This window comes from Nansenia antarctica (assembly GCF_963989245.1).
Source record: "Nansenia antarctica genome assembly, chromosome: 6".
Classification (NCBI taxonomy): Eukaryota; Metazoa; Chordata; class Actinopteri; order Argentiniformes; family Microstomatidae; genus Nansenia; species Nansenia antarctica.
The window spans coordinates 14,558,971-14,702,233 of NC_137676.1; the positions used below are offsets into that span (position 1 = coordinate 14,558,971).

Sequence of the window (143,263 nt, forward strand, 5' to 3'; positions counted from 1 at the left end):
TATAATTTAGTTTGTAGTAGACTACATTGTAATAAATATTTATATTTATATTTTCCAAACGTATACAAACTTCTGAACTGCGGACGTGGATTGCTATTCAACACTTGCGTTACTGGCATGGTTTTGGAAAAGTCGCAGTAATAAATCGTGTTATTTGCTGTGACTATAGCGTATTATATGGAGATTCGTAGTATATAGGCTACTATTATATGCCATTTAGCCGACGACGCTTTTATCCAAAGAGACTTACATTGCAGTGAGTGCATACATAGGCTACACTCACGGAACACTTTATTAGAAACACCTGTACACGTCCTTCTCATTCATTCAGGTGGTGTAATGGTGTGGGGGAATGTTTTCTTGGCACACTTTGGGTCCGTTTACCAATCAATCATCGCTTCGATGCCACAGCCTATTTGCGTATTGTTGCTGACCATGATCCCTTCATGGCCACAATGTACCCATCTACTAATGGCTACTTCCAGCATGATAATGCACCACCATGTCATAAAAGCAAAAGTCGTCTCAAATTGGTTTCATGCATCTTTTGGAATCAATGCCCCAAAGAATTGAGCCTGTTTTCAGAGCAAAGGGAGGCCCTACCCAATATTAGTATAGTGTTCCTAATAAAGTGTTCAGTGTCAGTGAGTGTACATTGTCAGTATATATGGTCCCAGCGGGAAACTAACCCACAACCTAAGTGTTCTTAGTATCATCCTCTGCCAACTGAGCCACAGCAGACCACATATACAGTAGAAGATTAACATAGTCGTTAATAATGATGCCTTAGAAAATTCCATCAACTGATTGGTTGGTGGGCAGTGCATTCATGCATTAGTAGGCTACTAGAGTGATGTACTGGACACTTGGCTTCACATTGACCATATCCTCTCTTGTCCATCCCCCACCATGTTATGCTCACGGGCTAATGAAGGTCAAATCAGAAAATCCTGCCCTAATCCACAATGACATGTAAAGGTCTTAGTTTTACCAAATTAAGAAATACTGCAACTACCATTCTTGTGGGTTTGAGGGGTTTGATGTGTATGTGTCTGACAAAAATGCATCATGCACAATCACATTTAAATTAAGAGAAATAAAAGAAACATTGGAGAAAAGAAATAAATTGGTGTGTGTGTGTGTGTGTGTGTGTGTGTGTGTGTGTGTGTGCGTGTGTGTGTGTGTGTGTGTGTGTGTGTGTGTGTGCGTGCGTGCGTGCGTGCGTGCGTGCGTGCGTGTGTGTGTGTGTGAGATGAGCTGGTAAGTGAAGGCTATGAATGGAAGCATACTAAAATATACACCCATGACCTTCAAAATGTCCAGTTCTACTGGTTGTTCTACTTCTACAGAAAATGATGACATACTGTATACCCTCCTCAAACCCCCACTACATAAAAATATACACCCTCCTCTATTCACCCTCCTCTAGACCCTCCTCCTCTGTCAACATCAATATGACACATATTCACTGTGAAATTAAAATGAAATGAATGTCAAACATGATGATCCGGAGACCAGTACCCTAGAATGCTTCCATTCATAGCCTTCAGAATTAGTAGTTCTTTGTTGAGTTGTCCTTAAACCCTCACTACATAATACACCAGAGGTTTACCTGTGTGTGTGTGTGTGTGTGTGTGTGTGTGTGTGCCTGTTGTGATTTCCATCAGGTAAGCCATGGCCGCGGATCTGGATGTGGTGAACTTGTTCATCATCGCTGGCGGAACGTTGGCCATTCCCATTTTGGTTTTCGTGGCCTTCTTTCTCCTGTGGCCCTCAGGCCTCATCAAAGTATATTTCTGGTAAGGCTTGTGGGGGTGTCATAAAACCTTCACTTGTGTGTATTTGTCATCTGCAATAATGTGCTCTGTAAAGTGCCTTACATGTGAGAGTTGTGGAAATCAGAGAGAGAGAGAGAGGGTGTTGTAAGTCGCTTTGGATAAAAGCCTCAGCTAAATCGTGACGTTAGAATTATAAGGTTCTATCTCCATTTTTGTCAAAATTGAGTTTTTTACATAATCTGATCCATTAAGTGTTTATTAATGCCTGTGTGGTGTTATTTTTAAAATGTTGACATTTTTGAGTTAGTAATTCATAAAATACAAAGGTTCCATCTCACAAAACATAATGGAATGTAAAAACTTTGACGCTCAATATCTCTGAACTACCCTAAACGGAGATAGAACCTAATTCTAAGCTCACGAAATGGCCACACACAGCAGTGACACACCAAATTCAGACAGACTGATTCTAGCCTATTTAACACCACAACCACATCCTGTGCTACACCAGACTCGGGTTTGTTCAGGGGAAGGATGTGTGTGGCTTTCTGCATAAGAGTACAGATCAGGTAACACTACCTAAAAGTACAGATCTATACAAAGAATGAGATTGACTTAGTTCTCAGTTTCCATTAAAACAATCCAGAAATGGACCCATGTCTTGGAACATCTGTCAGAGGATTTATTCCTATAAAAGCGAATCTTCACCATCTGTAATGAAGATTTTAGGGCGTCCGTGTAATATGAGGGGACTCCATGTAACCAGTATGACTTCTGTGTAACTTCAGTAGGGACTCAATGTAACTTCATAGGGCCTCTATGTAACCTCATAGGTCACACGGTATCTCCTCATAAGCCTTAGATAAGGGAAGCCCACATCAAACTAGATAGGTTTAGCAGACAGGTGTTGAGTGTTATTTGTGTAAGGGACAATACATAATAGCTCTCTGGCAGGATTGGGAGTTTGGATAGAGCTAGAGGTCTGTTTTTTAAAAGAGTATATCAGAGATACAGCTAAAATGGCATACTCATAAAAAGTCAATGAGACACAAATATTCATCCAGAGACCAGAGGTCTCTTGAGTTAGATTCTAGAAGTATTGCTGAGTACTGGTACTAAAAATCTAGTTAAGCCTTGGAAAAATATTTGTGTACAGTCTTTTATATGAATGAATGAATGAATGGTCTTTATTGTCATTGATATAGTACAGGTACCAAACAACGACATTTGGGAGGGGGGGGCTCCCCTGGTGCTAGGAAAGAAAAAAAAACTAAAAAACAAGAAGGGAAAGGAGCTGGTTTACATAAATAAAGGCTATGTACACTATCCACTATACTATACTATACAAATAAAACACTGTGCTGTACTCTATGCTATGCTATACCTATTCTAACATTTCCTATTCTCTGCAACCTTATGTACCCTAGGGTTGTCATATTGCACATAGTGTTATTGCACATTCATTTAAAGTGTCGCAGTTTGCAGGCTTGAAATGTACACATTTGTGCCTCAGCACTACACCTGATTTCAATCCAGCAGCTGCCATCAATCCGTCCAGACTGTCCAGGGCCCAGAACCTAGGTCTTTGCTGTGTTCAGGGCCTGGATGGCCCTGGGGTAGAAGCTGAGCTTCAGTCTGTTTGTCCTTGCGAACATGGTCCTGTACCGCCTGTTCGAGGGCAGCCGAGCAAAGTGTTCGTACCCAGGGTGGGATGGGTCTCTGGAGATCTTGGAGGCCTTCCTGAGGCAGCGTGTGTTGTACAGCTCTTCCAGAGAGGGGAGGGGGGCGCCGGTGATCTTCTGAGCCGTTCTCATGACTCTCTGTAGCGCATTCCTATCTGCGGCTGTGCAGCTGGAGAACCAGTTGCAGATGCAGTAGGTGAGGATGCTCTCCACTGCGCAGCGGTAGAAGGCCACCAGCATCTCCTGTCCGATGTGGTCTTTCCTGAGGACTCTCAGGAAGAAGAGCCGCTGTTGTGCCTTCTTGATGATGGCTGCTGTGTTGTTCTTCCAGGACAGGTCATCCTGTATGTGCACCCCCAGGAATCGGAGGGTTGAGACTCTCTCCACGCTCCCTCCGTCGATGAGCAGGGGCTGGACCTCAGATTTTTTCCTCCTGAAGTCCACGATGATTTCCTGGGTCTTTGACTGGTTCAGCAGCAGGTTGTTAACCTTGCACAGCTTGCTCAGCTGCTCTACCTCATCCCTGTACGCCGTCTCGTCCCCCCCCGAGATGCAGCCCACCACGGTGGTGTCGTCTGCAAACTTTACGATGGAGTTGCTGGGGTGGACGGGGGTGAAGTCGTAGGTGTAGAGGTTGTAGAGGATGGGGCTTAGCACGCAGCCCTGGGGGGACCCAGTGCTGAGTCTGAGGGCTGTGGAGGTGTGGGAGCCCACCCGCACCCTCTGGGGGCGGTCGGACAGGAAGTCCTTGATCCATGCACATATAGAGTGTGATAGTCCCAGGTCTAGTAGTTTGGTCACTAGCCTGTCTGGAAGGATGGTGTTGAAGGCAGAGCTGAAGTCCACAAAGAGCAGTCTCGCGTAGCTGTTTCCCCTCTCCAGGTGGGATAGAGTGGAGTGGAGAGTCGTCGCGATGGCGTCCGCTGTGGACCTGTGGGCTCTGTAGGCGAACTGGTATGGATCCAGGTTGGGCGGGAGGCGTGTGACTATGTGGGCCCGGACTAGTTTCTCGAAGCACTTCATGATGATTGGTGTGAGTGCCACCGGGCGGTAGTCGTTTAGGCAGCTCACCGTGCTTTTCTTCGGGACTGGGATGATAGTTGAGGTTTTCAGGCCGGGTGGGATGGTGGCCTGGGACAGGGACTGGTTGAAGATGTTGGTGAAAACCCCGGCCAGCTGGTCGGCGCAGTCCCTCAGCACCCGTCCCAGGACGCCATCCGGCCCTGAGGCTTTCCTGGGGTCCACCGCCTTCAGCACGCGTCTCACTTCATGCTCTGTGAGGGTGAGGCTGCTGAGAGCTGGAGAGAGTGGTGTTTGTGTTGTGGTTACCTCCGTTCGCCCCTCGTCGAACCGGGCGTAGAAGGAGTTCAGCTTTTCCGCCAGCAGGGGGTCGTCCTCTGCGGCTGTGAGCCTGTTGGCTCTGAAGTTTGTCATGTGCTGAACCCCCTGCCACACCCGCCTGGAGTCGTTGCTCAGGAAGCATTCCTCAATCTTCTCTCTGTGGTCTGCCTTGGCCTCCCGGATGCCGCGCTTTAGGTTAGCCCTGGTGGTGCTGTACAGCAGTGTGCCCTTCCCTGCGAAGGCGTTGTCCCTCTCCTTGATCAGTTTTTGGACCTTCCCAGTCATCCATGGCTTCGTGTTGGGGTAGACCCGGACCCGTTTGTCCACGGTGGCTGAGTTGGTGCAGTTCACTATGTGGTTCAGAACCGACGACGTGAACTGTTCCAGGTCCTCATGCTCATATTCCTGCCATGAGGTGTCATTCAGGCAGATCTGCAGTGGAGCGGACCCTGCTGGCCAGGTTCTGACAGTCTTAGTGGTGATGGGAGCACTTTTCCTCATGGGAGTGTAGGCTGGGATCAGGAGGATTGACACATGGTCAGACATGCCTAGATGAGCTAGCGGTCTAGCCTTGTAAGCAAGCTTGATGTTGGTGTATACCTTATCCAGTGTTTTTTCTCCTCTTGTTGCACATTTAACATGCTGATAGAACTTCGGTAGTACTACCTTCAGGTCAGCATGATTGAAATCTTCCGCGATGATGTGTACGGCTTGAGGGTCCGCGCTCAGTCCACTACTGATGACGTCATATAGCCGCGCCAATGCTAAGCTACCAACCGCGTGAGGCGGAATGTAAACACATGTAATGTACACTGCGTTGAATTCCCTCGGGAGGTATGTGGGTCGGCATTTAACAGTCAAGTATTCCAGGTCTGGGGAGCAGTGGCTACTTACAGTTTTTGTGTTTAAGCACCAGCTGTCCTTCGTAGATATAATGAGGCCGCCTCCACGCGTCTTCTCACTAAGCAGCGTCCTGTCCGCCCGGTGTAAAGTCCTTCCTTCCAAACCGACCGCGGAGTCCAAGATGGTGTCATTTAGCCAGGTCTCCGTGAGAATAATCACACAGCTATCTCCCACGGTGTTGTTAGTAGCGACCTGCAGTCTCAATTCGTCCATCTTGTTAGCCAGAGACCTGACGTTGGATAGGAAAATACTCGGCAAAGCAGGTTTATCCGGGCTTCTCTTTAGCCTAGCTAGCAGGCCTCCCCTATATGTGCCCTATGCAATCTAAATGCGGCACTGTTCGCTGTATGGCCACAGTAAAATTCCATAAACACTTTGTATGACACCTCTCATGGTTGAAACACACTTCATTCATATTCTAGATGTGTTGCTGAGTAGATTGGTAGTAAAAATCAGGTTTAGCTGTGGAAAGATATTTGCATACTGTCAATTATATGTGACTGTTTGGCTAATCCATGGGAGGGTAGTTCATTTGGGGGTTATTTTATTTGTTTGATTGTGATTGGGTAAAAGTATGCATGCAGAGAGTGATTGGCTTAGATAGAAATGGGGGCGGGCTTAATGGAGGTAATCTGGGTGGCAGGGAAATCAGAATGACAGTATAGAGCAGCGTTTCCCAAACTGTGGGTCGCGACCCCCTAGTGGGGCGCGGGGGTACTGCAGGGGGGGCGCAGAAATAATGGGAGGGGAAAAAAATGCACACACAAGAGCTGTAAACAAACACTGCTTGCTTAAGGTTACCATCAGGGGTGTTGTGGGCGTTGGATGATAAAAATGAGAACCTGAATGGAGCGCAGGCCATAAACTGTAACAAAGAGGCAGCGAGGGGGCTCCATTCACGTCATTGACGCGCGCTCCATTCACGTCATTGACGCGCGCACTCCCTCCTCCAGCTATCTAGCAGCAACAACAACAATGGATAAGTTTATGAAAGAGCCAGAAGCTAAACGAAAAGCGAAGGAGCCCATGACAAACGTCCCAAAGCCAAAGTCAAGAAAGTATGACGATACATACCTCTCCCTGGCAGGGGAGGCTGGTTCATTAGGGGCAATTGGACAATGCCCCACCAAAGGGAGAAGAGAGAGATTTTTTTTCTATGACTTCTAGACAGTGTTGCTTCTGAATATCATAGTCCAATCAGCTAGTGTTCTGTGGAGTATATCATAGTCCAATCAGCTAGTGTTCTGTGGAGTATGTTCCAATCAGCTTCAAGTCCCGCCCCTTTCAGGGCAACTTTCAGTCTACTCGAAATTGCACTAGGCTGTTCTCGTAGACTTGCATGTAAAATCTATTTTGGTAACTTCAGGCCATTCGGTCATTTGTCTATGGGGTTTTGGGACATGCACAAAGAATCGTACGTGCTTACGTCATGTCATACGGCCGGCGTAGCTTTAACCTACATTTCAGATCACGTTCGTTCACCTGCGGTTGAATCTTTAAAAGAAACACCGTTCAGCCGTCGTAGCAACCAGGAGAAATTAACAGTAAAGGAATTAGGACCACCCAGACCAAATTTAATTATAAAGCAAGTTTATACAAAGGCAGGGAAAATTGGAAAATCGTATAACCGAGGATTTACGAGGGGTTGGTATGAGAAGAAAACATGGCTAGCGGGATGTGAAGTAACAAATGCGTTGTTCTGCTTTCCACTACCGGACTTTGTAAACAAATTGAACAAATGGATTAGAAGGAGGCATCTTTTGTTCACAACTTGATGATATTGCAACTGGACCTATTACCGAAGTCAAACTTGTGTAAGTAAGTGAATCATCTGTCCTTCAGTCATGATAGGAAAACCAAATCGATGCTGGGAGAAGGAATGGCAGACTGTATTCTGATTGTATCTTCTATGCTCTTTGTATGTTTCTATGCTCTTTGTATGTTTCTATGCTCTTTGTATGTGTCTTGGTGTAGGAGAAACGTAGGACCACGTTGGAAACAAGTGTTTCGGTACACGTTGACGTGTAGAAACTGTAGAGAAAACTGGGGGGGTAGAGGTGATGAAGAGGTCTGTACAGGGGGGGTAGAGGTGATGAAGAGGTCTGTACAGGGGGGTAGAGGTGATGAAGAGGTCTGTACAGGGGGTAGAGGGGATGGAGAGGTCTGTACAGGGGGTAGAGGGGATGGAGAGGTCTGTACAGGGGGGTAGAGGGGATGAAGAGGTCTGTACAGGGGGGTAGAGGGGATGAAGAGGTCTGTACAGGGGGGTAGAGGGGATGAAGAGGTCTGTACAGGGGGGTAGAGGGGATGAAGAGGTCTGTACAGGGGGGGTAGAGGGGATGAAGAGGTATGTACAGGGGGGTAGAGGGGATGAAGAGGTCTGTACAGGGGATGAAGAGGTCTGTACAGAGGGGTAGAGGGGATGAAGAGGTCTGTACAGAGGGGTAGAGGGGATGAAGAGGTCTGTACAGGGGGGTAGAGGGGATGAAGAGGTCTGTACAGGGGGGTAGAGGGTATGAAGAGGTCTGTACAGGGGGGTAGAGGGGATGAAGAGGTCTGTACAGGGGGGTAGAGGGGATGAAGAGGTCTGTAGAGGAGGGTAGAGGGGATGGAGAGGTCTGTAGAGGAGGGTAGAGGGGATGGAGAGGTCTGTACAGGGGGTAGAGGGGATGGAGAGGTCTGTACAGGGGGTAGAGGGGATGGAGAGGTCTGTACAGGGGGGTAGAGGGGATGGAGAGGTCTGTAGAGGTGGGTAGAGGGGATGAAGAGGTCTGTAGAGGTGGGTAGAGGGGATGAAGGGGTCTGTAGAGGTGGGTAGAGGGGATGAAGAGGTCTGTAGAGGTGGGTAGAGGGGATGAAGAGGTCTGTACAGGGGGGTAGAGGGGATGAAGAGGTCTGTACAGGGGGGTAGAGGGGATGGCGAGGTCTGTACAGGGGGGTAGAGCTATTCTCATGCTAAAATTGACTGTAAATCCAGATTTTAAAGTTGATATTCTTCCCCGTGGAGCATGCCCCCATAACCTGTGCCCCACCCAAACATTTTAGCACCAGCCGCCACTGCTCCCTGGGCTTCACGTCTAATGTGGTCGGTGCGGAGGAACGACCACTGTGTGTCCTCTGTCTCAAAACTTTAGCGGCAGAAAGCATGAAGCCTAGCAAGTTGAAACGTCACTTGGAGACCACACACCCGACTGATGTGAAGAAGCCCCTCGATTTCTTCAAGAGAAAACTCCAAGAATACCGTGGTCAGCAGAGCCGTTTCGTTAAAACAGCATCTGTTACGTCTAATGCTCAACTTGCCTCCTACAAAGTGGCATATCGTATCGCCCAGTCTAAAAAACCACACACCATCGCTGAGGAGTTAATACTCCCTGCTGCAATAGATATGGTTTCACATATGATAGACGAGGCAACAGCCCAAAAACTCAAAGCTATCCCCCTGTCAAACAACACTATTGCGAGACGCATCAATGACATCTCAGAAGACATGAAAGAGCAGCTTGTTGAGAAAATAAAAGACCAACGCTTTGCGCTCCAGGTAGACGAGGCCACAGATAGTAACAAGGACTGTCTGTTAATAGCGTATGTCAGATACATTGATGCGGAGGGTTTGAGCGAGGATTTGCTATTTTGCAACTATGTCCCAAACAGAGCAACAGCTGATGAACTGTTCAAAATCATAGACAAATACCTGAGTGAAGCCGATCTGAAATGGGAGGACTGTGTGGGGATATGCACCGACGGTGCCCAGGCCATGGCAGGAAAACGGGGAGGGCTCCAGACGCTCATCAAGCGCGTTGCACCGAAAGCAGTGTGGACTCACTGCATAATACACAGGGAGGCACTCGCGTCAAAGCAGCTGAGTCCAGAGTTGAATGACGTTTTGTCTCATGTTATCACCACCGTCAATTACATAAAAACAAGACCACTGAAAGCTCGCATTTTTTCCGCTTTGTGCGAGGAGATGGGCTCCGAGCACACAGCCGTGCTATTTCACAGCGAGTCGCGTTGGCTCTCTCGCGGAAAGGTGCTGTCCAGGGTGCTATCGCTGAAAGATGAGATCCGAATCTACTTGGAGGAGGAAGGGAACGAACTTGCCAGCAAGTTTAATGATGAAGACTTCCTCATGAAATTGGCCTACCTAAGCGACATGTTTGAGAAGCTCAATGAATTGAATCTACAGTTGCAGGGCAACAACACACACCTTCCACATCTGGCAGACAGGATACAATCTTTCACACGGAAACTGGACATGTGGGGCAGGAGACTTGAACAGGGGGACATCGACTCATTTGGGAATCTGAAGGCATTCATCGAGACCAATGAGCTGCAGAGCACAGTGGTTCCATGTATGAGAGAGCACATCTCAGCCCTGAAACAAAGCTTCCAGAAATACTTCTCTGTGGATGACAGTGCCAAATACGACTGGATTAGAGATCCATTTGTTGCACCACCACCTGCCATGTTCAGCACTGCGGAAGAGGAACAGTACATCGACATGACTTCAGAGTCAACCATGAGGCTGCAGTTCACATCCACGACTTTGGCTGGGTTTTGGATTGGAGTGGAGAAGGACTACCCTCTCATTGGACAGAAAGCTGTGGGAATACTGCTGCCTTTTGCAACATCGTACCTGTGTGAGATAGGCTTGTCTGCTGTTGCTGCTATCAAAAGCAAATACAGGTCGAAGTTGAACATTGAGAATGAACTGAGAGTGGCAGTCTCAAAACAACAACCCCGCTTTGAGAAGATTTGCAAGGCAAAGCAAGCACACACAAGTCATTGATCGTAATTGTGATAGAAATGTGAGGAGTAAGAATAGTGATGCAGTAGAAATTAGTTAATGTTGATATGTTGAATATTTCAGTGGCACAGGATCATTTGCCAAGCACTTATGTTCCTTTTCAAACCATAATAAAATATAAAACTATAGTTGGATATACTGTATGTGTCTTGTTATTATTAGAAGAGAAAATGTAATGTTTTTACAACTTTATACAATTAATTATATCAATCTAGGTGGGAACCGGGTTAGGGGGGGCTCGAAAATATGTCCAATTACCCAAGGGGGGCCTGATTGAAAAAGTTTGGGAACCACTGGTATAGAGCGAGATGGGAGTTGGTAAGTTGAGCTCTGAATGATTGTGTAGTTTGTTGAATCTTTTCTGTTAGTTCGTTCACTGTTAATTATTTACATGTACTAATGGATCAATGTGTTTTCAGTTTTACAATCTGTTTAATAGAGGAAGAAGGAAATCAAATCGAATTGTGTCAAGTCTCATCATTTCACCCGTACTGCCGGAGCAAGCAGAAGATTCACCATTCAGCTAACTAGAGGGAGAGCTGAACAGTGACCTATGCAGTCTTTCATCAGGGTAATTAGGAGAATTACAAACCCTTCAAAAACACAAATAATACATTGAGAGGTGTCGTGAATGATGAACTGGGTATGACCCTTACTCCAGAAGAGCAACGCATAATCTTGCATTGTTGCCAAAGACAGAGGACTGGAATGATTCAGGGGGAAGAACATGCACGCCACCACTGACGACCTTGTGAATCACAAGGAAATAGGGAAGTTAAGCCCTTATCCAGTTACCTGCTGAAGACCTCATGAGCAGTGGCGTAGCGGACGGGCCCGCAAGCGACGCACCGCGGGGGGGCCCCAGCCACTAGGGGGCCCCCTAACATTGGATCCAAACTTTTTTATTTTTTTATTTAAAAAAATATAAAACAAAGAAAATAAGTGGCCCTTCATTGTGTCAACCTTAATTTTAATATATAGGCCTATATTTTAAAATATATACATAGTTAGCCGTATCCAATAGCAACATGACTTTGACGTCACACGTAGGCAGCGAGACACAAGGAAAATGAGCAAGCGAAAATACCTCAGCGGTGCGCAAAAACGGGGACTTTCCTATAAAAAGGAACAAAATTCAGCGAAACTTCGAAAAATGTCATATTTTCTTTTACCCAATGCAGCTTCTGAGACGCGGGTAGGGATGCGATTAGCACTGGGTCAGGGACAAACGTCGTTGATGCACCTGTTGCTAGCAGCACCACTGTGGAGGCCAGTGTTACTGCAGCTGGCATGCCTGATTGTCTGTCCCTGTGTCATTCACTCTCAACATGGATACAAGTACAATAAGCATTCTTTAGGTGGTGGTAGATTCTCTATTCGGACATTATAGCCGCTATATGTGGGACTGTCGGTCCGATATTGTAAAAAAAAATCCAATAAAAAATGTATGTTTCCGGAAGTACATGTCTCAAGTATTATCTCGGCGGTTAGTCGAGTGAAAGAAAAACAACATACAGATGATAATTCACACAATATAATACCACGAAAGCGTACAGCACTAAACAATAACATTTATTTGGGCAGCATCATACTCAAACTCAGGCAGAAGGGCAGTGTCCGGCCAGGTTCACAGTCACAGGCTGTCAGTGCATCATACAGGTACATAATTCAGCATGGTTATAGCGGTTTCTTTTTCTATTCTACTATTCTATTCTACTTCTGCTGTCTGCGTCTCCCTGGGTATTCCTAGACCAGATGGCAAACAGTAAAGAAATGCCACAATATACCAGGACTTAAGAAACGAGATGTCCAACAAAGGATTTGACTAACCCTGGCCAATTTTGCACAACAAGTAGACTCTGATGCAGCGGAGACAGGGTTGCCAGATGGGCTGGTTTTTGGTGGATTTAGAAGTTTTTAGATTGGTTAGGTTGGAAATTCTCAATCCCATTTTAGCGGAGAGTCTACAGATTGTGTGTTTACAGATATCGCGCTGCTGTGCACACCACATTTTGTTAAAAGAAATAAAGCTTGTACTTTTCTACTTATAATACATTCTACTGATGTAGTCTACCATTTGGTTTTAGTTACGATTTAGAGAAGGGTCATCTGTCATCTGTCAGGTCATCTGTCAGCCCTAAAGACTATGGTTGAAGGAATCAACAGGAAACTGTGTTTTGGATGTGATTTAGAGTTCAGTCAGGGGACCTAACGTTGGTTTAATATTGTTGAATGAAAAATGGTAACACATTAAGTTTGGTGTAATTGGATGGCTCTGTATAGTTCCCTGCCTGAAGTTTAATGACATAAAATACAATGACATAACTTGGCAGGAAGCTCATGAAACCCCCCGTAGACAGGTAAATACAGAGCGACTGACCATGTGGGTGGAGGCTGGGGCAGTGGGTCAAACAAGTCAAACTTTCATAGCCAGTGGCGTTACGCTGTTTAACGATGGTGAAGTGTTGCATAACTCGGCTCTTTTAAACCTTGTCGCTGAACATCCCAAATTTCGTTGTTTGGTACCTGTACTATAGCAATGACAATAAAGACAGGGCTCTACGCTAACCTTTTTCACTAGGAGCACATGTGCTCCTAAATGAAAAAATTTAGGGGCACACAAAGAAATTTAGGAGCACAGTGAAAATTGTTAATATAACACATTTTTATTAGTGATTTTGCAATTTTTGCACCAAAATCACACATTGGCCCATGCCTACAGCCCTACTAGACGCAGAGTTGATGGCATTGTATTATGGTAACTAGCTGTGTCAAGTTCTCCTGGTTAGCAGCATGTTCATTCATTCATCCATGTCATGCCTGTCAGCTAGCAGCTAGCAGCCCAGCCAGGCTTTAGGGCTAGGTCTGTCAGCTAGCAGCCCAGCCAGGCCATGCAGAGGTCTGTCTCCATGCTGCCCACCTCCCTGCTGCTGGGTCAGGCTACATCAGTCACACACGGTGGCCAGACAACTCCACATCTAGGGGTATTAAACTACCCCACATCCAGATGACCAGTCCCCAGCCCCATGCTGCCCGGGGTGGTGACATGTGGAGGTGGCCAGCCCAGCACGGTGCCTCTGCGGTGGCTAGCTGTTAGCACACCACCATCCCCGGGGGTCCCACCTCTCTGCCACACTCAAGTACAACATGTTGCATTTTCATGCCATTAGGCAACTTGCTTCCTAGGGTTTCCTAGGGTTAGAGATGCATTTGGACTTCTGGAGTACCTCCACTACTTTCAATGGGTTCTGAAGGTCTGAGAGCTTTCTACTTTCTACCCTGGGTAGTTAACCCTGGTTGTAACCTTGGGTTCAAATCTGGAGTGTGTGGGACCAAATCTGTAGATGTGGTGAGCTAATGAAGCTAATGAAGCTTGAGATGAGAAAAGGGCGCTTGTCTCTTTAAGGCCCAGGAGGGAGTTAGCGATTAGCGATGTTAGCTTAGCGCCAGTTTAACAGAAGTAACTTCACTTTTAACATGACTTCCCGTGGTCGTAGCGGGCTGGCTGATGGCTTAAAATGTGGCCAGTGGCCACACGGTTCGCGCAGATTTATTTTTAGAATTAAAAAAAAATAAAAAAAAATCTGTACTCGCACAGTGTGCTCGTGAATTTATTTCTCTAGTCGCACAGATGTATTTTTAGTCGCAATTGCGAGTGAAATGGTCGCACTGTCGAGCCCTGAAAGACCATTCATTCAACATGTGATGATTTCATACGTGTGAATCCGTCTGTCGGTCACCTGACATTCGACTTAAAGTGTCCTGTCTGAACTTATGTAACCTTCATGTGTGTGACAAGGAATAAGTATAAAAGGGTGTTCGCAGTCTTGCTTTACCTCAGAGAATACGTCTCTTAGCGATTTACATTGTACGAAAGGTTACTGCAGATCTTATACTCAAACATCAAACAGACAAATTAGTCAGTGATCACTTAGACCAGCAGCAACTGCTATCCAAGGCAAAGGAAAAAGCTATCTAATTGTAAAACATGTAGGCTTGTGTGTGAATAAAAAGGTATTGACTGAAATAGGCATTTCACAAAATGCAAAACAAGGTATGAAGGTCTGGTTTCTTTCCTACTGTGTATAACGTATCCATACTTGAGGGATGATGGATACAATTTTATTATCCTGTACTGCTGAGTCTGCTTACTAACCGTAGGTGGTCTAGAGCCAGGTCAATGCCTGAAGGTCTCATAACTATAGTTCTATCACAAGGAGAAATAGGGTCAGAGATGAAAAGTATACTTCCTCTTATACATTTCCCCTAATCACTAGTCTTAGGAGCGCCTTGAACAACACCTCCCTATGCCCTCGGCTCTTACCCCCGATGGGTTAAGGTTTGGAACCCTAACCTGATAGTAACAAAAAGGCTGAGGTTTGAGTTGTTCTGCTTTTATTGCTCCTCATACCAAGGGTTAGGGTTAGGTTTGATTTTGAACAATAGGTTGAAATTGGATCCAGGGCTGGTATTTGAGGTGTGGCATCGTGGTCTCTCCTGTGTGTCTGTGTCTGTGTCTGTGTCTGTGTGTGTGTGTGTGTATGTATGTGTGTGTCTGTGTGTGTATGTGTGTGGGCGTGGCCCCAGACTCCAGCTATCCAGTTCACGTCATCCACTCCAACTGCTCTGTCTACACACCTGCAGTTCATCATCTCATCACCATGCAGTATTTAAACCCCAGCTTCCATCTACTTCATCTCTGCCATATCACCAGATCAGTTGTTGTTTCTACAAATCAGCCGCATCGCTTACTCAATATTTTGTATTTGACTAATAGCGCTCTCTCTGTTAAATAGTGCCACGTCCCAATTTCTGCCTGCCTGCCCTGCCAGTCTGCCTACCTGTCCTGCCCTGTGCCACCCTGCCCTGCGCCACCCTGCCCTGCTTGCCATTCTACCCTGTTATTCCGCTCCCCCCTATTCATCTTGAAAACTGTGTTTTCCACCATGGAGCATAGGTTGCTTCTTGTTTTAAGACATTGCCAAGCTATTGGAAGTGTTTGAGAGAAATGAAATGGTAAATGGACAATGGCCTCTCATTCACTCATTCACACATACATTCACACACCAATGGCGGCAAGCCACCATGCAAGGAGCCGCCCCGCTCATTGGGAGCAATTTGGGATTCAGTGTCTTGCCCAAGGACACCTCGGCAGGAGGAGCCGGGGATCGAACCACTGACCTTGCGATCATTAGACGTCATTGCGATCATTAGACTCTACCTTCTGACACACTTCCATTGTTTTGTCACACTATACTGCAGGTACTGGAGAAGAACCCTGGGCCTGCAGGTGCGCTATGCAGACTGTGGTGGTTACCGGTTCTGTTACTCCTACAGAGGGAAGCCAGGGATCCGACCATCCATCCTCATGCTGCATGGCTTCTCTGCTCACAAAGACTCCTGGCTCACTGTGGTCAAGGTAAGGGGGTCTAGACTACACTACCCAGCCTGTTGCAGACACTTTGAAATGAGCAAATAGCCCATGATGTTGTATGATGTTTTAGTTCTAATTCGAGCTCTAATTCTAACCCATGGCTTATTGATACCTGTAAAGGGATCAATTGAGGGTTGGTAACATGTGCCTGTGCTGTTCAGTATCTTCCAAAACACTTGCACATACTGTGTATGGATATGCCTGGCCATGAGGGGACCACACGCACCAACACAGATGATTACTCCATCCGGGGCCAAGTCAGGAGGATACACCAGGTACTATAGATCTTGCTCCTGTTGCCATAAGGGAAATACTCTCATGCAATGCACAACAATTATGAAATGTAATGAGTACATGAGCTGTCAATGTATAGAATTGTACCTACAACTTTTAATTGCAAAAGTACAACAATATGTTTGAAAGGAATAATCAATCTATCTGTTTCCCTCTCTTGTAGTTTGTGGAGACCATACGGCTGAACAGGAAACCCTTCCATCTGGTTGGAACCTCCATGGGGGGCAACGTAGCGGGGGTGTATGCAGCCTGTTACCCTGCAGACATTTGCAGCCTCACTCTCATCTGTCCGGCTGGTCAGTCATGCCCAACGCATAACCCAGTGTGTGTGTGTGTGTGTGTGTGTGTGTGTGTGTGTGTGTGTGTGTGTGTGTGTGCCAGTCGTTTTGTGACAGAGAGAGAGTCAGAATGAATTATATAAATAAAGCAGAGGATGGAAAATTTAAATCTGGCACTGTGCTTACTATAAATATTGATAATCCTATTTATGTTTGGTCTTTGATCAGAAAGAAAACATTGATCTTTTAACCCATAGGTATAAGGTACCCCTGTGAGACCAAATTTGACAACCATCTGCAGGACTTGGAGCACAGCCATTATGCTCTCGGCATCCCACTGATCCCGTCCACACCAGAGGAGATGGAGGACATGCTTAGACTTTGCTCTCACGTCCGCTTTAAGATCCCCCAACAGGTGGAGTTGCCCATGGTCTATGCAATGTGTACTCTGAGAACATTACTGCGCTGCTTATTTAGACTGTCTTATTATTCCTTCATAAAATGGTTGCATGGAATGTGTTAATAAGAAGTAGGGTTTCTTTGGGGGGGGGATTTCTTCATGCTTTTATGGTTTAGATTCTTCAAGGACTGGTGGATGTACGGCTTCCACACAATGACTTTTATCAAGAAGGTCGGTCTGACATTAAATGCACCTGCAAGTTGTATTAACACCTTTTACTGTCAGAATATGACTACTGGTATTCAGCTTCCTGCTAGATTGGTAAAATCTCTGTTTATCTCTCCAGTATTCGCGAAGATTATGGGTGAGAGTTCCAAGTATGCCTTGCAGGAACATTTGCATCTGATCACTGCCCCATTGCAAGTCATATGGGGTAAACAGGACCAGGTACAGTGAGTTAACCTAAATCTACAATGTTGGCAGGAATTCTGATTCAGGCACAACAAATGTTACAGGTTTTTTAAATAAAGGCCTGAAGGTGAATAATGTAAACAACAACAATGAAGAGTCACTTCCTCTCTGCTCTTGTTTTCTTACTTTGATCATAGTATAGGAGATAACAAAAGCTGATCGTAAATCATGAATCGCTCTCCGTCCTTCAGGTGGTGGATGTCTCTGGAGCTGCAGTGGTGGCGGAGACTTTGTCTGCATGCAGGGTGGACCTGCTGGAGAACTGCGGCCACTCTGTGGTGATGGAGAGGCCTCGCAGGACAGCCAAGCTTATCGTGGAGTTCATCATCTCCCAGCAAGGCACTAGTGGCAGCACAAAGAAAAGCACCTGAAAAAAAAACAAGGCTTTATGGAATTAGTTGGATTTAGGTTTTTGTTTATTTCCTGTTTTGTTAATACAATAAGACGCTTATTCTTAAGCTCTCTTTCCCAATTTGCAAGGTAGCAATTTAACCTAGGACTTGGTCAACATGTTCTCCCTATTGTGCAAATGCTTTATTTATAATACACACCACGACATGAATATTTCATTAAAGCACACTATTTTATCTTCATCTAACTGCTGTTATGATGAACAGAAGCTGAATGGAAGCTTAATGTTTGTGCTTCACACCACACACAATAAATGAATTGCCAAAATAAATATAAGTGACTGGAGTATGAGTGTTTATTTCCAAAAACGAATGTATTTGATCAATTGTGAAGTCTAGTGGTGGGTGGCTGACTGTTACAGACCACCACTCTGCAAAATACGGTTTTACGGTCAGTTTCAACTCTGCACAATAACTTGGTTGTCCATGCGTAGATCTAGCCCCATTCAACACTATCACCCTTTTGCCTGGCTATCAGCATAGTTTTGCTCGGGTTGCTATCGAAGCTTGCTGTATCCTCATTCAATTGAAACCAGTAAACGGAGAGATTTGGTAAGGTCGAATAAGGTTCTTATTTACATGTTCTGTCTTAAATTGCAGTGAAATACGCCAGCGAGTTAAAGGGACGTGTCCGAGACATTCCGCTTGAAGCTAGCATCGTTAGCCATGTAGCTTTGTAGCAACGCATCTGAAAATAACCGAACTTAGCAAAACCGTTAGTTAGCTAGTTGGTTGGCTTTCTCGGGTCCTACGCCCTGGGGTATAACCTAGCTATGGAGGTGTTGTGGGGGGGGGTGTTATTCAATCTGCACCCAAAACACATCATGTTCATCATGCAGTCATAAACCCGAGAGATGATTTGCTGCAGTCAGACAGAGCAGCTCAGGCTGGGCAATGGAGGGAGAATAGACTTTAGTCTGTCCACAAAGATACATTGATCTGTCTGAAAGTCACTTTCAGTAATGATACATTCTGATGTTTGCAAGAATCTGATGGTGGGTAGCCATCTAAAAGCTGGTTGTGTAGGCTGACTGTCGGTCTGGAATGTTTGGTCTTTCACTTTCGCCGAAGAAAAATGAAAGTGAACGTTTCCGATAGATTGATTGATTGATTGATTATACTTTATTGTCCCCCAGGGGAAACTTGTCTAGGGCATGGTACTTTCATGCTTCAAGTGCAACAGAGACGATACATACAACATACAGTAGGCAAAGTAAACAACAGGACAGCAACAAACATTGATGATAGACCAGTGGGGGTGGCACAGGGTAACGAACAGGCTACCTCGAAACGCACCTTGGGTGGGGTGACAGGTGCAGTTCAGGGACCCAATGAGCAAACCATTGAGGTATAACAAGCTAATTTAAGAAGCTACGCCACTTTACAGACTGGCTGATTCTTACACGTCAATCTTGATGACAACTCATCTGGCTGTGACTTGTTTGCACAGGTGATATTGAAGATATACCAACTAGTGTCAGCTAATATCCCCACCCCAGCCCACCTTTCTGGGTGACTGACCTTGAAGTGGGGCTTCTCTGTTTACAAATGGATAATGGAGACTGGGGCCATAGGGTAAGTGACACAGGATAACAAACAGGCAAAGGCTGCCTCAGAACTCGGTATTGATTCATAAGTGGTTGAGGTGGTTCCCAAGGAAATGAGCATGTCGATTATTCAAAAGTAGCATTCAAATAATCTGGTTGGGGATGTTGCCATGGAAATGGCGATGTCGATTGTACCAAACTAGCATTTTAAATACACAGAACTTTGTATTTGGGTTGCATTATTAGTTATTCCCTCTAGCTACACAACACTAGTTTGTGTCACTCTCTTATCTTAAACGTCGTCATTGCTTATAAGCTTTTTGTCATGCATCCTCTCTCTCCGCAGATGACTAACACAGTTACCTTGAATGTGGGAGGCAGCTTGTACACCACCTCCTTATCCACCCTACAGCGCTACCCAGAGTCAATGCTGGGCGCCATGTTCCGTGGAGATTTCCCCACGACGCGGGATGCCCAGGGGAATTACTTCATAGACCGCGACGGGACCCTCTTCCGCTATGTGCTGAACTTCCTGCGAACGTCAGAGCTCACCCTGCCCGTGGACTTCACAGAGACTGACCTCTTGAGGAAAGAGGCCGACTTTTACCAAATTGAGCCTTTGATCCACTGCCTCAGCGACCCCAAGCCGCTCTACCCTGTGGACATCTTTGAGCAGGTGGTGGAGCTGGCTAGCACACGGAAGCTCTCCAAGTACTCAAACCCAGTGGCTGTGATCATCACACAGCTAACCATAACGACCAATGTCCGTGCCCTGCTGGAGGGCATCTCAAACAACTTCACCAAGTGGATTAAACACATGATGGACACCAGAGACTGTCAGATGTCCTTCACCTTTGGACCATGTGACTACCACCAGGAGGTGGCCCTCAGGGTTCACCTCATGGACTACATCATGAAGCAGGGCTTTACCATTCGGAACACTCGGGTGCATCACATGAGCGAGCGGGCCAATGAGAACACTGTGGAACATCACTGGACATTCTGCAGACCAGCTCACAAAGTAGAAGACTGACTATGCTACACTTATTGTTAATGGTAGCCTATAATTTCCATGCGGTTTTCATATTCATGATTCTGAATCTGAACTTACAAAATATTGACCTGATGGGATCAAAGTAAGACTGAAAAGTAAAGAATAAGATAAAGAAAGAATCCATTGGTGTTGTATAGAGATTTCTCAACCATAATGAAAATAATGGTTAATTTAAATAGTCCTGAATTAAAATGGTACATGTAAGCAACAGTTGTTCTGAACCCACAGCTATTGAAATACCTATTTTATTGTGGGCAGAGAGAATTATGGTGCAAGATTGTTAAAGAAAATGTTTAATGTGAAAATCAAATAAAATGTTCCATTCCATACCATTTTTGACACTGAGTAATACAATAAAAAATACCACTAACCTGTCTGTATTAATTATCTGTAGATCCCCCCTGGTATTCCATCAACATCGCTAAACGACAATTCAGGCTTATTTAGATAAATCCTGTGAGATTTATAAAAACATCCAGCCTTATTTTGAGACCTCTCACGAGACTTATCAAAATAAGCCTGGATTTTACTTTAGTGACGTTGATGGAATACCCCCTTGTACATATAGATGTTTATTATCATCTGGAAGGTGAACAATGCATTTAGATACTGTCATTATGACCTACACTCTGTGCAAAATATATAGGCAATGTTGCATAACCTTTCTTATTGATATATGGAGATCTTTCTTGGTCAGGTGGCCGGAAATGATATATTGATGACTCAGAGAGAAGGTTGAATTGTAATCATTGTATTAGGCAGATCTGGGTTGCATTCTTTTGTACAGATGTTTCCAAGGCAGCATGCTCTGTTAAGTCCAAGTTTCAAGCATGGCTACGACATAGGAGATGTCGAGCTTGGCTGCGGCTGGTGCCGAGCCTGGCTGTGGCATAAAGAGATGCCAAGCCAAGTACTGATGTTTGTTACAGCTTATATACCGTTCTCAGAGAGGGAAATAGCTTTACCTCGTAACTTACAATACTGACATTAGTTCCCATACATGGCTATCCTGTGTTCATGCTGTTCTGCTCTGCTGACCACTGGTGTAAGGCTCCTACTATGTCCTTAGAGTTAAACTGGTCTCACTGTTACTTGATATGGTATATGCCTGCTCCTAAGAATGTTGTTTACTACTGAGAGTGGGCACACTTAAAGTATGTTTAAGGTTAAACAATGAATATTGCAATATTTGATAGGCATACAAAATTGGCATTATAGTCACACAAAAACGCATCATAACACTTATACAACAGGTTGATGAAAATAACAAGCATTGTGATTGGCCGAGAGGCATTCGAAGCCATGAGATATTAACGATAATGCTATGGTTAAATCATTTGTTATGGTATTCCTACACCACAGTAGTAATCTTAATGATGTTCCCTTGGCAACGGGGAACATTTTTTCTCAGTGCAGGGGAGAAACCGTCACAATCTATCAAGTAATAGATATTTAAAGCATTGTTTTCGTGTCACAATTTTCAGATTTGTTTCATAAAAGCAATAATGTCTTCCAGGCCGTGATCGTCAATATTGTCACTTGGTAAGGCACACCGCTGCATTTTGTGCCTTACCCCTACCCATGACAATATTAACAATAAATCAAGACCTGTCTAGCATTATTGCTTAATTAAGTGTAGCCGCATTATTATCTCAACATTTTTAGATGACATCACGTCACCAGTGATGTAGTGGGGCTGTCCAGTCAAATCAACACATTTTGTCATCATGGTTTCAGTAATTTGTTTGGGTAATGGGTATGCCTAAAGATTTTGTATTTGTTGGAGTAAAACTATGTATCTTGCGTTGTTCACAGAGTTTTAAAGCATGCTCTCACATGTGTTTGTTTGTTTCTTGCTTAGTGCTGTATGTTATAACTGCTCACTAGAATAGAATGCTTGGTGCATTCTTGTCCCACTCGGAAACTCCCATTTGGTGACTTTGGCAAAGTCATAAATACAACATGAGCTTGTTCAACTGCCTGGAATGTCTGAAAACTCTTCAACAAATATGATTGCAGCTAGTTAGCTCACATACATTTCCGTATGGGTCCCAGAATATGATCATAACATAGGCTTCAATCAGGCTTTAGGCCAGGACAGAGTACTATTTCAGCTACATCCCTTTTTAATCAATGATATTGTTTATGCCCTAGATAAAAAGCAGCATTGTGCTGCCCTGTTTATTGATTTATCAAAAGCTTTCGACACAGTGGACTATTTACTGTCAGTCAGTAGACTGTCTTCAATTGGTTTTGATCAATCAGAATGCTTGTTTGAGGCCAAATACAATGTTCAGTCATCTGTAATCTGTAGAGATCACAAATGGAGTGCCTCAGGGTTAAATTTTAGGTCTGTTACTGTTTACACCGTATATAAATGATATTGGCTCTGTCATGCCAAATAGTGTCCGCCTGCCAAAATGTGTCCGTGTATTTAATCAGGTCTTTCAAATGCCATGACGCGTTCATTGCAATGCCGACACTAGCATTCCTTAGTTAATGACTGTTAACTGCACTTAGTGTATGCAGATGATACTGTACTTTATTCTGCAGCCTCCTCTGTGGATGGAGCTTTGTTTAACCTACATACCATTTTGGAAACCATTCAATGCTCACTTGTGGACCAAGTTAGTAGGCTATTAAATGCAGCTAAAAGTAAGTATAAAAGTAAGTGTTTCGGGTCATTGTCTTACTTTATGATGTAACGCCATTGTGGTATATTTTCACACACACACACACACACACACACACATAGACCTGTGTTAAGAACCTGTGTAGATATCTGTCTTATTGCACACACGTTCATAGATGTGTATAGCCTGTAACGGTTCTGCCTTTTTCATTGTCTCTAAGATTCCTAACAATGGGGGTTTGGGGGTTTTTATGAATTAGCATTCCTTTGTCCTAGAGAGCAGATGGTCAAAGATGGCCCCACTCCATTGTCCTAGAACACATGGTCAAGATGGCCTCCCTTCCTGTGACCTGAGGGATACTATCCCTCTTTTCACACCCTAACCTGTCCTGAGTAAGGTGATAGGACTACATTATGTGTATTGTATTACCATATCCTTGGGGGTATAAAATGTGTAAGCTAAAGACAGCTCTCTCTGTTTTCCCCCTGCTGACCCGCAGACCCCTCTATAACATCACAGAGTAGGAATGCTGTAAACTGTATGTAACTTTGCTTAAATAAATTGTCTGTAACTCACAAGCTTTACTCGTGATCTATTTCAACCAAGTACCTATGAAAATATCCTACACCATCCAATGAATTTGGCGGCATTTGCTTGCACTCAAGCAGACAAGATGTTTTTTGTACACTTCAGAATACATTCTGCTGTCAGCAGTTACAAAAATATATATGCCATTTAGCTGACGTGTTTATCCAAAGCAACTTACATTATAGTGAGTGCATACATTTTTCAGTATGGTCCCTGCAGGAATCAACCCACAACCTATGCATTGTTAGCACCATGCTCTACCACCTGAGCCACAGAGGAACACTTTTTACAATCATCAATTAAGACAAATTAGCCAATTCTAGTGGCAATTATACAGTATATCTCAAAAGTGAGTACACCCTTTAGATTTTTGCAAATATTCTGTTATATCCTTTCAGGGGATAACATTATCCTACTGAAACTTTGATATAACTTAAAGTAGTCAGTGTGCTGCTTGAATAACAGTATAGATTTATTGTCCTTTGAAAATTACTCAGTACACAGCTGTTAATGTCTAAACAGCTGGCAACAAAAGTGAGTACACCCCATAGTGAACATGTCCTAATTGTGCCCAATGATGTTGTTTTCCCGCCCTGGTGTCATGTGGGTGTCATGTGTGTGCCACCCTGGGAACACTGAAGCTCAGCTTCTACCCCAGGGCCATTCAGGCCCTGAACACAGCAAAGACCTAGGTTCTAGGCCCTGGACAATCTAGACAAATTGATGGCAGCTACTAGATTGAAATCAAGTGTAATACTGAAACACAACTGTGTACATTTCAAACCTGCAAACTGCGACACTTTAAATGAATGTGCAATAACACTATGTGCAATATGACAACCCTAGGGTACATAAGGTTCAGAGAATAGGAAATGTTAGAATAGGTATAGCATAGCATAGAGTACAGCACAGTGTTTTATTTGTATAGTATAGTATAGTGGATAGTGTACATAGCCTTTATTTATGTAAACCAGCTCTTTTCCCTTCTTGTTTTTAGTTTTTTTTTTCCTAGCACCAGGGGAGCCCCCCCTCCCCCGCCTGGTGGACCAGCTGCTGTGAGAACACGGCTGGGATGGACTCTGCAAGGCCCAGCTCAAGACATCAATCTTGGTCGCGACCAGCCACAGTGTCTCTTCACCTCCACATCATCCCCGACAGACCTGTCCGCTCACGTGGAGAAGTTGTGGCAGATGGACGTGCTGCCGTATCGTAGTGAGAAGTTGGCCGTGAGATCGCGTCAAGACCAGGAAGCCGTGCACCTCCTTCAAGAGCAGACGGTGAGAGTGAACATCAATGGCATTGAGCGCTACGCCACACCCCTACTTCGAGTCAAAACCATGCCACAGCTACATGCCTCACCGGAAGCTGTGCTGCCGCAGCTGAGGGGAATTGAGAAACGGTTGGCTAAAGCTCCGGAACTAGCCGCTACTTACCAGGCAGAGATTCACAAATTAGAAGAGGCAGGCTACGCTGTGAAATTGGAGCCACATCAGGTGGAGAAGACAGAAGAGGCATGGTATATACCACACCATATAGTCCAACACAATGGAAAGAACCGGGTGGTGTATAATTGCTCCTTTCCATATCAAGGCCACAACCTCAACGAGCTCCTACTTCCAGGCCCTGCCATAGGCCCCTCACTTCTGGCTGTGCTGCTGCGTTTCAGAGAGCACTCCATTGCCTTCAGCAGCGACATCCGCGGGATGTTCCACCAAGTGCGGCTGCTCCCGACGGACAGACCACTGCTGCAGTTTCTCTGGAGAGACCTGAAGCGAGACAGCCCGCCAAGCGTGTACGAGTGGCAAGTTCTCCCCTTTGGAACAGCCTGCATTCCCTGCTGTGCGACGTTCGCATTGCAGAAGCATGTGATTGATCATAGCCAGCCAGAGGAGGATGTCCGAGTGGCCATAATGAGGTCATTCTACGTGGACAACTGTCTACATAGCCTCAGCTCAAGAGAAGAAGCCAGGGTTTTAGTAGACAAACTGCGCCATCTCCTGGCCGAAGGAGGATTTGAGTTGAGGCAGTGGGCAAGTAATGACCCATTCATCATCGACCACCTCCCCTCCGAAGCCAGGTCAGACAGCTGTGAGCTATGGCTCAGCCAAGGTCAGCCAGAGGTCCAGGAGCCTGCCCTCGGTCTGCAGTGGCACTGCCAATCCGACACTCTCGCTTACAAGCATCGCCCAGTTGACTGTTCAGTGGTCACCATGCGGAACATCTACAAAGTCTTAGCCAGCCAATATGACCCTCTTGGCTACATAGTACCGTACACAATCAGAGCCAAAGTCATTGTGCAGCGCTTGTGGGACAAGAAAAGAGAGTGGGATGACCCGCAGTTACCTGAGGAGTTGCTGCGTGCATGGCACATCTGGGAGACCGAGCTGGGACTCCTGCCAAAGATAACACTGCCCAGGTGCTACTCCAACCCTGAGATGGACCACCCCAGCAGTGTGAGAGACATCCATGTGTTCTGTGATGCCTCAGAGCAAGCATATGGATCCGTGGCCTATCTCCGGACTGAGAATCCGGAGGGCAACATAGAGGTCTCCTTCCTCACTGCACGGTCCCGCGTTGCTCCCAAGAAACAGCAATCCATTCCTCGTTTAGAGCTGTGTGCGGCTCTCACTGGCGCACAGCTCCTCAAGGTCATCACCACCGAGTTGACCCTCCCCATCCGTAGCTGCATGTTATGGTCTGACTCACTGACTGTTCTCACATGGTTGTTGTCAGAATCGTGTCGCTACAAAGTTTTTGTGGGCACTAGAGTGGCGGAGATTCAAGAACTAGCAGGGTCTGCCACATGGCGATACGTGCCATCAGGAGACAACCCAGCTGACGACCTCACGCGAGGACTCGCCCTCCAAGACCTGAGTGATGGCTGCAGGTGGACCCATGGCCCAGCATTCCTGAAACTGCCACCAACGGCGTGGCCTGAGAAGCCGTGTTCACCCGGCAACGAGCCCGACCACGAGACGAGACCTGCTGTTGCTGTGCTGACAATCTCAGTTTCATCCCGACCAGATCTACAGCAACAACAGACCCTGCGTGACTACCTGGAAGTCGCTGCCCGCCAGTTTCATGGGGCGGCGGACCCGTCAACTCCCCTGACAGCTGACGCCTACGCTGTTGCCGAACTGGAAGCCCTGCAACAGGCACAGAGAGACTCCTTTGCGGATGAGGTAGCCCAGCTGAAGGCCGGTAAACCGGTGGCAAAATCCAGCCGCCTCATGGCACTTGCCCCAGAGCTCGACGAGGTTACAGGACTCATCAGAGTGGGTGGACGTCTCCGCCGCAGCAGCGACCTCGCATCAGACGCAATTCACCCGATTGTCCTTGACTCTCAGCATCCCCTTACTAGGTTGATTATACAGGATTATGATGACAAGCTACATCATCCTGGGCCGGAGAGGGTGTTTGCAGACATCAGGAGACGATACTGGGTGTTACGCGGACGGGAGGCAGTGCGTCGACACCAGAGGAAGTGTGTTGAGTGTAGGAAGTGGAGAGGGCGTCCTGACCCACCCAAGATGGCTGACCTTCCCCCAGCAAGGCAGCGCGTCTTCAAGCCAGTCTTCTACTCTACAGGTGTTGATTGCTTCGGGCCATACCTCATTAAGATCGGGCGCAGGAATGAGAAGAGGTGGGGAATACTGTTCAAATGTATGACCACCCGGGCAGTCCATGTCGATCTTCTCACCAGTATAGATGCTGACTCATTCCTGATGGCCCTGAGACGTTTCATCGCCAGACGGGGAAAGCCTCACGAAATCCTGTGCGATCAAGGCACAAACTTCAGAGGAGGAGACAGAGAGCTTCAGCAATCCTTCGCAGCCCTCCAGCCCGAGCTCCAGGATCAACTCTCTAGTCAGCAGATCCGGTTCATCTTCAACCCACCCGGATCACCACATTTTGGGGGTTGTTGGGAGAGAGAGATTCGTTCTCTCAAAGCTTCGCTCCAAGTCACCATAGGAGCCCAGACAGTCACTGAGGAGGTGCTGCACACAGTTCTCATCGAGGTTGAGGGGATCCTCAATGCAAAGCCTCTCGGGTACACCTCATCAGACGTGGCGGACCCTGATCCCATCACCCCCAACTGTCTCCTCATGGGGCGGCGGGATGCATCCCTACCGCAGGTCGTTTATGAGGGTCCCGAGACCCTAGGTCGCAGAAGATGGCGACATAGCCAGACATTGGCTGACCACTTTTGGAAACGCTTTCTTAAGTACTACCTTCCAGGACTCCAAGCCCGTCAGAAATGGCGGACTGAGGCAGCGGATCTGCAAGTGGGGGACGTAGTCATGATCATCGACAACCAGCTACCCCGTGCCCTCTGGCCTGTAGGAAAGGTCACCAAAGTCTTCCCTGGAGTCGACGGCCGAGTCCGGTCAGCTGACGTGCTAGTAAAGGACAGAACGTACACCCGGCCTGTGGTGAGGCTCGTCAGTCTCCCTGCCCTTCCTGAAGAAGAGTGATCGTCGCTGCTTATCTGGACCCTCAGGCCTTTTCGGATGTTCAAATTCGCTCTGTGAATTTGGGGGCGGCTGTTAAAAAGGCTGTGGAGGATTGAGTGGTCAAAGCGGCCAATCACTGGCCAGCAGAGGGCGGGACCAGGAAGTACGAGCGGAGAAAGAATACTGGCAGGTTGAGCAGGAATTACGAGCGGAGAAAGTTGCGAATACCTTTTAGTTTAGTTAACCCAGTAGAGTTTAGTTAAGTTTGTTATGTATCATGAGTTGTGCGTCCACGATAAAGTGAGTAATCCTCCGTGTTTCCTCAGCATTGAGAGTAGTTCTGTGAGGTAGATAAATGTGTATTAGATGTTGAATGTTTGTCGGTTGGGGAGATTGCGTGATGTTATGACTGGCGCGTGCGCACTACTGCCCATATGCTGTACGTATGCTAGGTGTATGTTTGATGTGCTGTGATGTATATGTATATATGTATATGTGTTATAGGGTAGATAGCATGTGGCATAGGTATATGTGTATATATGTATGTTCAGTGGAGTCTGTGTAATGTTCTTACAGTTGCATTCTGTTGTCTTTGCAGAACCACAAGTTCACGCATTCATTAAAGCCTTTGATAGTAACCTGGCCTGGTTATTGTATCTACCGGTACGCATAAAGGGACATCATAGTTCTAACTGGACTACCCACAGTGATTTGGACTATCCACCAGTCAAGTTTTATATCTATATTTTTCAGTCGTTGTTTGGTACCTGTACTATATCAATGACAATAAAGACCATTCATTTATTCATTCATTCATGTGACTCGTTAGTGTTACACGGATTCAGGTGTAAATGATAAGCAGGGCTGTTAAATTTCTCTGAATGCTGGACAACATGGCACCTCATGGCGAGGAACTCTCTGAGCGGCTGAAAAAAAGGATTATTGCGCTTCACAAAGATGGCCTTGGCTATAAGAAGATTGCCAACACCCTGAAAATGAGTTGCAGCACAGTGGCTAAGATCATACAGCGGTTTTCCAGGACAGGTTCCACTCGGAACAGGCCTCGCCAGGGTCGACCAAAGAAGTTGAGTCCACGTGCTCAGCGTCATATCCAGAGGTTGGTTTCCAAAAATAGACGTGCGAGTGCTTCCAGCATTGCTGCAGAGGTTGCAGAAGTGGGATGTCAGCCTGTCAGTGCCCAGACCATACGCCGCACACTGCATCAAATCGGTTTGTATGGCTGTCACCCCAGACAGAAGCCTCTTCTGAAACCGATGCATAAGAAAGCCCGCAAACAGTTTGCTGAAGACAATGAATCCAAGAACATGAGTTACTGGAACCATGTCCTGTGGTCTGATGAGACCAAAATAAACCTGTTTGGGTCAGATGGTGTGTGTGGCGGCACCCTGGTGAGGAGTACCAAGACAAATGTGTTTTGCCTACAGTCAAGCATGGTGGTGGCAGCATCATGGTCTGGGGCTGCATGAGTGCTGCCGGCACTGGGGAGCTGCATTTCATTGAGGGACACATGAATTCCAATATATACTGTGACATCCTGCAGCAGAGCATGATCCCCTCTCTTCGGAAACTGGGCAGTTTTTTAGGGCAGTTTTCCAACATGATAATGACCCTAAACACACCTCCAAGATGACAACGGCCTTGCTGAAGAAGCTGAAGGTTAAGGTGATGGACTGACCAAGTATGTCTCCAGACCTAAACCCAATTGAGCACATGTGGGGCATCCTCAAGAGGAAGGTGGAGGAGTGCAAGGTGTCCAACATCCGTGGGCTCCGTGATGTCGTCATGGAGGAGTGGAAGAAGATTCCAGAAGCAACCTGTGCAGCTCTGGTGAATTCCATGCCCAGGAGGGTTAAAGCAGTGCTAGATAACAATGGTGGTCACACAAAATATTGACATTTTGGGCACAATTTAGACATGTTCACTATGAATGAATGAATGAATGAATGAATGAATGAATGAATGAATGAATGAATGAATGAATGGACTTTATTGTCATTGCTACAGTACAGGTACCAAACAACGAAATTTAGGAGGGGTGGCTCCCCTGGTGTTAGGAAAGGAAAAAAAAAAAAACTTTTAGAAAAAGAATAAAATCACAAGAAGGTAAGGAGCTGGTTTACATAAATAAAGGCTATGTACACAATCCACTGTACTATACTGCACAGATAGTCAACTAGGGTTGTCATATTGCACAATAGTATTTTTTCACGTTATTTAAAGTGTCACAGTTTGCAGGCTTGAAATGTACATGTTTGTGCCTCAGCACTATGGGGTGTACTCACTTTTGTTGCCAGCTGTTTAGACATTAACAGCTGAGTAATTTTCAATGGACAATAAATCTATACTGTTATTCAAGCAGCACACTGACTACTTTAAGTTATATCAAAGTTTCATTAAGATAGTGTTATCCCGCCCGCGGTGGTGTAGCGGTCTAAGCACTGGCCACTAGTGCATGCTGCCCACCGGGGACTGGGTTCGTATCCCAGCTCGCCAGATCCGGATATGGCTGGGGCACACACAGGGAGCGGCATATTGGGCGGCCGCTCCCGAGGGCGGTATAGGAGTATTTCCGGACAAGGATCCGTCGCGCAACAGCGCCCCCGGGGTGCCGGAATAACAGGTGCTGGGCTCGAGGAGCCAGTCAGCTAGTCTGCCTGGCGGCCTCTTCTGGGACTGCCGGCCACGGGGTCGTGCGGCGGATCCTTCGCAATAGGCAGGGGATAATTGGATGCTAGGTTGGGTTCAATTGGCTACCAAATTGGGTGAAAAAGGGGATAAAATCTAAAAAAATAAAAATAAAAAGATAGTGTTATCCCCTGAAAGGATATGACAGAATATTTGCTAAAATATATACTAATATACTAAGATAATACTCATCTGTCCACAACCTTTTTTCCTCCGATGTCGGAAACCTGGGCATCATCCTTGACTCCACCCTCTCCTTCCAGTCCCACATAAAATGTCACCAAATCCACCTTTTTTCAGGTCAGAAATATCGCCAGATTACGACATTCCCTCACCAACTCCGTGGCCGAAACCCTCATCCACGCCTTCATCACCTCCCGTCTGGATTACTGCAATGGAGTCCTGTTCGGGGTTCCCAGCAAAGCCCTGGACAGGCTCCAGTATGTGCAGAACTCAGCTGCCAGGGTCCTCACCCACACCAAGCCCTGGCAGCACATCACCCCCACCCTCATTCACCTCCACTGGCTTCCGGTCAAGTCCCGCATCACTTACAAAATCCTCCTCCTCACCTACAAATCCCTCCACGCCTGTGCCCCCCAGTACCTAACTGACCTCCTCTCCCAACATACCCCTTCCCGGAACATACCCCTTCCCTGCGGTCCGCAGACATGGGCCTGCTGTCCACCCCCCACACCAACCTACGGACCTTTGGGGACAGAGCCTTCAGCGTGGCTGCACCTACCCTCTGGAACTCTCTCCCCATAGTGATCCGCAACGCCCCCACCCTGGACTCCTTCAAATCCTTTAAAACACATCTGTTCACCAAGGCCTTTGGCCCCTAGTCACTGTTTCTGTTTTGCTTTGTTTATTTTCTGTTTTGTCTGTCTGCCCATTTCCCCTAGAATTGTAAAGCGTCCTTGGGTTTTATCAAAGGCGCTATACAAAAAGTTATTATTATTATTATTATTATTATTATTATTATTATTATTCAGACCTCTGCAGGCTTTTGAGTTTTTTTAACCTGACTGTCATTTTTGAAGATAACTAGTGGTTGTTTGCACCTTGCAGTTGTCGAAGTAAATGAAAGAAATGACCTTTTCTTATTATATGCGTCTTATCACTTGTATTTTATTTCCAAGTTAATGCTGCTATTATTAATGATTATGTACTACCTCACAGATAGTGTGACAGGGTCTGGTGAAAAAATCCTCAAGTAGGACAATGTCATTTTTCAGTTTTTCCCAGATTATAAAATAGTTGAAGAAGATGATCATCATGAATCAAAACACATGCAAAACAGCTGCTAGTAGCTAGCATGCTAGCAAGGAACATTTCTATGAACATCTACTGTAACTGCATGTTTAACTTTCTGACAGAACATTTGTAGAGCCCCAGTACTTTAGTTGAACAGCTCTGGAAGAAGACTGGAGAGGATATGATCTATTTCACACTTGGTTGTTTATTGAAGATCACAGGCAGAGTACAATGGGGCGCTGGCCTCGCGCTGGTCTCACAGAGACAGTATCAGCAAGGATAGTTGTCAGAGTGAGCCCGGAATTATGGATTACAGTCATTTTTATACAGTACATTTGTAATTTCCTTTTGGGTGTATCTACGTGGGTCCTAAAACACTGATTGGCCAATTATTTGATCATCACACCCATTCTCTGGGATCATGACCTAGGTCAGGGGTCGGCAACCCAAAATGTTGAAAGCGCCATATTGGACCAAAAAAAAAAAAAATCTTAAAAATGTGTCTGGCAATTTTGTGCATTCTGGTGCGTTGGGGGTTGATACTTTTATCTGGCTATACAAGCATGAGAAAAAATATGGATAATTTTGTAATTAGAGACAAATCTAGAGACAAATCTACAGACTCTAGACTACAGTACCAAATGAAAACTAGCCTCCCTCATCCTCTTTTCACTATTTTAAGTTAAACCCTCTCAGACCCACAGGAGCGCCGGCGCTCCCAAATATCATAACTTCTTTAAAAGTTCATAATTCGGAGACGGTTTGAGCTAAAGACAAGCCGCTTTTTGCATTTAAAAGTAGGCGAAATAGCTCTCACCGGGAAGCTCCCGTTCATCGATGTGCGTCGCTGATGTCCGTATATAAATCTAGCCACAAAGTTGTAGACAATGTAGATAGTTTCTTGCTTTGCCTGCCGCAGTACTTTGTCAATCTCTGTGGATATAGGTCTACTCTTGAAAAAAAAACTTCACATCCAGTCTCATGTTGGGTCCAGTCAAAATGCTAAATATTAGTCATGTGCCAACATATCCGAATCCAATTGGCCCTCGTACAACATTTACAGCGTAAGCAGGGAGTTGTAGTTCAAGGAGAGAGACAGCGGCGTAAAAAATAAATAATCGTTGTTAATTTGCATATAATGTGTGGTCAAAGCCACAGGGAGCCACTGAAGATGGGCAAAAGAGCCGCAGGTTGCCGACCCCTGACCTAGGTCAAGATGTTCTTATCAAAAAGCTTGCAAAAGCATAGGTATTGTTTGGTGGTCAGCTGTTTAGTGAGCAGTTTCCTGACACATTGCAAGAAACAAGACTTAGGCTAGTTCCTGTTTCGATATGAGCTATGAGCCTCATATAGCCTGATGACCTTTTGTGATCCTGCTGACTATGCTGACACTATAATATTGTTTAGTTATAATACAGCATAGAAAAATAGACTTATCTTTAACATTAGTTATAAAAGTATAAAATCAGTACAGAAAAATAGAATATCATAACACATTAACATGCTAAAAATACACAACTACACATAATTAGATGATAACTCAGTCCTTGCTTTTGCACATGTCCTAAAACATAAGTTCGTTTACAAGCCATGTATCACTTAGCCAGTAGCCTCCAGCACACAGTGAATCCAATTCACAAGTTATAGCCTAAGTATTTAGTGATCCTAAAACTGTTGTTTGTTATATCGAGTGGGCTCTTCAACACTAAAACGTACATAATATAAAAAATAAATAAAATATGATCTACATATGAACTATAGGCTAATACTTCACAGAAATGAAGCCTTGTGTGGATGAATATTGGGCAAACAAGTTATTGAAACAGAACACACCTATGCCAGCACTTCAATATCCAGTCTGACATAGACAATGTCACAGTAGACATGGCTTTGTGATATGTCATTTATAAACAGGGTGAGGGTCATTGTGACCTAGGGAAGCACCAGAAGCTTATGGGGAAAAGATTATCTCATCACTAAATTGTGCCATGTCGGTTGAAATCAGATGTAATGCCCAAAGTCCATATTTAGCAAACCTGCCAATGACATGTCATTTCACATGACTTTGATCGCAACATAAGCAATATGGAAATGTATCTGTCACATTGTTGCCGTGGCAAGAGAATACCAAACTACCGAACAGAGAGAGAGAGAGATCACCAGAAAAATACTGCCCTTCACCTGATGTTCTTTTAACATATTAACAAAAATATTATTATAGCCTACGTAGGGCTTCTGCTTTGAAACATATAGCGGAAGTGTTGATTTAAAAAAAGAAGTAGACATATTTACAGATGTAGACATTGAAACTGTAGTGTATTGTTGGTATGATAATTTTCAGGCGGGCAGCACGCGGAGAAAATAGGCGAGCCTCAGACTCTCTAGCGCACATGTGTCAAAGTCAAGGCCCGCGGGCCAGATCAGGCCCGTGAATGAGTTCTCTCTTGCCCGCGGGATGATATTTAATTACTATTAAAACCGGCCCGCAGTATTCTGTGCCCGCAGCACCATAATACTACAAGTCCCAAGATGCACTGCGAGTGCATTGGCGCGTACCGAGTGCCCGCGAGCGAGCGCGACCCCGCGTCTTCTCTTCACTTCAGTACTAGTCATGAGCAGCAGCAGCACAGTCACAGTTTGATTGATTGATTGAAAACTTTATTAGAAGATTTGCAGAAGTAGGTACATGAAAGTACATATTACATACAAGGTCAACTAAAAGGATAAAAACCCAAGAAAGCCACTGGCTTATTTCAATTGGGGTCCTTGATTCTCAATTCATCGTTACATGTAAGACAGACAAAAAAAACTAGTACTATCTACAAGATAATACAGACAAATAACTATTACTATCTACAAGATAAACATACATCCATCATGGGAAGAACAATACAACAAAACATAAGGTATGTACAGCGGGTAGGACAGGTGGGGACATACACCACAGGTGGGGGCGGCGGACAAAACACAAAGTATGTACAGTGGGTAGTTCGGGTCTTTTAATCTGATTTTTGATTTAGAGGGCCCAGTTACGGATTGCAGCCTCCTGTAAATGTTTTTTGAGAGTGGTTTTGAAGGTGGGCAGTGTTTTGCACTCCTTTACGATTATAGGAAGGGCGTTCCACATTTTTACTGCATAGTTTGCAAACGAGTTTAACCCCTTGTTTGTGGTGCAACGCGGTTGAACGTGGTTCGTGGAGCTTCCTCTGGTGTTGTATGTGTGGACGTTGTTCACTTTTTGGAAGTATGTTGACAGGTACTTGGGTGTCTTTGTGGTGTAGCGTATCTTGAAGACCAGGCCCAGTGCAAGCTGCTGCACTCTGTCAACTACTCGTAGCCAATCAAGGCTCAAAAAATGAGCAGCGGTTAGATGTGTCCTAGGGTTGAGGCCTAGCAGAAGCCTAACCAGTTTATTTTGGGCTGTCTGGAGTCTTGTTTTATGGGCCTTTGTGGTTCTATAGTACCATGATGTTACGGCATAGTCGAAGTGACATTGAATGAGAGCTCCTGATAGGGTCCTCAGTGTGTTTTTACTGACAAGTGAGGATATCCTGTACAAGAATCTAGTTCTATGGTTCACTTTTTTGATTACTTTTGCTGCCATTTTATCTCCGGAAAGATTTGCCTCTAAGATGGAGCCCAGGTATGTAATATCCTCTTTTCTTGTGATATTAATGTTACCCACTTTTATTTTAAAATTTTCAGCCTTTCTGAGTTTAGATGGGGATCCGTATAGGATGGTTTCAGTTTTACCTAGGTGTATTGATAGTTTATTGTCAGCTAGCCAGATGCAGATTCTACTCAGTTCAGTGCTTAGCGCTTTTTCCACCTGCAATATGTCCCTGTCAGAGACCAGCAGAGCCGAGTCATCCGCGAACAGGAACAAATTGCAATCACATGCTGATGACATGTCATTCACATATATTAGGAACAGTAAAGGTCCCAATATGCTTCCTTGTGGAACGCCGCAGGTCACTGGGAGGGGGGGGGACAGTGTTCCGTTCACACTAACCACCTGTTCCCTCCCCTCTAAGTAGGATTGCATCCAGCTCACCGATGTTCTATCGAACCCAATTGCTTTCAGTTTATCTAACAATATGTGGTGATCTACTGTGTCGAAGGCCTTCTGGAGGTCCAGCATGACCATGCCGCAGTACTTGCCCGAGTCCACCTCATGGTTGATGTGGTCGTTCAAATAGAGAAGGCATGTGTCAGTGGAATGGGATGTTCTGAATCCTGATTGAAATTCATACATCAGATTTTTTTCGGTAAGGTACCTATCAACCTGTTCATAAACTATTTTTTCCATAAGTTTCGAGATGGAATTAAGAATAGAAACAGGTCGGTAGTTGCCTGGGTCTAATTTGCTTCCTTTTTTATACAGTGGGGTTACCCTTGCTATTTTAAAGTCAAGGGGGACGTGTCCCTGTTTGATGGAGAGGTTTATTATGTGGGTGATGATTGGGGTAATGGAGGCAGCTGAGTCTTTTAGAAATCTGGCTGGAATATTGTCATGGCCCGTGGCCTTTTCTGAGTGTAGAGCGCCCAGCTTTTTAAACACCTCATCGTTTGACACCATGGAGAGTTTAAAATCATCTTTGCGTACACCCAGTTTATTGTAGAACGCACGGATGTGCTCTACACCATAACGCCCTGAGTGGGGTGGTAGATTGTTAACTAATTTAGTGGCTATGGTTGTAAAGAAAGTGTTTAAGCACTTAGCCACATCCAGCTTGTCTGTAAGGAGAGAATCTCCAGATTTTATGCTGATGTTTGTAGACCTGGTTTTGAGTTTTTGACTGCAACCTAGTTGGCTATTAAGTAGCTTCCAAAGGTCACGTGGTTTGTTTAAGTTTTCTTCGATTTTGTTATCGAGGTATTCTTTCTTAGCAGATTTGGTCATGGTAATTACCGTATTTTCCGGACTATAAGTCGCACCCGAGTATAAGTCGCAGCAGGCCAAAAATGGGTCATGAAGAGGCAAAAACCACATATAAGTCGCACTGGACTATAAGTCGCATGGTTCAAGGGAACGGGCTTGGCGGAATCAGCGGGGAAAGAAGACCCTGTTGAGCTTGACTCTAGTCTGGCACTGTGAAGAGACATGAGAGGATTTGTAAGCCCAGGAAGGACATAATTCACGTTAAAACTTCTTCTGAAAGGTTAGAAATACTTAAATTATCGAGTGTAAAGCCAGGGCTAGCTAGCGCGTTGCTAACGAAGGTTAGCAAAATGGCGTCGCGGGAGCAAGCAAACAGGATGGAACAGCCTCTGAAAGGTAATAAATGACTTTAATATCGTGTATAACGTTCATAATATAGTGCTTAATGTCCACATTGTCGAGTGTAACGACTATTTATCGTGTATAAGGCCATGACAAAGATAGCTTGGTGAAAAACGGAAGTAGTTAGGATGAAGGGCGGCCTACAAACAATGCAACATTGAACAGCCTCTGAAAGGTAATAAATGACTTTAATATCGTGTATAACGTTCATAATATCGTGTATAAGGTCCATAATATCATGTTTAATGTCCACATTGTCGTGTTTAATGTCCACATTGTCGAGTATAATGGCTATTCTATCGCGTATGTGGCGCTAGCGGAAGTAGCAAAATAGCCTCGCGGGGGTAACTTAGCAACATAGAACAGTCTCTGGAAGGAATAAATGACTTTAATATCGTTTATAACGTCCATAACATTGTGTACAAGGTCCATAACATCATGTTTAATGTCCACATTGTCGTGTTTAATGTCCACATTGTCAAGTATAATGGCTATTCTATTGTGTATGAGGCGCTAGCGGAAGTTACTCCTTGGTTCATGTCAGTCAGAGATTACCGTATGTCAGTTCATGTCAGTCAGAGATTATGAATTATTGATATATAAGTCGCACCTGACTATAAGTCGCAGGACCAGCCAAAGTATGAAAAAAACCGCGACTTATAGTCCGGAAAATACGGTACCTGATTGCATAGTTTGTTGCATTGTTTTTTAATTTTCTCAAAGTGGGTTTTGTGATCTTCGTTTAAGTGTTTCACTCATTTTGATTTGCATTTTTGAACTTCAGAGCATTTTAGTGGAGTCCTAAACATCGCCGTCAATTTGCATCTCCCTCTCCCCCAAAATGGCAAAAAGAAAGGTAGACGCTGAAAACAGGGGGTTTCAAGACAGGTGGGAGGCAAAAAGTAAGAAAAGAAGTAAAAGGAAAGCCTATGTGTCTTGTGTGTGGAGACAGCGTGTCTGTTATGAAAGAATATAACTTAAGAAGGCACTATGAAACATCAACGAAACACACAGACGCACAGAAAGACAAATACAAGAATATGAACACAGAACAAAGGCTACAGAAGGTAGAAGAGTTGTATGTACACTGCGCATGAGAGTAGTTCAGTATTTAGTCGCACTGGTGCTATTGAATGTATTTCCAAGTCGCACAGAAATATTCACTCGCAAATGCGACCAAAACAGTCGCAATTTCGAGCCCTGCCTTTTGCTCTAATGAAACGCCGAGTATGTCAGCAAGTTTGCACTAACTTTTCTAATTTTATTATAAAAGACAGTCATTGGTGAGGATCAGAGCAGCACACTGATTTGTTTTTAATGCATGCTGTTTCATTTTTGCATTTATCTTGCCATTGAGCTTTGAAGGAAAATTTGATTTAGCTGTTTACGTTTTCAATTTATTACTGAAAGAGCCTTGAGAAAATATTGCAACTGATTTTATTTATGTTTTACTTAGGCTAATTTAATGATTAATGTTAAGTGCAATATTAGGCTGTGTTATTGGTATTGGTTCAATATGTGCAATAATTGCGAGTTTTAATAAACATTGAACCAGCCCGGCCCTCCACTTGTACCATTTTTTTAATTTTGGCCCCCTGTGTATTTGACTTTGACATGACTGTCTAGCGAGTGAGCCGCGGCAGCATGGCTGCTCTAACCCGTAAACATGGGTGCCGAAATGAAACTTTAGGTTATTTACATAACCCCGGTTCTCTGAGTAGTATTCGTGAGTATCTCACTATGGGAACGCCCCCTGCGTGACCTCATCAGAAACTGAATTACACTGCGCCAGCCCATTGGCTGGCCCAGGCAACGCTTGTGTCACGAGGGACGGGACCCTCCGCCTATATAAGGCGTACACACAGCCTCTGTCGTCATTCAAAACAAGCAACCTCTTTCTCGCTTCTAAAGCAAGGAGGGTGGTCCGGTGAGATACTCACGAATACTACTCAGAGAACCGGGGTTATGTAAATAACCTAAAGTTCTCTTTCATAGTATTCGTTTCGTATCTCACTATGGGAATATACTTACTCCCGTATTGCCAGACCTGCCTGTAAAACGACAACTGTCCCAGAATGGACCCTCACACTCTAGGAACTACAGGTACGTCCTAAGAGGAACCCAAACTGAGGACTGAGTGTGATAGCGTTGGAGCCGTAACATCCAACCTATAAAATCTAGCGAACGTGTGGGGCGAAGCCCAGCACGCCGCCGCACACACCTCCTGAATAGACACCCCTTTAAAGAGTGCCCAGGAGGTCGCCAAACCTCTAGTAGAGTGTGCACGTAAGCCCGCGGGGGGCTGTAGACCCTTACTAGAGTAAGCCAAGGCAATAGCCGCCACTACCCAATGGGAAAGGCGCTGTTTCGACACTGGCTTTCCCGTGTGTGGATTCGCCCAGGATACAAACAACTGGTCACCTTTCCTGCAACCCTGAGTCCTGTCTATGTAAACACGCAGCGCGCGGACAGGACATAAAGTATGCAACCGCCTGTGCTCTTCCGAGGTAAAAGGCGGGGGATAGAAGGCAGCCAACTCTATAGGGGTGCAAGAGCCTATAACCTTCGGAATAAAGGCTGGGTTAGGCATCAGACTGACCCTAGAGTCCCCTGGGGAGAACTTTGTACACTCTCGGTGCACCGAGAGCGCATGGACTTCACCTATGCGCTTAGCCGAAGCCAAAGCAAGCAATAGGACCGTCTTTAGCGTTAACACTTTCACCTCCACCTGTTCCAGCGGTTCGAACGGTGGGCAGGAGAGAGCATCTAGTACCATAGGGAGGTCCCATGAAGGAGCTAACGGCCTAGACGTAGGCAATTTCCTTCGGGCCCCTTTCATAAACTGGCACACCAACGGGTGCTGGCTTATCGACTTTCCACCCAGGCCAATATGACAAGTCGAAATAGCTGCCAAATAGACCTTAACGGTTGAGAAAGCCTTACCCTTCTCAATCAAGTCCTGTAGAAATGACAGAATAACTGTCACAGAACACTGAAAAGGGACAGCGTGTGACCCTGAGCACCAAGTCTCGAACACACGCCACTTATGCCCATACAACTTTCTAGTTGATGAGGCTCTGGCGCACTGAATAGTGTCGATCACCCCTTGGGGAAGACCCACTAGTGCAAGGTTGATCCCTTCACGGGCCAGGCCCACAGAGACAATCTCTCTGGGTGGGGATGGAATATCTCCTCCCGCGCCTGGGTCAGCAGGTCCCTGCGCAGCGGTAGTTGCCATGGCGGACCGGATAGGAGATGAAAAATCTCCGCCAACCAGTGCTTTCCCGGCCAACGCGGGGCTATCAGCACCATGGACAGATCTCCTTCCCTCACTCCGGCCAGAGTCGGGGGAATGAGTGCCACCGGTGGGAACGCATACAGGAGGGTCCTCGGCCACTCGTGCGCTAATGCGTCCACTCCCAGCGGGGCTCCCCGATCGCGCAGAGAGAAGAACAGGGGACACTGGGCGTTCTCTGCCGCACGGTCGCTTGACCGAATCGTGACCCAATCTGTTTCACTACTTCGGGGTGAAGTCTCCAGTCTGCGTACAGTGGGTTGCCCCTGGACAACAAATCTGCTCCGTAGTTCAGAATGCCCGGTACATGGGTTGCTCTCAGCGACCGCATGTGTGCACAGCTCCACACTATCAGTCTGTGTGCCATAGTGTGTAACTGGTGGGACCTCAGTCCCCCCTGTCTGTTTACATAGGCAACGACCGTGGAGTTGTCTGTCCTCACCAAAACATGATGTCCTCTCAACCACGGGAGGAAATGTTTCAGAGCCAAGTGAACAGCTAGCAGTTCCAGGCCGTTTATATGGGTAGAACGTAAGTGCGGGTCCCAACCTCCGTTTATCGTTCTCCCTTCGAAAGTGGCACCCCAGCCTCTCAGAGAGGTGTCCGTGGTGATTACTTTTCTGTTCAGGCCAGGTCTCATAGAAACACCCTGTGTTATGAAACCTGGGTCCTTCCACTGGTGCAGAGCCAGTGAGCAATCCCTGGAGACCCTCACACGACGGTGACCGTCGCGGTGGGGGTCCAGGCCTAGAGAGGCCACCCAGCGCTGGATGCCTCTCATGTACAGGCGCCCCAGGGGTATGGCCACCACAGCGGAGGCCATCAAGCCTAACAACCTCTGGCATTGTTTGAGGGTAACTATGTTGCCCCTGCGAAACAGCGCTATAGTCGCGCGCATCGTCTCCACTCTTTCTGGAGACAAAAACGCCTTGGCTCGGATAGAGTCCAGTGCAAGCCCTATAAACGCGATGCGTTGGGAGGGTGTCACCATGCTCTTTTCCATGTTTATTCGGAACCCCAGACTCGTTAGGTGTTTCGAAATGACCGCTGTGTGACGCGCCGCCTCCTCGCGGTTGGTGGCTGCCACTAACCAGTCGTCGATACGTATATGTGGCCACTCTGATACCCCTCTGTCTGAGAGGGGCCACTGCTGCCTCGGTGCATTTTACAAACACCCTTGGGCTTAGCGACAGGCCGAAGGGAAGGACCACATATTCGTACGCTATCCCTTGGAAAGCGAATCTCTGATATTTCCTGTGTGGAGGATATATCGGAATGTGGAAATAAGCGTCCTTCAGGTCGATTGATGTGAACCAATCCCCTGCTCGTATGAAACTTAGCAGGGAAGAGTGTGTCAACATCCTGAATTTGTATTTTCTGAGATGCTGATTCAAGACACGGAGGTCTAGAATAGCCCTCATGCCCCCCCCTTTCTTTGGGACCAGAAAATACTTCGAGTAGAAACCTCTGTGGGTCTCCTCGAGAGGTACAACTGTTATAGCTCCTTTCTCCCTTAGAATGGAGATTTCCTCCTGGAGAATATTGGCTCGTTCGCCCTGAGCTCGAGAGTACAGTATTTCTCTGAATGGGGGTGGAGCGACACAGAATGGAGTCCCTCCTGTTCACCACACCCTCCTTTTATCCTCAAGTTACAAGTCACTTCCCCTATTGATGATTTCCATATATGGTTCTGAGTGTCTAACTCGCCTTAACTGCATCTGTTTTTTCTCTGGCTTATCACCTGTTGACATCCTGTTTTACAATGCCCTTCTACCCCCACCCCTCCTACTAAAAAACCCTGACACTGCTGTTTCCCCTACATGGTCCTAAATTGCTATCTTCTGAACTGATTCTCCCTCTGGTCTCTGCTATAATTATCCTAATTACCCTGTCCTGACCTCGGACCTCCCTCTGACCCTGTACAAAGGTGCCATCTATCCCTACCCCCCTCTGCCTTGTCGATTCATTCATCCCTCCTGGCTGCCCTCTTCACCCCCACCTTGTTCACTCAGGCCCACCATAAAACCTTTTATAGCCCCTGTTTAACCACAGTTTTAAGCAGCCCAAAGACCTTAATTTTTATAACCATGTCCATATTTCAAAGCACACAAATCTCCGTAATTAACAACGCCCTTGGCACTCTGCCTGGATGCGCTTGTCGGGACATTTTTAATACATTGTGCATTAACGTGCTTGAGTGACAAACAACTTTGCAGTATGAACAGTCTCTCAGCTTTCCCCCGGAAGGCGTGTGAACACGGACGCCGACCGTGGTCTTGCACTTTGTATGGAACATGTCGTACCGAACTTGCTCTGTCCGACTGGACTCGCTCTCCTCCCGAGGAGAGGCTGTCAGATCACCCGCTTCTTCTTCCTCGCCGACGCGGCGGCCGGGGGAGGGGGCGGGGACGCCTGAGGTCTGTCCCGGGGAGCCTGTTTTCTGGCCCATGGTTTCCTGGGACCTCTGGGTGCCTGGCGCTGCCTGCTGTCTAGCCGCTCTGGGGATCTTGAAAGCAGGGGCCGGGCGAGAGATAGCCTGCGCATATGACTGCCGTGGCTGGGTCACGGGCGCTGCGGGCTGCGCTCTTCTCGGAAGGCACAGCTCCATAGCCTCATCCTCTCTCTTTTTCTCCTCACATTTCTTCTGCATTGAGGTGACTGCTGCACCGAAGAGACCCTGCGGTACGATAGGGGTGTCGAGAATTTCTTCTCTCTCCTTCGCCGACAGGTTGGTGAGACCGAGCCAACGCGCCCTCTCCTGCAGTACCATGAGAGCCATGGATTTACCCGTGGCTTGAATGGCCATCTTGTGGAGACGGAGGATGTGATCCGTTATAACGCAGATTTCCTCCCATAGGGTAGGCATATTGTCTGGGTTAGCGATCATATCCTCCTCCAGCTCAGCCTGGTAGGCCGATAGGAGTGCGGAGGCATTGAGAGCCCTCGCTGTCAGTGCCGCTGCTTTGTAGCACTTGTCTGTAAGGCTAGCCTGGAAGCGGTCCGACTTGGAGGGTAGGGACGGGGCAGCCGAAGATACGGGGGTCTTCGGGTGCAGGTGGCGCGCCACCACCGGCTCGACCGGTGGGATGTGGCGGATGCCGAGGGAGTCCATCCCCTCACAATCCAGTCGAGAACCCCCAATTATTGGGTGTTTCTCGCTGAATGGCCGTTCTTTCCACGTAACTGCTATCTCATCGAGTAGCTCGGGGAAGAACGGCATAACTTGTTTCCCCGTCTTAGCCGCCGTCTGCAGTCTTTTGCCGTCAAAGCGTGACATAGCAGTTTCGGTTTGGGCGACGGGCCAGGGGATATTCAGCCTTTCCGCTGCTCGCTTGCACATGTCCTGCATGTCGCAGTCCATGAGAGACGGGGCGGAGGGTTGGTTACCTCCGTCAGGCGTGGGGGGCTTTCCAGCTCCGCGCCTACCGATTGATAATGAGGAGTCTTCCTCATCATCGGTGGACAAAATGAGGTCTGAGTCACGCGACCCTCCCTCATCATTGTCCGAGTCTCTCTCATAGCGAGCAGCGGTAAAGCTGTCAATCCCCTTGTCATCCAGTACCGGGAAACCGATGTCAGGGCTATGTGGCACTAAGTCCGCCCAGCATGGTGTCGGTAAACCTGGAGACATGTCCGCGTTAGACTGTGATGGCAGCGTTTCGGCTGCCTTACACAGAAGCGGATCTTCTCCCGACAGGCTAGACAGTCGGCGGAGAAGTTTCTTGGGGAACACTGCACAGTGGATACACTCATCGGTAGAGATAACAGCGGCCCGGGCGTGGGTTAATCCCAGACACACTGCACACTTAGAGTGAGTGTCCCAGCTAGCCATTGACTTGCTGCACGAGCAGGTCTTCCGGCTAGTCTCGGCTGTGCTAGGTCCGCTAGCCTCAACGTTAGCCATTTCTGGCTAAGGGTTGTAGGCTAGCTGCTAGCAGGCCTCGCTACTTCACCCGTTAGCTTGTCAGCTATCAAGGGAAACAGAGGGGCCAGGGGAGGGATATTACTATCTACCCGCTAGCAGTGCGTTATAGAGATAACGTTATTTCTACTTTTTGACTCTCACACTGGGTATTGCTACCCGTAACCGTTCGGAGTATTCCTACTCGCAGAACAGGGAGTATTGCTACTCGCGTCGTTCAGAACGAGGAGTATCGCTACTTTTTTCGTTCCGAGCAAGGCGAGTATTGCTACTCGAATCGTAACACGGGGTATCGCTACCCCGAGTCAGAGTATTCCTACTCTTCAACAGAAGTATTTCTACTCCTGTGAACGTCAACGAAGTGCAGTTTGGTCGCTCGTATCTGTGGACTGTTTAGCTCTAGCCACCCGCACAGTTGTTGTCAGCTCCAGTGAGAAGCGAGAAAAGGTTTTTGAATGACGACAGACGCCGTGTGTACGCCTTACGGAGGGTCCCGTCCCTCGTGACACAAGCGTCGCCTGGGCCAGCCAATGGGCTGGCGCAGTGTAATTCAGTTTCTGATGAGGTCACGCAGGGGGCGTTCCCATAGTGAGATACGAAACGAATACTATGAAAGAGAACTCACACGTGCGAGGTTGACGCCTTATGTGCATTTTGGCCATGACACAGTCCTCCTGGAGAGTAGAATCAAATAAAATATATACCATCAAATAAAAGCTGAGAATCTCTATGGCGAGGGAAGTTTGGGGACCCTTCTCTCCTCCACATTCACTGACAGACTTTCAATAATACAAATACTTACTTTCCACCACTGGAGATGGGAACTGCAATTCTGCTAGTTCACTTTTTCCATCTGGATTAATGTGGAGATCATCATTTCATTATTAACCTGTAAACATATTTTACCTGACATCCATTTCATTCCCCTCCTATGGCGCACAACCCATACCCTGCAGGCTAGCTGTAGGTCTATTTTCCCCGTATTCTCCCCCATCCTCTCAAAACTTGCTAGCTAGCTAGCAATACCATTTTCCAGTTATGCCTCCTTCACGTTCGTCCAACCCTTTTAATTTCATATCCACGCCTACAAGCCCCGCCCTCCGGCTGCCTCACCAGAGACGGATGCCTTTCTCGCCCGTATGGGCGGCTTTGTCTCCACGGTCATCACTAGACTTCACCCTCACGGCCACCCGGGACCACTCAGGCGTGTTCGCCTCTGAGGGGACGGGTCGTAAACAAAACAATAACGAAACGCGTATGGTGGACTGGACACAAAGAGAACACTTCTGATCATTGATTAAAGGCTAGGGGTCCTAAGATCAACAGCAAATGAGACAGTTCTATAAACCTGTCCGCCATGAGTTACCGAAACGCCATGTCTTATTTCTGATATATGTCTGACTAACATTTCCCCCATCTGACGATATTCGCCGTCTTGATGTCGGCGGTGAGCTCATCCTCCGAATCCGCCAGCTTTACAAATCGTGCACTCCCTATCTTTGAGACTGTTTTGAAGGCTACGCCTTCTTGCCCTCTTATAGACGCGGATATTATTCACTGGGCGTGTTTACCTCGATGTTGGCTCTCCCCCCGCCCGTCTTCCTTTTCAGCTGATCACCCCCCACAGTAGGGAGCAGTACTTCTTCTGTCGGTGGCCATTTTACTTGGCAGCGACCTGACTTCATAGAAATCCAAGCTAGTTATCATGCGAAGGATCGAGTCCAGTTGCCATTTAACTACACAGAGAGTGACGGCCGAGTGAAGACAGTGTGCAGCTGTTGGCGTTTCATTATCGGACTTCTCACTGCCGTTGTGCTGTGCCGGGAGTAACGGTTCGCGTCACAAAAAGGTACAGAATGAACGATGTAACAATAACAGTTGTGTTCGCTAGATAAATACAATAAAAATGACATAGTAAGCCAGATCGATCAGCTGTACTAGCTTTGAGCATTTTACAAAGTAGTTGCTATAGCGTCGTTCCATTGTTATCAAGTTTCTCAGTCAGGGCAAGACGTGTGTGTGCCTGTGTTTGCGTATGTAGTAAGTATGGCCTCAAAATTAATGCTGCCTCTAGGGCTGGCTAGTTGGTGAACAAAGCTAGGCTATGTCGATTGCCCTACTTGTTACGACTTTCCTCCCCCTTTCAGACGTGCTAGCTAGCTAGGTAATCAACACAAATAGTCTAACGGGGGCAGGGCCCTTTGTTTGTATCAGATGTATTTTAAGATTTGGCTTTTCCCTGGGATTAATATAAATAGCTAGTTGGCTTTGGAATGACATCAAAAGCTTCGTTGCTATCCAGAAAGGGGTGATACCCTAGATAACGGATAGGGGGCGCTAATATTAGGAGGACATTTTATTTTAACAGATGTATTTATTACAATGTCAAATTGACAAGCCATGACACCATCTCAGATTGTTGTAGTTAGAAACTGATACGGATACTTTAATACTTTTTTTAAATTCAGGTTTCCCGTGATAAGTAGGCTAGTTTAAAAAAAAAAACTTTCTCGAGTTAAGCCCAATTTATACTTCTGCGCCTACGCAGCAGGCTACGCCGTAGGTTGACGCGCACCTCTCCAAAAATGTAACTACGCGGTAGTGCCTACGCAGACCATAAGCACTGTGATTGGTCCGCTTGGTAGCACATGATTCCGACATGATTCCGACTCGCTCGTAGGCCAAATTGCGGAAGCCATGACAGAAATGTCATTTACCTTTTCTGTAATTACTTATTAATAAAGATTAGAAAAACTATGATAACCATCGTATTATCTTAGTTTAATGTAATTTCAATGCATCATAGAACTTTTATTTACAACAAGCATAACAAAAAAATCGCTATTATGCCGCTATGAATACACCGTTCCAACGCAGCGCCCCCATGGAAGCGTCAAGCACAGCCTTCCCATAAGGAGCACGATTCACATTTACAAGATGTACAATCCTGTGGGACGGGTCATAAACAATAACGAAACGCGTATGGTGGACTGGACACAAAGAGAAAACTTCTGATCATTGATTAACACTACGGCAGCCGTGAGGTGTCATTTGATCAACAAGTACTACAAAAAATTCTACCTTTGCACTTGATCAAATTTCAGGACCCTCCTTTCATGACTTTTCCTAGATATGTGCGTTCTACCACCCAGCATCTTTACATTTTCAAAATCGAGTTAATATAAAGTAGGGATGCACCGAACATTCGGCCACCGAATGTATTCGGCCGAATATCGCAAAATAAAGCACATTCGGTATTCGGCCGAATGTGTGAAAACACCGAATGTTTACCACCGAATAGTGGGCGTGTTTTGATGACGCAATACAATTAAATATAACTCTCAACAGGCGCGAGGCGACACGCTTTCAAAACTGGCTGCGTTCGTAAATTCACTCAGGAAATCCGATCAGCACTCGTGGAATGCCTCTCGTCCAATCAAATGACTCGGTTTCTCTATGACGTCGGGACCAGTGTGCGCTCCAGCGCTCTCAGAGAGACTTTACGAACGCAACCTTACACTCATCTAGCTAGTTAGCTTAGCAGTCGTAGCTCAATTTAAAATTGGAGTGAGAAGCAGAGTTGTTGCCTTGTTGAAAACATATTCAGACTCCCAGCTGTTCTACACGAGTTTATGACATGCAGCTGTATCATGCGGTGGTTTCTATGCAAACCAGAGACTATAAAAACAAAAGATATTCATTCTGAAATAACATGAACTATTATCCTTACACTCAGGTGGACTCAATTCAACTTGTTGAATGACTTGTTGAAGACATTTAGCATTTGACCTAATTTTAAGAGTGACAAAGGGTCTGAATACTTATGTACATGAGGTATTTCTGTATTTACATTTGAATACATTTGCAAACATTAAAAAACGTTTTTACTTAGATTATGGGGTACTGTGTGTGGATTGATGGCAAATCTATTCAAAAATGTGAAAAAAGTGAAGGGGTCTAAATACTTTCTGAAGCCTATGTAGAGACAAATCATGAATATCATTAACTTGAACCCTGGAAAGCAGTAGAGATTAAATCCCACGATAATTAGTTATAATAAGTTATATATAAAAGTTATTTTTTTTCAATCTCAATTTCTTTCTTTGAGAAGCATGAATAAAAAGCTAAATGTATTTAGTTTATGCAATGATAAAATTAAAAACTGCCGATACACATTCGGTATTCGGTATTCGGCCAAGTGTTTCCTTAAATTCGGCTTCGGCCTCGGCCAAGAATTTTCATTTCGGTGCATCCCTAATATAAAGCAATTTTGCAGTATTTCTGTGTGTTTCTGTGTATTTGCCTTGGTATTCAGCTGCCATCTTTTTCTCCAAGGCTGCAATTCTCTTTTATATCGTAGAAGGCGATAATAGGGAGAAGGTTTTTCCTTCTATCAGTGGCCCCCGGCCCGAGCTAGAGTACTCTTCCTGCAACGAATGGTGGACTGCTGATTCACATGCTTAGTATTCAAATGTATTGATTGTAAGTCGCTTTGGAATAAGGCGTCTGCTAAATGCCAAAAATGTAAATGTAAATGTAGAGGTAGCAAGGGGACACACACTGTGCTCAATCTTCAGGCTTCAGTGCTGAATTAGATACAGTGGATAAGACTGATACTTGTAACATAATGTGTTTATATATAGGCTATATATAGAAATAGGGATACATAAGATATGTATATGTACAGACAGTTATGAAAATGATAAACTGTACAGTATGTCTCCCAATCCCTTCAGATTTGTTGGAGCTGAGGTTTTTTTTTCACAGCGGGTTTACCCAAGTTCCATGCAATAGTGATTAGGGATGCTCCGATCTGGATTTTTGGGGCCGATACCGATCACCGATTTTTTTCCTCAAGATCAACCGATACCGATTTTTTAAAAATACATAACTGTAGGCCTACTGACTGGATAGTAGGGCTGGGTATCGCCACTGATTTCCCAAAACGATTCGATTCCGATTCACCAGCTCAGTGAGCTCACGATTCGATTCGATTCACGATTCGATTCGATTCGATTCGATTCCGATTCGATCTAGTTAAAATATACATTTTTTGCTTGAATATGAAAGAGATTCTCAGAATTAATGCTATAAATGGTTCAAGGAACCCTATAACATGTAGCATTGTTAAACATATCAATGAATTGACTCCAAAGCAGTTACATGAATGTACTTTTTATTGGAACACATTTTATTGGAACATATGAACATCATTGACCAACATTTTGCAACTACAAAAAGTGCTTTTTAACGTGCTTTGCTTTACTGCAGCCGATGTAAATAAAGGGGCTACAAACATAGCCTACCGGTAATAATCAACAAAAAAAGCGTTTCCGAACGTTTTTTGAGGGGTTTATATATACAAAATAAAAATGCAAAACTCAAACGAAAATAGTGCAATAGATGAGGGTATTTTGGGGAACAAAAACACACATTGTAAACCATAATGTCCATGAAACTAAAGCCCTTCATTACTGCTTTCTCACTTTTTGGAGATTGAAAGATTCTTCTGCAAAAAAAGGAGCTGATCTACATGTTGCGGAGTGAGGCAGCTTCTCTGTGCAGTAACGATATCACCAGCGGTTGAGAAAACTCTCTCAGAAGCGACACTGGTCGCGGGGACACACAGAGACCGCTTTGCTTGGCGTGCCAAAAGGGGATACTCCCCTGCATGCACCTTCCACCAGGCCAGGGGGTTTTCAGAGAGTGGAACAGGTTTTACTTCCCTGTATCTTTTCACTTCTTCCTTTGCCTTCTCAGCCAGAGATTTCTGTGGTACTACTATGGCTTTTGGGGTGTAGGCTGATCCAAGGAGAGACATCAGTGCAGAGGATTCCTTTGACCTCTTTGATGGAGAAGGGGCATAAGCCACTTTAACAGGAGGACAAAGGGTGTTGTCTTCCTGCTGCGCAGCCTCCTCATCCTCAGCTCCATCACCATCAGATTCTTGCTGTTGGAAAGATGAAAATAGTCAGGAAGAAACATAATTGATTAATAATTGATGAATGATTATTAAAATACTGTAGTATACAGTAACAATAAGTTATTTCTACATGTCAACTTACATTAGATGCCTCTGCTTGCTCCAGGCCAGCAGCTTCAGTCATCAATCTATCGAATGTGTCGTCTCGGACCTCATCAGATAAGAAGGGCAGGGCCTTGAAGCGAGGATCTAATGCTGATGTTACATACAGCTTGTCCTTCTGGGCTGCATATCTTAAAAGAGATTTAATTTGTTTTAACTTAAAACACATTTCATTACATTACATTACACATGCATGCATACAGTTACATGCATGCACAGACTGACTGACTCACGCACACCATGTATTTTCTTAATACAACTCCTAATATTTTAGCATGTAAAATTCTAATTTTACACAGGGGTTACAAATTAAGTAGCCTTTTAGAGACCCACTGTATTCATTTCATAACTCAAGGTTACTTACCACACACACACACACACACACACACACACACACACACACACACAGTGACGTTAAGTAGGCCTGAGCATACCTTGAATTGAAGTTGTTGTATATAGCAGTCTTGAGGTCCTTAATCACTGTGGAGTCGTGGGGGTCACTGCTCATCTTCTCCAGTAGCTGTGCCTGGAGAGGCGCAATAACGGAGACAGTCGGGGAGTTCTCTTCAGACATCACCAGTGTGGCTGCCTTCATCGGCCCAAGAGCTTTCACCACATCTTCTGCGACCGTTATGTCAGCCTCTGTCAAGAGTGCAGAGATCGCTTTCGTTCCTGCGCACTTCAGGTGACATCAGAGTTGCTGAGATGGCTGGTTGCTGCTCCAGGAAGCGTTCCAGCATGTCCAGAGCGCTGTTCCACCGGGTCACCACGTCAATCACAAGCTTATGAGCAGGCAGCTCCAGCATCCGTTGTTTCTCTTTGAGCGTGTGGTTTGCCGTAGTACTGCGATGGAAAAATGACGTGATACGCCTCACGCGGCCAAGCAAGCGCGCGACAGCTGTGATTTTGAGAGCTGCTTGTGAAGCTAAATTGAGCGTGTGCGCAAAACAGCCAATGTGCAATCGCTCCATCAAATGCACAGCGCGGACCATATTTGCAGCATTGTCCGTTATGATGACTGGATCTTTGTTTGTAAGCTCCCAATCTTGTATCGCCTCGGACAACAGGTCAGCTAGATTACTTGCAGTGTGGCTGGTTTCAACTGCCCTAGTCTGAAGAACATGAGACGTGAGACTCCAGTCATCATTGATATAGTGGCAAGTGATTGTCAGGTACGAATCCATTGCTCTGGATGTCCAGCTGTCACACGTTATGGCAACTCTCTCTGCTTGCTGAAGTGAAGTTGCGATATCACGTTTCACCTGCGCGTACATGTCTGGGACTATCACTTCACTCAATTGTTTGCGTGTCGGTAACACGTAGCGTGGTTCTAATACAGTGACGAGTTTTCGAAAGCCAGCATTTTCAACAACGCTGTACGGGCGTATATCCTTGCAAATAAAATGTGCTACAGCCTCTGTAATTTGTTGGGCACGGGGAGAATTTGATTGCAATTTGCAACCAAACGTCTTTATCAGCGAGGTCTGTTTCGGCTCCGCTGTTCCGTGTTTCACGTCAGGGTGATGCCTCAATAAGTGGTTCCGTAGATTTGTGGTGTTTCCACTAAATTTAACTTCCACTGCGCACAGCTTACATATGACTTTGCTTTTGTCCAGCTCATCTCTATCGTCAAATGTTTTGAATCCAAAATGCACCCAGACATCTGACTTTAAGCCGGGTGGTGACTTGAGTGTCCGTGCCGTCGCCATGTTTTTAGATTTTAGTGTTGAGACCTCACGTGCGTTGCGTGATAAATTCTTGTATCGCGAGATCTGGCCACGAGATCTCACAAAAAAAAAAACATGAAAGATCGATCTCGGGACTTATGAATCGATAAATCGCTCATTTAATGAAGATCGATTCAGAATCGGGAAATCGATTTTTTGAACCCAGCCCTACTGGATAGCCTACATATTTTTTGCTTTTTAGACAAAAGTTTTGATCCATTAGGCACCAAGCAAACGCAGACCCATTTTTATGGCATAGTAAAGGTCTGGCCTATCACCCAGTTAGGGCCCAAGTCAGTCGATATGGCTGTATAAAAGACATCATAAACGTGGCCTTCATGGTTTACATACTGTTACGTCCTCCTATGTTTTCTGTTCAGTTATCTGTCTTCCCCAGGAAAAAATAAATAAAAATACGTTTTTTGCGATCGGCCATTTTTGCAGATCACCGATCGAGTCATTTGGAGTGAAATCGGCCGATTTAAATCGGTGGCCGATAAATCGGAGCATCCCTAATAGTGATAAGATATTATGATATGTGTAGCCTATGTACAGTTATGAATGATACACTGCACAGTATGTACCTATCAAGTTGTGTGGTGCATGCATAGCTACCGCAGCAAAGTAATTGCAGTAGCCTACGTTTGATTATGCCTGTACTCATCAACGAATATTAGCTATATAACGAACGGATATTTATAATATTGTAGGCCTATATAATGTATTTTTTGTATATCACTGTAGACCACGGTGCTAGACCACTGGACCACCTCAGGCCACCAGTAATAACCATAATTGTGGATTAGCCTACTATTTACAATTAGTAGTCTCCTCCTAATCTCGCTACAGTTTGAGCGAGACTGTAACCTTATTATCAGATGTTCAGTTATGATTAGACCTGTGTCGGCAATGATAATAATACACAACAGGCAAGGCGGTTGTAGCCTACATAGATACGCAGATTAATATTTGTAGATTCGTTTTCGAACATTAGATTTTGGCAACGTTGTAGTAACCAATTGCAGAGTGTATTAATTATTTTGTTTGTTTGAATCCTCACTGTGTTCATGTTATAATGTGCAGTGAACAAACAATTGTTGGGTGAATAAACTGTCTCTTGCCACAAATCGGAATTCTCTTGCTGTGAAATGTGTAGGCTACATCAAATAAATGCAGGGCTTAAAGTTCTCCGGCACGGTGCCGGATTTCCGGCGCGGGGGAATTTTGAGCAATAAAATAAAATCACATGCTATTTGTTTACATCGTAATTTAAAGAGTCATCTTCAGCAAAGAGACAGTTCCGCCTACCAATGGTATCACATTGCTCAAGCCAACCAACGACTTCTAGCCAATCGGAGGCAGAGTAGTGGGGCGGGCCTTAAGAAGTTTGAATGAGTGTAATGTTAGCTTGGAGAGACGTTCGCTTTTAGCAGCCCGCTATCTCGCTAACTTTAGTAAGAGTCTATTAAAATGGAAGCCAAGTTTCTTAAACCTTGCTCATACAACAATGTTGCGACGGCTACAGGTAGCCTACCACTTCATCTTCAATGACCGACCGTGTTTGCGAGCAAAAGATCCGAGTGTGTGCGTTTATAGCTGAACATGATCTGTCTTTCACAATGGCTCAGCCACTCGTCGATTTGTGCAAGAAGCTATCAGAAGACAAAAATGCACTGACAAAGCTGTCCGTTTCCAACCAGCACGCCAGCTATTTAAACACACATGGCCTTTGTCCCGGAATTGAAAAAACGGCTGAGTGAAAAGCTTAAAAAAGCAACGTTTTCAATTAATATCGACGAAGCTACTAATCTTAACATGGACAAAATCCTCAATGTCCTTGTTCGATTTTTTTATGATGATCTGGCCAAAGTAACAACACAACACCTAGTCAACAGGAAAGTAAACATCGCCAACTCATCAGCCCTCATGCAGGAGCTCAAAAGATATCCTGGAGTCCAATGGTCTTGACTGGTCACTAGTCATCAGTATTCTACTTGATGTAGATCTATTGATCTATTGTTATAGTGATAGTGGCTTAATAAGTGATGCAATCAGTTTGGCCTTAAGTGATTTAATCAGTTTGGCCTTAAGTGATTTAATCAGTTTGTTCTTTTAAAGACATCTAAATATATTATGTTATTTTGTATTGAGTATAAAACAGTATTAATGCATTTTAACATTGAGACATATATTTTGTATTGACTATAAAACAGTATTGCATTTAAACATTGAGACATGTATTTTGTATTGACTATAAAATAGTATTAATGCATTTAAACATTGAGACAAGAAGCTGTCTTCTGTACCCGCTCTCCCAATATCTCAAACTGTGACCCCCCTCCCCAAGAAAACGTTTCAGGCACAGGATTATTTCCCACTTTAAGCCCTGTAAATGTATGTCGGCGATCTACTAGAACTGGAGCGGGACGGGCGACTGCAATGTACCATATATCTGCCATATCATACCGTTTTATATTGAAAAATATGATGGTAAATACATGTGGGACCAATGTATGATATGGCAGAGGTGTGGTGTGTATCAGTCTCGCGCGCCTGTCTCGTTCCAGCTAGTCAACTCGTGTTCCAAATACAGATGACTCAATAAGACATATGCGCTCTGCGCTGCGGGCTACATTTGATAATGTAATAATAACAAATTTATATTTATAATATTGTATTGTGTTTTTTGTATATAATGTTGTTGTATAATGTTTTTTCTGAGTGGGGCAGTCCCACTCATAGTTTTCATTTGATTGGACTGATATAGTGAAGACAGACAGGAAAGTAAGGAGAAGAAGGCCGACATATGTGTGCACGACCACGGTGCTAGACCACTGGACCACCTCAGGCCACCAGTATATTGATCATTGATAATAAGATATTGATAGTGTATTTCGCTGCCGCTGCGCTATCTATAGAACCTGAGCGGGACGTGTGTGGTGTGTATCAGTCTCGCACGCCTGTCTTGTTCCAGGGAGGCAACTCGTGTTCCAAATACAGCTGCGGGCTATGCGCGATGCAAAGCAGCTGTGTTTATATCACAAAATGTACATATGATAAGTATTTGTATATATGTCAGATGGATATTTGTACTACTTTTCCAAATGCCGGTAGGCCTTAGATTCCTCTGTTGCTCCCTTTCATTTATCAGTTTATCTTTGACCAACAGATTATTTATTAATCATCACAAATAGAAACACGCAGAGCATGTATTTGACAAATTAACGTGTAGGCTAAGAACTAGTTTCTAAAGTGAGTTACAATCACTTGATGTAATGGTTGATGCATGGGGAGGGTCATCGTATTCTCAATGATCGCTTTTTGATCGTTTCCGATCAACAAACAAAGGATGCCAATTCATCCAGCAAGCCCTTCAAACCATCCCCCCACACCTCCCACAGAGGTGAAAGAGTTTAGGGGCAGAGGGGAGCCAAGCGGGTTTCAAAGTTTACAAGCTTACAGCAGTCGCCAGGGCTGACAGGCTGATGTTACGGCCGGCATGAAGTTCACGACAAATAAACACGACAGGCTTGTGCATCTCTGAAGCTCATAATTATAATAACACAATATTGCTATATTTATTACTATTATTTTTGTATAATAATAATCAACCATCATTCGTTAGTAATGAAAACTCCCGCAGTCCCGGTCAATCTCCTCTCCACTTTACACATTACATAACCAAGATTTCTTTTGACATCACAACAATGTCAACACAATCACAACAGAATCTTATTTTATCCAATCAGGTTTTATATTTTGATTATGACATCATGTATTTCAACATTGTCACACTTTTCATTACACACATTAGCGGCATCAAAATTGATGGGCTGGGCGTGCGAGGGAGCGTGCTTATTCTGGCAGATTGTGAAATATTAAAACCAATAACATTCTGAATGATTTATTATTCTGTACTCTTTCTTTCGTGTATTTTCATTCAGCTCTTTTCACTAATATAGGTGAAACTAACTAGCAGGTTGCGGCACATGAACGCTCCGTGCAGGTACTGTGAGATCATTCAAGTTTATTTGTCATTATACCAAATACAATTATATAATGTAATCAAAATAAAAAGAATGAACATATTCAGCCATTCCATATAATCACATATAACAACCCCTGTGAGCAGTTGCAGGGGCTGACAGGCTGACGTTACCGGCGAAGTTCACAACAAATAAACAGACTATCACTGTGAAGCTCATAATTATGATGACACAATATTGCGATATTTATTACTATTCTTTTTTAATAATGATAATCAACTTTCATTTGTTAGTATAGCTCCCGCAGTCTAAATCAATCTCCTCTCCATATACAGTATATCATTTATATTTACATTTGTTCCATAGTTAGTTTTCAAGCTTCATATCAGATTGCGCTAATAATTACCCCGCTTCTCTGCACATAGGAACTTTATGCATTTTTAGAGGTAGTGATCTTGTCATTTTCTCTTCTTGTGTGACATCGCCATCCAGCGATCTTTGTGCCTCAGTACACACTCCCCCATTGTGAAGAGTGGTCGTGTGATTCGACACCTCGTCGCGCTAAAAGTAGGTGAAAAAACGTCGCGCTCGCAGTGTTAAGCCAGCAAGCACAATGTTCCTTCAAGCACCTAAAACTGGCCAGGTGCCAGGAAAAGCAGGGAGACGCAAAATATCAAAATACCAGCACCATTGCCATTGTTCTGCCAATGTATGCTGCCTTACATGCTGTCTCGTCAAAGAATCTGTCCACTGACTACAGGAGCGCAGGGTATGTTGTCACACGCTGTCTAACATTTACTGGGCACAATACATCACAATGGTATAAATGTCATACCAAATGAAAGAAGTAGTCTTGGGCACATATTTTATATTAATTATATCTTCATATCTTATTTCAGTACGGAGCTGTAGACCGTTAAATAGACAGTGTGCATTTGTGACAATTTGCCCCATCAGCGGGTAAATTGTCACACTACGTCGGGCAAGAAAAAACTAATTCAACTTCATTAAATAACAAAAAATTAAAACAATCATACCTAGAGAATCTGGCAAATCATGCCTTTGAGTCAAAACATTAATGCTGGCAAAGCACACATTAATTAGGTGTCATGACCACTTTACTTTAAGCTTTGAAATCGAACGTTCTCTGGCGTGCACGTAGATCCAGAGTAATTGTTGGAATTGGAATGTAATATTACTGGCTTGTAGTGTTTTAGTAGAAAGACACACACACACACACACACACACACACACACACACACGTGCGCCGTCCTATTTGGACAAGTAACTTCAGTTCCCTGACAAGTAAAACATAAGTTCACTTGTCCGAAGGATAAGTACCTGAAAAAAGCTTAATGTCAAGCCCTGAATTGGAGGAGGTTTTGTGTCATCCAGGTGTTTATTTGTTCAATATAGCCTAATTAGAGATTGTCGATGGGACTTTAGTCGTTCCGTGAGAGGGCTATGTAGATTTGAGTGTCATCCGCCTAGTTGTGGTAGGCAAATTTCTGTAACCCCACATGTCATTTTAATTTGGTCGGATACAAAGTTGCCAATGGAGACATAATAGCTTCTCTCCTGTAGATAGGTTTTAAACCAGTTTAAGGCAGTGCCTGAAAGTCCTAGGTTACCAGGTTTTTAGTCTATCTATTAGAATGTTGTGGTCAAAGGCAGCTCTACGGTTTAGTAGTACTAAAACTGAGATCTTTCAGATTTGACGGTGTTGACAAAACGAATGTCATTAAGGACCTTAATAAGAGTCGTTTCAGTGCTATGTGCTATGAAAGCCTGTTTGAAAGCCATCAAAGAGATCATTCAGGGTCAAATAATTGCTATGTTGTTCGTGGGTAGCTATTTCAGTTATTTTTCTTATACTGGAAAGATTTGATATGGGACTGTACTTATTCAATACAAATGGGTCTAGGCTGTTCTTTTTTAGTAAAGGCTTGATAACAGGGAAAACTCCAGTTGAAAGGGAAGTTTTGATTATTTGTATTATTTCACAGGTCTGCCACGCAGCTAAATAAGATTTTTTTAAAAGCTTGTTGGCAGGACATCAAGGGCACAGGTGTCAAGACGTGACATGATTTTGTCGAGTCTTGTAGTCGATGGTGTTAAATTGTGCCATGGTTGTTATGTCGGGGGTGTTATTTGGGGGTGTTAGTGGAGATATGTTTGGCATGCTGACACAGAAGGGCTAATGCCATGTCTAATGGTTTCTATTTTATTGTTAAAAAAGGATGCAAGCTCATTGCATTTATTCCTGAGCAATGGGCATTGGGGGATTTGTTGGTCACAGTTTGTCACAGTTTTGAAAAGGATGCAGGCATTATTGATATTATTGTTAATGATCTTAGAGAAAAACGATTGTCTGGCGCTTCTTATTTCTTCTTATAAGTTATAGGCCTATCCAATCAAATTACCTGGTCCCTTTATGACGTTGAACCCAGTGTGCGCTCCGGCGCTCTCAGAGCGAATTTACAGAGTTCGACAGAAACATCGTAACATAATTACAACAAGTTGTAAAATGATTTGGGGGGCCAATATCTTTAGCTAGCTCAAGTAACTAGCTTACTATATTGTTGTCTTAGCAGTTGATTAAAATAAATTATGAGCAATAACATATCGTGGGCTTGCTGCAGCAAGCACTACAACCAACTTGTCCGTCTGAAGCTACAATACTGGGATCATTCGTGATTGGGCTACAAGCAGTCAAATACTAGGCGAACATGTGTGTAAGACATGAATAAACTTGGATTTCATGCACTTCAAGTGGCATATTTGTAATCATGACGACGTAGCCTTGTCTAAGAATGCATTTCAACATGTTAATTCCCAGTATAGTGAAAATGCCACCGCCCATCCGTAGGATAATCCGTGATCCGTACGGATCGCCCTCCACGGTTCGGCACACGTGTACCGCGGATCAATTGCAAAATGTTAACAAGTAATAATATTACTTAATATTAGTTAATATCTCTTGTAAATCACAATGTAGAGTTGCCATGAAAAGATAGACGCGACAGTTTTGTTTTACTCTAAAGCGCAATGATAGGTTGATAATGCGGGAAAAAAAGAATCTGTTGTTTGCTCACTACACGTGAAGCTGGGGATCCACAACAACAAGGCTGCGTTCGTAAATTCGCTCTGGAATCTGATCAGCGTTCAAGGAACGCCTCTTGTCCAATCAAATTACTTGGTCCCTTTATGACGTCGGACCCAGTGTGCGCTCCGGCGCTCTCAAAGCGAATTTACGAACGCGGCCCAAGTGTATCATGGCGAGCTAGTTACGTTGTTCGGCGGAGAAGAACTCGAAATGCCTCCCTCGTCATTTAAATCCCATGTATGGGAGCACTTTGGCTTCTCTGTCAACTATGACGGGAGGCACGAAAAAGGTAGCTCGACAACTTCTGATAATGTAGGCATTTTTTTCATACCATGTTCAAAATAAGGGTTCACTTTATTATTTAGTTAAAAGTGGCATAAAACATGTTTATTCATCTGCTTTAAAGAGCCCAGTGACTCACTGCTGCAACCAGGCGCCTCCTCCCTCTCTCCTATCATTGTCTCCTATGTGTATTTCAGTATAATATGTAATGTTTGAGTGTAGAATGTTATATATATTATATATATGTATGTATATATATATATATTACTAGGGATGCTCCGATTTATCGGCCACCGATTTAAATCGGCCGATTTCACTCCAAATGACTCGATCGGTGATCGGCAAAAATGGCCGATCGCAAAAACCGTTTTTCTTTTTTTTTTTTTTTTCCTGGGGAAGACAGATAACTGAACAGAAAACATAGGAGGACGTAACAGTATGTAAACCATGAAGGCCACGTTTATGATGTCTTTTATACAGCCATATCGACTGACTTGGGCTTCAGGCCCTAACTGGGTGATAGGCCAGACCTTTACTATGCCATAAAAATGGGTCTGCGTTTGCTTGGTGCCTAATGGATCAAAACTTTTGTCTAAAAAGCAAAACATATTTAGGCTATCCAGTCAGTTATGTATTTTAAAAAAAATCGGTATCGGTATCGGTTGATCTTGAGGAAACAAATCGGTGATCGGTATCGGCCCCAAAAATCCAGATCGGAGCATCCCTATATATTACCAGTTTTGACATCTTGAATGTTGTTGGTTTTTGTCACATAGTAAAAGTGGTGTTTTTACAGAATTCAAGGAAAAAGACGTTTTTATAAAAACAAAAATGTTTTGTGTTGATCCGAATTAGATCCGATCCGTGACTCAAAAACCGTGACACGATCCGATCCGTGAGATGGGTGATCCGTTACACCCCTACTCATCCGTGATCAGACTTAGCTGGGGTGCTGCAGCTGAAGAGTATCAAATAGAGTACACAAAAGCAGCATCTGCACACTCAAATCTGTGCAAAAAACTATGTTTATTGCAAGCTTTCGGTCCCCAGGCTATCGGACAATGTAAACAACAGCTGTATGACAAGTTTGTATGACGCAGTTTGACGAGGCTGAAAGCGCACAGGATTGACAATTTACAGCCTAAACTTTCTATAACCAGGGGTGCACATAACTGGTGCGCCAGTGCGCATGCGTCGCCAAAATGCGTGCTGCGCGGCAGATCAGCCGCATGAAGGCGCTTTTGCGCACCAACAGCTGGGTCCAAGAAGCAAGCCCCACCAAGTAAGTAACTATTTGCCGTCCCCTCAGCCGAAGGCCCGACGAGTATCCATCACGACGACCACGGCGACTCCCCTCACGAAAACATTCGGAAAGTATCGTAACTCGTACTTTCATTTCGCGTATCGCGTATCGCACGGTTATCACGGTTATCACGGTTATCACGCCGACACGTGAAAATTCAGTCCCGAACGACTCGTCGCTAAAAGGAAAAACAACACCAAGGGACTTCACGTTTCTTTTCTCTGAAGCTTTCAAACGTTCAGACGTTTGTTTTACAGCTTCATTATCGCACCTAGACCCCTGACCCAGGGAATATGGTTGGGAATTCTATTAGAAGAAAAAATAAAAGACTTTGTTGCACAATCAAAATAACGAGCTATTTAAAGTGATGGCCTGCCCTACAACATCCTCTACCATGGTTGAAATTGAGGACAGTGATAACTTACAGCAGTCAAGAGAGCAGTGATGATGATTAAGCATAAGTAAATGCTTAGGCTGTAACTTTTTGTTGAAAAGTTGATTTCAGTGTTTACAGAACAGAGCAGTGCTTAAAGAGATGTCAGTTGATTTCATTGTGTTTAAAGAACAGACATTCAGTTAGTGCTTAAAGAGATGTCAGTTGATTTCATTGTGTTTAAAGAACAGACATTCAGTTAGTGCTTAAAGAGATGTCAGTTGATTTCAGTGTGTTTAAAGGAGTCTGACAGACTTTCATGCTTAAAGAGCAGTCATTTGATTTTGCATTTGTTTATTTTGTTTTGCACACAATCATTTGTTCGTTCATCTTTATTTATGAATAAATGTCGTTTTGCTAATATAAGTTATCCATGTATCCCTTTTTCATCCATCCTGTGGGACGGGTCGTGACTCGCGAGCTCGGGGAGCACCAAGCAGCATCCCTAGGTGCTCCTCTGAGCACTGGCCCCAAAAAGTTATGTGCACCCCTGTCTATAACCTCAAAATCAAGTAGCCCGTTCGGCGGTAACCCGCCCCATTTGGCAACCCTGGACGCGCAATGCAGTTTGGGTAATCAGTACCCCAGAAGTGTCCAGTCTTATTATACTTAAATAATTCAGAAAATATAGTATATACTACATTTCTCACATACTCAAAGCTTGCATACTGTACAGTGTGAATGCTCTCGCATACTCAAATCTACGTCATATCTAGTATGAGTAGTATGCTAGTATGCTATGCTAAGTGTTGAAGTGCCCACTCAATATAACAAACAACAACAGTTCTGGATCACTAAATACTTTTTTTGGTTTTAGGACGTGTTCAAAAGCAACGACTGTGTGATTGTTACGACCCTTTAATCTAGGTAACCAGAGTCTAACATGTTGTAGTTATACTGTGGAGCGTGGGTGCGGTCTCAACCAGAAAAAACACTACAGAGGCGGACAAAAAATTAAGGAATTTATTAAATTACAAAAGAACACGTCACAAGGAAACCAAGTGGACGCTGAACGATGCCAAAATAATAAACGACAGAAAGCCCTGACTTCCTAACCACCCCAGCTCTAAGATACATAGCCTAGGAAAAGGTTGGCATCCGTTCCTAAGCTAATGTATATAACATAAAGGATTCTACGTGTTAAAGCAGGCACGGGCAAACTACGGCCTGCCCGTTGGGCTTTTTAATCCGGCGTATTAATCCGTAGAGTATCAGCATTTTAAACAATTTAATAGTCAACGAAACATACAAAATAAACAAACTGTAGTGAACAAATGGAAGTTATACCATAAGTCTAACGCTATGTGTGTCAAAAGACATATAGGAGTTTAGTGCCCATAAAGCCTGACTTGAAAATGTTGTAGAAAACATTGCAAAAACACTTTAAAATAAAATGCTAGAAACCGGAGCTGTTGGTTTTCCCATAGACTTTTATTCAAAACAACAAAAGCCGAGTTGCTCCATGGAACATCTCCAGAACAAGGTCCAGATCACAACTTTTATACATTTCCATGATCACACAACAATATTGACCACTCATATGGCCACGTAAAACACCAATAATCTTAGGCCACGGGGCTCACATATGTAAATGATGAACTTCCTTTGGCCTCGTTCCTTTGGCCACATAGCTGGCCATTGCTGTTTTTCCTCCTTAAATATTACAATTGATTATCAGGGATAATCATCGATTGGAGAAGCCTATTGGCCTATACTATACATTACAATAGCATAGGAATTTACAATGAAGTGTTATCAACAGGGGACATGCGATATCTTCAGTACGTCCACCAGGCATTCTCATTCACCTGTAATTAAGTGTTCCGAGCTGAAAGAGAGAAGGGCATTTATCACCATTGACAAATAGAAAATCAAAGAGCACTGTCATTGTATCAGCCACATGAAAATACATGTAAATATAGATAGCACATGCCTGTCTCCACCAGCCATCTAGTCCAGTGGTTCACATAATCAGAAACAAAGAGCAATCTTTATTTTGTCCATTTACAGATTTGCAGGCGAGAGTACACCAAACCAACCACAGTAGAATGCACATAGTCTCTCTCCGAGTTAGGGAAACTTGAGACTTCCTGTTATGACTTTCTAGTACGCTGCGAAGCAGACCTAGTGACAGCCACCTGGGGTAAACATGAAAGATACGATTTCGGGGCATCACACTTACAAGGTCACCTGGTGTTTTGAGTACGGTGTTTCCTCCAGGAATTTTGACAATGGTGGCGGGTAGCGCTGATTTTTTCGCGTGCACGCGCATGAAACGCGCACGCGCGCTCAAAACAACGACGTAATTTCAGCCAAAACTCGAGGATGGCCCAAAAAAATAAAATGTTTTCCTGTACTTCTCCCGTGTGTCTCTTATTGTCTGTGTCTGCATGTTTTTCCAGCATGTAATTCCGTTGTCAATAAAAAAATCGTCTCCCACGACTCTTTCCGGACACGTTGGAATTTTTACCGTAACCCCCGGAGAACCAAAGTTATTAAGCCGCAAAGGGTGCCTCATTTACCGCTGCTGGAGGAAAGTACCGCTTACCGCTGACAGCGGGGAGAGGAAATATTTCTACCCGGGAATTCGCTCCTTGCTGTGTCCACGGTGATAGGAGTGGAGGATCGTAGTTTGTAGACTAGACGCAGCCTAGATGTATTCGACCAATCACAAAACAGTTTTGCAAGCGCGTCGCTTCGCGCTTGTGGGTGTGTCTAGCGCTGTGAAGGTCTGAAAAGCGGCCTAATTTTTTTTTTTTTTTTGGGAGAAATCTGAATGGTGGCGGAGGAAATTCCATCGTGGCGGCCCGCCACGATGAAATGCATGTAGAGGAAACACTGATACTGTACTGAGTTTGTGGGAAAGGAATGACATGCAAACGCACATTCGACAGTTGCGTGCTTTGTTTTACTCTAAAGCTCAATGATAGAAGAAGGGTGGTCGATAAAAAAGTTATGGTGTGTAGACATTGAGCAAAGAGAAAGTCGTATGAGGTATGCGATACGTTGAGCATGGCCACTAGGGGTGCAACGGTTCAGTTGCAGACTCCACAGGTAAATGCAAAGCCTAGAATCAGGAAAAAAATGTATACTAGACATTGACAGCTCTCTCACAATTTATGTGATGAAACACACCTGACTAACCAGAAACACCTGTCAAACCAATTGTCCCAAAATCGTTTGTGCCATGAAATGGGGGGGGACCATGGATAAAAGTGTTCTAAATGGTGAAACCAAAGTACAGGTAATACTGAGGTATTATTAGATCTAGTTGACTGGTTGTCTGTAGTAAACCCTCAGATTTTACATCCATATTTTCTTATTTACCAAGGATTTACAAAAAGTTACCATACTTATTTTTGTATGTTAAAAGAATGTTCTTTTCTTTCCCACACAGGGCTGATCTCTGATTGGAGTCTACGACTCATGACACATGGTATATGCCATGAATTGTGAGGAGGCCACAGAGAAAGTTGTCCAGTCATGGTCGCGAATCAACTCAGCTGGCCATGCTACTCTTTTGGAGACCCTAAAGGTGTTCAGTCCCATGTCGAAAGAACTTTTCAACTCTGAGAAGGAACTGGGCTCTTTCATTGAGGGACTAATAGGTGAGGGGCACAAACCCACTATACTGAAAAGCAAGGATGTTTATGGCTATAGGTCTTGCACCTCAGTACCCAAGGCTGTGGTAAAGATACATCGCACTCTGGACATTGCAGCCCCAAAGCCTCAGAAGTATAGAAAAAGGAAGGGTAGAAAACCCACTGACATCAATTATGCATTGTTAAGTGCAGCAGCGAAAGTTGTTCTGAAGAATCAACCTACGATTCTTTTAACAAATCTGTCAAAGGAGTCTCTTAAGCGGACTTTCCTCTCCAGACCACAGGCATTGACGCAAGGGCCTACCCAGATGCAGTCATGCATACATCTGACAAACATCAGTGGACCCTCTACAGGGCACACAGCGAGACTGCAGTTTCACACGGGTGTGTGGACAGGAGGGCTAACAGTGCCAAGCTCACACCGCCCTCCATTTCTATCAGGGACACCAACACAGCATTCAGAAGGTGTTGGACACTCACCAAAAACTGTTTCTCTACGGAAAGTGCACTTTGTGTCCTGCCCAGTCATTAAGGATTTGGCCCTCATCGGAGTACCTGCACCTGAAGTACTGCAAAATGGCCGGGTCTTGAAGGAAAGTAATGGAATGCCTTGGTGGAGGGATCTGAAAAGGAAAAGGGCTGAGGAGGTTGAGGATAAACTCTGTGTGAAAAAGCCCAGAAATGGGGTATGGATGGTCAAAAAGCAGGAGGACCACAGACTGAGCCAGAACAACCTTTTAAGTTTTAAGGTGATTATGGTTGATGCCACTATTACAGACGAGGAGGTGAGAAGGAAAGCCCAGAAGATTCTGAGAGTTAACCTGTCACCCGTCATTGAGATTCAACCATTAATTGCCTACCCCATGTGAATTTCTGTCCCAATTGGTTAGCCAACAGCAAATTCATATTCTGACTGATTTTTTCATAAACTGATCTCAACTAGGCCAGATTGTGGTGTGACGTTTGGAGATATGCTGTGGAGAGGGAACATTTTATCTAATGGGATTGTTCACCCTCATTCCAATATTACTTAGTTGTGAATTTTCTTTGAACTCAATACATGCACAGGACAGGCTTCAATCCACCTTTATTTTCTAACAGTCCTGTGTTTTAGAACTTGTTTTAATGCCTAGATCATCTTTAAGGAGCAGAATGCTAGAATTTAGCTTTAAAAACCTCTAAATACGCTTGAAATCAAAATTGGTAGCAAGAGGAACGGGAGATCCAGTGGGAGAAATGGAACATTGAACAGTGTAGTTTTGGTCTCTTAAATCTAAATATCAAATGATTGTGTCCATGTCTTGCACTGACCTTTATGGACTCGTAATTTTTAAGGATATGCACATATTTGCCACCATAAAAACATATTCAATCTTTATTTAAACATGAACATAGTATATTATTTAGTATTTAATATATTTGGGGGTTTATTTTCAGTGTGGCCACAGAGGGCAGCAAAATGTTATGCTGCACCTCTAAAGTAAATTTGAAAGGGATTGGTTTTTTGTTATAAAATGCTCTAAGTCGCAATCTAAAGTTATTGAAACAGGAACGGCTGTAATTTTTGTAAATTGGGTGAACAATCCCTCCCAATGTTAGTATATTTTCGGTAGAAGAACCTAAGAATACCAAAATATCCCAATCCGCTGTATATCCCAAAAATGGCTTGATTTGTTTTGTCTTAACATTACACATGCCTACAGGACATACATTTTTCTTTTACATTTTTGGCATTTAGCAGACGCCTTTATCCAAAGCGACTTACAACAAATACATTTCAGTGTTTCCTCCAGGATTTTTCACATTAGTGGCGGAGCGGTTGTCTTTCGCAAAAAAAAAAATCTCGTGCACGCGCATAAAACGCGCACTGGCGCTCAAAACAAAGACGTAGTTTCACCAAAAACTAGAGGGTGGCAACAATTATAATTTCTTAAATAGCGGTTAAGTCATTAAAGCCGAGCAGGTGATTTTATATAGAAGGTGATCAAATACCAATATGTGTGGTGGCCTGGGAAAACCCTTCACATGGTGGCATTTTGACATTTTCATTTTTTTATATTTCCATAAATTAGAAGTTCTCAGCTATTCATAACTGGTTGAATGACTGAGATAGCCCTTTATTTTAAAAAGTTATGAGCATTTTAATGTATCATGTCAAAAAAAGTGAAAGGTCATTACTACCCCTTTCTCCTCCGGGTCGGGGGAGGAGCCTATGCAGATCGGCCGGTCTCGTTTGTCTGGTTGTGATGCGGTGTTAGTCTGCTCGCCTTGTCGGTATGCGAGGGACGGATCCATTTGTGTGTCTTCTAGTTAAGATGTTATTACTTAATGCTTATTGTGAGCATCAGTAAACTGGCAATAACACAGGTGGAAGTATCGTCTCTCCTTTCGCTCATGTGTGCGTGCGTTGCTTAACTGAGAATGAGACACGTTCAACGTGACGTTGTTTCGCTAGCAAACTACCCACCACAAAAACATAAAAATAAGTACTTTCTCTTTTGTTTTCTTAAAATGTTTATTCACCATAATGTAGTATGGAGTTCAAAGTACTAGAATACCACATAATATCAAAATCGCCAAAATCGCGATTTCCATCTATTTTTGCTCTTTGCCACAAACGAACGCCAGCGACATCCGACGGGTTTTCCCAGGCCACCACACATATATCCTGCTACTATCAACTTGCAGCTAGCCTTTAACTCACTGCAAGACGCCCTCTCGAGGCATAAGCTAGTCCTCAACTCGAAGAAAACGAAATTCATGTTGTTTACTAGGGCTAGAAATGTGGACCTTACAAAGCTTCTTATATCCACAGTTGACGGCTCCTCCATTGAGAGAGTTACCGACTACAAATATCTTGGGCTGTGGTTGGATGAGAAGCTGTCATTCAAAACGCATGTCGACGGCCTCGCCTCCAAACTTCGGCAAAAGGTGGGCTTTCTTTACCGTAATCGGTCTAGCTTCCCCTTGCTTTGTAGGAAGAGAGTTGTCGAGGCAGTATTCCTGTCCATATTAGATTACGGTGATGTTATCTATAGGCATGCAGCTTCATCTACATTGAAACAATTGGACTCAGTTTATCACTCAGCTCTAAGGTTTATTACCGGGGACAGTTATGACACTCACCACTGCATACTTTATGACAAGGTTGGCTGGCCCTCTCTTTCTCTGAGGCGCAGTTACCACTGGAACTTGTTTGTTTTCAAGGCCATCTGTGGCAAGCTTCCTCCTTATATCTCATCATTATTAGACTGGAGTCTTGCTACTTATGTGACCAGATCTAATAGTTGGCTTTCTTTTCGGGTTCCGTATGCGCCTTCAGACCTGGGTAAAACAGCCTTTTTTATTGATGCCCCTAATACATGGAACACTCTGCAGCAAACTCTCCGGTTGGAGGTCCTCCCCTCTGCCTCTACCTTTAAACTCCTGGTGCAAAAACTGTATTCTAATAATTGCAATTGTTTTTAGTTTTTTCTTTTTTTTCCTTTAATCCTGTCTTGCTCACTGTTTGTTTGCCCATCTATATTAATGATCACTATTCTATTGTACACTCGACGTCACTGTAAATGAGGGTGACCTCAGTGCCTATCAAGTTTTAAATAAAGGTTTGAAATCCTACAGCTGCAGCGGAACATGCGGAACGCGCATTACACACACACACAGAGAAAGATCAATACGAAGTAGGCCTACATGACAGTACACGCACAAAACCGGCTAACATTACTCATTAACTGTTTACACAAGTAAAATCACAGTGTGACAGTCAGATGGAGCATTCGGTAAACAACAACAGCAAGGTAATGCTATCAGTTGAGTTAAAGAAAACCAACTCTTACCTTTGAGGACACCAACATGAGCCCTGCTTACCCGTACCTCCGCCGTTCTGTTCGTGGTGATTTTAGAGGCAATAGATTATTTTTGCCCCGCGCTTATTGCTATGAATAGTTCGAAGCTAGGTGCTTGCACATTAGGTGCGAGAATGCTCTGTTAACCCATTAGCGGGAACATTATTTGTTTCACAAAATAGGCTGATTTAATTGACCATGAACATCAGAGACATACATTACGAATGTTCATTTAAAATACTCTATACTGAGCACTGGTATAAGAACATGAACCAGAGAACAGCAGTAAATGCAATAACCCACAGTCGTCGCTGATGATGTTGCATTTTCGATTAGGATACAGGATTAAAGGGACGGGCGACGGGCTGAGAGAGTGAGGAGAGGGATTTCCTGAAATCCAAATGTCCCGCGAAATTCGGACCAATCACAAAACTGTTTTGAAAGCGCGTCGCCGCGCGCCTGTCGAGAGCGATTCAGTCTCGATTGCAGTGCGAACACAAACGACGAGGTTAATTGCAACATTGTAACATATTGTAAATAACTACGCCCTAAATCGTAACGAAATGTTGGTCTGGAAGCGGCCTAAATCTAGCTTCAATCTGCTTTTTTTCTGTTCTCCGGTCATAATAATAATAATAATAGCAGCTCGCATCAGATTCAAGACCCTGGTGCTTGCATACCAGGCAGCTAAAGGGACAGCCCCTGCCTACCTGAAGGAAATGGTAACCCCCCAAACCCCTGCCCGCTCACTCCGTTCCTCCACCTCGGCTGGCCGACTGGCCCCACCTCCTCTACACAGCAGTCGGGCTGCCCGATCACGTCTCTTCACAACACTGGCTCCCCGCTGGTGGAATGAGCTCCCCACAACACTGGCTCCCCGCTGGTGGAATGAGCTCCCCACGACTGTCAGAACGGCAGAGTCACTACCCATCTTCCGTCGTAGACTGAAGACCCATCTCTTCAGGTTACATCTTAACTGCTCCTCCTGAGACATCTTCCGACCCTCACCACTACGTCTCCTAAAGACACCCGCTTTCCCCTTTACTGTGTCCCTAAGAACTTCTACTGCCCCCCTTGTACTGTTTCTCAGTTTCTCCAGTAAAAATAAAAAAATAAAAAAAATAAACGTTTTAGTAGAAGGCGATAATAGGGAGAAGGTTTTTCCTTCTATCAGTGGCCCCGGGCCTGAGCTAGAGTACTCTTCCTGCAACGAATAGTGGACTGCTGATTCACATGCTTAGTATTCAAATGTATTGATTGTAAGTCGCTTTGGAATAAGGCGTCTGCTAAATGCCTAAAATGTAAATGTAAATAATAACTTGCTGCCTTTCTGCGCAGCCTGAATCAAAGTGGACTGTCTGAATCAATTAGTGGCGGAGGAAATTCATTCGGCCCGCCACGAATAAATGCATATAGAGGAAACACTGCATTTGTCTAAGTTGGTAAGTTAATTCTTTATCCATCAGACACCGCAAGAAAAGTAATCCATGCCCGGGCCAGGGGCCATTGGCAGTCATAATGCTAAAAGAAGAATTTTTGTACAGTAGAGAATGGGGGATGGGGAGGTTTCAAGAGGGAGTTATGGTGTAGCCTGAAGTGATGGGTGGAACTCTGCAGTCCTGACAGCGGTGGAAGGGTGCGACATGGGAGAATTTGGGGAGGTTGAACACCAGACGGGTGGCAGCATTCTGGATGAGCTGCAGAGGTCTGATGGTGGAAGTGGGAAGCCCAGCCAGGAGTGCGTTGCAATAGTCAAGGCGGGAGATGACCAGTCTCTGGAACAGAAGTTGAGCTGCTTCTCTGGTTAGGAATGGCTGTATCCTTCTGATGTTGTCGAGGACGAACCTGCATGTGCGTGCTGTCGCTGTGATGTTCACCGCACAAAATAAGTGTCTTGACTGATACAGGGATCGGAATGTGGAAGAGTAATGATGAGGCATGAATGAAGTCTTTGTATCATCTGTACCCGTTGTCCTACAGTAGGCCTATATTTTTCAATACAATTGTATGTTTTTGGACCACTGTGAAATGGCACTCTAATATGTTGTATAAATGATACAAAGATCTGACAGTGAGTGAAGCCATGTCATGTTTAACTATGCAGCATCCACTTGCGATAGTATTACAGATATTTTATATGCATCACTTTGGATTATTGGGGCCTTTTAGCAAGTTATTTGAGTCAGTGTGAGAAAGGTGGTTTTCATTTTCTTTCCAATGCAAAATTTACATTTGTTACCCACTTACTGTAGTTATAAACTGCATTTAATTAGGGCAATAGCTTAAATAAAATAAAAATTTGAAATGGAAAACAAATATTGTACATAAAAGCCTTTAGAGTTCAAATGTTACGCTGTCTGACATTTAGGCCGATTCACTGATTCATTTTCACCTCTTTGAAATTTATGTTTTTTTAATTGTCTGAAGCAGGTTCTGCCAGTTGGCTCCACTTATTTGATCTACCCTTGATCTTTCTGTTCTCGAGACAAACACTGACAAAATTTGATTTATTTATTAGATTTCTTTTATTTATATTTGTTTGATTTTCATGTCATGCCAAGCATCCTTTAGGTGCCTCTCAATCAGTCTTGTCAAATCACCAATGAAATTCCAACAGATATAACTAGTTATTTTTGTCATAACTGTTACATGTTTGACATGGCTCAAACGTTATTTAACAACATTTCTCTTAGGCACTGTAACATTTACAAAGAGTCAAGGATTGCTGTTTTGTTACATCATTTCCTTTTACATTTATATCTACTATTTAAAAAAACTTTTTTTGTATTACTTTTTGTTATGATCCCCATTGAATTTATCTTCTCAACGAAGTAAATTCTGGGAACATGTGTTGATAACCTGTTATGATCTTTGTGTGTTGGCAATTACCATTCAAACTTGTAAAATAAAGGGTTTTGACCACCTCGTTGTCTTGTTTTTTATTATTATTTATGAGCCTGTATACATCCATGAAGTCCGAATTATGTTGAAATACCTATTTTATTATCAGTTCATAGGCTGTTGCTAAACCAAGTAGCCTAATCATAGTGTTGGTCATGACAGTCACACGCATGGAAGCTAGCAGCAAACAAATGCATTTCTGAGCACTTGAAATAAAATGAGAATCTTGGAAATAAAATCCTAATCTTGTTCAACGGCAGTGGTTTTCTTTTTTGGGCACGGTTTTAAAGATGCTTTTTTAGTCTAGAACCATGCTTTCTAGGTCCAATAAATCAGCCCAAAATAAGTGTCCTGTAGCATGGCAGGAAGATCATCCTCAGCTGTTTTCACTGAGCCTATTTCTGCACTCTTTTTCTGAGGTATTGTTTAGGCTGTTGATTATAGAACCTCCCCAGGGAACTGAGGAAAACAATACCTGCCTGCATCAGTGTGTCATAGGGTGTGCCATGTCTGCATCAGGAAAGCTCTTCAAAATATCCTTTGTGCTGAAATACTAGGCTGAAAATGACAAAAGATGATTCATTATATTTGTATAGTGCATTATTGATCATAGATAAGTAATCAAATAAATGCTTTAAGAGGAAGTGTACAATTCAACAATATTTGCTTACTATTGAAATGTGTACTATTTAGTCACTATTGAACTGCTATGAGAGTTTGATACCAGATTTAACATAGCTCAATAAGTAATGCCTTGTTTTTAGAAACAAATAAATGGCCTGAAATGTAATAGTAAGTTGTAAAAGCAGTTGATTCTTTTGTCAAATCAATGATCAGCAGTCCATAAATACAGTTCAGTCAGGAACACTCATGTCTTAGTTGGACTATTTATTGAATATAAAATGGTTATACAATTAGGTTTGGTATATTTGGAATGCTCCTCTATTTTAAGAGCTGTCTGTCTGGGAGTTATAAACAACTACAACACATACATGTACTGCATATTACATCAACCTCCAGATAGTTACATATAGAGCAGAACCAAAGCAGGGTGCTGGCCTGGGGTGGTAGTGGGAACAAAAACAATAGTAGCACTCTCATAGCACAATAACGACCAACAGTACCAGCTACTAACAATATTGTAGGCTACAGAGAGGTGTCTAGACTGACCACCTACTGTAAATAGGCCACCATATCAACGTGTAACGTGTGGAAGTTGGATGTGTGGAACACATTTTGAAATAAATAATCAGTTCTTATTATTCATGTATAATCACTTGTATTGTATTTTCATGTTAATGCTTCTATTAACCATTACGTACTACTTCACAATTACTTACCCCACAAGTTTTGATTGTACTATACCTTGTTCACGGTAATGATTTAACTAACTGAAACAACAGTTAGAAAGAAAAAAAATGGGCCTTTTCTTGTCTGGTGTGCCCCTTTTGGTATGTACTTACATACATAGGCCTTTAAATTCCCTAGGGAGCCTAGGCCAAAAATGAAACCCCTCTATGCTCTCCGTTCTTGTGCTCTCCGATCCAGTTGTTGCCATGACAGCCCTTCCGCCTTCATCTCCTGTTCTGTGGTTCTTCTCCAGGTGGTTCTAGGTCTTCCTGCCTTGTGAGTTCCATGTTAGAGCCTGCTTTGTGATTTGTGTCTTCTGAGTGTGTGACCTATCCAGTTCCATTTTCTCCTCCTGATTTGGATTTCTATTATTTCTTGTTTGGTGAGTTCCCACTAGTTGGAATGCAGATATGACTATAACTCATGTGCTCAACCTTGGCCCTTATCTCTAAGGCTCTGGTGCAAGGACAACCACCTCCTTCCAAGAAGGTCTTTGTTGATTACAGGCAGGTGTTTACAATCACCATCAACAACTCAGAGGTAGAGACAGTAGACAAATTCAAATATCTAGGGGTAAACATTCATAAAGAATTTGACCAGCCAAATCAAAAGCATTGTAAAGAAGGCCCTACAGCGATTGTACGGCATCAGGCGTCTAAAGGAATTTGTCTTGAGGCCTCAAATCCTCAAAGACTTCTACGTGGCACCATAGAAACCCTCCGGACGTGCTGCTTCACCACCTGGTATGGCAGCTGCGGCACTGGGAAGGGTGGTGCGTACTGCCCAGGTACTATCCAACTCCTGTGCAACATCTCTTAAATGTATATCTTGAGTGTATATGTACAAATTGTTTTGTTACCTTGAATGTATAGAATTTGATGGTTTTATCTCTTTTTAAATATATTTTCGTTTCGTATATTTTGTTATTATACTCTATTATATATATATATATATATATATATATATATATATATATACATACATACACACACACACACACACACACACACACACACACGCACACACACACACACACACACACACACACACACACACACACACACACACACACACACACACAATCTAGAAAATGTTCATCTGCCAGAAGTGGAGTAGATATTTTTGTCACGTGTTTCATGCACAAGGGGAGTACCAGGTGCAGAGGAAGTATTATTTCCTCCTACAGCAATTAATGAGTGCAGGTTCACCCAACACCACCTGTTCCTTACACTCAAGTGGTATTGTCTATGGAGATTAGAAACCTGTCTGCAGGCAGGGGCCTTGCCTATGATTATAGGCAAAGGTTAAAGCAATTTCATTGCCAGCTTGATCAGCATGTGCAAATGTCTTAGAATAGGCTGATATTTAGCAAGTGTGCTTAGCAAGGTTGTATGTGTTTTGGTAGCACTTTATTTTACAGTTAACACTGGTAGGGGTGGATACTCTGAGTCTGTGCAATACCTATATGAAATGCGGTATCTTGTGGTGCTTTTTTATGAGAGTGGGAATGGATTTTATTTGAAAATGCTTATAATCATTTCTGACTGTAGATCTACCGTAAGCATCCAGTTTTCAATGAGCATGCTGCTGCATGGTTATTTGTAGTGGTTGAATATCTTTGGTATGGCTTTGACGTCGTCCAATGAAAATCGTTCAACATGTCACGTTACGTACGACGTTCTGAACGCCATTTTCTGACGTCATGTCCGAAGGACAAGCAAGGTCCGCTCTATATGAAACAAAATAAGCTTCAGGATTGTCAAGTCAACGCTTCAGTAAACACATAGTTATACAACAGCCTTCGCTTTATCAATATGCAAACGTGCGTGCTAGCTAAATGAACAGACGACAGACATGTTTCAGAAAAGCCAAAATATAAAGTACATCCTGAGTCTCGTGCCGGGCAGACGTCGCTTTGGGACATACAGGTTTCTACCCGTCTTCTTCTGTATCGGAGGTGTGATGGAGTGGATTATGATCAATGTGCGGATGGGACGGGAGACATTCTGTAAGTATCTGATTATTTCCGACAGACTTCATCGCAAAAAAACACAACTGTGAACATTTCAAACCTGCAAACTGCGACACTTTAAATGAATGTGCAATATGACAACCCTCGGGTACATTGATTGATTGATTGAAAACTTTTAGAATGTTTGCAGAAGTAGGTACATGGAAGTACATATTACATACAAGGTCAAACTAAGAGGATAAAAACCCAAGAAAGCCACTGGCTTATTTCAATTGGGGTCCTTGATTTTCAATTCATCGTTACATGTAAGACAGACATAAGAAAAGAACTAGTACTATCTACATGATAATACAGACAAATAACTATTACTATCTACAAGATAAACGTACATCCATCATGGGAAGAACAATACAACAAAACATAAGGTATGTAAAAAAAAACAATACAACAAAACATAAGGTACATAAGGTTCAGAGATAGGAAATGTTAGAATAGGTATAGCATAACATAGAGTACAGCACAGTGTTTTATTTGTATAGTATAGTATAGTGGATAGTGTACATAGCCTTTATTTATGTAAACCAGCTCTTTTCCCTTCTTGTTTTTAGTTTTTTTTTCCTAGCACCAGGGGAGCCCCCCCCCTCCCAAATTTTGTTGTTTGGTACCTGTACTATATCAATGACAATAAAGACCATTCATTCATTCATTCATTCATTCAAAATCATTAGCTAGCTTTAAACCATACAGCGTTCCACTACTGCAGAGCTAATGGTCCATAATGTTTGTAGACTAGCCCCTCTCCTGTGACTAAGATATTGGATCTTCTTCATCTATAATCAGAGAACCGCAGCAGGACTGTGATATAATCATATATCCTTGTCACGACACAAAAGCTGGCTAACTCCCTTTAGGCCTACTGTACTTTCTATTCAAATACTTTACAAGAGACATTTGTAAACAATTGAGAAGCTATATCCTGAATTGAAATGGCCATTGACCCGATCTACCTGTGATAGTCTGTCAGTGTTCTAATGTCTGTGTTGATGTTTACTTCATCATCATTTCTTTTTCTACAGATGATGTCTACCGGAGGAAACAATCAGAGAGGGGATACCAGCAGAAGATCGATGATGGATTGATAGTTCTTACTGAGCCAGCCGCCGCCAAGTGAATGCCTATGGATGGACTACAAGGCACATACTGTACACTTGCATTTGAATGGACTTGATGCAAAACTGGATGGTTTCCAAAAGACTGAAAACTTGGAAATACTTTGTGTTCAGTGATTTCTGTACTGCTCTCCTCTTCGCTGTCCTCAGGCTGCTTTAGCCAGTTGGTTTTGATAGAGGGGTAACAACTGAGTAACACATTACTCTGTCCTACTGTCAACATTTCCAAGCCTTTAACCTTTTATAAGGTTAAAGAGTAATCATAACAAAATGGCTGTCTAATAAAGTTGAGATGACTCAGTGAATGTGTCTTGAGCAGTTTGAATAATTTGAATCAGTTTTAATTAATTATGAAAAACAGCAGATACATGAGATGAAATTATTTCTTGCAATGTTTTTATACTACTTCAAATATAACTGATACAGAAAATGGATGTGCAAAATCAGATTACACTTTATGTACATTTACTCATCTTAATATATTTGCATGGTTTAGAGTTGATTATGCAGCGATGTAATGCATATGCAATGTGATATGTGCATATGCAATGTGACGGTGTTGCTGCTAAAACGATAAGTACAAGTTAAACATCAAAAACAGTAATGTGCATGATTATGACTCATGCAATGGCATACTTCCTCTTTAAGTAAGTATTTGTAACTAATCATGACATTGAGAAAAAAACAAATATGTTTTACCCTAACACAGTCATAATTGGGCCCCTTTAAAGGCCCTCCTGTTATACATCATGAATTGACTTGTATATTACATTCATCCCATTACTTGAACCTGCCACTACGTTGTTGTGGTGCTCTCTGTGTCCCTGTGGATCAGTGGTATGGTCCAATTGGCAGAGCCCTCAGGCAGATGAAGCTGTTGGGGTGCTTAGCCAGCATCAGTGGGTTGCCATCCAGTCGCACCTCCTCCATGTTGGCTCTGATGTAGTGTGTGTTGTTGCCTTTGCAGAAGGTCTCGTCCGATACAGTGGTTATGTTGTTGTTCTGCCAGGGGAGGGCACAAGAAGACTTTAGTTAGAAACGACATGTTTACAATGTTGCTCATTCTTCCTCCTGGAATTTATTTGATCTAAACGTCAAGTCTTTGCTTACTGAAACTTAACAAGCATTCAGACTACAAATTGTGGTTGATATATATTTGACAAAAAAAGGGGTTTTGCTGTAATGTGGTAGTGATGATTGTTAACAGACGTTTAGGTGCACTATGCGAAGACTCTCTGGAAGTTGTGGGATCGCCTCCAGTTCATTGTTCCCAAGGTACAGATATGACAGTTTGGAGAGTTTCTGTGATGAGAAATAAGATTTTCACTGATTTCTTTCCCTTTACATTCTAAAGGTTATTTCAGGCCTGCATTTTAGCCTGTAAACTTAGTTGAAATTAAATGGACATTTATGGCAACCATTACTCAGACTGTAAAATAATTCAAGGATTTTGGGCTGACTTCCTGGCTTACCTTAAAAGTGCTTGACTTTACACCCCTGGTTTTCAGACGGTTGTAGTTGGCATTGAACGATGTGAGTTTGGCAGGTAACATGGGCAGTTTCCCCAGTCTGTTCTCTGCCAGTGTGAGCTCCTCCAGCTCAGTGAGTTTGGAGAAAGCACCGTCCTCTATCTCAGAAATGAGGTTCCCTGTCAGATCGATTCGTTTCAAAGTAGCTGTAAAATATTAAAACAATATAGAATCATGTTAATTAAGCAGCAAGAGGTGTAAGAAACTAAAGTGGAAAATATCAGAATTCTGGTCGTTTAAAAATGCCCCTTAAGACTTCAAATAGAGGTACGTCATTAACAGCATGCTATTTATGATTCCATGCTATTTTATACTATGAAGAGTCATAAAGTAGTGGATTACCAAGGTCGGCAAAGTCTTTATTTGTTATTTTGGTGATTTTGTTGTATCGTGCATAGAGATAGGCAGTCTCCTTGGGCAGTGGTGGAACTACTGTCATCTCAGGGGAGACTTCCTCACAGTACACAGACTTGGTCAGACACACACAGAGGAGGCACGTTGGGAGCTCTGAAAATAATAGATTGTTTCTTTAAATGCATTTCTCCCACAACTTTAATCTATGCATCTTTTTTTTTCTTTTTTTTTCTTATGAAGAAAGCAACTCCTACATGTAAGAAAAGTATTTCTCACTCAGTGGATATTTGTTTACAACATTCACTAAAGGTAGAAGAAAATGCATATGGTCTTAATAAACAAGAAGTGCTTGATAAATAGCTTTTAAATAAACAATACCACCTTCATCATTAGGACCTGCTGCCAGACGTTTGTCTGAGTCTCCTGCAGTGTCATAGTCTGGAATGGTCACAACCTCTTTCTGTGGAATTATTAAATAAAGAGAAGGGTTCAGATCACCTCACAAGTTAGGAGACACCAGCTGGATCATTACTTTCACACAAACATTTAGTGTCATTAACTGTGTGCTGATAAATATTTTTAAAATAAACGTTGTGTGCACTGGATCTAAAATTATTGTTACTTGGCACTTGACAAGTGGGACTCAATTGTTTTGCTAAGATGAGAATGTAATGTCAACTTTCATAGGCTGTACTAAACATTATGTTGTTCTAAGCATGTGCACTGTAAACCACCTAATTGTATTTCAATTTCTGGTAAGAATATCCATATCTTTAGATCTTTGTATGATCCAAGGAAACACTGCACACAATTAAAATAATGTATTAAAATGCTGGTTTTCTGCATCTTTGCTTTACAGAAAATATTCAGGGAGTACTGTAACTGCACCTCAGAAAACTTATGGATATTTTACCTTAGGTTTCTTTGCTTCCATGTATCCACTTCTTGCTGCATAAGAGAGCATCCATGGTACCAGAATAATTGTGAAAGCCAAAGTCTTCAGGTCCATCATTGTGTCTGTGCTGTCTGGAGGAGAGAGAGAGAGAGACAGTGTAGTGTCTACTGGGCTGGGATCTGTGAGCAGAGGGTGGATTTTCCATCCAGTATTTAAGAGAAGTTGCCAGTGGACTATTGAGTGAGACTAGGAAACAAACCTTAACCCAATATTTGCTGTCAAGGCAGCTGTCTCATCTCAACTATGTGACAGCTTATACCATGGAAATGGGCAGTGGAGGTTATTTCGTACATTTCGTGTCAAACTGTAGCCCATTTACAAAACATCAAAAACAAGATTTAACTGTCATGGTATCTAGGGGCCAACATGCTATTTACATTTTTATCACCTGAGAACAACTGAGATTATAAAATGTCAGATGTTGAGTTTGGCTTCTATTTGGTGTTAGTATACCAGAATTGTTAGAGCAGCACAGACACCTGCATTCGTATGAAAGCCCTGCATTAAGAAAAGGTTCACTTTAAACGAATAGAAGACCTTTGTCCCTTTTGGATGGACTGACAACACCCTTGTGTGTGTCAGGAAACGATGGAAAAAGTTTATGGAAAAAAAAGTTGGCTTTTAAAAATGAAAACTATTTATCTGGGAAAATACTAACTGGTGTGGACAGAGTGGAGAGAATGGGAAATTAAAAGCAAAGAGCAGTGGGATATGATTACTGGAATTTTGGACAGAACTCTTTTGCATGAAGTGATTATAAAAACTAATGCCAAAGCAAGCAATGAACAAGGGGAAATTCTTCTTACTAAGACCTCCTTTTTAAAGTTGAAAACACCACTTTATTCCAGTTCAATCCTCTGGTAACTTGTGATTTTGTTTTTCAAACTCTCCAGGTCATCTTTTAATCCTTTTTACTGACTGTTGATTTCTCTGTACAGCAGGTACCCCTTACCCCTATTTCAGGTAAACATGTTTATTTTGGAGGATGTTCAGCGATAATATGAGGGCAGCCAACATGGAGATGAATGCATAGCTTTATAGTATTATAATGATATATGTTAACAAATGGTTAGCCTAACAAATTGAGAAAGTTGTGTTCAGAATAACACATTGTAAATAAGAAGTTGTAAATAAGAAACGGTACATCTTCTTTCAGTATTTCCAAATGAAAAACATTCCTCGTCCTGAGAACTTTAACAGTTTTCTTCCTAGTCCAATTTAACTGAGTGCACTTCATTTTCCTTGTGAAGATACGCAGGGTCCACTTCTGGCTGCCTCTCTTGTTTCCATGCCTCAATTTTCCATATGGAATGAGTTAAGTGAGATATTATAAAATACTGTTAAAATGCATTTATAGGACTGTGTTTACCACCCATGTTGTACAGCTATCATTAGTCCCTCATTAATTCATCAAACTATATTCATCATATTCTCAACTTGTTACTGAAATATGTACAGTATTTGAAGGAGATGCACAGTACTGTATGTACATTGTGTTTGAAAAATAATTGTATTGGTATATACAGTAGATATAGTAGCTGCTCTTACTATCTGTTATTTTTTATGTAATCAATGACAGACATTTTCCATAATGTATTCTCCATTCATTCGCTGCTCAGAACCTTGGCCTCCATGTGTTAAAGGATATGATTTGATTACTTAAACAGAGGGAGTTGTGCTTTCACTGAAGTCTGCTTTATATATATAAAGAAGGTTTCAGGGGAGTCTTCGTAAAGATCTGGTACACAGGACAATTTGTTCTTATAAGTTGAAATGTGCTGACATTTTAGGAGTGTCTGTCACATTTAAAAAACAAACCAAAAATAATGTAGAAATGGTTCATTGCTGTAATAACAAATCATTAATACTTTCAACCAAATATTAGATGTTTGTCTGGTTTGTCAATGATAATTGGAGACTTGTAATTCCAAGCCCCAAACCCTGTGACGGCTTTCATCCTGACCAATTACTCTGTCTTACTTCACTCTAGTGGAGAGAGTGCAGTACCGACTGCCAAGAACAGGTCGTTTCAATTACATTCATTGACATTATATATTAGCTTGTGCAACTACTTAATAATCATTTTGAAATGATGAAGTAGCATCACTCCCTAGAGACTAGTCATTGCTTCTATTTTCCCTCTGGAACATGCTGTAAGAATAATGTAAACTCTGGCTATTTGTGTGGAACAATCTTTCCTTATGGCACTGCTCGCCTGTTTTTCATGAAGGGACTGTAAGTCAGCATGTCTAATAGAATCCACTAATACTCAAGGGAGCCAGCCTGTGGTGTCCTCTGCAGCTCAGTGTCTTAAAACCAAACCTCACATTCACAGACACATTTTCTTGTTGTTGCTACATTTGTCAGTTTTTAATAAAAGAGGAAATTGTTGCTTATTAGTTTGCTTCTACAGATGTTTTTTTTTCCAGACACTCTAACTCTTACAGATGGGAACAATTGTGTCACGGTCTGAAAAGGTCCGCATGTCAGCAATTCTCATGTCGCGCAAATGACCAAAAAGCCGACTTGATATAACAAACAACAGGATCACTAAATTATAATATTATTGTCATTGATCGCCAATGACACTATATCATAGTTTGCCTAACTGGCCATCGGATTTGGGCAATACGGTTTTCTTATTTTATCGGATTAAAGTAGCAAAGACCAGAAATTTGCATTGACCCAAAAAGGGGCGTGGACATGACGGGAGGACAAAGTACCCGGATGCGTTGCTCTGACAAGCGTTATGGTTTAGCTGTGGGTTAACGCCCGCTCAATGACCACAACCAAGCTACTAACATTAAAATTACTATAGTTAACAAACAACTATTGTCCCGCCGAACTACGGAAATATGCCAATTAACATGTAAACGGAATATTCCAGTTGCTACAGCGCATGCGCTGCACTGCATCACCATAGAGAAATAAGCTTTGTGACGTCATTTACGCATCATTTGATGATTGGCAGATGTGGCTTTGTGACACCAAAGAATCTTTACCAGCAAAGAGAGGGTTATATTATATACACCTAACAGTACATTCATTATCTGATTGAATTCGGTGAGTTACTGTGGCTCCTGTTTTACAGCTACAATCTACTTTTTACAACTGGAAAAAAGAGGCCAACTGGTTGTCGTTGATATTTAGGATAAAGAGCCAACTCCCTCGTTTTGCCATTCAAGTTAGTACCTTGGTTTTAAAAATGAAAACTGAAGTCGCAACAGCTGCCAGCTTTGTTACCAGATTTCTAAGAGCAACTGGACAGCTGTCTGAAGACCAACTGAAACACTTCAGCCATTCCCTGGAGGAAGCTTTAGGAGGTGTGTAAAGAGTAAATCAAAAGCAAACCAATGTTTATGGAATAACAGTATGTAGCTCATCCTTCCTCCCAATAAAACACAAACAAACCCAAGTTGTATCTGATATTACATGATCATGTGGAGAGTTTATTTCAGAATGCATTTAGTTTGGGTCTAAGGTTTTAATCTCCCTTTCCATCTCTTACAGCACACTGCCGACACCACTGGTTCCCCCAGGCTCCATGCAGAGGCTCGGGATACAGGTGCATCAGGATCAACCAAATCAACAAAATGGACCCCTTGATTGGCAAAGCAGCTTGCGCCATCGGACTCTCTCAAGAACAGCTGTTCTCCCTACTGCCCAGTGAACTGACCATGTGGATTGATCCGTATGAGGTGTCATATCGGATAGGAGAAGATGGATCCACCTGCGTCCTCTACTCCTCTGGTGCCCAACAATGCAAACCTGTCAGACAATATGGCCGGCTAGCTGCAAGGAAGAACTTCAAATCAGAAAATCAAGTCCCTCCAAAGCATATAACATGATAAGAGTCTGATAAGTCATGATAAGTGCAGAGCTTTCCCTAAGCAGATCTGTATCAGTTTTGCCCCACCCCACCCTTTGCGATGTAATTATTATAACATTAAAGATGTCATTATTACTGCCTAAACCCAACTTATTTGTTACTGTCATAGATGAGCTTTACATGTTTTGTCATGTGTTCCGTCATGAGGTCTGTAAATGATGTGCTGCTCTGAAACAACGTTTTACAGATTTATATTACTACAAGGCATGTAGTAACTTGCATTAGTAATAAATTACACTTAAGAAAATGTTTTCTGATGGTCTACTCTATTGTCTATTAAACTATATTAAAATGTGCATCTAAATGGTGGACTGGGAAGAAGTCCAATTGATTGAAGGACGTTTGGTTATGAATGATAGATACCTGCCATCGCAAATTATGTAAGATTAGGTGTGTAGATAAGGCTAAAGGTAATCAGACAGCAGGATATTTAGGTCACCAGGGTCCAGTTTAATCTGGATCAGAATGATGGCTGACACCTCATAAGATATATGACTGAAGCAAATTAAATTGGTACAAAGGTGAGGGAGGGCTGTTTGAGTAAACACACAAAATGTTATCTAACACAGAAAAGAACTGTACATTTGAAACGAAATACAAACATGATTTGTCCTGTAGGCTACAATATACTCTTTTTTTATTGATTTATTTTACTTAAGAAGAGGTCCATGCCAGAATGTAAGTACAAGTAATGTAAAGTAAGTAAAGAGGATTTGTTTTATCTTTTTCAAAAACTCAATAAACATATTGTTGGGGGGGAAAAGTAAGTAAAGAGGGTGCTGTCTTTGGTTTGGTACTTTTCACATGTCAGTTACAAAAGAAGGATGGTTGTATCACACTGACCTTGGGCACCACCTGGTGGTGACTGTTGATTGTTGTTTGACAAGTAAGATCATCAAGCCGGTTGCCAGCATGGCGGCTCTTAGAATAGTTGTGTGCTGTAGTGGTAGAACTCTGCTGAAATCGAAGAATGTCGTCATTACTCAGGTAAGCCGATCAATCAATAAGCACGAACTGTTCTTTCTTGGCAAGGTACGCTCATCGAATTTTGTACGGTCATCTAACCATCTAGTAGTAGTAGTAGTAGTAGTAGTAGTAGTAGTAGTAGTAGTAGTAGTAGTAGTAGTAGTAGTAGTAGTAGTAGTAGTAGTAGTAGTAGTAGTAGTAGTAGTAGTAGTAGTAGTAGTAGTAGTAGTAGTAGTAGTAGTAGTAGTAGTAGTAGTAGTAGTAGTAGTAGTAGTAGTAGTAGTAGTAGTAGTAGTAGTAGTAGTAGTAGTAGTAGTAGTAGTAGTAGTAGTAGTAGTAGTAGTAGTAGTAGTAGTAGTAGTAGTAGTAGTAGTAGCAGTAGCAGTAGCAGTAGCAGCAGCAGCAGCAGCAGCAGCTAGCTGGGATGGTAAGAGAGTCCCATTCAGTGTTGAGAGGAGTTATTGCTACACATTACTAGCTAGGCAGTAAAGAATGAGTCTGATTGTCTTCTCTCTGTAGCCAAAGTCGCCTACTACACAGACCCTGTATATCCCTGTGTAGATGTAGGTGAATATACAAGTCAGATTTACAAAAGTAACGAAAGGCGACGCTGTTACACTTGATAAACAATTGTATTAAGCTGTAAACTTGCTTGTCCCTCACCTTTACCATAGTCAAACAACATGTAATTTGCAAGTCTGTCCAGAGGAAAGAAGCTTTGTCATCACTGGGTGTGTTGACCACATGAGGTGCCAGCATGGCTTTTGATGCTTCATCAGTCTGTGAAAGCCTCAGACCTGGAGCTTCACCCACCATCCTACCCATGGAGTCACAATGGCATGCTCTCATCTCTTGATCATGCCAGGTCAGTTGTACCTGCATCTGTCCTCTTTCTTCATGTTCAATCACAATTTTCAATGTTCTGCCATGGTTAGTCACGTTTCTATGTAGGCCTACACAAGATGCAAATATAAAATACCCTTTTGTAAACATGACTTGAAATTATCTTTACACTTTACACAAGTACATTCAAATGACACTACTGTATAAGCACCTGCCTTAACCTGTCCCTCTGTTCTTTATTATCTAACCAACAGTATCCGACGTGGATATCAGGTGTACGAGCAGTTGTGTTCTGCCTGTCATAGTATGGAATACCTGGCCTTCCGAAACCTTGTAGGAGTCTCAAGGCCAATGCACACAGGCTGAAGCCAAGGTGCTGGCAGAGGAGGTGAGGGCAAACGGAATGTGTGACCAAAGCACACATTCTAAAACAGAATCAACAATATATAGTTCATCAACTGCTATTAGAGCACTTACTAATAAGGAAATTCAGATAAATACATACATTCGCAGTTTAATTAATGTGGTGGCTGAAAATGGCCCTGATGGGACTGGAGAGATGTTCACTGACCAGACTACTTCCCCAAGCCAGACTCAAACCCAGAGGCTGCCCGAACAGCAAACAATGGAGCCTTACCCCCTAGCTACATTATCAGTGCCAGGTAATGAATGTTAATGTGCAAAAATAACTCCCCGTCTTGGGGACCAAAACACCAGACCCTGTCGCATATTTCAATTGTTACAGTCAGAAGGTGAGGAACAGCTGATGAAAATAAAACATGCTTTCAAAGTCATTGTTAGAAATGTGACGGTATTAAGTACTCAGTATTATTATCCGTACTCGCTATCCAAATGTAAGTACTTCAGGGGGCCACACTTTTCAGCCGTCAATTCAAAACTCTGCTACTCCCCCCGTCGACAAAACATGCGTCAATCCATAACTCCGCTACCACCCCATCTGCCCCCCCCCCCTACCCAGCATGAACACAGCCTGGATTTAAAGGTATTCTTCTGCCTCTCTCCACAGGGACCTCAGCCACTATGAGCCAAGTGACCAAGGACGTCTGCACCTTTCTTAAGTGGGCATCTGAGCCTGAGCACGATCAGAGGAAAGACATGGGACTGAAAGTCTGTGGCTCTGTGGTGAGGTACTCAAATATTATATTTAAGCAGAGACAATCTACAAACTTAGCTTTCTTTTTGAATGCCACATTGGTTGAGGATTAAAGTGATACTGCTGCTTTATCTCTTCTCTACAGCTACTCATGGGGTCTGCAATCCTGGTGCCGTTGGTCTATTACTTGAAGAGACACAGGTGGTCAGTTTTGAAAAGCCGGAAGATGGCATACAGACCACCAAAATAATCATTCCCTGGGTCTCCTCCCTCGTTGGCAACTGCACTTTTAGTTGTTTTTTATTTTTTCTGAATGGGGCAGTCCCACTATACAGTCCCAATATGTTTTGATTTATTGGACAGATATAGTGAAGACAGACAGGAGAAGAAGGGAGAGAGGGCATGTTAGCAGGGCATGGACCGGATTCGAACCCATGCCGACATGGGCATATGTATACTATAATAATACATTTTGATGTATTATTGATTTCACATTAGGATTATTCACATTTCTTTCCATGTAATTTTACATAAGATGGTATTTTGTTAAGTATGTGTCCTTTTTGTGATCAATAGCAACTCAGGACCATGTATAATAGGTGTGTGTAGGTTGTATAACAATCTCACGTGAATATTCTATGCACAAAGGCCTATGTACATTTGTGTAATTAATAAATAAATAAATATTTGCATTGAAAAGTCACAACTAGTGGTGTTTGAGAAAGGGCGGTAGGGTGGGTTGATGGTGGCAAGACACTTCAAAGCGAATAATTATATTTGTAGTCTCCATATCTGGTAAGGCAAGAGAGACTGGCTTTCATGTATGAGCTTGGCTGCTCAGTAGCAGTGCATTATCTATCCAGTGGTGTTTAAAGAATGTCAGCTTATGAATTAACATAAGCATGCATGTACTGGATCTGATAAAGTACGATTTATGTTGACTTAGACTGATTAATGTACCGACCAGGTGTAGCAAAGTAAAGCGTATCCCTTTGTGTTCTTTGGTGTATTAATCTTTGGAAGGAGATACCACTGCACTCCCCTCCACATGCAAAGCAGTGTATTTAGCATTGAGTCATTGAGTTTTACATGTATTTTACCTACACAGTGTAGTAAACTCATGGTGCGTTCTTTTTCCTTCTACCCTCGAAACCATTTAAAATATTCATTTTTTAGTAAGCCTCCTTTGGTGTAGCCGGATAGACTAGTCCTCTATGCTGTCAGGTAGAGTAAGAGACTACTTTGGCGTGTTTGGAAATTAAAATGACCCCACCGAGACCTAAATGGGCCACAATTTGTCCAAAACAAAAATTTTCACAGGAAAGCCTATTCCTGAACTAAATTACAATTTCAATGTAAAATCTCCATTGAAGATACTTTTTATTTAGTCTAAGATTAGGCTTAAGCCTGGTCTGAAAACGGCCTTATAAGTGATCAATTCCTTCTGTCACTGACTGATGATGGTTCGTCCTGTGTTAGCCGCCGTCAATGGGCACCAAGCTAGTCAAATGTGCCCTTGCAAAACAATTCAATTGCGAGTCAAGCGAGTTAAATAAACACACCTTTTAACTAAAAGTAGGTTATACTACAAGACGATCTTAAGGCAGTGAGTTAGCGAGGGATTTTGGTAGCTTGCTAACTCCCTACTTGCTAGTATTAAATTACTTTGCAATCTCTGCACCATTATTATTATTATTTTTTAAATACATTTGATAGATGTGTGCAATCGATGGCCATAGTTTGAATGCTGACATTCATTTTAGTGTATGACAGCCAGGTCTATGTTGAAATGTCGAACAATTGACATAATCTCCATAAATAAATAAATGCATTGTAGATAATTGCGGCAGGTTTTTAGGGGTTGACATGTTGAAGCTCGAGCAGAGGAAACAGAAGTGTCAATGTAGCGGAAGTGGTACTGCCCTGAACGACGAGACGGAGCGAGACGGAGGACGGAGGCTGCATCGTCCAGAGAAAAAAGCAGGAATAAACTACGTAAATCTTGTAAGTTTGTACACTCGAAACATCTAGGAAAGTGCCTTATCTTCTCAAGGGTTCGATTTTGATGTTCGACATGACGCGATCCCTCGAAAAATGTTACACAATTCCATTTTTGCGCAAGCCCATCATGCTAGCTGCGCTAATCGAGACGGCGCTTCTCTGGTCTGAGAGCTGAAAACGACTTGATCTCTAAAGCTAGCCTGTTTCACTTTGTTCGCGTTAGCTTGCTTTAGCCTAGGCCGTGTTAAGCGAGTGGAAATAAATCGTTGTCTTGAAAATATTAGTTGTCACATTCGAGTGAGGTGACGTCGTGTTAGCTAATGGCTATACGATGACATTGACTGGCCTGTATTGCGATTGACATGCGATGGGGTAGCTAGCCATCGTAGGTTTTCCAGCTAGCCTAGCCGTGGCACTGTTTGACAGCTCCTACGCGCTAACGTGATTCCGCTGCTAGCACATTAGCACGGTCTGAGCACAGGCCTTTGCGGCTAGCTCTAGCTAGCCACCTAGCTAGCTAGCTATCAAATTGCAGACATAACACCCCTGCGCTATTTTTACTAGCTAGCTCACGTTTAATCGATATAACAATAGTTGGATTTTTTTTGTCAGTAATAGGTGGTGCTAGTTACCTGTCTAGGTTGTGTTACGAGGCGAACATTTTACTAGCGTAGCTTATTGATTTGAGTCACTCGGGGTTGGGTCGAGGGAAGAGTGAAAAATCGAAAGGTTAGGTTTGATTTCTTGATTTTCCATTTAATAACCGTACGACGGCTCATCTCAACGTTGACAGTAATTAACTTATGCATAACTAGTTGACTTCCATTCATCAATAGCTACATTCTTGATTATAGTCTAATACGCCCACCCCACCCCCACCCACCTCCTCCTGTAGTACTGGCTCTCTCCTTAGGCCTGAGGCATTGCCACTACCTACCCAGTACCAGCGAATTGGGACACATAGGTGATATATAGAAGAGAGAGTAAGCTGAGATCTGAAATCCCATATTATAAATGGTTAATTTTGTGTATACATTTAAATTGATTAGAATATCCACATAGATGAGTATACTATTTATATGATGACATCATTAGTTCCAAACTTTACAATTTTCTCTCTCAGCTGTCCCTTTTTAGCAGTCGAAAAGTAGGCTGTAATTGTTCAGGCAATACATATAGTGCATCCTAATAGGCAAAAATAAAATAGACATATCACTCTCTGGCATATCACCCTCACCTGTACCGTTTTGTCTAGAGATCCTTGCGGATAAAGCAATAATAATAAGCTTTTTTAATATAGCACCTTTCATACATATGAATGCAGCTCAAAGTGCTGTACAATTCAGTGCAAAATAACAGATTAAAAATGAAAACAACTAAGACATCAACAACACAGTGCAAAAGAAAGTAAAAGGAACAGATTAAAAACAACAGTAAATTATTATGAGCATTATAAAAACATACATTTTCTGGTCAAGACTAACATCAGGTGGTCCACTACCTCTTGGTTTACAGTCACATTGCTTACTACTAGCCATGTCATGTAGTTTTAATCAAACATACACGCTTCCAAATATGCTCAGATAACACAAGACACACCTTTACATTTATCTCTGTTCTTTTTTCCTTCACAGACAGACTGAAAAATGGACAAGAACGACCTGGTACAGAAGGCCAAGCTGGCCGAGCAGGCCGAGCGCTATGACGACATGGCTGCAGCCATGAAGTCAGTGACGGAGCAGGGCGGGGAGCTCTCCAACGAGGAGCGCAACCTGCTCTCTGTGGCCTACAAGAACGTGGTGGGGGCCCGCCGGTCCTCCTGGCGAGTCATCTCCAGCATCGAGCAGAAGACAGAGGGCAACGAGAAGAAGCAGCAGATGGCCCGCGAGTACCGTGAGAAGATCGAGACCGAGCTGCAGGACATATGCAACGATGTCCTGGTAAGAGCTGTGGACGTTTGAGGGTGTCACTCCCAAGCCCACAACATGTGTTCAAATCTAGGTTTAAAGTTTAAATGTAAAAGAAACTGTATATAGATAGATAGATAGATAGATATTATGTGTAGCCTGTGTCTGTCTCACTATGTTATAGTGAGACAGACACGGCTACCTATAATGTAGACCCTCATATTCACTCTGAAATGTAACTTCTTTCTTATTTCCCTCTGGACATTTACTGACTTCAACCTCTACCTCTTCTATCTTTTTCAGGGACTTCTTGACAAGTACCTCATTGCCAATGCGACTGCAGCTGAAAGCAAGGTGTTCTACCTTAAAATGAAAGGCGATTATTATAGATACCTTTCTGAGGTAGCAGCTGGAGACTCCAAGAAGAGTAAGTGAAGTAGTTTAGGTTTATATTTGGCATAAAATATATATATAACATAAAAAAGGGACAAAACGTGTATACAACAATATTTTTGTCTATTAACCTGAATCCAAGATGCATGTTAAAGTGACATTGCCATACACACGTGAATGATGGATGGTCTCGTAGCATACTTGAGATACTTATTTTCCATGTGTTTTCTTTCTACAGCCACAGTGGACAACTCCCAGCAGGCCTACCAGGATGCTTTCGACATCAGCAAGAAGGAGATGCAGCCAACTCACCCCATCAGGCTCGGCTTAGCCCTCAACTTCTCTGTCTTCTACTATGAAATCCTCAACAACCCTGAGAAGGCCTGCACCCTGGCCAAGACGGTGAGAGCTGATGGCGATGCTTAAAGTGCCATGTCATGCCTCTGTCTTTCACCCCCAAAAATCAATAGTGTCGATTTCCATTGAAAGAATGCAGAACCATTGTTTGTTTTTTCATGGTTATTATTTATTTTTATTGAACAAGTTCAAGATGAAAATAGAGGCATTGTGTCATGTTTTTTCTTGCCATATATGCATTTATAGGAAGGCACTTTGCCTCAGTCTACAAAATGTTTAATTAGATCTGATATCTTGCTCCTATTGTAGTTCACTTCGCATGCCATAACTAAAACAAATGATGGACAGTGACACCTCACATGCCTGAACTGCTGGTGGATGTTTTGCTTTCTATTCTTACTGTTACTGTTCCTCTCTTTTCCTAGGCATTTGATGAAGCCATCGCTGAACTTGACACCTTAAATGAGGATTCCTACAAAGACAGCACCTTGATCATGCAACTATTAAGGGATAACCTCACTGTACGTTGTTTTTCTCAACATAATCTAATCCGTTTTTGTATTAATACTTGAGTATTCTAGTGTAGTTTGACACCACTTCCTTGCCCACAACATTAAAAAATGATTCACAATGCTTCCAGCTACATTTCACTGTGTTGCTATGCAACACTTAAGTGTTGTTTCTCTTTAATGGAATTGGCAAAAACACCAAATGCATCTATCTAGGGTAATGGATTAACGAAATCTTCTCTCTTTACAGCTGTGGACATCGGAAAACCAGGGAGACGAGGGCGAGACTGGAGAAGGGGAAAACTAATGGAATTGCACTGTTAATCCACCTACACTCTTATCTTAAACACAAACAGCTTATATACATCCCCCTCCACTCCATCAGCCCCTCCCCCTTCTGTATGACAAGCAGCCTGAATTGCTCCTGACCAACTAGTTTACCCCTCTCAGGTCACTGTGAGGCCAACTAGTTTACCCCTCTCAGGTCACTGTGAGGCCAACTAGTTTACCCCTCTCAGGTCACTGTGAGTCGACAGGGTAATGTGCAGTTGTTAGCAGGTTCAGTCATTTTGTTTGTGAAATAATGTGGTTGTATTGAGTAGCAAGTCCATGTTGCTGTTTTTGTTGGTTTTGTGTGTGTGTGTGTGTGTGTGTGTGCGCGCGCGTGTGTGTGTGCGCCTGTGTGTGTGCGTGTGCGTGTGTGTGTGCGTGAGAGTTGGGGGCGGGGGGTTGTGAATTCTAATCGTCCTTCCTTAATTCCTTTGTCCCACCTAGCTGGTTGTGCATTTTTCATCCTTTTTTGTTACGGTCATTTTTTTTAGTGTGATTCGTCATGGTATTTGCAGGTTTTATCGTATGGTTATTAAACTGGCAGTTAATTTTCACCAAACACTGTGATGCTAAGTGTTGCATTTTCTTCCCCACGCCACTATTGCTTGCTTTTGAAATTCAGACACACAGTACAATCCTGCATTTAACTAACAGTGCAATTCTGCTGTGAGCTCATACAGAAAGGAGGCAGGCTGTATTGTGACACTGGCATCTGGGCGTTTTGCTCTATAATCATGTTCACAATTTCACCATCTCAAGGTTTGATTAAGGGACCCCTTAGTTCGCCATGTTAGATTTCCTCCATAATAAGACATTCCACCAGAATTGTATTAGGCTTTCTGAAAGGCAGAACTCTTTCTGAACAAAGTGTGGATTATTGTCCTAGTGGTGTAACTCACTGTTCAAGATCAAGCGCTGCTTGAACTCAGTACAATGAAAATTGTATGTGCTTAATTAAATGTTGTTCCATGTATTTTGCAAGATTTGACTATCATCTTTCTGTAAAACCTAAAAGTAACTGAACCTTTTTTCGACGTTAATTGAAAATGTCTTATCACACTGTATCAACCCTGCTTGAAAAAAATATTCCTCTTAAAGCGGTTGTTTTCTCCAATGATTCTGTGCCTGGTTTTCTCTCAGCTTCTTTTTGACAGTTCAAATGGATGAGTTCATTCTCTCTTAGGCCGTGAGGGAAATGTTAGAAAGTTACTTACGCTCAGAGCAAATCAAGTTTCTGTTCTTGTGTACAAATCAAGGTTAGTATGCTGCTCTCATGGAACAATCATGTTCAATAAGGTATTGTGTTGTAAAGATCCAGATTGGGAACCGCCATAACCACCAAGGATGAAGTTCAGTGTCACAATACCATACATCACCATAATACTCTACAGTTGAGGACATTATTCCACAACTGATAAGTCTACAAACAGTTTTGTCCCAGTATATTGGAAGATAATCTTCCCTTAGCTTGAACAGGACTAGTTGTTAAAATCCCTAAATATTCAGCACAATAATTGAATGAGTGGAGTTGGAGATGTCCTCTTGGGTGGAGTGGAATTTGGCAATGATCACGTGGTGCCACCAGTACGACACGTCTTCCATAGTCAATCTTTCAGGCTTTATAATGATAATTGAATTGTGGTTGAACAGAGCGTAGTATCTCAATTTACTTTCTGGCTAAATTGTGCCTCTGTAACGATCTATATCCCAGTACACACGTGGTTGTGAAGATTTAGAACCTACCTATAAAGTAATGATAAATGGAGAAAAATTGTAGTTATCGGTGTAATTCTACATTTGTGTATGTCCATCCTAGTTTCACTACATGTAATATTAGGAAAGTGTCAGAGACCATTCAGTGAAATAAAGTTTCGTTTAAGATAATTACAGGAACAATATGGCTTCAACTTTATTATCAGATGTTTTACAATCATCGAAGGGTTTTCTGGAGTGGGAAACGTTTCTCATCAAGAACACGGACGAGTCCATTGACAACAAGGCCCCCCCTGTATGATACTGTGTTGAATGTTTTATATTAACGGTAAATATTATTTGAATATTGTATTTCGCAAAGGATTTGTGATTCACATTATTTGACTTGCTAGTAAGCACACAAATACACCTAAAATAATTGTTTTAAAGGACTATTTTTTCCACGCGGAGGAAAAGTGGGGCCTATTATGTTTGTGTTATGCTAATAAATGTAGATCCACACAGGTATACAAACTGAGCTCCGTTTACTGTCAAGTGCCATTCATCCTGACAACACACACACACACAGGTCGTAAAGCTCTAACGGACGTACAGAACGTGACGTCAAAAAGTGCAACAAAGTGCTGCAATGACATACTGTCGTACATAACATTTCCCCCCCCTTTCCATAACTCAAACAACTAAGGTAACAGTCAAACAGGAGTAGGCCTGAAGGCCTATGTGTGAAATTTAGTGACATAGTCCTGGAGGTGTGCAGGGCGAGCCCGTTCCCGCTGTGGCCTATCGACCTCCCCCCTGGACTGTGACCTTGCGAGGAAGCCAGGGTTAGGTGGAGGAGGGTGAGGAAGAGGAACAGCAGGTAGAGGCTGAGCGGGTGGAGGCCACATAGGCAGTGGCTGCGGCGGAGCCTGGGGCGGCCTAGCTGCCCTTAGCAGTACAGGACTCAAGGCCTTTGAGACAGTTCTATCTGTCTCTGCTGCACCGGCTGCTGGCAGCAGTGTGGCCATGGCAGGCCCAGGAGGACCAGGCACCGTCCGCAGTCGGCTGGCGTGCCAGCGGGATCCGTTGCTCAGCAGGAACGTGGCTGGCCCCAGCTGAAGTGTCACCTGAAGGGGATGAGACCAGAAATGGATGGATACTCAGAATATAATGTTTTGTTTTCTATGTAAAATGTCAGTTAGATAAAATCTTACCCTCTGTTCATGAAGGTGAGTGATCATATACATATTCCCACAATTATCTCTTGTTTTGTGGAACACATTGAATTTACTTGTTTGTTTTTTAAATACATTTTAAGTGCTTATGAATTTTCCCATCACATCGTTAAAAGTGTAAAATTAATTTTCCTCTGTTTTCTTTCTAATCTGTCTCGTTGGTCACTTTAAGTCCCGGAAGGAGCGAGAGGCTGAATTCGGGGCCAAAGCCATGAAGTTCACCAACGTTTATATCAAGAACTTCAGTGAAGAGTACAATGATGTTTCTCAGGTCACTGTGAGGCCAACTAGTTTACCCCTCTCAGGTCACTGTGAGGCCAACTAGTTTACCCCTCTCAGGTCACTGTGAGGCCAACTAGTTTACCCCTCTCAGGTCACTGTGAGGCCAACTAGTTTACCCCTCTCAGGTCACTGTGAGTCGACAGGGTAATGTGCAGTTGTTAGCAGGTTCAGTCATTTTGTTTGTGATATAATGTGGTTGTATTGAGTAGCAAGTCCATGTTGCTGTTTTTGTTGGTTTTGTGTGTGTGTGTGTGTGTGTGTGTGTGTGTGTGTGTGTGTGTGTGTGTGTGCGTGCGCGCCTGTGTGTGTGTGTGTGTGTGCGTGAGTCCTGGAAAGGAGCAATGATTCATCGCATCCCAAAAAAGGACAATATACCTGATGACCCATCAACATGGAGAGATATTTTTCTCCTACCCACCATCTACAAAGTGTTCATGAAATGTATCCTGTCTCGTGTGCTTCCCTGGCTAGTGGACAATAACATTCTGTCACCAAAGCAGAAAGCATACATCAACAGACAGGGAATGAATGAACATGTATTTTGTCTGAAAACTGGGATTGATGACTTCAAACATGAATCTTGCAAACTCTACTCTGTCTTTCTTGACTTCAGGGATGCTTTTGGAACTCTGACCCATAATGTCATGATCAAAGCCCTAGAGGAAATCCAACTACCTCAGGTGTATATTGACATTATTAAGGATGTTTTCAGCTCTTCCTTCATACAGGTCATCTGTGGAAAACACCTCACAGACCCCATTCCCCTCCAGGTAGGCATTAAAACAGGCTGTCCGTGGAGTGCCATCAATTTTGTTCTTGCCATCAACGGGTGGATTACGTGGCTGTGTGCCTGTGCCCCAGCCAATGTGCTTTCCCCCAACCCTGTACAAGGCTACGCCGACGATGTGCAGCTGGCGTCTCGTGAAGAGAGTGTGTGGTATTCTGTAGTAAGAAAGTAGTTAGGAAAGAATGAGACCGGGAGAAACGCAGCTGCTGTTCACTTCGCACGTTTATTCAACTCCTTCTTGACATCCGTAAGTCCATACATCACTTCCGTCACTGCATACATCACTAGCATGCTAGCGCCCACTGGCGGTATAAACAGGACACAACATTTCCCCCTTTCTTAAAGGAATTACAGTACTCAAAGAATGCAATATTCTGTAGACTGGTGTCAGTACAATTGAAATAAAATGAAAACTAAGGAAATGAAAATGAATGAATCAGCAGAATGAATAACAACAATAAACAGTTTATGACAGTGAAACATGAAATGAACATTCACTTTTGTCATTGCATTGTAGGACCTTTTTGTACTAAGTTAGAACCGTGTTCTATCCTACCCTTTTAGTACGTTCTCTACGGCACAAAGTCTACCAGCCACCTAGGTGGGTTTCTGACTCTAAGGTTCCTTCTTGGACCTGGTTCATTAAACACATTCTCTTTCTCGGGCACCATGAACTCCTCTAGCTCAATCTCCTTTTCACCACTGGTGCCAGACAGGGCATCCTTGGGGAAGCATGTAAGCTTGGATGCATTCCATTTTCGACCATCACTGAGCAGGTATGTATTCTGTCCTGCTTTACTAACTACTGTCAGCGGTTCTGTGAATCTTGATGATCCCTTTTTTTACATGCTCCGCTCTGCGGACACGTACGGTGTCATTCACTTGGAACATGGGCACTTTCGCTCCCCTCATTCTGTCTGTGTACTCCTTACTCTCCTGTTGCTTGCGTCTCACTGTCTCCTGCACTTTCTCATGTGACTTAATTTGTTGTGAGACAGGGAGGACATTTAGTTTTGTACGCATCTTTCTGTTCCTCAGCAACTCAAAGGGAGTAGCTCCTGTAGTAGCATGCGGCGTAGCGCGATAGTTCAGTAAGAACTCTGTTACTGCATGTTTCCATGGCTTGTGCATTCTCTCAGCCGTCTGAATACACTCTTTGAGAACTCGATTAAATCTCTCCATAGCCCCGTTGGCTCTTGGATAATAAACACTGGAACGCAGGTGCTTTATCTCTCTCTCTCCCAGAAAGCTTGCAAAAGCATGGGAGGTAAACTGACATCCGTTGTCAGAGACCAGGAAGGAAGGGTTACCTTCACGACTAAACACTGTAGTCAAGAAGCTAATAACCGCCTCTGTAGTTACAGTAGAGACAAACGCCACCTCTGGCCACTTACTGTAATAGTCTGTGAGTGTAATAGCATAACGGCAGTCCCATGTCGCACAGTCAAAGGGACCAACAATGTCAATGGCCACCTTCTCCCATGGTCCACCTGGCAGTTCCACTGGGGTAAGTGGTGCAGGCGCAGTTTTGGCTGTTTTGTCATTGTATTGACAGGGTACACATGAGCCTACTAATGTCTGGACACATCTGTCCATTTGCGGCCACCAATATAGCTCTCGTAGTCTCTGTTTAGTACGCACTATTCCCTGATGCGCTTCATGAGCTAAGTGTACAACTTTAGACCGTAGTGTAGTAGGAACAACCACACGGTCGGGGCCTCTCATGACAAGTAGTTCATCCACAGCCAGTTCATCTCTCACTCTAAAATATGGAGCAAGTTCCTTTGTCACATTCTTACTGCATTTTGGCCAACCTTTCTGTATCTGCTGTCTCAGTTGAGTCAGTTCAGGACAGGCCTCACAGGCAGCAGTGAACTCGGTCACAGATATGGCATGTGAGGAACCTGTGAACACAGTAGCCACCATGTCTGGCTCCTCCTCCACCTCTCCTGTCGAAGGCAGAGGGTGTCTGGACAAGCAGTCAGCAGTCACATTACGTTTCCCTGGATGGTAAGTGACATCATAAGTAAAGCATAGTAGACGTGCAGACCATCTCGCTATTCTCAGACCTGCGCGACCCGTACCCCTGGAAGTGAGTAGGGTTGTCAACGCTTGGTGGTCTGTGCGTAGGACAAAACGATGTCCCCACAGGTAGGTTCTCCACCTTTCCACCGCCCAAACGCATGCCAGCGCCTCACGCTCGACGGTAGAGTACTTTCTCTCTGCAGGAGAAAGTGTCCTGGACGCAAAAGCTATGGTTCTCTCTGTATTGTCTGGGTGAATCTGGCTCATTACAGCCCCCAATCCATAGTTAGAAGCATCGGTAGTGACATAAGTAGGTAACTCAGGATCATATAATGCTAAGGTAGGACTCTCAGTAATCAGTCTCTTAACCTCAGTAAAACTGGACTCTGCATCCGCTGTCCATTCAAACTTAGTGTCAGTAGATTCCCTGAGTGTAGCACGTAGCGGTTCCACTACAGTAGAGAAGTCAGGTATGAATTTACTATACCACGATGCAAGTCCTAGGAAGGACCGCAGGGAGGATGTGTCGTGCGGGGCAGGCGCGTTCGCCACAGCACTGACCCCGTCTTGGTCAGGATGAAGACCATCTTTGGACACAGTGTGGCCCAGGAAGCGCAGAGCTTTCTGGTTGAACTTACACTTGTGCATGTTCAGTTTAAGTCCCACTTCCTTTAGAGCATGTAGCACTCTCCGTAGGCTGACATCGTGATCCTGCTGTGTGACGCCGTAGCAAATCACATCATCCAGGTAGGCCTGTACGCCTGGCAGGCCTGTCAGTACAGTCGACATCATTTTCTGAAAAGCTGAAGGAGCAGAAGCGAGGCCAAATGGCACTCGGCAGAAACGAAAGAGACCCTCATGCGTGATAAACGCAGTTAAATCACGGCTATCTGGATGCAATGGCAACTGGTGATAAGCAGAGGCTAAGTCTATAGTAGAAAAGACTGTGGCTCCACGGAGCTCAGCGAACATTTCATCCATGTGCGGTAAGGGATGACAGTCACTGATGATTGCCTTATTAGGTTCTCTGAGGTCAACACACAGGCGAGGCTTTCCTCCCCCCTTTCTCTGGGTCACAACTATAGGGGAAACCCATGGAGATGCGTCTATGCGTTCTATAACGCCTTTTTCCTGTAGATCTGCGAGCTCATCGGTCACAGCCTGCCTCACTGAGAACGGAAGCCTCCTCAGTTTCTGCTGTACTGGCACAGCATCTGGTTTAACCTGTATTTTGTGCATAAAACCTTTTGCACACCCTAACTCTTGTACTAGAACCTCTGGTTCGGTCTGTGGAGTGGTACTCTGTACAGTAGGTGCTCGGAGCACAGTAGGAGAGCTAGCAGAGCTAACAGTAATAATTTTGTTACCCTCAATGCACATCTGCAATGCTACAAATAAGTCTAGTCCCAGCAATGCATTTCCTGATTCAACCACTATCAATGAACCTGTAACTGAATGTCCATTATGAACAACTGTAGCATGCATGCAACCTTTAACAGGAATTTTCTCTCTGGAGTAAGTAAGCAGATTCACTGTAGGCTCAGCAAGGACACATGTATGGAAAAGTGTCTGGTAAGTACTCTCTGGAATAATAGAAACGGATGAGCCTGTATCCACTATCAGCTCAACATCATGGGAATGATAATTTGCATCAACTCGTACAGTACACATAATTTTATCATTCACGACGGCCCCCTGCATGTAAAGCACAGTAACGTCATTCACCACTACCTCACGCACCTCTTTTTGAGCCGATCTACACACCTTGGAAAAATGTCCAACTTTTCCGCATTTATTGCAAGTCACCTTAACCGCCGGGCATGTAGGCTTGTTAGCTAAGTGTCCTGTGGATCCGCATCGGAAGCAGGCGCGCTGATTCCCAGTTGTAGCTGGCTGGCTGTAGACCGTGGCAGGTGCAGTCGTCGTCGGAGCTTTCTTCTTGCCCTTGTCGAACCTCCTCCTCGTCGGCTGTTTCTCGATGGCTCTCACCGAAGCTGTAGCTCCAGAGAGAACGTTGGAGTTCCGTAGTCCAGCCTCGATTTGTAAGGCCATTGAAGTAGCTTTGTCCAGAGACAAGTCCGATTCAAGCAAAAGTCTGTCTCGTATGCGTGTATTAGCAACACGCTCAATCAGTTGATCACGAATCATTTGTTCCTCCATGGCACCAAATTCACAAGCTGCAGCTAGCTCGCGTAATGAAGCAAGGAACTGATTAACCGTCTCGTCAGGACCCTGAGCTCTCTGTCGAAATTTGTGACGTTCAGCAATCACATTCACCTTAGGAACAAAGTACTTTTTCAGTCCATCCACGGCAGAAGTGTAGGTAACACCCGTATCCTTGAGAGTGTAGAACAGTCTTTGTCCTTCGGTCCCCAGTGCCTGGAGAAGAACCGCGCGCTTTCTTTCCTCCGGCCATTTTTCTCCGGTAGCATCAATTACGAGCATGTAATTTTCAAAAATTCTCAACCAAGTAGGAAAAGAAATAGCAGGTTCGCCTGGCACAGGCATGAACGGTGTAGGTAAGGGTACGGAAATAGCCATCCTCGTCGCCAAAAATGTGGTATTCTGTAGTAAGAAAGTAGTTAGGAAAGAATGAGACCGGGAGACACGCAGCTGCTGTTCACTTCGCACGTTTATTCAACTCCTTCTTGACATCCGTAAGTCCATACATCACTTCCGTCACTGCATACATCACTAGCATGCTAGCGCCCACTGGCGGTATAAACAGGACACAACAGAGTGTCATCAAGAACATGCTCTCCAGAACAGACACTTTTCTAGACTGGTCCGGTCTGGAGATTAAACAATCTAAATGTGCTGTCCTGTACCAGAGGCGAAGTGGGGGAAACAGATGGTACAAATCCAAAACGGACAGAAACCCTGAGTTCACCATCCACTCAGGGGAACCAATCCGTGTGTACGACCTGCACGAGACGTACACCTACCTTGGACACAAGTTCAATATAGCAGGTGAATGGAAAGAACAGGTTGCCACTTTAGCCACTGAGTTTACCACCAGGCTGGACCTCATTGATGTTTCACCACTTCCACTGCTCATGAAGTTGGAGGCCATCAGACAGGTCGCCCTGTCCAGAATTCAACATCTTTTCTCCAACATCCATCTCCCAAGCAAAACACTGAGGGAACTGAATGATAAAGTGGTCTCTCTGGTGAGGAAGTGGTTTGGACTGAACTCCCGTACCACCAGAGACATTATTTTCCACTCTAAACAGGAGGGAGGGTTTGGTGTTCCAAACGTGGAATGGATATACAACGCCACACACCTCTCACACTTGTTAAACATGCTGAACAGTGTTGATAAGACCGTCAGAGAACTTGCGAGGTCCTCCTTGTTTCTGGACATGAGACGCCGCAAAGTTCCCTTGGCAAGAGAGGGTGAGCCCAGCTTCCTGGGCTTCAAGAGGAAGCCCAATTTCAAGATGGACACCCACTCTGCTGGTTTTGGGGTCTGGTCAGATTGGCCTGACCTCAATGACCTCTGTGCGAGGACTGGAGTTTCCCTGAACTGGGTGAGGTCTGACTCAGACACTGTAACAGTGTCCGAGAATTTTATAACTGACTGTTCAACCTCAGTAAGGGCTACTGTTATTGACACAGAACATCATTTGTCACCAGACCATGCACGAAGGTACCTTGTTAGGTTACAGCACCAAAGACAGCAACAACACTAGACTGGTTTAAAACTACAGGGAAAGCTAGCTTGCCTCCCTACTACTGATCATTCTGTTTCTCACTCGATATTTAAGAACCATGCAGTAGATGAGGATATAGTCACTTTTACAGTTAAAGCTAGATTACAGGTCCTTCCAACTAGACTCAATCTCTCTCTGTGGTACCCTAACACATTCTCTCCCCACTGTCTGCACCATGATCAGAATTCAATCACTGAATCCCTGTCACATATTCTGAATGGCTGCTTTGTATATAAAGGCATGTACATCGCTAGGCATGATAGAATTGTTGACTTGCTAGTTAAGGACATGCTCTCATATGTTACACCCTCTGTTAAAACCTATAAACACACACGTGTCTCAACTACCATGTTCAACCTGTGCAATAATGACTATTTTTCAAATGTCGCAGCCAATACACCAGATGTTATTGTTGTAGATGAGGACAGTAGAGAGGTCATCATTTTGGAAGTGGGTTGCGCGTTTGACTACAGCCTAGAAGAAGCCTTTCTTACCAAAGTTGTGAAGTACCATCCACTCAAAGATGCCATTGTACAGCTTGGGTACAAATGTAAATTATTAGTGTTTATATTTGGAAGCCTTGGTAATGTCCACAGACTAGTCGTCAGGGGGTTGCAGATGGCAGGAATTCCCAAGCCTAAAGCAAAGGCCGTGGCAAAATTCTGCTCAATATCTGCAATAATTGGTAGCCGCCACATATGGAGGAGACGCTGCTACCTGTACCCATTGACAGATTTAAAGCTTGAATTATCGAGTGTCCTATGCTGGTGCAACTAATACTGTTTGTGTTCAAGAATTTTATTGTAAAATGTGAACGCAAATAAAGATATTAAATGTGTGCGTGAGAGTTGGGGGCGGGGGGTTGTGAATTCTAACCGTCCTTCCTTAATTCCTTTGTCCCACCTAGCTGGTTGTGCATTTTTCATCCTTTTTTGTTACGGTCATTTTTTTTAGTGTGATTCGTCATGGTATTTGCAGGTTTTATCGTATGGTTATTAAACTGGCAGTTAATTTTCACCAAACACTGTGATGCTAAGTGTTGCATTTTCTTCCCCACGCCACTATTGCTTGCTTTTGAAATTCAGACACACAGTACAATCCTGTATTTAACTAACAGTGCAATTCTGCTGTGAGCTCATACAGAAAGGAGGCAGGCTGTATTGTGACACTGGCATCTGGGCGTTTTGCTCTATAATCATGTTCACAATTTCACCATCTCAAGGTTTGATTAAGGGACCCCTTAGTTCGCCATGTTAGATTTCCTCCATAATAAGACATTCCACCAGAATTGTATTAGGCTTTCTGAAAGGCAGAACTCTTTCTGAACAAAGTGTGGATTATTGTCCTAGTGGTGTAACTCACTGTTCAAGATCAAGCGCTGCTTGAACTCAGTACAATGAAAATGGTATGAGCTTAATTAAATGTTGTTCCATGTATTTTGCAAGATTTGACTATCATCTTTCTGTAAAACCTAAAAGTAACTGAACCTTTTTTCGACGTTAATTGAAAATGTCTTATCACACTGTATCAACCCTGCTTGAAAAAAATATTCCTCTTAAAGCGGTTGTTTTCTCCAATGATTCTGTGCCTGGTTTTCTCTCAGCTTCTTTTTGACAGTTCAAATGGATGAGTTCATTCTCTCTTAGGCCGTGAGGGAAATGTTAGAAAGTTACTTACGCTCAGAGCAAATCAAGTTTCTGTTCTTGTGTACAAATCAAGGTTAGTATGCTGCTCTCATGGAACAATCATGTTCAATAAGGTATTGTGTTGTAAAGATCCAGATTGGGAACCGCCATAACCACCAAGGATGAAGTTCAGTGTCACAATACCATACATCACCATAATACTCTACAGTTGAGGACATTATTCCACAACTGATAAGTCTACAAACAGTTTTGTCCCAGTATACTGGAAGATAATCTTCCCTTAGCTTGAACAGGATTCTTAATAGGACTAGTTGTTAAAATCCCTAAATATTCAGCACAATAATTGAATGAGTGGAGTTGGAGATGTCCTCTTGGGTGGAGTGGAATTTGGCAATGATCACGTGGTGCCACCAGTACGACACATCTTCCATAGTCAATCTTTCAGGCTTTATAATGATCATTGAATTGTGGTTGAACAGAGCCTAGTATCTCAATTTACTTTCTGGCTAAATTGTGCCTCTGTAACGATCTATATCCCAGTACACACGTGGTTGTGAAGATTTAGAACCTATAAAGTAATGATAAATGGAGAAAAATAGTAGTTATCGGTGTAATTCTACATTTGTATATGTCCATCCTAGTTTCACTACATGTAATATTAGGAAAGTGTCAGAGACCATTCAGTGAAATAAAGTTTCGTTTAAGATAATTACAGGAACAATATGGCTTCAACTTTATTATTATATGTTTTACAATCATCGAGGGGTTTTCTGGAGTGGGAAACGTTTCTCATCAAGAACACGGACGAGTCCATTGACAACAAGGCCCAACAAGTATGATACTGTGTTGAATGTTTTATATTAACGGTAAATATTATTTGAATATTGTATTTAGCAAAGGATTTGTGATTCACATTATTTGACTTGCTAGTAAGCACACAAATACACCTAAAATAATTGTTTTAAAGGACTATTTTTTCACGCGGAGGAAAAGTGGGGCCCTCGTGAAAGTTTATAAATAGGTCAAATGTAATGATATTCATGGGCGCGGAGTGAAAAGGCAGGTGTTTCACGGCAATAATTAAATGAAAACAAAAAGCATTTACAAAGTTTGAGACCGATACTTTGTAAATCAAAAAACTAATTAAGCCGTGTTTGACCAATTAAAAAGGTTAGTACCGAGTTATATTACAATATCATCGCGAAATTGTTTTGGTCAGCATTTTTATTGAGATGTCTAGTGTTTGAGATAGCTGGTTTCAGGTGAGAACGCTTGAGTGGTTGCGGTTAGCTAGCAACCAAGTTAGCTTGTTAGCTTAGCTGGTTCGCCGAACTTCTTAACCCTCTGCCCCGCAGAGTTTAGCTGCTTGCTTTTCTAATATAACTTTGACTGCATTCTTAATAGTGTCATATGTGTATGAGTATACAGGTGCTGGTCATATAATTAGAATATCATCAAAAAGTTGATTTATTTCAGTAATTCCATTCAAAAAGTGAAACTTGTATAATGTATACATTCATTCCACACAGACTGATATATTTCAAGTGTTTATTGCTTTTAATTTGGATGATTATTACTGACAACTAATGAAAACCCCAAATTCAGTATCTCAGAAAATTAGAATATTACTTAAGACCAATACAAAACAAGTTTTTTTTTATTTTTTATGTTGGCCAACTGAAAAGTATGAACATGGAAAGTATGAGCATGTACAGCACTCAATACTTAGTTGGGGCTCCTTATGCCTGAATTACTGCAGCAATGCGGCGTGGCATGGAGTCCATCAGTCTGTGGCACTGCTCAGGTGTTATGAGAGCCCAGGTTGCTCTGATAGTGGCCTTCAGCTCTTCTGCATTGTTGAGTCTGGCGCATCGCATCTTCCTCTTCACAAGGTCAGGCTAAGGTCAGGCGAGTTTGCTGGCCAATTAAGAACAGGGATACCATGGTCCTTAAACCAGGTACTGGTATCTTTGGCACTGTGTGCAGGTGCCAAGTCCTGTTGGAAAATGAAATCTGCATCTCCATAAAGTTGGTCAGCAGCAGGAAGCATGAAGTGCTCTAAAACTTCCTGGTAGACGGCTGCGTTGACCCTGGACCTCAGAAAACACAGTGGACCAACACCAGCAGATGACATGGCACCCCAAACCATCATTGACGGTGGAAACTTTACACTGGACTTCAAGCAACGTGGATTCTGTGCCTCTCCTCTCTTCCTCCAGACTCTGGGACCTTGATTTCCAAAGGAAATGCAAAATGTACTTTCATCAGAGAACATAACTTTGGACCACTCAGCAGCAGTCCAGTCCTTTTTGTCTTTAGCCCAGGCGAGACACTTCTGACGCTGTCTCTTGTTCAAGAGTGGCTTGACACAAGGAATGCGACAGCTGAAACCCATGTCTTGCATACGTCTGTGTGTGGTGGTTCTTGAAGCACTGACTCCAGCTGCAGTCCACTCTTTGTGAATCTCCCCCACATTTTTGAATCGGCTTTGTTTCACAATCCTCTCCAGGGTGCGGTTATCCCTATTGCTTGTACACTGTTTTCTACCACATCTTTTCCTTCCCTTCGCCTCTCTATTAATTTGCTTGGACACAGAGCTCTGTGAACAGCCAGCCTCTTTAGCAATGACCTTTTGTGTCTTGCCCTCCTTGTGCAAGGTGTCAATGGTCGTCTTTTGGACAACTGTCAGGTCAGCAGTCTTCCCCATGATTGTGTAGCCTACAGAACTGGACTGAGGGACCATTTAAAGGCGTTTGCAGGTGTTTTTAGTTAATTAGCTGATTAGAGTGTGGCACCAGGGGTCTTCAATATTGAACCTTTTCACAATATTCTAATTTTCTGAGATACTAAATTTTGGGTTTTCATTAGTTGTCAGTGATAATCATCCAAATTAAAAGCAATAAACACTTGAAATATATCAGTCTATGTGGAATGAATGTATACGTTATATAAAAGTTTCACTTTTTGAATGGAATTACTGAAATAAATCAACTTTTTGATTATATTCTAATTATTATATGACCAGCACCTGTATTTTTTTTTACAATCATCGAAGGTTTTTCTGGAGTGGGAAAGGTTTCTCATCAAGAACACGGACGAGTCCATTGACAACAAGGCCCAACAAGTATGATACTGTGTTGAATGTTTTATATTAACGGTAAATATTATTTGAATATTGTATTTCGCAAAGGATTTGTGATTCACATTATTTGACTTGCTAGTAAGCACACAAATACACCTAAAATACGGTAATTGTTTTAAAGGACTATTTTTTCACGCGGAGGAAAAGTGGGGCCCTCGTGAAAGTTTATAAATAGGTCAAATGTAATGATATTCATGGGCGCGGAGTGAAAAGGCAGGTGTTTCACGGCAATAATTAAATGAAAACAAAAAGCATTTACAAAGTTTGAGACCGATACTTTGTCAATCAAAAAACAAATTAAGCCGTGTTTGACCAATTAAAAAGGTTAGTACCGAGTTATATTACGATTATCATCGCGAAATTGTTTTGGTCAGCATTTTTATTGAGATGTCTAGTGTTTGAGAGAGCTGAGTGTCAGGTGAGAACGCTTGAGTGGTTGCGGTTAGCTAGCAACCAAGTTAGCTTGTTAGCTTAGCGGGTTCGCTGAACTTCTTAACCCTCTGCCTCGCACTGAAGTCAAGGTTTTTGGTGTCTTTGATGAAGCAGTGAAGATCTTTAAACATGCATGACATGATGCTTATTAAACCATGTCATGGTAGACCGACATCCAATCAAACATTAAACTGTCTAATTTGTTTAGTATCTACAGTTACAAACCAAATCAGAAAGCTAGGGTTGGCATCAAATTAACTGCCATGGCCCTTCAGGATGTCTCTACTCGACAGTGACTATCATTTCATTCATGATTAGTATAGTGGATAGTGTACATAGCCTTTATTTATGTAAACCAGCTCTTTTCCCTTCTTGTTTTTAGTTTTTAGTTTTTTTTTTAGTTTTTTTTTCATAGCACCAGGGGAGCCCCCCCTCCCAAATGTCGTTGTTTGGTACCTGTACTATATCAATGACAATAAAGACCATTCATTCATTCATTCATTCATTCAAAAGTAATTTCTAAGCCAGCCTCACCACCTTTCTATGGTCTCTCCTCTCTAACCCAGGGCCTGCAGGATGAATACCACTGGACAATCATACCCCCTGGCCTCCCTGTATGTAGGAGACCTACACGCAGATGTCACCGAGGCCATGCTTTATCAGAAGTTCTCTCCTGCTGGGCCCATCATGTCCATCCGTGTGTGCCGCGACATCATCACTCGCAGATCTCTAGGATATGCCTACATCAACTTCCAGCAGCCAGCCGATGGTAACTGATGGTAGCCCTCTGTGAATTAGAGACATTATAGTGTATGTTCCATCCCTTCTTGGGGCTTGAAGTGGAAGCAATACACTGCTTGCACACTCCATCAATAAGGTTGAACATTTCGACTACATTTCCTTATTCGTTTCCACATGTACTCATTTATTCATGGATCATCCCCTAGGCAGCAGTAATTCATGGGTAAAAGTTTAGACAGAAAGGTGGTATTTTTCACTATTTCAATGGCCAAATATGTACCATAGCAACCACATGTCAACACATGTCAACAACAAGTGATGAAATGTGTACTACACCAGACCAGTAACTTTTCCACCAGTAGACTTTCATTAAAGTAGGCCTTGGCCTTTGCAATTTATTTTGCCCAAACGGATTGCAGGGTTAGACCCACAGGCATGTTTTAAAATCTTGCATTGTTAGCCTATGTTTATTGACCCCTATGAAGAGTCTAGTTATAGGCCTACTTCTCATTTTTAGCGGAATGTGCTCTGGATACGATGAACTATGAGGTCCTCAAGGGTCGGCCTATCAGAATAATGTGGTCTCAGCGTGACCCGGGACTACGGAAGTCTGGAGTGGGAAACATTTTTATCAAGAACATGGATGAGTCAATTGACAACAAGGCCCTGTATGATACATTCTCAGCCTTTGGGAATATTCTGTCTTGTAAGGTGAGGTTTTAGAATTGAGCCTATACTTTGTGTCTCCTTGTCTCTCCTGAGTAAAATGTTACAATATTTGTATGTACAGTTATTGATTAGTTTGTGGTTGCATTCCTTGTTCGTTAACACAGTTTATCCTGTTTCAAACCCAAATGTGTATTTTTTTCAGTCACATTGGATGTGCATTAGATTGGTTTCTATGCTCACCCGGACTGTTTATTTCAGGTCGTGTGTGATGAACATGGCTCTAAAGGCTATGGTTTTGTTCACTTTGAGACGCATGAGGCAGCAAACCGTGCCATAGATACCATGAATGGAATGTTGCTGAATGACCGCAAAGTGTGAGTAAACAAATCAACTGCTTTGTACTCTAGACATGCTTTTTTATTTTAAAAAGTATTTTAAATACTGTTAAAGCAGTCTTCAAATAACCTAAAAATGTATGAGTTTATGTGGGAAAAGCCTAAGGGCAATGGAAATATGCATTGATTAGGGAGGAGTGATTTTGCTTTTGTTATAAACGGTAATGAAGGATTTTACAGATGACTTATCCATGTGTTTTGCTCAGCCTAGAGACAGGTAGTGAGTTGGAATCTGCCATTGCATACCCAACGGCCTGTTTCCTGGGGGGAAAATGTCAGTTGTCCACAATTAGGTCAGTAGGTAGACAGTTTTTTGTCCTTTTTCACAGAATTTGATGTGATGGTCAATAGGGAGCAGCATAAGCTGATATTTTATGTAAAGCATAAAAAACATGCTTGGATGGATACTCAGAATATAATGCTTTGTTTTCTATGTAAAATGTCAGTTAGATAAAATCTTACCCTCTGTTCATGAAGGTGAGTGATCATATTCCCACAATTATCTCTTGTTTTGTGGAACACATTGAATTTACTTGTTTGTTTTTACTATACATTTTAAGTGCTTATGAATTTTCCCATCACATCGTTAAAAGTGTAAAATTAATTTTCCTCTGTTTTCTTTCTAATCTGTCTCTGCTAATCTAATTCTATTCTAATTCTATTCTTATTCTAATCTAATCTGTGGTGCTCAGCTTTGTTGGTCACTTTAAGTCCCGGAAGGAGCGAGAGGCTGAATTCGGGGCCAAAGCCATGAAGTTCACCAACATTTATATCAAGAACTTCAGTGAAGAGTACAACGATGAGAAACTCAAAGAGGTCTTCTCTGAATTTGGTAAGAGCGTCATAAGAGCAGGGCCCGAAAACTAGTAATTGTGTTTAGGAACAGCCATATACAGTATATATGACAGCAGCTGGTGAAAACCGGGAACAAGTCGCCAACCAATCAACACTTTCAGACTTTTATTCTGAAAAATGACAAATTTCTGAGAGAGAAAAAAGAAAGAAATTCTATTTATAAAAATAATACATTTCGAAAATCAATGACACACTCGCTAGTCAAGCCAAAACATTGCAATGCAATGGATTCGGTGAGTAAGCCCCACTACTCTACACTAACTAGGTAGTAGTGGGGATTACTCATTGAATCCACCATCCACCATTTTTCCCGGTTTCACCAGCTGCTGTCACATAGCCTAACCCTATCTTATCTCCCCAGGCAGGACCCTCAGTGTGCGGGTGATGATTGACGAGAGGGGCCGCTCCCGTGGGTTTGGCTTTGTGAACTATGAAAACCATGAGGACGCACAAAGGGTGATGTCTATTTGCGTTTCAACATCAACATCTATTAAGTTACTCCATTACTTGTGCCATCTCTTAGTCGGAATGGATCTGAAAGTGATCCATCAATGGGATGGCAGGATGATTAATGCATCTCAACATCAGCCAACCAACAGGCTTCTGATATAGCACATGAATTATGCAACTATGACCTGTAAAAGGATTTAGGCTTTTAGTGGACTGTAACAGGCTAATTAGACTGGTGTCTTTAGACGTCATGTGGATGGCATGGCGTTCCTGAGCTCCCTATTTTCATATGCTTTTTTCAGGCAGTCGAGGAGATGAATGGGAAGGAGCACAACGGGAAGGTTCTCTATGTGGGGCGCGCTCAGAAGAGGCTAGAACGCCAGGGGGAGCTGAAGCGCAAGTTTGAGCTGATCAAACAGGAGCGCATCCAACGCTATCAGGTGCTGTGGGGAAGCACACATATGCTCGCTCTCGCACATACATACATACACACACACACACACACACACACACACAATGTAACATTTACAAATATATTGAGTTCATTACCCTATCTGAGGCCTGCCACAGCTGTATTTTTTTTTTTAAGATGAGTGAAATGAGAAATGGCATTTGAGGAACTTGAATTCGAAACACAAGCCCACGTGTGTAATTTCCCCTTGTGAGTACTCATGTTTTTGTCCTCTTGTGCTTGTGCTGATTCCAGGGAGTTAATTTGTATGTCAAGAACCTGGATGATGGGCTAGATGACGAGAAGCTACGGAAGGAATTTGCCCCCTATGGCACCATTACCAGCGCCAAGGTGACGCCTTCTTTGAGCGGTCATTATGGTGCCATAAATCGATGTGTCCCAAGGTCTGGGAATATGCCTGAATGTGTCTAATAACCTTGAATCTTCCTTGCCCTCACACAGGTCATGACGGACGGGGGCCACAGCAAGGGCTTTGGTTTTGTGTGTTTCTCATCGCCTGAGGAGGCCACTAAAGCGGTGACGGAGATGAACGGGCGAATCGTTGCAACCAAGCCGCTGTACGTGGCACTGGCCCAGCGGAAGGAGGAGCGCAAAGCAATTCTCACCAACAAGTACATGCAAAGGCTGGCCACAGTCAGGCCCATGCCCGGCCCAGTCATCGACTCCTACCAGCAGGCAGGCTACTACTTGTCTGCTGTGCCTCAGGTACATAAAGTTGGTGGGGTAGTCATTACAAAAAGAAATTCCCAAGGTTATTTTTTTTCTGAGTGGGGCAGTCCCGTTCATATTTTTCATTTTATTGGAAAGAGATAGTGAAGATAGACAGGAAAGTAAGGAGGAGAGGGCATGTCAGCAGGGCATGGGCCGGATTCGAACCCATGCCGACACGGGCATATGTATATGTGTGCACTGTAGACCGCGGTGCTAGACCACTGGAGCCACATAACAAGGGTTTTCTTAACAGTTAAAATCACAGTTGTGGATTGGTAGAGGCTTACTTCCAACATTCCTCACACATGGCCAGTGTTTAGTCGCTAACTATGCGAGTGCTGTTCAGTGATGTTTGGTTTGCGCCCAGCAGCCTCCAAATCGGTCCTTCTACAACCCCAACCCAGTGAGCAGCATAAGAGCGTCTCCACGTTGGGCCGCACAGCCACCCAGACCACAGGGTGAGTGGGAGCATTGCGTGTGTGTGTGTGTGTGTATAAAACCCTGTCTATATACTGTACTGACTCTTGTGTTGATGCCAGCCCCCTACTCGGCCCAGTTTGTCCGGTCTGCCGTTCCTCGCCGAGCTTCCACCCCCATCAGCACCGTCAGGCAGGCCTCCACCCAGGCCCCGCGCATCATGAACTACACCCAGAGGATGTGTAAGGGCTACATTCAGACGTCACTCACCTACAGGCCCCATGCCTGTTTTTACTATACCAGACAATCAATCGTATTGTTTGAGAGAAGGTTTTATACACTTAATTTACTTACTTGCTTACTTACTCTGGACTGGCTCACCTCCTACCTCACCAACAGACACCAGTTCTTCTCCCTCTCCGGTCACACCTCCTCCTCCTCCTCTGTCACACAGGGGGTCCCACAAGGCTCAGTCCTCGGCCCCCTGCTCTTCCTCTGCTACACACTCCCCCTCGGTCACACTCCCCCTCGGTCACACTCCCCCTCGGATCATCCGCCAATTCAACCTGGACTTCCACTGCTACGCCGATGACACACAGATTTACATCACCACAAACTCCACCCAGAACCCACCCCTCACTCACATCGAAACCTGCATCTCCGCAATAAAAACCTGGCTCACACACAACTTCCTCAAACTGAACAGTGCAAAGACCGAAGTCATCCTCATCGGCACCAAATCCACCCTCAATAAAACCGGACCCATCACACTCACCATTGACGACACTACCATCACCCCCTCCCCCCTGGCTCGCAACCTCGGCTTCATTCTGGACCCCACCCTCTCATTCGATCCCCACGTCAGTTCCATTGTCAAGACATCCTACTTCCACCTCCGTAACATTGCAAAAATCAGACACTGCCTCTCCCCCCCCGCTGCTGAATCCCTCATCCACGCCTTCATCTCCTCCCGCCTCGACTACTGCAACTCCCTACTCACCGGCATCACCTCCCGCTCCCTCCATAGACTCCAGATGGTCCAAAACTCTGCTGCACGCCTCCTCTCAAACACCCGCTCCCGTGACCACATCACTCCTGTCCTCCACTCTCTCCACTGGCTCCCCATTAAAGAACGTATACAATTCAAAGTCCTCATCCTCACATACAAAGCCCTCCATAGCCTGGCCCCCCCTTACCTGACTGACCTCCTTCATCCCCACCGCCCTACCCGTACCCTCCGATCCTCATCCATTGTTCCCCTCACTGTCCCACCCTCAAAACTCAAAGGCTTCGGTCACCGTGCCTTTTCACGAGCCGCACCCCGCCTCTGGAACTCTCTCCCTCAACCACTCAGAGACTCACCCTCACTCCTCACTTTTAAATCCCACCTCAAAACCTACCTGTTCTCCCATGCCTACAGCCTCCCCTACCCCTAGCCATCTCCCCCATCCCTGCCACCCCTGCCCCCCCTGGACATGCATACAACCTCCCCTACCCCTAACCATCTCCCCTAACCCTGCCACCCCCCTCCCCCCATGGACATGCATACAACCTCCCCTTCCCCGTTCGTTAACTCTGTGTTCTATGTGCTCATGTTATCTGTTGCTTGTTGTTTCTGTGTTTTCCGTTTTTCCCATATTGTCAGCGTCTTTGAGCCTCGGAAAAGCGCTATATAAATCTAATAAATTATTATTATTATTATTATTACTCTAAACTAGTGTTCCCTCTTTAGCTAACATCGGCACACAGACGGCCGGTGGCCGTGCAAGTGTGTCTAGTGCCCTGATCAGAGGGACCCAGTACAAGTACTCCTCTGGGGTCAGAAACGTTCAGCATGAAATCATGCCACCACCAATGGTAGTGCAGCAGGTAATCTGAGAGGCAGTGCCAGTTGCACCACTTGACATGATGGAGGTGCTGTCAACACAACATACATTACAACATACATAACAGTTGCACAATGTAATATTTTCTTGCAAAATAAATGTTGCTATATGTAGCAATTTGATATTCAATTTGAATATGATTTATTTCAGAAATGTATTCAATTTGATACAGTTCTGAATTTGTGGTGACTTTCATTGCTGTTGAAAGTCTCTCTCTGTGTCTGTCAAAAGTGGTTCAAACTTTGCAGTTGTGCTGTCTTGTCAGATTGTTACCCAGACGGTGATGGAACCAGCGCTGCATGTCAGAGGGCAGGAGCCCCTCACTGCCTCCATGCTGGCTGCTGCCCCCCTCATGGAGCAGAAGCAGCTGCTAGGTATGGCCTTTTCTCTGATGTCATGCCATGTCTTCTCTTCTTACATGTAGGCTGTGTTCCAAAATGCGTTCTTGCGCTCTATCTAGAGCATATCCGTACTTGGTATACACTCTAGATAGAGTGGAAGAACGCATTTTTGGAACAGTTATAGTGTGTCTGAATGATCTCTCTCTTTCTCTCTTCCTCCCTCTACCCTGATTTGCAGGTGAGCGACTTTACCCTCTGATCCAGGGCCTTCACCCAAACCTAGCTGGTAAAATCACTGGAATGCTGTTGGAGATTGACAACTCGGAGCTGCTGCACATGCTGGAGTCACCAGAGTCCCTGCATTCTAAGGTACGACTCAGCTTCATCCCTTGGGGCGAGGCCATGCATGACAGTTTGCCAGTGGAGTCTAGGGTTATTCGTTTTACTGTGGGTAATTTTGCCCTCACTTTTTCCTCTCGCCCCCCCCCCCCCCCCCTCGCGCTCTCTCTCTCTCTCCCCCTGCTCACTCTCTCTCTCTTTCCCCCTGCTCACTCCCTGTTCACTCTCTGCTCTCTCTCTGCCCCCCCACCTCTCCAGGTGGAGGAGGCAGTGGCTGTGCTGCAGGCTCACCAGGCTAAGGAAAACACTCCCATGAAGTAAAGAACCCCTTCAGGTCTGCAGCAGTTGTTTCTCATTAGCTGCCACAAGGAAATATTTATGTTTAGTCACTTTTATCTCTTTAAATTTCTATGCACCTGTAATCTGCGAGAGTACTTTTTTATTTCACTGGTGAATATTACAATAATTCAGTTAAAATATTCATGATTGACTTTCATCCAGACAATTTGCTATGTACAGTATTTTATTTTTGTTGTTCCAGGACACTAGAAAGTTGAATAACTTCAATGGCAAGGATTCGCTGAAGGAGGAAAAAGTTAAAATTAACATAAAAAAAGAGTAAAACTTTGAAAAGCTTAAAAAAAGAAAAACTAATGTTTGTAAAATGCACTTTGGATTGTAATCTGGTAATTTAATTAAGCGATAAGTAAGTAAAACCACCATGCTGTTTGCTATGGGTAATATTTGTTCTACCTTTGTTAAAAAAAAAGGAAACCAAATAAAGTCTATTGGGATTTTTTGTGCATTAAGCATGTGTCTTGTTTCATTTGTGAAATGTTTTTGTTCTAACGTTGTCATTGGATGGTCACATATTATGCAGAGGTAGAAAGAGGTAGAAATTGGAAGCTTGGCTCTATACTCCAGCAATTTGGATTTAAGATTAAAATAAAATAATGAGAAGGTACAGAATCTCCCCTATTGAGGGTATATTCAGACCATCTCTCCCGTTGGAGAAAATCACAAGTATTTGCCAATTAAAAGATTATATTCTGGTCTTTTTATTTTTTCATAATTTATCTGGAATCCAAATTGGAGTATAGGGTCAAAATTCTAATTTATCTTCACTGTCCAAACATGGAGGACAGGACACTATTTTGTATCTGCCCCTCAAGACATGAAGATAGACCCTCATTGTACATGACAAAGATATTATATACAAGCAGACATGTATCAAAAACGCATTTTTTCTATTACTGTTATTCCACTTTAACTTGGAATTAAATTAAATTAACTTAAATTAAATTAACTTGGATTAAAGCCATAGAATGCAATCCACACATTTACATCAACTTGAAATGAGAGAAGATGGTCAAAGAAAATACTGAGATGGTTTTATTTTGTAGCATTCAGTCAAAGGGGCCCATATTTAAATTCAGGAAATGTCTACACATATGAGCATAAGGGTTATCTTTGATGCATGGAAAGGAAGGAAAGTAATGCAATAGGTGAAAACAAACCAGAGATGAGGGAATTATGTTGACATGGGTGTTAACAATGTTCCAATAATTACTACGAGACAAATTAGGCAGTACCAGTATATATTTCCTAAATGCTGAAATTAAGAATATATCAAGTCAGTCACAAATGTCATTGAATCAACTGACACATTAAAGCTTGCTTTGTTGAGTAAAGGACAATTACACAGGTGCTACTTCTATCAGATACCTTATTGACAAATGGATCTCACCATATTTAAATTCTTCCATCACCGTCATATATTTACGGTACTGTGAGTGTCTATGTTAAGTGTATACCTACTGTAACTGAATAAGACCACTCCGGAGGGCTAAATCACACTGGAAGCGTCAACCTTACCTTACCTGTGTGTGAGTCATTTAGGTGCCCGAGCTGGTTTCACTGACTGATCAGTCTGTCTACAAAAAAGAGATCCCTTTATGTGCTTCTTAAAGTTCTGATCTCTTAGACCATATATGAGAGGGCTTAGAAGCCTGGGTGACATGTTTGCTATTAGGTAACTACAAAACATTATGACTGAGCGAAGATTGGGAAAGGCCAGGATGAGTGATATTTCCACGACAGGAGCGATGTAGGACATCATACATAGAAGCAGCTGCACCCCATGCAGTAGGATAGTCGTCTGGGCCTTTTTGGCCTTCGCTGGATCAGAGGCTGCAGCTTTAGCTGAAAACATCACTCTTATGTAAGTGTAGATCAATGTGACCCACACAAAGCACAGGTAAAGCATATTGAAAGAAAAATTGTTCCTGTAGTTGAAATCAGTGTTGAATGCGTTACTTTGATAGCACAGCTTGCCAGTTGAGAAATACGACAAAGGTTTCAAAGCAAAGGCAATAATGACATCTACGAGTCCTGGTATGGCCCCTACAATCCAAATGCAGCTGATGAAGATATAGGTCCTGTTTACCGTGCAGATTGTAGGATGTTGTAACGGATAACAGATGGCTACAAAGCGTTCAATAGCCATGCCTGCCAAGTTCAGTGGAGTGTTCTTATGGACATTATTGCCTATCAGAATCAGCACGATACACAAGGAAACGTTGAGGTAAGGACAGGTGTAACCCAAGATAAACAAGAGCACGGATATAGATAGCATTATGCTGTCATTGATGATTAACTGCACATACAGAATGTATCGTGGAATGTTGTTGAAAGTCTGGTTGGTAAAGAATGTGTAGAGCAGAGCGCCATTGATGTAGCAGATGAGCATCCAGAAGAAAACCATTGTGAGGTTTTTGAACAAAGACTCCTCGAAAAAGTCTTTGCGGTAGGTCACAGAAGTGTTGCTCATTGTACAGTCTGTGATGTGCTGTCACACACAATAGATAAAACATTCATCCATCACTCAACTGGGAACATCATTCACGTTATTTACCTGCTCCTCCAAAGCACGACATTAAAGAACAAGAAACATGAAAGAAAAGATTAAGTAAGAGTACTCACGTTGAAGGTTAACCATAGCCTCATAGACAGTTTATTTGAGCATTGTCTGAGTGGGTGTGAGCTACCCACATTCTAAGCTGGCATGCTCTCTTATAGTCACTGGTGATGGAAAAACAGCCTATCCTAGTCACTGTTGATAGAAGATAGCATACCCAGGGGGCCCAGCATAATGTCAAGACCCACAAGAAGAAACCCCAAAATGACAGACTAATTAAACTTGGATGAAAACAGCCCCCTCCCCCAGTATTGTTCTGTTTTGAACATACTCAACAGATGCAAAAAGTGAACTGAATGAAAGAGTGATACATCTTTACTTTATGAACAATTACCAAACATTTCTTCCCTCTGATTAGGGGGACAGAGGTGTCAGACACCCAGCAGAGAAAAGGTCCATTGTCCCCATTGTTCAAAATGTTGCTGAGAAGAGGGTGGGGTAGATTTTCTGTATTTACAATTTTGGCATCTACGCCTTTATCCAAAGCGACTTACAGTAAGTGAATCATCTATCCATCAGTCATTGTAAGAACAAGTTATCTGTTATGACCAGGGGCCATTGGCAGTTACAATGCTAGAAGAATGAAGAATTACTTTTTAAATGTATTTATAGTAGAGAAACTGTACAGCAGGGAAGTGGGGATGAGAGTCTTTAGGAGGGACAATTAAGATGTAGCCTGAAGAATCTATGACAGTAGATAGGTAGCGAATTGAAATCTATCATTGGCCCTTTTATTAACCCATGACCAATTACACTTGATCCTCTTGCTCTACAAATAGTCTGCACTGAGATGGTGATCAGGCTCACGTTGGTTCCTGCCCTTCATCCCTATGTAGTGATAGTGGTAGAAGGCAGTGGGACCATTCCCAGTTCTGTGACATTGACATTTTTGACAGCAGTTGCCTTTATCCAAAGCGACCCATCACAAGTACATCTGTCTAAACCAAAGTAAGTGAATCATCTATTCATCAGTTATCACAAGAAAAACAAATCTATGCTCGGACCAGTGGACATTGGCAGTCACAATGATAGAAGAAGGAAGGATAACTGGTAACCCTTACTTTTATTATTTACAGTAGAGAAACCGTACAGGGGGGCAGTGGGGATGAAGAGGTCCGGAGGTCAAGATGCAGCCTGAACAGATGGGTCTTCAGTCTACGGCAATAGGCCTGGATCAAGCAGATCAGCCCCAATGGATTTTTTAAATGTTAATTTTAAGCAGGGCATCTAGTAGATCACAAGTAGAAGATTTGCTAGTGGTTGACTGATCTCTCATCGGGCCAACTGGGGGCTGGGCGATGGGGACTACTGTTTCTCTCAAATAACTCCTAACACTGCCTGTCAGGTGTCGCTCACGGTGCATGGGATGCATGTTTGTTGTTTAAGCCTGTGTACATTCTCTGTAGATCAATCCTGACCTGGGATCAGTGGTGTTTTGCTGATTAACATCCTAATATGGGCTTAAGGGATCCTGTGACATTTTACAAACCCCAAAGACCACTAACAGGCTATTAAAAGACTATCCCTGCCATAATCCGTTCTCATTAGGTGTTGTACACAAAGGTCAGGGACAACTTGTTGATTCAAAATGTATAATTAGTATTCATGGGACATGTTAGGCCAAACAAGAGGGATAGGAATGGTGATTTGGGAAAACGTTGTCATGGATATGATGCACACAAACACCTTGACCTTTAAAATCCCATTTCTTCATCATACGATCATGGTGTCATTAACTGTATGATGAGCTTAATGTCATATCAACATGGATATAAGTTATTCAAACACTGTAGAGCAGGATCTGGTGCATCCACATCAACTCTGAGCAAGGACAACTGTTGTAAACCAGGCTTTTATTACAAATTCATTTGACATTACTCTCCATTCCAGTTGAACCAAGTCATAAAGGAGACAAAATGCACATTATCAACTACCCAAATCACTTTGATAATAAATTTAATCAAGAGTTTTAAAAAATCAAATCTTGATTACAAAAAGTTATAAATGCATTCTCAAAACAATGAATACCGTAAGTTGACAACAAAAAAAAAGATCAGCTTTTTGGTGTTTATAGGCATCTTTCCTTTAACACATTTAGTGACAAAACGTACCCGCTAAAGCACAAATAAGATGAATGTTCAAATGTACAATGCGAAAAAGAAAAGTGATGGGGATGAGACCAACACTGGGGCACAACAGTCAGTGGCGACACTGGGGGGTTTGAAGATGGTGTAACTGTCCAAAGAAAGTGGTTGCTTTTCCATAGTAGCTATCAAGAGAAAACCATTCAGTTTCCATTTCCAACTGCCAACTGTCCCAGTCCCTTTCTCAGGTGGTTGAAACAGTTTCTCTTTAGTTTGACCCCTGACTGTGGTCTTTACACAATGCATGTCGAAACGCACACGTCATTTCATTTAGTCATGTGCTAGTGCAGTTACAGAAATCAAGCATTGCTCTTTATGGATGTTGAAAACTTATTTTAAATTACAAGAGAAGCAATCTCCTTCAGAAGTGCCCTATTTCTGACTAATGGAACAGCTGTAATTTGCTACTTAGAAACAGCAACGGTTTCGACTGTCTCGCTGTTCAATGAGTTTCCAACACGTTATGTACATTCTTGAGCCAACAGACATTGTGACATCTGCTCCATGCTAGGCAGACTCATCGACGTGCTGGCATCATTAGCTGGATGGCTGTTACTGAATCAGGGAAAAGGTTGTGGTAGGTTGGGAGAGGAACATACGCTGCAGTGATCATTTTACCTGTGGAGAGAGGAAAAACACATCCCATTAATGCCTGTCTTGTCCAATGAGTGACACTGAAGTGTAAAAGCAGACAGCTCTAGAGAATCCTGATGGTACTACACACCTGCAAACCACCGGCCATGCAGTGCATTCACGGCAGCCATGGCTGTGGGGATTGTGGGGCATTTCACGTACACGTTACCCTGCAAGGGGAAAGGAGGCAACAATTAATGTAAATATGTTTTAAGAAGTTTCCAATTAAGATTACTTTGTTGAAAAATAAAGTGAAGGCATGACTGACAAAGAGATAATAATCCCCTAATGTTAAATTTCACCATTGCTGAATATTACATTTATTTGGCATGCCAACTCACATAGCTCATAAGCATTTTTGAAAGGTTCTTACTTGAGGGGAGTTCTTGTCAACATATATGTGGACAATTCCTCCATGTTTATTGCACTCCTCCATGACATCATCTTGAATCTCAACATCCCAGCCAGGATCATTTTCCCTAAAAAACAGAGGTAATTGTTCATAATATTATTAGCTGAAGGCTTAACAACCAATTTCTATCTAAATCAAGCTTCATATCACCATAGTTACAGCTTAGAAAGCATTCAATTACAACAAAACAGCATTACTTTATAATTCCCACAATTGACAAATTAAATATATTTTCCTATTTCTATTTTCTTCCATTGTATGTTTACAGATGCATACAGTACATGAGTTAATCAGTGAACAAATGCTGTTGTCTGAACAATGCCGCATCATTATCAAGTTGAAATAATGACACATCCTTACGACTGTGGGTTGAACATGTTGGATAGCTGGAGGCAGTGTGTGGCCAGTGGTTGTGTTGGGAGGTTCATGGCTTGGGTCACTGCAGGGTTGGAAGCTGGAAGAGAGAGGACAGCATCATTATCATAGGTTCATTTAATTGAGAATGTGTCCATGTAAATGTTAATTTTCACCAGATGAGGACTAGACCTATTATTTTTTACAAATAGTAATAAATTGTTTCAGTAACAAAAATAAAAAAATAAAAGTAAACACAAAAGCAGAATAGAAAGAAAATATCTAACAATAGACTGTAATAAATAAATATCCATTAAGATCTTGTCAATGGAATAAATGGTTTGTCTATATGTAAAGAAAGGCACTGGATGGGAGATGGAGCAATCATTTCAGACATGAGCTGGAGCCATGAGAGATTCTTCACCAAGTTTGAATCATGAACACTTTGAACTATGAATTACTTCAGGGAACACCTAATTCATATGTGAAATCAAGAAGCTGTGCACTTCACTCTTTCACAATCACCTTCAGGGGGTGGATTCAGCCTGGCTTGTAAGTCTAAGGATTAGAAGAAGAGAAATTAAAGACTGTACTTCAGCTGGACACGGGGAAACTATTTTATGGGAATTACACCATGCACAATGGGTGAATGTCCATCCTCTAAAGACTTCAATCACAGACACATGGGCCCAATCCCATTTCTCATGTTCACCTCTACCTCTCGTTTTGGAGAGCCACTTGCTTTTTGGCTTGCCCCTCAGAACAGAGTAGTGAAAGGAGTAGTGGTTGAAATCTTCCCCTATGAAATGGGATAACCCTTCTAAGACCCTCATACGTCATCAGTAGTATCATAGAAAAGTATGGACGCTCGCGATTCGGGCTATCAATCAGTCAAACAAGTCATCAAATAAAAAAGAACAAGGCTTCATTACCAGGTCAGTTCATGACAGAATAGCTTCATTACCAGGTCAGTTCATGACAGAATAGCTTCATTACCAGGTCAGTTCATGACAGAATAGCTTCATTACCAGGTCAGTTCATGACAGAATAGCTTCATTACCAGGTCAGTTCATGACAGAATAGCTTCATTACCAGGTCAGTTCATGACAGAATAGCTTCATTACCAGGTCAGTTCATGACAGAATAGCTTCATTACCAGGTCAGTTCATGACAGAATAGCTTCATTACCAGGTCAGTTCATGACAGAATAGCGGTGCTCTGTAGGCTAGCAACCTGTGCTCCTACCCTGCTAGTCTGCACTGATATTTGAGGAGCGGTAACAAGTGCAACAACTTCGCGGTTAGACTTTAGTTAAATTTGGGGCATCATATGCCATCAAAGGGGGGAAATGCAACATGGAAATATGTCAACATGCGGGACCTATCATGCACAAATAACCTTAAAACATTGTTATAGCGTTAGATAGCTAGCTAGACATCAGAATTATAGCTATTTTTTTGTTATGCTTGTTATAAATAAAAGGTCTATAATACATTGAAATTACATTAAACTAAGATAATTCGATGGTTATCATAAAACGCAAAACCGAGGGGTAGGGCTAAAATGTAGGGCCAAGGGGTGAATTGGGATTGGGCCATGAAGTAGAGCCGTGGCCTCGACCAATGACTTAATACACTGCAGACACACCCATTAGTTGCTGGAAGTGGACAGTCATAGGTTACAGAGAACAATGAGAAAGAAGCAGGCACAGGGCTAAGAGGCAGGCAGAGGGCTAAGACAAAGACCTGCAAACCTGCAAAGGACACCTGACAGCTTAGTTGTGTTACCTACCTTCAGACTAAGTTCAGCCACAGAAAATGTTACTTTGTTCACCCTTACCCAATCCTTACACTGGTTAAGTATTGCTTATAAGTAACAGGAAAGGTCCCGTTTCAATGCAAATTCATTAACCCTTCCTTCCACTGTGTAGACAGGAGATAATGGGCCGATTTCAAAGACAAGGCGTAAGCTTCGTCCTGGGCTAAATCACACTTTCAATGTAAGGAGGTGAGTTCGATCCCCGGCTGAGTCATACCAAAGACTATAAAAATGGTACCCGATGCCTCCCTGCCTGGCACTCAGCATTAAGGGTTGGATTGGGGATAAGACCCTACGAGAACGACATACCAGCGTCATGTCCAGGGGTTGTACTTGTACATCAAGCTGCCTCACGCTATGGAAACAGGAGATAGAATCCTGCCCTAAGGGCCGGTAGGCTCGAGAACCATCCTCAAGGCTACTTAATATTAGGCCTTAAGCCTTGTCTGTGAAACCGGCCCTCAGTGTCCTTAGACGAGTGAGTGAGTAGTTCAATCGACATAATCCAACAGAGCATCAAACAGATGATTAGCCTACCTAACATAGCGGACATGTTGCCAAAGGACATGCTACCAGACAACTGTAGGGCCTGCTGTGCTGCTGGAGGGATCTGCAAACCAGTGCCTAGGGGACACAAACATAAAATTCACATTAACAGCAATCAATAACATGCTTTTAACGCACTCAGTGCCGAGGGTGAATAGAGTCTGATAACAATAAAGTGAATAAATTGTCCAACATTCGAGAGTGCCATGGGCAGCATTATTGACAACATACATTATGATGCTTCATTTTGTAGTCAATTAAAGTATGATGTTGCTAGGTAAATACCACACACAACACTTAGGTGGTGAGAGTTCCAGAATTCTTTGGCAGTTAGTGGCAGTTGGTCATTTCCTAGATGTCAAAGTTGTTACTCACCCTCTGCCAGCCTCGCCATGAGCTGCAGGCGCCCCGTGGTGCCCAGGTCGATGCCCGTCCTCTCCAACTCATCGTTGTCGAGGAAAGAACTGGCGGTGGACGCGTCTGTGCGTTCTGTTACGTGACCCACCTTCATGGGCCGCCCGGCCAGCTCAAAGCCATTCAGCTGCTCCAGGGCCTTTTTAGCACACTCCGCGTCTGCAAACTGAACAGACAAGTCAGCCAAGTTAGTAACACATATGCGATATGCTAACCAGATATTGTCACTACTAATCTGAGGTGAATAACACAGCATTACTCTGAAGTACTTACCAATTGGTGCATACTGGTGCAACTGAACATGTACTATGTATCAAATTATTCTGGAACTTACCGAGATGAAACCATATCCTTTGGACCGGCCAGTTTCACTGTCCATCATCAGCTGTATACTCTCAATCTGTTTTTGGAAAAAAGAATATCCAGTTAGATACAGAGGAATAAAAGACAGGTTAACGTTCATTTAAGAAATACAGTATGTTTCTCCACTCACCCTTCCAAAAGGCTCGAAGATGCCCCGCAGCATATCCTCTGTGATATTGAAGTGCAGGGAGCCCACGTACAGACGCATGGGTCCAGCATTGCCTTTCTGCAGATTGTTGGCCATCGCTGCGGCCCTGTTCTTTTCAGCCTGCAAAGTGCAAACACACAAATAATGTTATAGCGGATGCCATTTTTTATTTGATTTTATTTAAGTTTCAAGGTAGATCATGATATCAATCTATTTTGATATTTTGTCCAAATGAACAATTAAAAGCAGAATCCAACACAATCCATCATACACTGACCTGTGAGGCCTGGACGATGATGGGAACCCCCAGAAGCCTCTGCCCAGTCAAGCCAATAGCCAGAGGTACTGAATTTGCCTCCAGAAACTCAATGTAGGCAATGCCCTTTGACCTCCTGGAATTTCTGTCTGAGATCATTCTCACATCTCTCACCTAAATCAAAACAAAAAAAAAGGTTGAAATATGGTCATATTTTGCCTATCCTGATAGTTCCTGATGAACTGCACCATACAAACTACAAACACTTGTAATCTTTTTAACTAAATTCAAGTTATTAAGTTGCAATACTGACTTTTCCCACTGCTGAGAAGAAGTCCTCCAGGTCTCGCGGTCTGATTCTTGCTGCAAGCTGCATGCAGAAAACAGTGCGGGCATCCCTCTCTTCTGGGGTTAGGTTGTCAATTGGTTGCCTAAAATTAGTGAAAAAAGACAGTTAGCCACAGATACGGGTGAACAGCATGCTTCTGATGGATGAAGAACAAAGTAGACGGTCTGTAGTCAGTAGACGGTCTGTATCGCCAGTAGACGGTCTGTTTACTCAGAGTTCAGCGAAGAGAACGTGACAGACAGTGGAGCCACTGTCGAGCAAGAAAAAGGAAACAACTCAGACAGCCAAGTCCCTCACCTCACTGGGCTCTTGTCTTTCTTGAACGGACTACGGCTTCTGGAGCGCCTCCGGCTGAAACATAAGAAGGATCTCAAAAGTTTGTTCAAACTTATTCTGTAAATGTATTGTTTAAGCGTTAAATGCTCCATCTACAAGACATACAACATGTAACAATAATACACATGAAAAATGTAATAATTTAATCATAAAAACCTTAGTTTGTTGGCATGTGGTAAGCCCATCTTTCCTCCAGGACCACCATTAAATTTTGACCCAGCACTAGAGTGCAAAACAAAGTTCGAAGTCATTAACACCAGCACAGTGAAGGTAAGGGAACCTTTAAATGACTACCTGAGATTTCCACAGTTGTATAGTGAAAATGTTGTTATACTGAACAGTATAACCCTAAAGAATCTAAACTCTCCATAGACAGGAGTAAAAAGAAAGGCCACAACATGTGGTAATGCAGTAGTTCTGTCAACATCAACAAACAGCATTTAACTCCTCAACATTGATTTTCTCAGACAATAGACAGACAGGACCTAATAAAAGGCGACAGAGATCCTTTTTTTTTTTACATACAAGGGGCTGCGGCGTCCTCTGTAGCGGCCAGCGCGCTCCCTGCTGCGAGAGCGGCTCCGAGCGTGTTTACGCTCTTTGCTGCGGCTGCGTTTCTTTTCCCGACTCTTGCTTCTTTTCCGGTCTCCTTTTGCACTCTTCTTCCTGTCCTTGCTCTTGCTTCTCCGCTTGTCAGAGCTCGGGCTCCTACTCCGACTCCTCTTTTTCCTGAGATGCATAATGACATCATCCGTGAGCAAGTCATCACAAGATGGATGCAAGGAGACTACTGATTCACCAGCTATGGCAGAGATCGTCTTACCAACTGTGTACCAAGTACTCAGACATAACAAGTACTCATTACGGAGTAATAACTTTCGGGAAGTTTTCTGATACGATCGTATGACATAATCCGTCATTGGAGATGGTTCTTTTCCCATTTCCAAATAAATACTTAACTGACCAGTTTAACTGTATGTAAGCTAAAGGGACATGTGTATGATGTAAATGTTGCAATTTGTGAGAAGGCACTGGCACTCGCTAATATGTGCTCTGATAGACTTGTACAAGTATCATCCATTTACGAGAATCAAGTCCTAATAAACGGATAAGAACATAATGATATCGGCACACCCCTGGTTGTTGCAGGTTAAGCATTCATTACAGCTAGTCCAGTCAACACATGTCACGCATCATTCCATATACAGTACTGCACTTACTTCTTACTGCGCTCCTCATGTCCATTTGCATTAGAGGACTTGATCTCATCCTAAGCAGGGTCGATAGAAGAACATCATGAGGACGTAGAGGAAACATTTCAAGTCGTCAGGGTAAAGGGGGGGAGGGGGGGAGAGAGAGGAGGAGGAGGGGAACAAGAGAAAATACAGAATATATTCATTTAGTAAAAGTACTTTTTAAGAATAATGACATGTTTGGACAAATAGAGCGGGCTCTTGTACAGCCCCTTTACACTTCCACCCCCAGTTCCCCATATTAACTACACAGTACAGTACTCAGTCCAACCAAACATCAAGTCAACATCTATGAGTAATGCATCTTATATGTTGCATGCTACAGTAAGCCATAGGAACAGTTTGGTCATGTCAAGCCCGCCCACCCCTCCTGATTAGTCGTACCAATATACCACTATCTGTGCCTAAGCCCAATCAGGCCATGCATGGCCCACAGCCACTAAAAGAGATCCTGTGTGGTTGGTGTCAGTCCAGTGATCTTCACCCATTTTCGTTCTTGGACTGTAAGAGTTCGATGCCACCTCTGTCACACATCTCGCCCTGAAGCAAACAGGGATTCACACTGCTTAGTAATATCGACTCCCATGAAAAACTGAAATGAAAAAATCCACTAGTTCAGCCTCATGTTAAATGTCCATTCCTTGTTTTTAGCTGTTTTTCTCAGTGCCAGCTGAATGGAGGTGAGCCATTTCAGCTTTAATTTCATGAAGGGTAACTATTCCTACTAGAGATATTTTTTTACGTTTAACTTGTATCATGGAAATGAAGTTTCTATTTTACAGATAAAATGTAATACTGATGTTAAGGCATGCAAAATTAGCAAAATCTATATGCTAAATATCAAATCTGAAAACAATAAAAAACAGAAGAATAGAAAACAGACTTCGGAAGAGAGGCAGTATGCATATTTCAAAATTATGAATTGCTTCTGTTGACCGTGGCAAAAGCATGGCTAGACATCAAAACCATACAACAAGATTTCTCAAACAAAAGGAAAGCAAAAGGCACTAATAAATGTACATGTACAAGTTATAGCAATGGGATATTTCTGATCAGGCAGGCTTTTAGTCACTAATGCAAGACAAAGTTCAATTAAACTATAGGGTTAAACTAGCCTGAGCGGACATCACAACTGTACGTGTGTGGGGCTGAGGCTCCCCTATGTTGGCTGCTGGGGGGATGTCTTTATTTCCTGTAGGAGTGAATCCTTTCAACAGCCAACATGTCAACATGTCAACAGTCAACGACTCTGACCCCACATATGGACAGGTGTGAGGTCCGTTCAGGCTGGGATTAAACAAGGCAGAACAATGCCTTTACCGTGCCAACAGAAAATGTGAATACTGCCTCCATTGCATGTCAGGTAAAGTGCGCTTATCATCCATTTGCATTCACCTTGTTGCAACCAAACAGGTGATTGGATGTTCTAAGTTGAGGCTCTTTTTGTCCTGGGGGGGATCAGCACAGTACATCAATATGTTGCGCAATTACTACCTTACTTTTGTTCACAGTTCGCACTGGATTCAAAGGTGAATTCAGGGGAGTAGAGGTGAGATATCATTAGGCAAGTCTACAGAAGAGAGATAGATGGGCATTTATTCATAGTTTTGGTTTCAGGTCTGAACAACATCACACACCACATTCATACATGTTCAGAATCACACACACACATCATCACCATCAATACAAAGATCTCTGAGCAGCAAAGGTAATACAGTAAGCAAGAAGCAAGTGAATGCAAAAAGACACCCCAATCAAATGGCTAGATGAGAGAGTTTACCCAGCCAGCTACCCACCTTTCTGAACGGAGCTTCAAGCATAGCCTCGATGTCAAAATCGTCTGCCATGGTCTTCTGAAAGACAAAACAGAAGCAAAATCACTATGAGGGGGAAGTGCTGTATTTCACAAAGAGGTTTTCTTCAGAGTTAACACATATGATTTGTAGCTAGCGAATGTAGCTAGTTCAGTGACAGTCACACCACGGCTTACACAGAAACATGACGAAAACAAAGGACATTTTTTAGGACAACGTCGTAACGTTTCCATACCGTTAGAGAAAGATGTCGTGTCGTGTTGTTGTTGTGGGACTCCGGTGGATTCGTCAATGCTTTGGCTTCTTCTGTGCCCAGTAACCAGCTGGCAGGCTGCTGTTGTTATGGAACGGTTAGCTAGCTTTGCTAACCAGGCCCAATTTGACCTCGGGTTTGCCTGCTAAACACCGCCTCTTCAAACACCCTTTATCCTGTATCTATTTGCACGATTACTACAAAACGAAATTTGTAGTCGTCATCTGAGAGATATCTCTATATATCTTTCCGTGTACAGTTGAGTAATTATCTGTAATTATTCCCTGTTTTTGACGTTCAAAGTTGTGTTTTGCTAGCTGGTAGCTAGTTTACAACTTCCTCCTCCTGAGCTTTACGCAAAATGGCGCTGTCTTACCCACACGGACACGCGCATAGCCTGTCACGTTGCGTTCAACGGTACTTTACCGCCACCTACCGCTGACATGTACGTACTTCACTCTCAGACTCATTCTTTACTAGATATTATATGAATGGTCTTTATTGTCATTGCTACAGTACAGGTACCAAACAACGAAATTTAGGAGGGGTGGCTCCCCTGGTGTTAGTAAAGAAAAAAAAAATCACAAGAAGGGAAGGAGCTGGTTTACATAAATAAAGGCTATGTACACTATCCACTATACTATACTGTACAGATAGACGACTAGGGTTGTCATATTGCACAATAGTGTTATTGCACATTTATTTAAAGTGTCGCAGTTTGCAGGCTTGAAATGTACATATTTGTGCCTCAGCACTACACCTGATTTTTTCAGTCCAGCAGCTGCCATCAATCCGTCCAGACTGTCCAGGGCCCAGAACCTAGGTCTTTGCTGTGTTCAGGGCCTGGACGGCCCTGTGGTAGAAGCTGTTCTTCAGTCTGTTTGTCCTTGCGGCCAAGGTCCTGAACCGCCTTTTCGAGGGCAGCCTGGTAAAGTGTTCGAATCGTACCCAGGGTGGGTCGGGTCCCTGGAGATCTTGGAGGCCTTCCTGAGACAGCGTGTGTTGTACAGCTCTTCCAGAGAGGGGAGGGTGGTGCCGGTGATCTTCTGTGCTGTTCTCACGACTCTCTGTAGCGCATTTCTCTCCGCGGTTGTGCAGCTGGGCCCTAAAACATCTCGCATTAGCCCACACAGTATCAAAGTATGGAGTGGAGTTGATAATTAAAACATGAGTAGCACTGACAGAGAGGATTATGAATCGACAGATCATTTATTATTGTCAAATTGCTGTAAAATGTGTATGTAAACCCATATTGATGTAAGCCCACATCTGGCCTGGCACCGCCATCTCTACATCTGTGTTCTTTGAGCTCCAACTAGCTCCATTAAGACACTTTTCGCCTTCAAAATAACACGAATGGTTAAAACATGAATGGAAAGTGATGGGATCACAATATGTTCTCTTATTTTTGCTGAAATAAAAACCTAAACATGATTTTTACCACGACTCTACTTGACAACACTTCTAGTATACATATCAACTGAGATTCAACCATGAAGGGTGTCCTACAAGATTTATTGGCACTTTTAAAAGTGCTATCTCTAGATTTCATAGGGAACACCTAATGGACCGACACAAAATATCATATGCCATATGAACTATTATGTGCCAATAATTCTTCTTATGACATCCCTCATGGTTATCCATAGACTCCACTAGAGAGAGTGCATGAGGAATAAGCTTCTTCTCTGCTATACTCATTAATAATTAATTGTTAATAATTGTTGTTTCATTCAGGCCTAAGATAATAACAACCCCCCCCCTCTCTGTAAATACATAGATAGAGGATGAAATACACAGTAAGACAGACTATCATTGAATAGAAATGTTTACAATTCAGTCAGCGACGTCAAACCTCTATCAGATACATTGCCAGCACTGTTAAGCTGCCAAATCTTCATTTCTGCTTATGTTATTCATACCAATCGGAGAGTCATAGTCAGGTGGAACTTCAAAAAACAGCTCATCATCAAAGCATAGATCATCTGAGGGTGACGCAAGATATGGAAGCTTTAATACAAAGCCAGTGAAGACACCCCCCAGTGTCGCCGCTCCTATGGTTGAGAACACAGCTGCTACCTGGTAGAGAGCCTGTTCCTTAGCACTCCGCCCTAAGCCTGGCTGCATACCAGGGATCAGCTCCCGGAGCTCAAGAAGCTTAGGGTCCCCCTCCATGGGAGCCCTATGGGTAAATATCTCATACAAACTAGGACCATAAACCTCCTCTGTAGCTGTCAGAATGGCACATATCCCTGCAGCAGAGGATATCAACCCTGTGAGGCCATGCAGGTTATGAATACCACACTGGTCCTGGATCCTGAAGCGGCGGGCCAGGAAGGGGGTGAGGTACTTGTACCCCAGCATGCAGGCAGTGCATCCCATAATTCCTAAGGCGTATGCGGCTGCAGGGGAGATCATCATGTCCACAGAGGCCCCCACGGTCACCCCGCCGGCCAGTGTCACGTTCTGGACGTCGGCCATGGTGATCTTGCCGTTCTTGTTGAGCATGGCGGAGAGCGCAAAGGCGGTGAGGGTCGAGGAGCTGAGTGCGATGAAGGTGTGCAGGATGGCTCTGTGTTGGTCGTCTCCCTTCAGAGTCAGGGCAGAGTTGAACGAGGGCCAGAACACCCACAGGAACAGGGTCCCCATTACAGACAGGATATCGGACTGGTAGCTGGTGCTCTCCTTGGCGTGCCCCTCATTCAGGCGTGGCCTGTACAGCACAAACGAGACACCCAGGCCAAAGTAGCAGGCAAACAGGTGGACGACGATAGAGCCTGCGGCGTCAGTGATCCTGATGTACTTCAGCACGGCCCACTCATTGATGGAGAAGACTGGGACCTCGAGCAGAGCCATGATCAGCAACTGCACTGGACTGGTCTTCCCCAGCACGGACCCGAAAGAGATGAGCACCACAGCAGAGGCGAACTCAGCGTTGATCAGGTTGATGACCCCCAGGTGGATCTTACCATCATGGCTGAACTGGAAGTAACCCTGCACTAGTACGGCCCACTGGATGGCAAAGGTGGCCGTTAGAAAGTTAAAGGCCATCCCTCCGAATCCGTAGAGTCGAAAGAAAGCGAGGAGGCAGCCGAAGCCGAGGAATATCATCACCTGTATGTCAGCAAAGAAGGGGTAGTCACGGTACAGTGCGTTGTCCATGGGGTTCGTCTCATTGTTCTGCAGTTTAGCGTTAGCATGGTCATCGTAGGTGACAAACGTAGCATAGAGAGCCAGGAACACCACCTCTAGGACGAGCACTAACACAGGCAGTCTCACCCGGAGGCTTGTGGAATGCTTCTTCATGCTGAACACCATTCGTTCAGACAAAAGTCCAGCAATGATTCTCTCCTGCTGCCTTTTTTTTTTTACATGATCTCTTAAATGATCTATTGCCTTACCTCTTGATGAGAAAGAATCGAGGCATTGGTTGAGTTTGTCATCCTATTGAAAAGCATACTGCAGGCCACATCCCCTTTAGAGAGAAACCCTGTTAATAAAGTAGTTACTTTGACCTTTTTTTCCTAAACCGTCCCACAGTTCAGCGTTGTTCTTGGAATTTTATGATCCAAGCTCCAATAAAGTACTGTAGTACACTGCAAGGTCACAATGTCTCTGGCCCCCTGGTGTGTGTGTGTGTGTGTGTGTGTGTGTGTGTGTGTGTGTGTGTGTGTGTGTGAGTGTGTGTGTGTGTAGCATACGCAGCATAATACCCTCATGATCAAAACATGGTGATGATTTAACCATGTTTACCATGTAGGGGTAATGGTTGCCTAGTGGATCATGAGTGGGACTGGTGATCAGAATGTCATGACTTGAAATACCACCTGGGAACACCATCACTAGTGTTCGCTTGAGTAAGGCACTTAGCTACTCCAAGTTACTCCAGGAAGACACCTGTCACCTGTAATCTCTAATTGTATAAAAGTATCTGTAAAATCTGTAAAATGTAAAAAACCATGTGAAAAAAGGTGAATCTCCTTTACACCACTTTTACAGGAGGCCACTATGTCACGCTCTATCAGACCTTTTATCCCTTTCAGGGAAACGGCAGCATAGTTAATGAGACATGTTTTATGCTCCAAACTCACATGATTAGCCACCATGTAATGTCTGAACTATAATGATGAAAAAGGATTGACATATACTAGCTTGATGTACTACACCTGACAGACTTAGACCCTCAACCTTTTTTGTAAAATAAAAATACATTCCTTGTAAAAAAAAATACATCTTAACACAAAGTTGTAATAAAATGACTTTAATTTATTGCATTTTGTGCAGACAAATCTATAAAATGGTTTCAGGAAACCATTAGCGATAGATGTATAAGCATTTGACATGGTAAAACAACATGGTAAAACAACAGTTTATACTGTATATTGTTATTGAACACAATAGAGAATACATATTTCTATATCTGTAAAATATTAAACTTGCATTGACACACAAATTAAACATCTAAACTCTACTTTGATAATCAGTGATTTATATACAGATGTCCCTTCCCATCTTTGTCTTTTCCATACAGGTGCATACACTGTCCCCTCAAACAAACACATGAATACATAAGTCTGAACACACACGGGCACACACGCACACACACACACACACACACACACACACACACAACCACACACACACACACACACACACACACACACACACACACACACACACACACACACACACACACACACACACACACACACACACACACACACACACATGTTTGACTTGTCCCAACATTTTTTTTCTACATACTCTAGTTCTTAGGAGAGGGAATTCTAAATTGTGAACACAAAACATCTAATGACTAATCAATATATTTATCTTTAGGCCTACATCAAAGTCTACTTTTAAAAACGCAATACAATGCTTCTATGGATCAAGTATAAATACAGTATCATACGTGAATATTAATATAGTTTTTTTTTCTTGCTTGTATTAAGTGCTCACACTTCTTGGGACGATAAAGTAATTGAGGGTTCCACAAAAATTCAACCTTTTGAAAAATAAGGCTTCAACATCGGTACTATGTTTTAAGGTTTACTGTACTGTCATGAAAACAACACACCTACATGCATATACTAGGCTCTAAAGTCTGAGGGAACTATAATAGTGAACAAACATAAGTCAGTTTTCAGTAAAAGCTACAAAATTTCTCTCACAAAATGTCACCTTCTTAATTAAGAATTGGTCAATATGGAATACAGTTGTTATTTGAGAATAATTTGTCCTATTGAACATGAAGATGATAAATTAGGGATAGCAGTAAAGCAATTTTACCTACTCTGATGTGTTTCTAGGATCTCTTCTCTTGTTTAGTAGCATTTTGTAACCTTGTTTAAAAAGCGCTATACAAATACAGGTATTATTATTATATGTTAAGCTGATATAATCAAACTCTTGCTTTACCTGGGTTGAAAAGTGCTTCATATATTTTTTTATGAGGAGAGTTGTATTTCCCTACTGTGATACTAACCCACATTTGAAATCAGCTGTCATAGGCAACCTACAGTAGTATACCGTTTGTTTTGTTAAATTCAATGTTTTTGGGAACAAATACTCAATGTTTCAGTTCCCTTGATGAATAACCATTGCATACAGATGTAAAAAAAAAAAAAAAAAAAAAAAAAAAATCTATTCAGCATACAGTATGCTCATTGTGGCCACTTCACTAAAGTAAAACATATAGCCTCTGCAATAAATGTCACACTAATACATATTATGGCCAATTTATTTTTTCCTAATTGAAGAAAAACGAATCAAAAATAAAATCACAGAAAAGCAGTCAGCGGAATACAATACTCTTGCATGCACTGAACAAAATCACAATTCACACTTGTGCACATCTGCATTAGAACGATCACAGTGAAAAGCCTGAGCCTGCTTTTGGACTGACACACACGGTATATAGCCTATCAGCAATATCACATGATGGAGAAAGCAGTTATCTAATTGAATTGGGTGTTTATTCAAGTTATTTAACAGGGTTGTAAACAGAAGTGCATTCCTGATGAACATACTTCAATGTATTGAGCGCCAGGCAAGGCCCAATGAAATAGGATAAGGTTACATGCATTTTAGAGCCCTTTTCACACTGTGTTAAATAATATAGATTATTTGACATTTTTTTTGCACTACAGAAGGGTTCATATACTGTATATATATATCGGACATGATACTTGGGAAACCCCTGAATGATGGCAGCTTTCTGCAGCAATTGTATCGCTGAAAATCCCTCCATTTCTGGAGATGGAATCATCAAACATATGGATATCAACCCATAAATGCAGGTCTAGCAGATCTCTGCCAATGGTGGAAGCCCTGGTTTTGTTGTCTTTGATCATTACTGACAATGTTAACTACCACAGTCACACTGCTGGTGTATCAATAGGTTGGTAGGTTTGAGGGGATCGTATATGCCAAGAGCCATACTGTAGCAAAACATATGATCTGCATAACACACCTGAAACTAAAATGTAAAATAACCAATAACCCCACACATAAATAACTATGGGACTACTTCATAAGGTTGCATCAACTTTAGCCCCATGCAACAACAATAGTGGTTCAGCAGAATGCTAACAAATCTACCAACAGCTGACTTCAAAATCATGTTGAGCTCAATTGAAATTATGCACCAAAGAAACCTTCTTTGTTTTACTTACTTAAATATTGCATAGGTTTCCCAATGTCAACCTTCAACTCGTATTCTATTTAAAATCTGAATCTGATTTTCTGAACAGGTTTTTTTCTCAACAAAATCTGCATTCAGGAACTAAGAGCTTTCAGACAGTAGTAAACAACATTAATTAGCATTAAATAATCAATGCAAAGTAAAGCTCTAAGTATGTGCCCTTTCATCATTGGTTACTCCCCATCCTACCCATTGTCTGGGTGTGTGAGTAGGCATATATTCAACAACTCATAAGGAAACCGCAGTGCATAGAGGAAACCAAAGTAATGGGCACATTGATAATAATCAAATGTAAACGATAATATCTCTTGTTTAAAGTATTTTGATCGCACAAGATTTCATTTGGAACGATTTGTTTTTGCATTACTCTATCCAAATACAATTTTGAACCAGCAACGAACTGTATTACCTGCCATCAAAGAAAAAGAAAACATTGTGTGGCTGGACTTCCATGACATCTAACCAATCTCTATCTAAAAGGACATCATATGAAACAACGGTCACAAATACCATGCAAACAGGAATATAAATATGTCGTTTTCAACCTTAAACTTTCTGACAAGTCATATTATAGACATACTTCCAGTTACTGTATATACATATGGTATTTCAGGTAAATATATTAACAGTATATAGACTGTATAGCTAAATATTTCCAATATTATATTCTTTTGATTGTAGGTAGTATTTGTGTAACACATAATCAGTTTACTGTCTGAGTCTTTATTGTGATAAAATAAGAACTGTAATAACCAGACGTCCTTTCCCCTCCCTGGCCTTAGACATAAGCAGTGAATACTACTGACTGTGAACTTGTGAAGGATTCCACAATCTTATCTTCCCTCAACGGCTCAACCTAGTTCTTATTCAACTTGGTGCACCAAGTTGGAAGTACAGTCTTTCAGACTGTAGATCTCTGTAGATCGAGCTGGACATCTCTCTATTTGTCTTCAAGTACATTAATTCCAGCTAGATGCTCAGTGGAGATGTTGGTTGATTAATGTCAGCTGTAAATTATTTTACAATTCAAACAATCTTTTAAGGAAACCAGCATCCTGTCTGCGTTAATAATCAATTAACAACTCCAATGATCATGATTTCGTGCTTTCATGGAGCAACATTTTGCAAACATAAGTGAACTTCAAAGACAGTGTTGAGAACTACTTGTGTCAACCGACCCTGCTTGCTATTTAATTAACCCAAACCCTGTCTACCCTGTGTCGGCCCCCTACTGATATGCATTACTTTAAATATTTTGTTTTTGGCTCAATATATACACATTAATCAGTATAGCAGCATTTGAAATGTTAGAATATCTATATATTCATCTTTAAACTTTACCCATCACAGAAATACATGTGGCATATACATACATTATTTTTTTCAATCTATTCAATAAATTAATTTCAATAATATTCATTTGAAAACAAATATACTGTTTCATACAAAAAAATAATATAATTCTTTATCTTGATAAAATGTATATTATATATTCTATTTCTACCACATATTGATAAATTACAGTGCCCTTCATTGCACAAAACAGATATGCGAAACACTTGCAAACATGAGGTTTACCTGTATGTACATACGTATATGTATCTATATTATATTATACAAAAATAATTAATATGATTAAAGTATTAGTCTAGGGTTTATGCTCTTGACATTCCCTTCACAAATACAATATATATATCAAATAAATATATCTACTGCTGATGAAAATTGTCTGTTGTACATGAGCAAATGTTTAGAACCTAGAGGTTAATATGATATTGTCGACTTTAGATCTGTGCCACACTGAAAAGAAATGATTCTGAAAATGTTTCCCATTACAGTACAAGGTTGTATGAAATATTGGTAGTAATGCTGGGTTCAAAATCAGCTGTCATTTCACTGTATAATTCCACTTAAAACATACTTATCACAGTTAACTACTACACATACCCTTTCGAGTTTTCCTTTGTACTAAAAACAGGTTTGTATCAAAACATTTCTTTTCTTTTCATATGGCACAATTTGTCTTTCTGTATTTGGCAAAACATGTAGAATTCACAATTGTATACTTGAATAGTGTAAACCAAATGATGAAAAATAAAATAAATCTGATGTATTTATCCTTTAATATTAATGTATCACACAATTGTGAGTTTTTCTAGCAGAAGCTAAATATGTGGTAATATTCAGATTGTTGCCATATGGTTTATACTATGAAACCCAATCTGGTTTCTTTTGGACTTAAGTTATTTATTGTCATATCTACTTTGAATCAACACATCTTTTAGGGATTCACTGTATTCTACTGTATTATCAATAGAGAGAGGAAAATATGCCTCATATAAATCTTGTCAGTAGGCCCTGATCAAGTGGAACATGTATCTGCAGGAGGTTGGTAGTAATACTTATCAAACGGGTGGATAATGCACACTATTTACAGTGGCCAGCATTGGGGTCAAAGGTTGAGGTCATGGTGTATCTCGTAGCACATCTCTCAATATATGTTTGTTTAACTTCCAACCCTGACAAGAGCAACTTGAGCTCAGAGTATCACAGTATAAAATCCAGGTTAACTTCTTAATTCAGTCGATCCGGGAGAACATTTTAATTTCTTTCAGGAATTGAAAATGCCCCATCATGCTCTATAAGGATATGTCAACTCATTAGTTGAATTTCATCCTCCTTCCTGAACTGACTGAGTTCAAGTGTAACCAACTCCAACCCTGATAGCAAACTCTCCCCTCCAACCATCAGAGAAACCGCCAGCATTGCTCTTGGTGGCAAGGCTCATGGCCAGCGGTCCTACAGTAAATCTAAATCATACAAACTATCCAGCGTCTTCTAATGGACCTGTGTCTGCATCATATCAAACACGTCTAACTGCATGTCCCACGTTTAACTGAACATCAAACAAAGTGAATCCAGAAGAGGTGGCAGAAGAGTGATGGGGGGACTCCCTTAGGACAGTATCGTTGAGTATGACTCAATTTTACTGCACAATTTACTATATGATACATTCACTGTTGTACTGGGGGGCTGCTATGACACAAGCCATAACTCTGCCCAGGACAACAATGCCATCGACGGGGTGAAGACACCAAAAGGATGTCCTCCTCTGTCCTCCTCGCTCTTTGCCATGTCCATGCAGCTACCTCCATCCTCCAGAAGGGGTGCTCAAGAATCCTCAACCGACCTTGTCCCCAAGGTGACAATCCATAGGAAGACATGTTCATGATGACTGATGAATGCTTGACCCCATCCCGTTTCCTAAAAGCCTTCATCTCATCATACTGTACATGACATAAAAAACATACGCACAACAACAACAACAACGATGACAAAGAAGATGAGCTGTATTCTTGAAATAAATAAATGGATAGATATAAAGTAAAACATAAATAGACTAGAAATATGAAGCTAATCATCGCTTTCTTTCGAGTGACCCACATCCCTAAAAAAAGAAAAGACTGACAGACAACAAGTTAAACAGACCACAGAGGAAAAGGATTGGACAATGCCTGGTCTAGCTAAATGACAGTTTGGTTGGGATTACTTGGTCTTTGGGATATGTCCACTCCTCAGTGGGAACTGACACTCTCAGATGCCTCGTGTAAAACATATCAATTCATCTGCTATTGGACAGCCAGTAATCAGCTGACTGATGAACAATGTAAATGGGGTAAACAGGGAAAATGGAAGAAACAGAGATACACATATGATGCTGGTAGGGGTAAAGGGTAAATGGACTAGGATTAGCTGCTGCCGAAGGGTTGTGTAGTGGGAGTGCTGACTACAGTACATAGTGCAAAGTGAGCTGATATGTGATGGGGGTGTAGTAGATCCATGTAGACGTAAGGTGGAGGGGGGGGGGGGTGTAAGGTTGGGCCCTCAGGAGTAGATGGTGATGACCTCGCGTCCACCCCCACGCACTAGGAGGACCCGGTTGAGACCCTCTGTGAGGACCTCGAGGAACTCCATATCTGATAGAGGCAATCAGGATTAAGGAATATGGATTGGTCAGAGTGGATACAAAGTCATACAAATGTGTCACAGTAGAAGCCTAAATCAGTTCGATAATGTAACACACTATATACCTGTATATGGGCCAGTTTCACAGACAAGGCTTAAGCCTAATCCTGGACTAAAAAGCATCTTCAATGGAGATTTTACATTGAAAGTGTGATTTAGTCCAGGACTAGGCTTAAGCCTTGTCTGTGAAACCGGCCTAATTCATACTATAGCTAAATATCAACAAGGCCTCCTAGATGTGATTGTTTCTCATATCTTTTTTTATTTTTTCCTAGGTTTTATATGATGTATTGATTTCTGTATTGAACTGTCTATTGTATTTTTTGTGTGTTGTTTTGTTATTGTGAAAATACTGTGGACGGGGTGCACCTGCAAAAGTGTTTTCCCTGTATAAATAAAGGTTGAATAAAAATACAAAATATAGATATTTGAACAAGTATCAGAGATAGGATACAGTTTTCCTCGCCCATGTGGTTCTTAGGCGGCCCAGGCATGTTCAGAAGAACCAGTTTGGCCTCCTTAGACTTCTTCATGATGACCTCGTTGAGCCTCAGTGCCGTGTGCATGCGCCTTACATTGGATTGGTTCCTAATTAGACAGAGGGGGAGTGAGCATGTATTCCAATAAATCCTGACCATTGTTATTATCTTTTCATTGAATACCTGCACAAAATCTAAATCAGGAGGTGCATCAGTCACCTCCCTCTCATCCTACACATTTCACTCTCAGACAAAGAATCAAACAAGCCTCAATGTGCACTTGACACTAGATTATGTTGGTGTTACTACAAAACAAAAATGTTATTTGATACTTACAGGCTCTCCCATTCCCTGCAGCATGGTTAGAGAGAGAATGACAATCAAAATAGGACTCTTTGCAAACAATTTGGATGTTTGTCAAAATGTTTTGAGAGATGTGTTGTGTTTATGACATTTCTTGAAACTTCGGGAATTACTTTTATAACCACACACACCGTTGCCATTCACAGACAGCAAAATGTCCTTAATGTCTCTGATATTGTGGATCTGAAGTCTACACAGGCCGTAGGACTGAGTCAGAGTGGAAATGAAAGCAGACTCACTCACTTTGATGGTCATGGGGACTAATGTATGCAAAACCAAGTGAATGTATTGCTTTTCTGCTATTGTTATGTATTGTGTATTAATGTGTTTTAATGCCATGTTTCAGAAGGTTTATTGACATGTACTGAAAGTGTATGAAGTAATGAAATGCAGATTTTGGTAATGTTTTAATGTAAGGACTCTTGGAAGATTAGCCATTGGCTAAAAGAGGTCCTAATAAAAACTCAAACTCAAACTCACGGCTTCATGTTGAAGATGTCCTTCACGCCCTCTGGCCGGGCTGCTGCCTGGTTAGTCTCCTTGTCTGCGTTGTCTGTCCAGGTCATCTGCGTCTCCGACGCTGGGGTGAGAGCGCTCCCTGTAGGTGAGGTGGGGGACGTGGGAGTGGTGGTGGTGGGACTGGTGGCGTTCTTATTGTGGATCAGCTGCACCTGTTTGGGATGGGAGACAGCCATAGACTAAGAGAGGGAAACCGTACAACACCGTGAGAGGGTGAAGGAAAGAAAGAGACACCTGTCAGTATGGGTGAAACTCTAAAACAAGAAAATATACATGGCAGGGATTAATAAAAAAACAAAATTGGCACTGAAAAAAAAAAAAAGGTCCTTAATAGGTACGATCCTGTTCTGATGGTTGTTCCTGTGCTGCTGAGGAGAAAAAAAATGCCCCAATAGAATACACAGAATGGAAAACACGCCAGAGGACATTTCAATGGGAGGGAGCAAGTATAGAGTGACTGAGTTATGTGGAAATGGAAAAGAGAGAAAGTGAACACAGTATAATTAGAACATGCAACTGCTTACAGCACACGACAGTAGCAGACTGGAAAGTCCAGGGCCCGTTTTGTTGTCCCTGTCTGTTCCTGGTGTACACTACAGGTTAATGACACGCTTAGCTAGGAGGACATGACTGTACCTCTTCCTCAGGTTTCTCCTCCACACTGGACACTCCTCCAGCCTGGTCCTCACTGGTGCTCTGCTGGGTGTGCAGGTTAGATGGGTTCTTACGGCGGATCGACCCGCGGGAGGAGTCTGTGATACTCTGGATCTGGAAGAATAAGTGATGCGTCACTGTCTTATAGATTCAGTAATTCAGGGGTAAACAATGACACAAATCAAGCAGGTTTGAAGTAGTTATCGCTGAAGCAGTAGCGTGTTTGTTGCAGCAGAGTAAAGTATGCAAAATAAGGAGTTCTTGAGAGGTAAAAAAAATCATAAAAAATCATAGTAAAATCATACAGGCTCAAGACCTGCAGTAAACTCTCCACCCGTTATCTAAGACTCCCCAAGATGCTGGTGTTGTTGCACGGGGTTTTGATTAATGAGGGAGATCAGACAAGGCCGAGTGCAGTCACAGAGATTACATTTGAACGCTGGCTCGGTAATTATAAATAATTCCCATGATGCCTTGCCCAGTTGCCGTTTGGAATTGAGCATGTGATAAAGGCAGTCTGAATACAAATAACATTCTGTGTTCAGCTATGGGTTCACTAGAACAGATCTAAGTGGACATTGCATCAAGCATTGTACCATTGATTAACAGTTGAAAGGTGTCGGATAAACCATAGGAGATTTCCTTGGGCGTTATGCCTCTGTGATATCATACAGTCATCTTATATAGAATTGTACAATGAGTTGGGTTTTACAAAAAGGGGAGGCATGGGATAATGTGGATTACCTCTCTCTCCATCTCGTTCTTAGTCAGATGCATCTGTTTGAGGATCTGTGAGCGTTGCTCCATCACTAAGGTCTTCTCATAGGTGTAGGCTGAAATGTCACTGTCATGCTGAGAGAGAGAATGAAAATGCAAATATATGCTCAATATCCAAATATATGAACATAATACACTCTTAGAAAATAGTTCTTTATTCACTGTAGGGGGACCCTTTGAAGAACCCAAAGGCTTCAAAATGGAACCCAAAAGCGTTCTTCAAAAGGTCCCCCTACAGGAACGGATCAGGTTAAACTAACTAGATTATACTGTATCATGATTATATGATAATGATCCACAACTAAATGGCCAAATGGCCTTTATGTTGTAAGCTCCTAGACACCAGGGGGTTTGGGGGGGGGGGTGTGTGCAAAAATAATAATTTCCCCTCAAGGAAAGTATATCTTCTTCTTTTTCTCTCACCATCTCCACCACCTCCACTTCAGCATCGATACGCAGGTGATACAGGAAGGTGATCAGGTCTTTCTTCATCTGGATGCTGTTGTCGTCCAACTGAGCCACGGTGAAGATGCGCATCTTGCACTTCCTCCACACCTGACAACAGAGGAATGTTTATTGATCTCTGCCGCTTACAAACGCTAAATGACGTACAATATGACAGGCGTGTTTGATGAAACACTCAGCACCTTCGATAAGTGTTCTGTAAGATTTTATCACTGGGATTTCTAATATCTGCTCAAACCTGTTATACCATATTGTCTTATTCTCTCCATTATTTCCCCATTTTGTTAAATTCCTTGTATGTGTTGTCATACAGTACCTTCTGGAAATGGTCAAATGCTTAGTAAATATGTTTCTTAGTGTGTGAGTGTGTCTGTTACGGTTGGGGTCATCATTTCCCTGGTGACTCCTTGGTGCCTCCCTCTGGCGGCCCCTGGTGGCCTGAGACGCTACTACACTCCCTGTTCCTCTCCTCGTTGTGGACTAATGTGTGTCACCTGTGTATGTTTGGCACTTGTGTATTTATGTCCTCCCTTCTTGACACTCCCTGCTGGTCGATCTCCTTGTTTGTTCTGTGTAAGTCTGTGCTCCTGCTTTGTTCTTTGTCTGCCTTGCACAGGGAGTTGTGTGCTGGTCTAGCCGGTGGTTCTGGGTAGAAGCTGGTGCCAGTCCGGTCTACAGTATTCACACCGGTTTTGAGCAGCATTCTCCCTGTTTTGTTAAGCACAGGAAGAGGGTTTCTTCCTGTGGTTTTCATGCTAGGTTTCTGTCTGTTTTAGGAAAGTGTCCATAGTTGTGCCAAACGTAACCTGCTGTCGTCACGTTGTCCATGTCCTTGTTACATGTGGTATGTAAGTGTGTGTGTGTGTGTGTGTGTGTGTGCGCGTATATGTCTGAAATGTTGGTGCCCACCTTGTGCTGCCGCAGGAGGAAGGGCAGCAGCATCAGCATGCCTCCATCATGGACAATCCACCACACATCAATGTGACCCTCAGTGAAGCGCTCGCCATTGGACGGATAGGAAGCGATGTTCTTGGGGACGATCAGGGCCATGCTGGCTGCGGTCGTCTCCCTGACCACCTCTGCAGAGGGCACGAACATGTGTAAGACAAGCATTCTCACTCTCATTGGAAGAACCTGTATCCTAAGCAGAAAAATAACAACAAACAAAAGCCTACCGATGAAGTTCCTGAAGCGCAGGTTCTCTTCGGGCTGTTTCCAGGTGCGCGGCCAGCTGACCAGGACGGTGTTGTGCTTCAGGCCGCCCAGCCCCCCGACCTGGATCAGGTGGGAGGTGCCGTCCCGTAGGTTGGAGGAGATCACCACCTGGGAGAAACCCTTCACCTTCTCTGTCTCCATCAGCTTCCTCAGAGCCTGGGGGACAGGGGGACAGGTGAAGGGGCAGGAGCAGAGATGAGGGAGCTGTGCAAATATTTAATGTGTGTTTGTGTTTGTATTTGTGTGTGTGTGTGTGTTTTTGGAACAGTATGTTTAGCGGTGGTACTGACTTCGTCTGCCTTCTGGGCATCGGGTTGATTTT

The 143,263-nt window shown here is 43.1% G+C and overlaps 11 protein-coding genes, 1 long non-coding RNA gene and 1 pseudogene across 15 annotated transcripts in view; 7 read left to right on the forward strand and 6 right to left on the reverse strand.

The window, feature by feature from the left end:
• Positions 1 to 1,674: 1,674 nt before the first annotated feature.
• On the forward strand, positions 1,675 to 17,756 carry abhd6b (abhydrolase domain containing 6, acylglycerol lipase b; the record flags this gene model as incomplete). Its single annotated transcript, XM_080535321.1, has 8 exons — positions 1,675 to 1,799; positions 15,771 to 15,927; positions 16,104 to 16,217; positions 16,400 to 16,532; positions 16,772 to 16,929; positions 17,091 to 17,145; positions 17,261 to 17,361; positions 17,577 to 17,756. 8 exons carry the CDS (start codon positions 1,675 to 1,677, stop codon positions 17,754 to 17,756), a joined length of 1,023 nt encoding a protein of 340 aa, XP_080391447.1.
• Positions 17,757 to 18,238: 482 nt separating this feature from the next.
• Positions 18,239 to 20,712, forward strand: kctd6b (potassium channel tetramerization domain containing 6b). Of its 2 annotated transcripts, none has more exons than XM_080533803.1 (2): positions 18,239 to 18,347; positions 19,246 to 20,712. In XM_080533803.1, exon 2 carries the CDS (start codon positions 19,668 to 19,670, stop codon positions 20,373 to 20,375), a length of 708 nt encoding a protein of 235 aa, XP_080389929.1. In that variant the 5' UTR covers positions 18,239 to 18,347; positions 19,246 to 19,667; the 3' UTR covers positions 20,376 to 20,712. The 2 variants fall into 2 exon arrangements, with proteins under 2 accessions (XP_080389929.1, XP_080389930.1); XM_080533804.1 differs by having other exon boundaries at positions 18,246 to 18,347; positions 19,689 to 20,712.
• Positions 20,713 to 46,267: 25,555 nt separating this feature from the next.
• Positions 46,268 to 65,925, forward strand: LOC308160312 (coiled-coil domain-containing protein 71-like; the record flags this gene model as incomplete). The annotated part of the gene is made up of 2 exons (XM_080534229.1): positions 46,268 to 46,381; positions 64,852 to 65,925. Exon 2 carries the CDS (start codon positions 64,888 to 64,890, stop codon positions 65,923 to 65,925), a length of 1,038 nt encoding a protein of 345 aa, XP_080390355.1. The 5' UTR covers positions 46,268 to 46,381; positions 64,852 to 64,887.
• An 8,943-nt stretch (positions 65,926 to 74,868) lies between these two features.
• Positions 74,869 to 76,552, forward strand: uqcc5 (ubiquinol-cytochrome c reductase complex assembly factor 5). The gene is made up of 2 exons (XM_080533587.1): positions 74,869 to 75,160; positions 76,201 to 76,552. Exons 1-2 carry the CDS (start codon positions 75,007 to 75,009, stop codon positions 76,293 to 76,295), a joined length of 249 nt encoding a protein of 82 aa, XP_080389713.1. The 5' UTR covers positions 74,869 to 75,006; the 3' UTR covers positions 76,296 to 76,552.
• Positions 76,553 to 77,124: 572 nt separating this feature from the next.
• ognb (osteoglycin, paralog b) lies at positions 77,125 to 79,188 on the reverse strand (the record flags this gene model as incomplete). The annotated part of the gene is made up of 6 exons (XM_080533336.1): positions 77,125 to 77,295; positions 77,503 to 77,595; positions 77,766 to 77,968; positions 78,165 to 78,329; positions 78,555 to 78,636; positions 79,090 to 79,188. 6 exons carry the CDS (start codon positions 79,186 to 79,188, stop codon positions 77,125 to 77,127), a joined length of 813 nt encoding a protein of 270 aa, XP_080389462.1.
• Positions 79,189 to 84,669: 5,481 nt separating this feature from the next.
• Positions 84,670 to 86,268, forward strand: LOC308160313 (cytochrome c1, heme protein, mitochondrial-like; annotated as a pseudogene). Its single transcript has 5 exons — positions 84,670 to 84,851; positions 85,084 to 85,217; positions 85,323 to 85,484; positions 85,857 to 85,957; positions 86,089 to 86,268. The product of its transcript is annotated as a cytochrome c1, heme protein, mitochondrial-like (transcript).
• A 1,587-nt stretch (positions 86,269 to 87,855) lies between these two features.
• On the forward strand, positions 87,856 to 91,988 carry LOC308160143 (14-3-3 protein beta/alpha-2). Its single transcript, XM_080534025.1, has 6 exons — positions 87,856 to 87,947; positions 89,579 to 89,884; positions 90,155 to 90,278; positions 90,483 to 90,646; positions 91,027 to 91,122; positions 91,361 to 91,988. Exons 2-6 carry the CDS (start codon positions 89,591 to 89,593, stop codon positions 91,415 to 91,417), a joined length of 735 nt encoding a protein of 244 aa, XP_080390151.1. The 5' UTR covers positions 87,856 to 87,947; positions 89,579 to 89,590; the 3' UTR covers positions 91,418 to 91,988.
• On the reverse strand, positions 91,727 to 93,247 carry LOC308160144. The gene is made up of 2 exons (XR_013937505.1): positions 93,029 to 93,247; positions 91,727 to 92,907 (listed from the first exon to the last, which is right to left on the reverse strand). It is a non-coding gene; the product is annotated as an uncharacterized lncRNA (long non-coding RNA).
• Positions 93,248 to 106,970: 13,723 nt separating this feature from the next.
• pabpc1l (poly(A) binding protein, cytoplasmic 1-like) lies at positions 106,971 to 113,991 on the forward strand (the record flags this gene model as incomplete). 2 transcript variants are annotated; one of them, XM_080535033.1, is made up of 14 exons in its annotated part: positions 106,971 to 107,163; positions 107,653 to 107,846; positions 108,063 to 108,178; positions 108,892 to 109,031; positions 109,416 to 109,510; positions 109,807 to 109,944; positions 110,211 to 110,306; positions 110,418 to 110,681; positions 111,055 to 111,145; positions 111,227 to 111,346; positions 112,837 to 112,973; positions 113,256 to 113,364; positions 113,570 to 113,700; positions 113,929 to 113,991. In XM_080535033.1, 14 exons carry the CDS (start codon positions 106,971 to 106,973, stop codon positions 113,989 to 113,991), a joined length of 1,887 nt encoding a protein of 628 aa, XP_080391159.1. The 2 variants fall into 2 exon arrangements, with proteins under 2 accessions (XP_080391159.1, XP_080391160.1); XM_080535034.1 differs by having other exon boundaries at positions 111,058 to 111,145.
• Positions 113,992 to 115,561: 1,570 nt separating this feature from the next.
• On the reverse strand, positions 115,562 to 116,500 carry or90j1 (odorant receptor, family 90, subfamily J, member 1; the record flags this gene model as incomplete). Its single annotated transcript, XM_080534230.1, has 1 exon — positions 115,562 to 116,500. The coding sequence occupies one exon, from the start codon at positions 116,498 to 116,500 to the stop codon at positions 115,562 to 115,564; it is 939 nt and encodes a 312-aa protein (XP_080390356.1).
• Positions 116,501 to 118,498: 1,998 nt separating this feature from the next.
• LOC308161090 (RNA-binding protein 39-like) lies at positions 118,499 to 128,082 on the reverse strand. Its single transcript, XM_080535038.1, has 16 exons — positions 127,723 to 128,082; positions 127,470 to 127,526; positions 125,641 to 125,690; positions 124,946 to 125,149; positions 124,577 to 124,642; positions 124,382 to 124,435; positions 124,049 to 124,166; positions 123,757 to 123,909; positions 123,462 to 123,599; positions 123,303 to 123,368; positions 122,930 to 123,134; positions 122,546 to 122,632; positions 120,197 to 120,290; positions 119,798 to 119,903; positions 119,516 to 119,594; positions 118,499 to 119,409 (listed from the first exon to the last, which is right to left on the reverse strand). Exons 2-16 carry the CDS (start codon positions 127,518 to 127,520, stop codon positions 119,309 to 119,311), a joined length of 1,572 nt encoding a protein of 523 aa, XP_080391164.1. The 5' UTR covers positions 127,521 to 127,526; positions 127,723 to 128,082; the 3' UTR covers positions 118,499 to 119,308.
• Positions 128,083 to 129,621: 1,539 nt separating this feature from the next.
• On the reverse strand, positions 129,622 to 131,046 carry rh50 (Rh50-like protein; the record flags this gene model as incomplete). Its single annotated transcript, XM_080534231.1, has 1 exon — positions 129,622 to 131,046. One exon carries the CDS (start codon positions 131,044 to 131,046, stop codon positions 129,622 to 129,624), a length of 1,425 nt encoding a protein of 474 aa, XP_080390357.1.
• A 7,282-nt stretch (positions 131,047 to 138,328) lies between these two features.
• The window catches only part of slc12a5b (solute carrier family 12 member 5b), a gene marked incomplete at both ends in the record, with an annotated part of 60,386 nt that continues 55,451 nt past the window's right edge, over positions 138,329 to 143,263 (reverse strand). The window contains 10 exons of the mRNA XM_080533711.1: positions 138,329 to 138,420; positions 138,924 to 139,057; positions 139,285 to 139,299; positions 139,792 to 140,009; positions 140,467 to 140,598; positions 141,229 to 141,336; positions 141,685 to 141,816; positions 142,636 to 142,805; positions 142,902 to 143,097; positions 143,232 to 143,263. The exon at positions 143,232 to 143,263 is cut by the window's right edge and continues 137 nt beyond it. Of these exons, the coding sequence (XP_080389837.1) occupies positions 138,329 to 138,420; positions 138,924 to 139,057; positions 139,285 to 139,299; positions 139,792 to 140,009; positions 140,467 to 140,598; positions 141,229 to 141,336; positions 141,685 to 141,816; positions 142,636 to 142,805; positions 142,902 to 143,097; positions 143,232 to 143,263 (1,229 nt within the window). The remainder of the gene's footprint in view (positions 138,421 to 138,923; positions 139,058 to 139,284; positions 139,300 to 139,791; positions 140,010 to 140,466; positions 140,599 to 141,228; positions 141,337 to 141,684; positions 141,817 to 142,635; positions 142,806 to 142,901; positions 143,098 to 143,231) is intronic.

Bases quoted from the DNA above. Each gene is read 5' to 3' on its own strand.
- kctd6b (XM_080533803.1), top strand. From the start codon at position 19,668: ATGCATCCTCTCTCTCCGCAGATGACTAACACAGTTACCTTGAATGTG.
- uqcc5 (XM_080533587.1), top strand. From the start codon at position 75,007: ATGTTTCAGAAAAGCCAAAATATAAAGTACATCCTGAGTCTCGTGCCG. The intron at 75,161-76,200 runs GTAAGTATCTGA...CTTTTTCTACAG, and splicing joins GATGGGACGGGAGACATTCT to ATGATGTCTACCGGAGGAAA.
- LOC308160143 (XM_080534025.1), top strand. From the start codon at position 89,591: ATGGACAAGAACGACCTGGTACAGAAGGCCAAGCTGGCCGAGCAGGCC. The intron at 89,885-90,154 runs GTAAGAGCTGTG...TATCTTTTTCAG, and splicing joins ACATATGCAACGATGTCCTG to GGACTTCTTGACAAGTACCT. The intron at 90,279-90,482 runs GTAAGTGAAGTA...TTCTTTCTACAG, and splicing joins AGCTGGAGACTCCAAGAAGA to CCACAGTGGACAACTCCCAG.
- LOC308161090 (XM_080535038.1), bottom strand. From the start codon at position 127,520: ATGGCAGACGATTTTGACATCGAGGCTATGCTTGAAGCTCCGTTCAGA. The intron at 120,291-122,545 runs GTAGGCTAATCA...TCTCTCTTCCAG, and splicing joins CAACATGTCCGCTATGTTAG to CTTCCAACCCTGCAGTGACC. The intron at 119,904-120,196 runs GTAAGGATGTGT...TCTGTTTTTTAG, and splicing joins AACATGTTCAACCCACAGTC to GGAAAATGATCCTGGCTGGG.